At 39.6% G+C, this 144,179-nt stretch overlaps 5 protein-coding genes across 7 annotated transcripts in view; 3 read left to right on the forward strand and 2 right to left on the reverse strand.

Annotated features, from left to right (window-relative positions):
• Nucleotides 1–20,118: 20,118 nt before the first annotated feature.
• eme1 (essential meiotic structure-specific endonuclease 1) lies at nt 20,119–27,868 on the reverse strand. Its single transcript, XM_046854190.1, has 9 exons — nt 27,735–27,868; nt 25,743–26,320; nt 24,720–24,847; nt 23,388–23,477; nt 23,017–23,138; nt 21,708–21,828; nt 20,827–20,942; nt 20,476–20,665; nt 20,119–20,314 (listed from the first exon to the last, which is right to left on the reverse strand). Exons 2-9 carry the CDS (start codon nt 26,317–26,319, stop codon nt 20,138–20,140), a joined length of 1,521 nt encoding a protein of 506 aa, XP_046710146.1. The 5' UTR covers nt 26,320; nt 27,735–27,868; the 3' UTR covers nt 20,119–20,137.
• A 484-nt stretch (nt 27,869–28,352) lies between these two features.
• On the forward strand, nt 28,353–31,475 carry mrpl27 (mitochondrial ribosomal protein L27). The gene is made up of 4 exons (XM_046852897.1): nt 28,353–28,451; nt 29,036–29,164; nt 30,629–30,696; nt 31,230–31,475. The coding sequence occupies exons 1-4, from the start codon at nt 28,412–28,414 to the stop codon at nt 31,434–31,436; spliced, it is 444 nt and encodes a 147-aa protein (XP_046708853.1). The 5' UTR covers nt 28,353–28,411; the 3' UTR covers nt 31,437–31,475.
• A 3,000-nt stretch (nt 31,476–34,475) lies between these two features.
• Nucleotides 34,476–81,926, forward strand: pkd1b (polycystic kidney disease 1b). The gene is made up of 42 exons (XM_046854751.1): nt 34,476–34,536; nt 34,858–35,038; nt 36,156–36,328; nt 36,782–36,897; nt 37,000–37,147; nt 38,807–39,072; nt 40,584–41,321; nt 43,075–43,206; nt 43,318–43,493; nt 43,583–43,719; nt 45,200–48,813; nt 50,061–50,234; nt 50,316–50,453; nt 52,282–52,564; nt 54,154–54,385; nt 54,475–54,625; nt 56,856–56,990; nt 57,216–57,360; nt 57,443–58,039; nt 58,280–58,424; nt 58,514–58,763; nt 60,155–60,350; nt 60,524–60,691; nt 60,795–60,938; nt 62,322–62,529; nt 64,585–64,708; nt 64,874–65,020; nt 66,403–66,467; nt 66,536–66,726; nt 67,277–67,388; nt 67,514–67,680; nt 68,036–68,238; nt 68,333–68,530; nt 70,541–70,695; nt 72,134–72,246; nt 72,334–72,427; nt 73,693–73,815; nt 75,319–75,493; nt 78,561–78,848; nt 79,314–79,448; nt 80,194–80,508; nt 80,610–81,926. Exons 1-42 carry the CDS (start codon nt 34,476–34,478, stop codon nt 81,348–81,350), a joined length of 12,054 nt encoding a protein of 4,017 aa, XP_046710707.1. The 3' UTR covers nt 81,351–81,926.
• A 7,491-nt stretch (nt 81,927–89,417) lies between these two features.
• Nucleotides 89,418–94,193, forward strand: LOC124388957 (pepsin A-like). The gene is made up of 9 exons (XM_046854106.1): nt 89,418–89,606; nt 89,707–89,857; nt 89,968–90,085; nt 90,203–90,321; nt 90,407–90,600; nt 91,943–92,059; nt 92,353–92,494; nt 93,236–93,334; nt 93,928–94,193. Exons 1-9 carry the CDS (start codon nt 89,548–89,550, stop codon nt 94,063–94,065), a joined length of 1,137 nt encoding a protein of 378 aa, XP_046710062.1. The 5' UTR covers nt 89,418–89,547; the 3' UTR covers nt 94,066–94,193.
• An 11,277-nt stretch (nt 94,194–105,470) lies between these two features.
• thrab (thyroid hormone receptor alpha b) overlaps nt 105,471–144,179 on the reverse strand; it is a 156,278-nt gene continuing 117,569 nt past the window's right edge. For all 3 annotated transcript variants that reach the window (XM_046852970.1, XM_046852971.1, XM_046852972.1), the window contains 7 exons: nt 135,463–135,524; nt 130,583–130,683; nt 127,294–127,441; nt 122,612–122,817; nt 116,215–116,361; nt 114,045–114,303; nt 105,471–113,608 (listed from right to left, as the gene is read on the reverse strand). In XM_046852970.1, coding sequence (XP_046708926.1) covers nt 113,358–113,608; nt 114,045–114,303; nt 116,215–116,361; nt 122,612–122,817; nt 127,294–127,441; nt 130,583–130,683; nt 135,463–135,524 — 1,174 coding nt within the window. In that variant the 3' untranslated portion in view covers nt 105,471–113,357. The remainder of the gene's footprint in view (nt 113,609–114,044; nt 114,304–116,214; nt 116,362–122,611; nt 122,818–127,293; nt 127,442–130,582; nt 130,684–135,462; nt 135,525–144,179) is intronic.

The raw sequence follows: 144,179 nt of genomic DNA on the forward strand, positions 1-144,179 counted from the left end.
TTATTAGATCATATTATATTCGAAGATCAACCTAAATTTGATATGAAGCAGCCTTCCCTCATGCATGTCGTAGTCACAATATATTACAGACCGTAGCTATTCAGTGCAGTGCCAAAAGAGTTGAGCACATGAAGTGGCCATAATCCAAGATGCATTGCTACTGATTCGCAACAGCTGGGGAATAAAAAAAACAAAAAGGCAGAAGCAAGCAAAAAAAAAAAAAAAATCCTTGAAGAATTATTAAAGCCTAGAGTTTAAATAATGAATGAGATACTTCTGTGAGATAAGGCCAGAATTCCACCGGTACAAGGACAGCAGTGAAGAGAATACCAAGCAAAGCAACACTATTATTGCAGCTTTGTGGTGCTGCTCGATCAAACCCAGGTGCACTCCTCACAAGCTCTTCTAAAAAACCCAAAACCATCACCATTCTTTCTCTCTCTCTCTCGTCCACACGCTATTTGCTGAAATGGTAGAGGCAGGGTATGTCAGTAAACATGACACTTGAGCCCTCCCGGACTGCCTCGCACTAAAGGAGACGGTGAAGACGAAGGAACAAAGCTCTCACGTGGCTTTTTCTGCGATGGAAAAGGAGAGCCTGGAACCTCAAGGCTAGCGACATTAGGAAGTCTCATTCATGTGGCGAAGCACCGAATTTCTGACAGCTCGCCTGTTTCTTGCGAGATCTCGGGCTCGCTCTCGCCTGCTGTCTTTGTCTTCACAATGCAGTCCGTTCTCACAGGCACATGAAAGAAGCAGCTAGAGCTCGTACCAAGGGGTTCGAACTGTGACTCACTGAAGACAACGTAATACAAAAAGTGAATGGCGAGAGAATAGCAAGAAATGAAATTTATATATTATTGGATATTTTATAGCATTTGGCAGACACCCTTATTCAGAGCGACTTATAGCTGAGCAGTTGAGGCTTAAGGGTGTTGCCCAAGTAATTTGGTGGAAGGATTTGAACTTGTGACCTTCTGATCTAAAGTCCAATCTCTAAACCCAGTGGTTCTCAAACTTTTTCTGCCATTTCCCACTTTAGTGTACGGAAGGGTCGATTTTCGAGCCCCATCTGTCTTCCATCATTCTTAAAAATAGTAATGAAAAACTTCAAATTTAAAAATGTGTAATTTATTGAAATATCAAGTTCTAAATCAATAAAATCAAATAGTTCGAGAGAATAAAAGTGTAGTTTTGCATTAATTAACAAATTTTTTTCTTTGTTTTTGCTTTGAGTGTAAGAACCTTATTTTAAATAGATAATAATCATAAATTAAGATTAATGAAGACCACAAAAAAAAGTAATTAATAGCGCAGTTCACTGCGCCCCACCTGTCATGTCTTTATTCCCCACTAGAGAGGCGCCTGACACCTTGAGAACTGAATCCAAGCTCGCTTTGGATAATGTGTCATGCAACGTCATGGACGATAAACTAAAAACTTTCTTTTGGCTTCTCCCATTAGGGGTCGCCACAGCGGATCATCCGTATTCATGATCCACATGTTCGATTTGGCACGTTTTTACACTGGATGCCCTTCCTATTGCAACCCTCCCCGTTTATCTGGGCTTGGGACCGGCACTAAGAGTGGCTGGGGTTGGTTCCCTGACCGGGGATCGAACCCGAGCCACAGCGGTGAGAGCGCCGCATCCTAACCACTAGACCACCAGGGAACCGTCATGGACGATAAACTGTTAAAAATGGTGGAATTAAACTAAATGATTATTAAGCAAAAACTATTAAAGGGGCGGTCCTTGGGGCAGTCCCTGGTGCATGCTGATTGGACAGGATCTTTGATCATCAAAAGGACCTATTCTTTAAGTATGAATGGTTTTATAATAAGAAAGTTTGGGTTTGTAATGTGCAGTTCACATCAAAGTAGTGATTTATAAGAATTACACTAAACAAAAGGTTGGACACCTGGACAGCCATAAGTAGGGTTGCAAAGGGGTAGAAAATTTCTGATACAATTTAGGAAACTTTCTAAAGAAACTTTATCTGGGGAATTTTGAAAATAATCAAAGTGGGAAAGTTACCAGGAATTTATGGTAATTAAATTGTATCATAAATATAAACATAAATAAAAACATTTAATTCGGTCATAAGATGACATGCATGAAAACTAATACAGATTAAAAAAAAAAATCTTTGTCTAAAATATTTTACATGAATTTAATTGTTAGTATAATTTTGTTGCACAAGAAAGTTTTAAACATAAATGTATGTACGTGAATCCTCGCCAAGATGGACATTTTTTTACATAATTTTGTGTGCAGGATTCGAGAAATTAAATGAATAAAGAAGTTATGTGATGGAAAGACGCACAGTGCATGTAGGGGGCGTGGCCTTAGTGGCCCTGCAGAAACGGTGCTGTGTGCATGTGAATGACAAATGTGCAGGTGGAAATTCAACTGAAATTGCATTAAATCTGGTTGTTCGTTTGTATAGAGTAACCTGCAATTTAGTAAATTCCCAGTTTATTCTCATTAATTCCAGTTCATTCCAATATATTCCTGTTAATTTACATGGAAAGTTTCCAGACTGGAAAAATCCCAGAATCTTGCAACCCTAGCTATTAGATTAAAATAGGGTTAAGGTCAAATCTCTATAGCATTTATGTAACTATAGGGTTAAATGTGGAATAGGATGTTCAAAAAAATACAAATGATATTCTCAGGGGATAAAGAGATAAAGAGGTCATAATGTTGTATAACAAAAGTGTATAAATTTAGTGCTTATAAGTTTGTTCCTTATAATTGTAAGTCTGGCCATAATGAGTGAGCCAGTGGTGACTGTGGAAAGATAAAAACTCCCTGAGATGTCATGAGGAACATGACAGAAACCAAACTCAAAAGGGAACCCATCCTCATGTGGGATTCACTGAATATCACATTTAACAATACCGTGAAAATAGGTTCCGCTGTTTTTTGTTAATGGCATCCTGTCTCGATAACACTAAACGTGCAAAGAACTACAATTCCCATCAGTCCCAACATGTCAATCACTCTCTGTGTATCATCAGCAGCATTGTAGGTCAGCCATTAGGGCACTAGGTTACTGATCGGAAGGTCGGAGGTTCAAGCCTCGGTATCGCCAAGCTGCCACTCTTGGGCCCTTGAGCAAGGCCCTTAACACTCTGTGCTCCAGGGGTGCTGTATCATGGCTGACCCTGCGCTCTGGCCCCAGCTTCTGAGCAAGCTGGGATATGCGAAGAATGAATTTCACTGTGCTGTAATGTATATGTGACAAATAAAGGCTATTCTATAGATATATATATTTCCCTGTCTTTGAAAGCCTTATGGTCTCAATCCTTATAAGGAAATATCCATATAAACTCTGGCTTCACGATCGCTCTCAGGTAGTAGCTCTCTGATTGGAGGAAAAGCCTTTTCCTCTAATGACTAACAAAGTTGTCGAGGGATCATTATCTTCATTTGTCTGGTGTTCTCCTGCCTCCTGTTCCAGATTTTATGGTCTTATTTACTCAAGAGTCTCACACAACACTCTAACCTTTAAAGACAGGAAGCTGTGAACTTCTTAATGCCAGTCACTACACAAAAAGCTGGTGTCACTGCAGTGTTTTTTCCCTCCTACTTGAACTCAGAATATAGTGCATATAAAGAAGGTCAATCCTTTTTTGCAACCTTCAGCATTCTAAAGATCGTGGCCAGAAAAGTGTACAAAAGATATCAGAGTCTGCATCCTCTGGATAAGACGTCTGGAGCTGGGATTGACTGAGCGATTGAGGGTTAAGGGCAGCTTGTTGTTCTTGGGATTTGAACTCACACCCATGTGACCACAAATCTAACATTTTAACCAGTTTATTCGTTTGGAACGATTTTTTTAATATGTCTCAAGAACAGGTTGTCTCAGCGGATTATTTATTCCGCGATGGCTTACAGAGGAGAAAAATTAATTTGGTGACAGATACACTTACAAGGACATTTACAAGGTCATTGTGAGGAAAGTTTCAACGAAACAGTTCAAAACAGTTGTTGAGCTTTTTCATTAACCGTGTATACTTTTTCGTTTTCTTTCCTGTCGCAAAAATACACAATTTGCCTTCATTTCAAATCCCCTAGAAAACCGTTATTCCTGAAAATAATGCACAAAAAACCCAGGGTCATTTGACAAGGTCAAGTCAAGTCAAGTTTATTTCTACAGCGCTTTTCACAACAGACATTGTCCCAAAGCAGCTTTACAGAAATCAACAGTTAGGGTGAACGGTGTGTGTTTATCCCTGATGAGCAGCCATGGTGACTGTGGCAAGGAAAAACTCCCTTAGATGTTATGAGGAAGAAACCTTGAGAGGAACCAGACTCAAAAGTGGAACCCATCCTCATTTGGGTAACATCAAGAGTTTGATCATAAATCTTTTATCAGTACAGAATACTGGAGAGTGAGAACTAACATGAGCACTGGAGTATAAGATTATAAGTAATGTTCTTTCTACAGTCTTATACAGTCTTTATGGTTATAAAACTAGGAGCTACTGAGCTCAACATTTGTGATCATCACAGATCCAGCTCCAGCTTCTCCATGCCAGAGCCTTTAAACACTCCAGGAGGTCCAATGTCAAAACTCCACACATGTAGTGGGATCCAATCGGCACTAGTACAACCCTAGAGGTGAATATTGATGCTTTTGCTAGAAATGATGTATGTGGAAAGTGCAGTTGTGGCTACAGTGAAAGGAGTTTCTTGCTTTAGTAATGACATTTGTTCTCACTGTATGAGATTCCTTGATGGTTTCATCAGAATGATGGTATTAAGAAGTGGACTGGTTCAGGAAGGTCACCACTAAATGCCTGGCTGTGAAATGACCAAAACTTTTTTATGACTCAGGACTCATTTGTTTTGAATGAATCTTATATTTCTTGATTACCAGCTTGTCTCAAAGAAATATTCCCTTGTTTTGAATGAATTTCTTATATGATTTGGGACTAACGCTTTGTCTCAGAGAGTCATTACTTCATTCTAAACAAATCTTGCAAATGATTTGAGACTACAAGGTCGTCTTAAAAAGTGATTTGTTTGTTTTGAGCAAATCTTTGATTCATCTCGTGACTAATGGGTTGCCTCCAAGAGTAATTAGTTCATTTTAAACCAGTTTTTTATATGACTTAACACTAAGTGGTTGTCTCAGAGAGTAATTTGTTTGTTTTAAATAAATCTTTTATATGACTCAAGACTAATGGGTTGCCTCAGAGAGGGGCTCATTCCATTCGATTGTAATGTAACAAAATGCAACAGCCCTGTACAGGAAACTAAAATGATTCGTTTACATCCCGAGTCTTTTCTATGATCTAAATGTAACAAAGCAGCTGCCTATATACTATACTGGGGTCCAGAATTACTTCACAGCGCCACTTTTTTTGTTTTCTGTCCAATTACAATTTGTATGTCACACATTAAGGATAAACTTTAAACAATTAATAAATAAATAATGAATAAACAATGCTGTTTCTCATCATTTGTCCCTGATTGCATTGACTGAATTCTTCTTATTTATTTAATTCAATTAATTTTTATTTCTATAGCACTTTTAACAATGGACATTGTCTCAAAGCAGCTTTACACAGATAAAGCAGTAATAAAAGAATGTATAAGTTTGTTCCTTGCTCAGTGAGCCAGTGGAGACTACGGCAATGAAAAACTCCCTGCGACAGCATGATGAAGAAACCTTGAGAGGAACCAGACACAAAAGGGAACCCATCCACAGATTCCATGATTTTTTTACCAAACCACTTTCAGGTTGGGTGCACATGTGGATCTAATGCAATCCTTTTTACATGCAAAACATCGCTAAAATATGAGTTCCCTCAGGAACGTGTTAAATGGTGGACCACAAGTTTGTTTAATCTCCACCTTGCATTTTGAGCGCAGTGTCACCTTTTTTTATTATTAATAAACTTGAAAACATACACAACAATGGCAGTGGTATAAAAAAGAAAAAAGAAACTTGAGTAAGCGCAGTGTCACTGTGGCTGGAAATATGATTTGTAGTGCATTGTAAAAAAAATTCTATTTTATTTTATTATTTTACATTTCTAGTGTGCATGCGTAAAATCGCCACCACTTCCGTTTTTTTACGACTTAAATGGATTCTTTTGCGTTTTATGTCCAGCTTCAAGAATTTCGTTTAAAAAGAGGAAAATCCTGACAATTTTGCATATCAAGGGAGGGAAGAAATGAAAGGATGAAAAGAATAAAGACATTTGTTAAATTATGCTGAAATAAGAAGAAGAGTTAATTCATCATCTTTATTCATCATCATTAGATCAACATTAAGTATTAAATGTAAAGCACACACACACACATTTATTACATATCTGTATTAATACAAATATAAACTATTTAAATTATTGTTTCAATTTATTTGATTTTATTTAATCAATTTAATTTAATCAATTACTCAATTTCGTCAATATAATTATAGTGTATTGCAATTATTTGACTTATTCTCTTTGATTTTGATATATTTTATTTAATCGTATTTTATTTTCATTTCATTTCATTTTATTATTTAACAAAGCAAGCATTTTATTTAAAATTGTTTTAAAACTGTTGATGTTCACAAATTTTAGTAATAATAAATTGCATTAATAAAAAAATTACAAGTAATTTTATGTTTCTCATTTTTAATTTCCCATAACGTTCACATAATCATGACTTAAAAACCAAGTCACGTACGGAACTTGCAATAAATCTGTTACAGCGGTTCATGCTCGAAAACCCTCCAATGTGGCTGAATTACAACAATTCTGCATAAATGAGTGGCCAAAATTCCTCTAAGTTATTACAAACGCTCGATTGCGGTTGTTGCTTTTAAGAGTGGAGCAACCAGTTATTAGGTTTAGGGGGCAAACACTTTTTTCACACAAGGCCATGTAGTTTTGGATTTAGTTTTCCCTCAATAATAAAAACCTTCATTTAAAAACTGCATGTTGTGTTCACTTGTGTTATCATTTACTAATATTTAAATGAGTTTGATGATCTGAAACAATAAAGTGTCACAAACATGCAAACAAATAAGAAATCAGGAAGGGGGCAAACACTTTTTCACACCACTGTATTGACAGAGTTACACCCCTGGTGTATATATAAAGTGTATCTGACCATGACACAAATTCCTTTCTCACAAATGACCTCCAATCCGTTTCAGCCCATTTTCCTGCTTTGGAAACGAAACTCAGAATTTATACAGAACCGCGTGACATTTTTGTCCTTTCTCTCGAAGGCCGCCAATAACTCTGGAGTTGCCTGTATAAATATTCCGCCGTGTTTGTACTGATTGTTACCTGTACGTGCACGTGTAAAAGAAAGCCGTGTTATCTTGTCCCTCCCATACTGCTCCCTTTTATCTTCGTACCCTTGTCTCGTCTCGTTTTTGACCTCCATTAAGGACCAGAGTGCAAACTCCGTCTGTGCTGACCTCTGCAAACGATGATTTTTGTGAACAAAGGAACGAATAAAAAATGTTGTATTTTTCCATCCAGTCACCTCTGACTCGACTCTGATGGAGTTCCGGCGAGCCCTCTGAGCTCTGTCTGCACTAATAGGCGAGCTGCTGAGGAAACTTGTCAGTGGGTACTAATGAAGACAAAGGCATAGGTTCAGGAAAGAAGATGTGGGTGAAGAGAGGTTAATGTTATATTATATTACCGGAGACCTTGACTGTCCTTGGCAAATCGTGCATGCCCATTGACCTTATTTCCTTTCCTTTACACTGGGATGAAGAAAAAAAAAAAAGAGGAAAGCAATCATCCAGGTTCATGGAGTAACACTGCATTCTGGAAAGAAATAAAAATATAAATCAGGTATCTTTATTCACTTTGACAGGTTGTATTTGAATACTTCTTCCATAGGTTTTTGGCCTCCATATTGAAACATCTAAAATCAGGTATCTGGGGTCAACAGTGTAAAGTAATGGAGAGTATGTTAGAGAAGTGAAGAAAAGAGTGCAGGCAGGGTGGAGTGCGTGGAGAAGAGTGATAGCAGGAGTGATTTGTGATAGAAGAGTATCTGTGAGAGCGAAAGGGAAAGTTTATAGGACTGTGGTGAGACCTGAGATGTTGTATGGATTAGAGACAGTGGCATTGAGTAAAAGACAGGAGGTGGAGCTGGAGGTAGCAGAGCTGAAGATGTTGAGGTTTTCGTTGAGAGTGACGACGATGGACAGGATTAGAAATTAGTTTATTAGAGGGACAGCGCATGTAGGACATTTTGGAGACAAGGTGAGGGAGGTGTGATTGAGATGGTTTGGACATGTGCAGAGGAGGGACATGGGGTATATCAGTAGGAGAATGCTGAGGATGGAGCCACCAGGAAGGAGGAAAAGAGAAAGACCAAGGAGGAGGTTCATGGATGTGGTGAGGGAAGACAAGCAGGTAGTTGGGTTGAAAGAGGCAGATGTAGAGGACAGAGGGGGTATGGAGACGGATGATCCGCTGTGGCGCCCCCTAATGGGAGTAGCCGAAAGAAGAAGAAGAAGATTAAAACATCTAAAAATGTTCACATGCATAAAGTCAATAATCAATCAATCAAAGTGTATTTATGTAGAACCTTTTATAAAGAGCTGGAAGATCTTAAGTGACTTGCTATAGAGGTCTGATCCCATCCCTACCGAACACCTTTGGGATGAATTGGAACGCTGACTGCACTCCAGGTCTCCTCACCTACAGCAGTTGGGACTAAATGTGGAATGAAATGCTGAAAAATCTAATAACGTACTTATGACCAGGTGACCCAATACTTTTGGCAATGTAGTGTAGCTTGAGCTCTGTTTACAAGAAAGTGCTTTATTTAACTACGTTTACGCAGTCGCATACTCACCCTGCCTCTTCTGGAATGTGTCCTGGATAATCTTTTTTCGATGCGTGGTGGTACATGTTGAAGAAGCTGATAGGAGGATCTAAGGGAGCATGATGAAGAATGGAGCTGAAATAAGTTCTCGAGGTATTGAGTTGAATTATTTCAAGCTTGATAGACAAAAACTGTAAAAGACTGTAAAAAAAACTCTGTGTGAAATTAAACTAATCAATCAAAAGACAATCAGCAGCAATTTGAACCATCTGTAAAATGTTCAGGGAGACCGATGTTCAATGCCTTACAATAATCTGACCTGGATATACAGTGGTGTGAAAAAGTGTTTGCCCCCTTTCTAATTAAAATTTTTTTTTGCATGTTTGTCACCCTTTAATATTTCAGATCATCAAACTAATTTAAATATTAGCAAAAGATTGAACACCTTTGGCATGAATGTGAACACCCCAGGCCTCCTCACCTTCTCACCCTTGTTGCTGAATGAGCACAAATCTCCACAAGCCCACTCCAAAATCTAGTGGAACATCTTCCCGGAAGAGTGGGAGTGGTTATGATAACTGCAAATGGGGACCAAATGTGGAATGTGCAACCGAAAATCCAGTTTTCTCTGGCGATTGCGATGGAAATAGGAGAAAATTATGCTCCATATGCTGCTCCACATTTACAGTCCTACAGAATTCATCCATCCAAGAGAGCATCAGTGTGAGAATCTATCATCTGCACAAGTGCTCTCAGCTGAACTGAGGAACTTCTGCTGGAGCCACATTCCATCTGGTCTGTGTGTGTGTGTGTGTGTGTGTGTGTGTGTGTGTGTGTGTGTGTGTGTGTGTGTGTGTGTGGTGGGGGATGGGGGTCTTGGTGGGACCAAATGTTTGGAGAACAGCTTTTATGTGGAAAGACAATGAATAAATATAAAAAAATAAGATATGTGACAAAATGTTCCATTCAGTTACTGATATAAAGGTTTGATTCATCTGCATTATTAATTTAATGGAATTTCTCTTTAATTATAAAGTTATACTGGTGTGTGTGTATCTGTGTATGCATGTGTGTGTGTGTGTGTGTGTGTGTGTGTGTGTGTGTGTGTGTGTGTGTGTGTGTGTGCCCCTCAATGTTTGTTTATGCATGTGATAGCCAGCTGTCTCCAAACCTTTAAAGGCATTGTGCAGATTCGTGAACCATTATGACGTGTAAGAAAAAACTACCATGGGTTTCTACTACAAACGCCACACTGATAAACAAAAAGAAATCAAATGAGCATCTTTTCTACATCAAAACTCGAATGGATGAGCAGCTTTTACCATATCAGCAGTGTTCACCATGCAGAAATATCATCCTTCTCCTCCAGCATCCTTCACCACATCATCCTCCTCCAGCATCCTTTAATACATCATCCTCCTCCAGCTTCCTTCAGCACATCCTCCTCCACCAGCATCCTTCACCACATCATCCTCCAGCATCCTTCTCCACATTATCCTCCACCAGCATCCTTCAGCACATCATCATCCTCCAGCATCCTTCTCCACATCTTCCTCCACCAGCATCCTTCACCACATCATCCTCCTCCAGCATCCTTCACCACATCATCCTCCTCCAGCATCCTTCACCACATCATCCTCCTCCAGCATCCTTCACCACATCATCCTTCTCCTCCAGCATCCTTCACCACATCTTTCTCCACCAGCATCCTTCACCACATCATCCTCCTCCAGCATCCTTCACCACATCATCATCTACCAGCATCCTTCACCACATCTTCCTCCACCAGCATCCTTCACCACATCTTCCTCCAGCATCCTTCACCACATTATCCTCCAGCATCCTTCACCACATCATCTTCCACCAGCATCCTTCACCACATCATCCTCTACCACCATCCTTCACCACACCATCCTCTACAGCATCCTTCACCACATCATCCTCCTCCAACGTCCTTCACCAAATCGACCTCCAACATCCTTTACCACATCGTCCTTTAGCATCCTTCTCCACATCCAACTCCAACATCCTTCTCTCCACCATCCTCCAGCATTCTTCAACACATCATCCTCCAGCATCCTTCAACACATCATCCTCCAGCATCCTTCAACACATCATCCTCCAGCATCCTTCAACACATCATCCTCCAGCATCCTTCAACACATCATCCTCCAGCATCCTTCAACACATCATCCTCCAGCATCCTTCTCCACATCATTCTTCTCTACATCATCCTACTCCAGCATTCTTTACCATATCCTGTTACAACATCTATAGCCACATTGTCCTCCAACATCCTTCTCCGCATTCTCCATCTTAGCATCCTTCTCCATAGCCTCCTTCACTTTCTCCACATCCTGCTTTCGGTGTCTTGGATTCTTCACTCTTCACAACACCAGGCTCAGAGTGGAGTGTAATCACTGCCAAAGCCACATTAAAAACATCTAACTGAAGCAGATCAGATCAGTTAAGTGCATATAAAGCCTCATCTCAAGCTCAAAACTACTCCCGCATTACAGGATGATGGACCACAAGCGGATTAAGTCCTTCAATTCGAGAGCATCTCGCCTCATCACGCTCATATTAAAACATCTGTTGGTTCAAAGGGATAAACAAGTGCTTCTTATTAAAGGCGACTTTGCTTGTGTTCTTCATTTGATTCCTACTTTGGTTTGAAAATATTAAAAGCCGAAAAAGGGAGAAAATAAAAATATATTTATTCACTTTTCTATTCGTTTAATCAGACAGTTTGTAGTCATCACGATCTCACAATAGCAAATTCTGGAATTCAAAGGGAATTTCATTGGGGGAATTTTGGGATAAAATGTCTGAAGCCTTCTGCACAAATGATAAATAATATGATACAAACTACAGCAACATATTCGGATATGCAGAATATATTAAAACAATTAGCTGGGCGGAGTAGGAGAGGGAGGTGTGTGTGTGTGTGTGTGTGTGTGTGTGTGTGTGTGTGTGTGTGTGTGGGTGGTATGGGGGGGGTGGTTACTGGTGGATTATCTGCTGATGGTTTATCAGTTCTTTTACATCTGGGTTTTGAAAAATTTAAAAATTGAATGAACTCCACGTACATAATTTTAATTTACTTCATTTGGATTCATTTGATTGATAGACTGATTGATGATTGGCCAATTAATTGATTAATTGGCTAATAGATTGGTTGGTTGGCTGATAGATTGGTTGATAGATTGGTTGATAAATTGGTTGATTGATTGGTTGATTGAGTGGTTGATTGAGTGGTTGATTGAGTGGTTGGTTGGTTGGTTGATAACAGCTCTAATTTCCTGGGGATTTAGAGCGCAGTAAAAAGCTTTGCCTCACAGACTTGATTGCCAGTGTAGTGTATAGTGTGTTACTCTGTGAACTTTGTGGCTTCTCAGGAACACGGCGCAATTAAAAATCCACATGCAAAGCGCTCGAGCACTTATGATCTAATGAAATAATTAGGCAGGTTGCAGCTTTAAGTCTCATTAGCTAACAGCGCTGAATTACATCCTGCTGAATGATTCCACATGTAGTCTACACTTGAGGGCAAAACTCTGAGCAAAGAAATGCTTCCCTCCAATTGAAAAGTCAAATGGAGAATTTAAAGTACAAATGCAGGTATGCTTGATTAGAGTCAGAAAGCAGGACATCAACAGACAATCAAAAAGGCTGGGAATCGTCACAAACAGATGCTGGAAGGAAGACTTTCCAAGGCCTACAGTTGTGTCTATATAGTGGGGTAGGATGATTGTGATCAGGAGTGTGTAACTGGACGTCTGGTGACCTTTTACATGGAAATGAAGCTAGTTTTCAGCCATGTTAAGAGGCAGTGGTTGGTTATTGTAATTGAGCGGAAGCGGAAGAACATCACTGAAAGATGACAAGAGATCAGGAAGACCTTTGACGAGCTCAACCCCAGAAAATATCAAAACCATTCAGCAACTTGCGCATGATGATCGTCAGTTCGTGAGTAGGGGCAGAGCCGGATAAAACGAGCAGTAAAACTACACCTGTAGTTGAAGAGATTAATCAGTGTGCTCTGTTTCAGTCCAACAACACCAATAAAAAGGAGAAAGACACCAGCCTTAGGGGAAGAGAGATGCACCCAGCAGAGAAGAGCAAAAAGGTCTCCAAACTGAGCGTGGGGTACCAAAGACGAGCCGATCCGCGGTGTTCCGAACCACGATAGAGTGGGTGTTACAATCTCACCTCCGCACCCACTCTACTCGCCAGATTTGGCTCCTGATCAGGCGTGAATCACAGAAGGCTCTTGACAAAAGATTTCCAGGAAAAAAATTTCAGAAGTGGCAGGAACACTGGGGGCGCTGTATTGCTGTGCAAGGGAACTATTTTGATTGTGATAGTGTGTAAATGTAGATAAATAAAGTATTCTAAGTTTTCTATACCACCTCGTCTATTGTGTATTTAAATGAAGTTCCAATCTTGATATCGTATTAAAGGTCAAGGTATTAATCACTATTTCAGGTCTTAGCCAGCTGGGAACTGCAATCCCCAGCAATCATTACGGCCTTCAAAGGTGGCGGCTGCGAACTCCAATTCCCAGACCACACACACTCTCCTGCTCAGAGTCTCCAAGCTACTGATTGAGCAGGTGTGCTCAATTACTCACACATTTTTACCTGTCGGTTTGGATTTGACTGCTTGGATTAATAAAGAGTGTCTTTTTTTTTTTTTTTTTTTTTCAACCACACATGCATCCCCCAGTGCATTTCTTGAAACCCAAAACTCAAAATAACCACCAGACCATAACCTGAGCATTAAGACGAGAACCGTGAAGACCAAACAATGGCTACAGTGCAAACACAAACACCAGACAAGGATTGTGGTCTGAGGTGAGTCTTTATGCACACAGTCATGTGATATGAGTCAGGTTGCAAGTGGTGGGGAGAACTTCCGGAAAACATTCTATGGAAACTTCACCTGGAGAATTTTGGAAATGTTGAAAACGTACCAGGAATTTATGGTAATTAATGTGACATTTGAAAAATGTATATAAACTGTATCATATACAAATTTGGTCATAATCTGACATGCATACAAACTAATTCAGATAAAAAAAAAACATTTTTTACTTTGATTGATTAGAATTTTTTTGCACAATAGCTTTCACACATCACATGGAAGTTTTAAACGTAAAAGCCCATGCAGTTGAGAAATCCTGAGAGAACCAAATGTTTCTGTAGTGCAAAAGTTTGACTGAAGGTTCTGACACTGGAGACTCCTTCTACAAAAAGGACAAAACTTTGTGGACACCTGACCATTAAATGTGTATGGTATGTGTACTTTGAACATCCCATTCCACATTTGGTCTTCATTTTCTTCAATCTTCCCGGAAAGATGTTCCACTAGTATCTGGATTGTGATTGCGGTGATAGATTTTTGCTCATTCAGAAGTCCAATTCATTGATGTTCAACAGGGTTTATAGCTCTATAGCAGGAGATCTTTCACTCCAACCCATGTGAAGCATATCTCCATAGAGCTGGCTTTGTGCATTGTCATTCTGGAAGAAGTTTCCTAATTGGAAGAAATACATGAAAAACGGAATTCTATGGCATCAAGACATACAGTTGTGTACCTCCAAGTTTGTTGTAACAGTTTGGGAGAACCACATATGGCTGGAAAAGTCTGGTGTCCCAATACTTTTCTTCCAAGCTGTTGCTATAGAAAATGTCCCAGCATCTTCTGACCAATCAGAATGGAGCATTTTAGTGTCCAAATGCATTTCTTTCTAACAACATAAGGCACGTTGGACAATCTAAAAAAAATCCTAGCTATAAATATTCTTATTAAGATAACCTAACTATCTACCAAGATAAACAATTTTTCATTGGCAACATTTGAATGTATTGGATACAAATTACAGATTTTCTTTAGCTGGTTCCATTTGCTTTGCTTCTTTGCGAAATGTCTTTTCTCTACACGTCCATCATTAGAACATGAATAATAAAAATTTCAATCCTGAAGTCATGATTGAACGAAGCGAGTGTGAAGCGAGACTGCCCTCTTGTGGAGGTCTGTTTAGAGAGAAAGATGAATGGAGACGGCCCAGAGAATGACAGAGAGCAAGCACAGAGAAGAGAAACGTTCACTATCTTGTTTTCCCCGAGCTCGAGAGAGTAGAGGTGTTTTGCTAGCTCTTAGCCGTGGAACCTATTCGTTATGATAAAAGCCAGAAATCTGCTGACGCGGAGAAGAATATGACTAGTGTATGCTCTAGGCTTTAACATCATCCTTGTTACCACGATGATAGCGCTTCTCTTTGAGCAGAGGAAATAAGAAAACAAGCCAAGGACATCACCGAGAGCCTCGGTCATGAGTAAAGTATCATCCGCAAGGCCACGAGTGCTGCACGTAACTCACACTATGCTGACTTTCCCTCTATGCTCTCTGGCAGACGCTAGTAAAGCATCCAGGCTGTTAAAGCCAGACTCAGAGAAACAGCTTCTTTCCCCCCCAGGCGCTCAGAATACTTAATACCCTCCTGCCTTCTTCAGCAACCTGAGCTGAGGCATTAACAGCATTTACTTCTTCAGCACTTTGAGCTACAGGAGCTCGTCTGTTGGATCGGACCACACGGACCAGCCTTTGGTTGACCCTGACGCTGGTTCACCACTGTTCCTTCCTTGGAGCACTTTTGATAGATTCTGACCACTGCAACCAGGAACATCCCACAAGTGCTGCTCTGACCCAGACGTCTAGACGTCAAAATTTGTCAAACTCGCTCAAATCCTCACGCTCGCCCATTTTTCCTGCTTCAAACATAAATTTTAGGGGAACAAAATGTTCACTTGCTGCCCAATTAATAAATCCACCTACTAACATGATGATCATCAGTGTTCTTCACTTCACCACTCATAATGCTCTAATGTCCCAATGTTCTAGTTGGTCTAAATAAATCTTACTTTGTATTCTATTATAGTTACATTTAAAGGTACACCAATGTCTTTGAAGTGTTATTACTTTGACTCATGTCCAATCTAGTAAGAAGTATATGTCATACGTCAACATTATGGACAAGGTTTTCTCTGCCGGCCTAAACTCTATCAGAATCACTGACTTAGGTTTTACTTTATTTCTGTCTATGTATATATGTACATACGTGTTAAATTTCTATCCAATGAGATTTCAGCCTTTTACATTAGGTGTGGATGGTCGAAGGGATCCGCCGTGAGGTACCTTTAGCATAAAGGACAAGTTGCTTAAAACAATTGCTTTAACCAATCAGATTCCGAGTTGGCAACACCCCGGGGCCATCTAGCAGGCGTACAATAACATTTTCATGTGTTTTGATTGGAAAGCCCACTAGTCCGAGCTCAGGAACCGCAACTCTAGCAAACTGGACAAGCTCAAATATATTCGTGTGGATTTAATAGCTGTTTTTAGATTCCGCACTGGCTGTCAGAGGAGAAAAAATTGATTTTGTCACTGACAGTACAAGGACCTTTACAAGACGGACTTTTCAAGAAAAGCTGGACATCGTGAAAAAAGGTCTTCCGAAACCATTTTTCATTTTTTTATTTCTATAGAATTTGCCCAGAAACACAAAATTTGTCATTATTTCAAATCCCCAAGAAAAACTTAATAAACCAAATAAATGTACAAAAATGCAGGGAGAAACACAAGGTGAATTTCTGAGGTGAATGTCCATGCTTCTGTTAGAGATGATGTATGCGGGAGGTGTAGCTGCGGCTACAGTGAAAGGAGACGTGTTTAATTGTGTTCATTGGGTTTCTTGCTTCATTCTCACTGTATGAGATTCCTGTGTATGATGCAGCGCTCTGTTCTACTGCGTTTCTCTATCATACTGATGCTTTTTATAGCCGAGGTGTCATAATGATAGTATTGAGAGGTGGATTGATTTAGGAAGGATATATATATTTATTTATTTTTTATTATTATTTTTTATATTTAGTATTTACATAGGCTTAGTTTTCTTTTTATTTTAGAAAATGTATCCACACTTTCATCTGCTGCTGCCTCCAATTCCCCACTCTGATTATTACACACCACCTGTACTATAATAAACCAAGTAAAAAAAAAAAAAAGTAAAATAGTCTGAAATCGACTTAAAAACCTCATGCAAATAATACAACAATCAGTGGAGGACACACAAATGTCAAATGAATGTATACATAAAGGACAGAAAACCAGATAACTATGACCTGGCCATGGTGGCTACAGGAACAAAAACAAGCTTGGGAAGAAGAATGAAATAGAATGCATTAAACAGTATATTCACCATAAGGGCAACAGTATTGGAACATCAGACTTATGTGGTTCCTCCCCAAACTTTTACAACAAAGTCGGAATCACACAATTGTATATGATGTTTTTGGAATTTTCCCTTCACTTGAACAAGGAGAAGGAACCTGTTCCAGCATGATGAAGCTCCAGCTCTATGAAGGTTTGCATGGGTTTGTAGTAGAAGATCTGCTTTAGAACTCCAACCCTATTGAACATGATGAATGTGAACGCACCCCCAGGCGTCCAAACCTCACCTACTGTACACCAGAACCTGACTTTACTAACACCCTTGTAGTTAAATGAACACCAATCTCCACAAGCACACTTCAAAAATCTAGTGGAACATCTTCCCAGACGATTGGGGGTTATTATAACAGCAGATGGAGAAAATTGTAGCTTAATAGTTAAGGAATTGGACTTTAGATCTGAGCAAACCCCATAGCTGTTCAGTTGCAGTTGCATCGCTCTGGATGAAGGTGTCTCCACAATGCCTTATATGTAAATGAAAAGGGACTAAATGTAGAATAAGAAGCAAAATTTACGGTCGGGTGTCCACAAACTTTTGATCCACGTGCCTCGTATCACTCAGGGTCATGTGATAATTGGGGGATCCTAAACAGACCCTTACTTTAGCATTGTGTTAGAAACTACTAAAGTGGTTCTGAAGTACTCCGTGCTCTCTAGTGGCCTATAAGGAAGTTCAGGTGAACCACGTGGAGAGAGAAAGATCGAAAGAACTGAGAACTCGTTGTAGCGTCACTCCTTTGCTCCGGAGTGACACGAGACGCCGATGACCCACTGCCACCTCCACTCCGTATTAATCTCCAGCCAAGAGCCGGGGGAAGACTGACTGACGGCTCGGTGAGTAAAAGAAGCCTGTTACTCTGTGAGAATGGATTACAAGGACACAATGCAGCGCTGTAGGTGGATTCAATTCACACTCGCACAATGCAAGCGGCATGAAGAATAACAAAAGCGGAGGCACATACGGCAGCCTTTAGATGGAACATACGCAATGTCAGAAGTACGAGGAGCTGCTATAATGCACTTCTAAGCACCAGAGACTTTTTTTTTTAGGATGCTCAATCTTCTAAAGAAATGTTTATAGAAAGTATAGGGTTAATTTAAAAGTATACTTTTACATTTACTGTCCAAATGTCTAAGAAATCTTTTATGGTTTTTGAGCAAACAAATCTATAAATGTCCAAATGTTCCACTTTATTTCCAGAGAAAAATTTTCCCCAAGCATGAGGAACAGCTCGACACGTTCTCGGCATCCAGACGCTTCGTTTCTCCAAACGTTCAGCTGAAATAATTCGCCGTGCCTCTTTTACAACAAAGATGTTCTACACTAGTTGGAGATTCCTTTCTTGTGATGCAGTTGATCCCAGAGCAGGTCAGTAGGATTGAGGTGCGCTGACTGAGCAGGTCGTTCCAGACGTCTGTCTGCTCTCTAAAACAACCCCAAACCATTAAGCTTTCATCTCCACGCTTCACTGTGAGAGTGAGGCAGTCTGATCACATCTTCTTCTCCATCTTATGTCACCTATGGAATCGATGGTCCACAGAACTGTGTGCTTTTGCCTATTAAGTAGTTTGTTACATAGAAACAAAAGGAATCTGCACGTGTCTCTAAAAACCCTTAAACGAGGTTGAAAGGTACTCTATCAAAATATATACAATATAGGAACATTTTATTTGTAAGACTTATTGCATGAGTTATATAATATCATTTTCTTAAATATTGCATGTTGCATTCATACAACTAAGCAGGGGTTAAGGGCCTTGCTCAGGGGCCCAGGTGTGGCTGGGATTTGAACTCACAACCTACAGATCCAAAAGTTCAATGATTTAACCAGCTACCACCTCCCCAGTCTTAGTGCACACATTAATTGCTATAAAAGATTGAGCTGAAGTCCTGTAGGATTTTGGGAACGTGTATTTGCGACACACGTCTCATCTCGAGCCCATTTACAGGCTCGTTAACCGGCAAGCGTGTTGTTTTTTTTTTTCTCGTCCTCGTACAATACGCCACTCGTCGTCAGATGCCATTCGCTAATGTGCTGGAAATGAGGCATGAGTCTCTCCAGGCCTTCGCCGCTGCAGAGTTGTTCAGCCTGGAGGAGAAATGACACGTCTGGCACGGCGTTTTAACACGCAGACACACACGAATACAACACACCTAAATAACATGGACAGAGTAAGCAAATTGTCGGTTCTGCAATTACCGCTGCCCTGTCATACAGCACCAGTGTGATAGTGTTAAAAAAAAAACTACCGTAAAGAGAGCATATGACTGTGACCTCGAGTCCTTTACAGTCCATCAAGTGGGGGGTCAGTATCAGGAGAAAATTACTTTAAGTGTAGAGAGCTTCTGAGGAACACACGGCTTACGTGAAAGCAGCTCGGTGCTCTGTTATCATTTTACAATGACACAGGGGAGAGAGAGAGAGAGAGAGAGAGGAGGAGAGAGAGCGAGCAAGAGATTGTGAGGAAAAAGAGGAGGGGAGAAATGAGAAAAAGGTGGAGGTAAAGGGGTGAGCAAGAGAGAGGATGAAGAAAAGAGAGGGGATAGAACGGGAGGTGATAGCAGGAGAGAGTGCAAGGAAAAGAGAGAGAGACAGGGTGAAGAAAGAGAGAGAGGGGAAGCAAAAAGCAGATGAGGAGAATAAGAGAGAGGGGTGAGGGAGAGAGAGAAAGAGTCATAAGTCCTCAAAGCCTGAGCTGGTGACGAGAATAAGAGAGAGAGTGTGAGAAAGAAAAGAAAAAGCAGAGAAAAGATAGATAGATAGATAGATAGATAGATAGATAGATAGATAGATAGATAGATAGATAGATAGATAGATAGATAGATAGATAGATAGATAGATAGATAGATAGATAGATAGATCGATCGATCGATCGATCGATCTTTGAAGGTGCAGATGATGATCTGAAGCACATTCACGCATGACTGAGAAATAAAATATTTAATAATTACATAAAAGCAAAAGGGATATAAAAAAAAAATCAAAGATAAAAAAGAAAAGAGGAAAAAAGGAGTCAGTTTCTTTGTCACTGCTTGTTTAGGACACGGATTCGAGGGTTTGCTGGGGGTCTGATGACATCATCATCAGAAAGATACGCTTGGAGAGCTCAGGGCCGATCCTGCGCGTCGTTGACGTCACTCCCTCCCCTCGACGAATCAGAACGTCTGATAGCAGCGCTGCCCTCTCGCGATCCGTCTTACACCGCGTGTACGCCTGTGGATCGGAAAACGTGCACGGCGAAACGTAAAAATCGACACGTACAAACACTGCTGGAGGAATCATGCTACACTTCAGTTCTGCAGGTCATGTGCCATTGCCTGTTTCCCTTAACACACTGTTAGGAAGTTCTGAAGTGTTATGAAGTGTTTATTAACCTGAAGAAGGAGCTGAGGAGAGGGGTAGGTGCTGAGGACCGCTGTAGCCATGTCCGCGCTGACGCGGTTCAGCTGCTGGATCTGCCTCTTCCACACCTGCAGAAGTCCTTTCCCTGCACGATCCACCTTCTGACCACCTGCCCACTCGCTCTCCAGACAAAAGCTAAAACCTGTCTGGTCTCGCTCTCGCCTTAAACACACACACACACACACACAGCAGTGAGCAGTGACCTGGTCTGACCTCTCAGCTCCATCAGACCATCCATAACTCTGAGCACCACTGATAGAACAGAGAGAGAGAGAGAGAGAGAGCGAGAGAGATAGAGAGATGGACATCCGCCGCCCACTTACTTGAACGGCGCTTCAGCTACTGCCTTGGTTGTCATAGTAACGTAATTAGTGAAGTCTTTCCAGGTCGAGTGAAAGTGCACTTGGACTCCCGCGTGCAGCTGGAGGTCGACTAAAGCCTGCAGGATGAGAAAGAAGCAAACATTTAGACGTGATCACCTTGAGGTTAAGCTCGCACAGTGGTGGTTTTGCACGCTGAAATCCAGGCACCGGAAAAATAAATCGAAAGAACGAAATTATGACATCACAAGCGTTTTACGCATATTAATAAAGGGCACTAATCATTGTGGAAAACGCACTATAAATTTGATCTAATAAATAACTGACCACACTAATACTACGAAATTATGACATCACAAGCGTTTTACGCATATTAATAAAGGGCACTAATCATTGTGGAAAACGCACTATAAATTTGATCTAATAAATAACTGACCACACTAATACTGACTTCTGGGCTGATTTGTGTCCCTGCATGTTTACATGGTTGTCATTTGGTCATTTACTTAAGTCAGCCTTACGTCAGCTTTACGTCGTTACTATGGAAACGTTAAGGTATTCAGCATGACGATAGAAACCTGTGATTTGTTATAGAAAATGTCAAATGTTTTAGACCAATCAAAATCCAGTATCCAATTAATTCGAGAGTAAATAGAGAGTAAAATTATAATTTTTTTTAAATCACAATGAGGGAAAGAATATAACATAAATACCCAGCGAGTTTAAGGACATTCAACAAGAGCAAGTGTAACAAAAAAATGGATAAAAAAAAAAAAAAAGCATCAATCTGTTCAGAAACTTTGAGCTACATTTAATAAATCAAAAATCATACAAAGCCTTATTCTTCTCCTTTTGTTATTATTATTAATAAAGGTTTAACATGCCTCCTCCACTTCCACCCGAGAGACATCAGGGAGCTGTTTCACGTCCATCCTCTTCCTCTTCTGCGTCTCGTTCCCCAACACCGCCTCCCGAAACTTCTGCCGCCCCTTAGAGCTCTGACTCCTGCAAACAAGTCATACAGACGTGTGACCAGTCGGCAAAGGTGACGCGCAAACATATGATGGAGATGCCGGGTGCATAAACGTGCGAGGGAGACATGCAGACGTGTGAAGAGACGTGCGGAGCAAGATGATTTCTCGAGTAATGCAAATACAAAAAAATCCATCCAGGCAAATTATTTTGCATTGATGCTTAGTTTATTCTGTTTAACCACACGCGGAACATTTGTGTTTCCCTATGGACTATTATTACTGACGTACCACACGCTTAACTCAGTGCTCTGGACAGGTACACACAGGAGGAAAATGGAGGAACGGGGAAAAATACAGCAAGCGGAGAGAAAAAGATTCATATGGAAGCCAGTTTCCGCCACATAAAGAAAAAAAAAAGTTTGCCTAATTCCGACTTTATTTCTTGCAATTCTGAGAAATATACTTTTTTTTTTCTTTTCGGAATTGCAAGAAATAAAGTCGGAATTTTTTTTACAAATTTTCTTTTTATTTGTTTATTTTTTTGTTCTTTTGTTTTAGATTCGAAGAGATCAGAAATAGATTTGTTTTTATTTATAATTTTTTATTTATATATTTGTATTTTGATGTAACATGGCAACGAAATGCACTAAATAGGTTTAGTTTTCACAGGTATACTCGTGTGCAATTTCAGCGATAAAAATGTTAATATTTCTAAAAAAGGAAACAAATCACGTGTTCATTTTAAGAGACCAGTCTTATTTTCTCTTATATATTTAGTGTTGCTCTTTAATAAAGAAAAACTACCACTTATTCGTTTATTAGATTAATCGGTAGAATAATCCATAGAATACTCGATTACTAAAATAATTACTACTGCAGCCCCAATTAGAATAAATATAGCGCTCTCCGTGCATCTCGCTGTCTCGTGTATAAAAACAACCAGCACGTGGTGTCAGTGATTCACCTCTAGAGGCCGCTCTCGTAATGACAGCAGGCCGGAACCCGGAAAAACTATCTGTATGGATTTTTGCAGTTTGCCGATAGTGCCAGCGATCGACTATCGGAGGACCTCTAGGGCAGATGGGTAAAACAGACACCTCAGTCTTTCCATCGTGAAAGGAACAAGTATAGACCATAGATTCCGTCATCAAAAATACAAACACGTTTTCGACTGCATTTTTTTTGGAAAGGAAAAAAAAAAAGCCCAGGAAACACTCACTTATAATATTTCTCGATGTCGATCACGGCCAGACTGAGGGTCCGCTCTGAGTTTCTCGCCATGAGACGGAGAACCCAATCGGTCAGGGTTACGCCGTGCTCGCTCGTTCCTGCTCTGCTCTTCTACACACACACACACACGCAGCATATTGAAAGAAGGACACCGGAGTGCGTAATTACATCCATTATTTTTAATTTAGGCGGGTCAAAACTGCTACTCGCTCGCCGTCACCTTCGAAGCCGCAGCGCTAATTCGATCAGAACACTCGCTCTTGAGGAGGACGCGAGGAGTTAACGGCCTCGTTAGCGAGGTTCGCCATGCGAGAGCATTCGGTGCTAATGAGAGTTGGAGAATAAAGAACTGCTGCTCACCTGCGTGAAAGCGTGAACCATGCCGATGAAGTCGTCCACCGGGACTTGGATCGCCACGAGAGCTTCGGGCAGCGACAGCGCTTCTCCGGTCTGGAAGCAAAAAATACATTATGGGATGTGTAGCAAATGTATTGGGACACCGGATTTTCCCAGCCGTATGTGGTTCTACATAAAACTGTTCCCACGAAGTTGGACAATTGTATCAGACATCTTTGGATTCGGTCGCACGAAATTTCCCGAACCTGTTCCAGCTCCATGGAGATATGCTTTCCATGTGTTGGAGCGGAAGATCTCCTGCTATAGAGCTCCAACCCTTGGGCATGAACGGGAACGCTGACTGAACCCCAGGCCTCCTCACCTGCATCAGTACCCGACTTAACCAACGCCCTAGTGGCTGCATGACTCGCCACAAAATCTAGTGGAACATCTTCCCAGAAGAGCGGGAGGTTATTATAAGAGCATATCCAGATCTCGGATCGGTGTTATATATATAATTATTATTCTTTTACTTCTATTTATTATTATTCAATGTTATAATATTATATAACGAGTCAAACCGGGATTTGGGTTTGTAAAATAAGTGAAAACTGCATTTATTTTTCCAACATCATCCCCTGCTACATTTATACACTTATCCCAGGATGTAACTAATGCCTGAAAAGATTTGTGGATCCGCCACGACTGTTCAAATGTCCCATCACTGTACTGTGCTTCTGCGGATATCCGTGGGTTTCACAAGAACCTTCATTCTTCATCACTTAACACTGCGTGGAGTACCGTCACGCTAGCATGCGTTTTTTACCTGTAATGCTAAAAGCAACTTCTTTCGGCTTCTCCCATTAGGGGGCGCCACAGCGGATCATCCGTCTCCATACCCACCTGTCCTCTACATCTGCCTCTTTCAAACCAACTACCTGCATGTCTTCCCTCACCACATCCATAAACCTCCTCCTTGCTGGTGTCTCCATCCTCAGCATTCTCCTACCGATATACCCCATGTCCCTCCTCTGCACATGTCCAAACCATCTCAATCTCACCTCCCTCACCTTGTCTCCAAAACGTCCTACATGCGCTGTCCCTCTAATAAACTCATTTCTAATCCTGTCCATCGTCGTCACTCCTAATGAACATCTCAGCATTCCCGTTTTTGACTTGTAATAAAGGGAAAGTAAAATTATTCATTTGTAAATAAATACGTAAAAATTACTAAGTATGAGAATCTTGTTTCTGGTAAGAATATAAAGTCAATGACTTGTACTTGAACTTGTGTTTGTGTGTGTGTGTGTGTGTGTGTGTGTGTGTGTGTGTGTGTGTGTGTGTGTGTATACGTACCTGAGGACAGGTTGCACGTCTAACCCAGGACACACTCCGTGGTAGCGGCTGCTTCTCAATGGCACAGCTGCATCCCATCGTGTGCAGTGAGGTCAGGAGATCACCACCACCTTCCATCTGCAACAGGCCTACACACACACACACACACACACACACACACACACACACAATTACAGATTAATACACTAGAGGTGGAGCGATAGTGGAGTTAATGGTAAAAACAAATAAACGTAACACTCCATGTAAAAGGGTAGTAACAGTACGGGGCTCCTACACATTTTTCATTCCAAAATTTCGAATTTTTTCCCAGACTTAAACATGCAGAATTCCCTAAAGATCTTAAGATCATATTTAACATCTGAATTAATTAACAAGTTTAAATTCCAGCCATCAATCGCGTTACGTCACGATCTCTGATGTGTGCTATTGTATTAGTGAATAAATGCACTAAAAGGTTGTAGCTTCTGGAACTCGTCCAGATTTAACACCGCGTTCGGCGCACAGCGTTTTTATCAAAACTGCGATTCTAAAAACGGTGAAATGATTCATTTAACTTTTGAACTGTAAACCTTCAATCCAGCAGCAACACAAGGATTGTGCATGCGCAATTCACCAAGATACAACAAAACAGATCTGTGGTAGATCAACAAAAACGCCTTTAGGTGTCCACACTTACACGCTTTAGCCATGAAGTAAATAAACCTCAGGCGGAAAAGACGCAGGTCGAAGCGATTGAAAACGAAAGTGTGGAGACGAAAACAGCGTTTTCAAATGTATCCGGTGTTTTTTTTTTCCATGCAAACTATTGTACACATTTTTTTTTTTTTTATTCCAAATTTTTTTAAATGATTCGCCTCTAGAGGCCGCTATCGTACTGTATAACGCAACCGGGAAAAACTATGTTTTGTAATTTTTTTGCCGATAGTTCCCGCAATCAATTCAAAAACCAAATCGATAAATCGCTCGACCTGTACTTTACACCATGTAACAGAGTGAGGAAGACGCATCAACAGCAGCACCTACCCGGATCCACCACCGCCACCATGTGATTGATGCACTCGTCCGGTCTCATGGCCTTCACTACCTCCGTTAGCGCTTTCTTCTCCGCCCTCAGTCGCTCCCTCTCTCCGCTCTGCTTCTCTCGCTCGGCTTTCCTGCGCAGGGCCTCCTCTCTGCTCGCCTCCATCTCCTCCAAGGTGCGTTTGCGCTTCCGGATGGCGGCGTCTTCCTCCGTAGCGGAGTTAGATCCTGTTTTTCCGTCCCGCCTCGCAGCACATGGATCACGTCCTAAAACCTGAACTGTTCCATCGACCTTCTCGTTCAGGGCTCCGTTCTGGTTCGCAGACGAGCTCTGACTCACACTCGTGCTCTTTATAGCTTTCTGTTTCAGCCTGACAGCCAGAGGAACGAAAGCCTCTTCATCCTCACTCTCACTGCTGACAGTGAAGACTTTTTCTCCAGCCGAGACCGGACGAGCGATTGCAGAGCCTGAACACGCCGGTGTCCTTGTTCTTTGGGAGAAATCGATCAAAGGGAGCTGCTCGGAATCGCTCGAGTCGCTGTCTATGACTCCAAACCCTGCTCGACTGCTGCTCCCCATCCTGAACATTCACACACATCATCAGACTATCAATAAACTCTCACTCCTTATACAAAGTACTGATTTATTATAATGTTCCTATTATCATTTTTATCACAAGACCCTTCACTTAATCAACTCAGTTTATGTGTAAAGACTCGAATGTGACTCTCAGCACACTGATCTATTAATAGAATGATATTAATGACTCAAACACTAATTAATTTCTATTATAATGATCATGAACACAAAACCTTCTTTAGAGTCTGGAGTTTCTTCATCATTTATTCCTCTCTCAATGTTCTGTTGAACTGATGCTGAACTGTAAGTTGGTGATCAGTAGAGACACAAAGCACCAATCAAAACAAGTTTAAAACAGAGCGAGCGCTCGATCCTGATTGGTGACTCGCTGCGTGTTTCAACAGAAGAAATGCACTGAAGTTCTGACAGGTCGTGCAATATTAGAATTTCTTGTTTTCTCTCGTGACCGCAACTTCAATTTCTTACGCTCTTAATATAAACATTGTTTCCTCGTGATCAGTACACTGATCTGTGCATTAGAGCATGCTCTAGAGGCAGCATTGTGGATCATAACCATAACCAGCGAGCGTGTGAAGAAAAAAAAGAATTATAAAACAAAGAGAAAAAAATTATAATGCATGGCCTCTTAGAACTTTCATAGATACGAGCGGTGAAGATTCTCCTTCTGTTCTTAGCTGCATTGTCAATTCTCATTATTGGAAATCTAGTCAGAATTGGTGCATGTAGACATGTTGGGGGATTTGCTTAGGGAAAGTTTAGAGGACTGTGGTGAGACAGAGACAGAGACAGTGGCATTAAGTAAAAGACAGGAGGTGGAGATGGAGGTAGCAGAGCTGAAGATGTTGAGATGTTTGTTTGGAGTGACGACGATGGACAGGATTAGAAACTAGTTTATTAGAGGGACAGCGCATGTAGGACGTTTTGGAGACAAGGTGAGATTGAGATGGTTTGGACATGTGCAGAGGAGGGACATGGGGTATATCAGTAGAAGAATGCTGAGGATGGAGCCACCAGGAAGGAGGAAATGAGAAAGACCAAGGAGGAGGTTTATGCAGGTAGTTGGTTTGAAGAAGGCAGATGTAGAGGACAGGGGGGGTATGGAGACGGATGATCCGCTGTGGCGCCCCCTAATGGGAGAAGCTGAAAGAAGAACTGATGTACTTGTTGGAGTTGTAGCTCAATCACACCACCGTGTCCTAGAAAAGCCCCACACTGAGTGTTCTTTTAATTATTGAGCATATTTTAATTAATCCACTACAGAATGCATATTAGATAACCAACCGGGGGGGGGAGTGTTGGCTTGTATATAAAGCGGATTATGAATATTCCATTATACGTTTAAATACATAAAAATCTACTTTGTTTCGAAAAATCGTACACATTTGAGCTCATACCTTTTAAACGATTATATCGTCCAATTCCAAATCACGCGGGTTTGTTTGTCTCCTTCTTCTTCTTTACTTTTTCCTTTTACGTCGCATTATCAGTGACTGCACGTACTGCTGCCACCTAATGGTCGATACCTCTTATTACATCCGAATAATAATGATGATAATTTATTTTATTTAGGGACACACATAAAAACACGACAATAAAACATACAAACAAACAAACCGACCAACCAACAATAATCACAAAAATAAAAAAAAATAAATAGAGAGCATTAATCCACAATATAATATATTTACATACAAACTAAAACGCCAGTGGTTCCAAATACTGGGGAAAAATCTAACAGAGTTTAGAGTAGGGTTTGTCAGCCTTAAAATTATACTGTGTACAGAATCTGATAACCTACACATCCACCTGTACATGTTAATATATTTATTTATTTCGATACAAATAATAAATACTAATAAGACTAAATATTAAATTACAGTAAAACTAACAGAGCATATATATATATATATATATATATATATATATATATATATATATATATATATATATATATATATATATATATATATATGATGTACTCTGAAGCTTTCGAGTAAAAAAAAAAAACATTAGCACGTTTGTGTCGCAGGCAATAAGCGTCATCGAGGCGCCGCAGGTCACGTGATTCAAGATGGCGGCGCTCATGCCCTTGTTACTGAGACCCCGAGCGGGTGAGTTTATTTAACAGCGTTACATATCGAGCAAAATGAAACAATAGCTTGAAACGAAGATATATTATAGATAATTGTGTATATGTAATGCTGTGATGTTATATCACGCTAAAACTCGTAAAGGGCTTACATTGCCTACGAGCATGCGCATTAGAGTACTGTGTAGTGTTCAAAGGTCTATAATAGAAAACTGATCTGAATCAATCCGACTCTTAATGTCGACTTTATGGTGCCACGGCTATACTTATCATATTATAGAGAAATGCAGTAGAACAGAGAGCTGCATCACAGACAGGAATCTCATACAGCGAGAATGAACATCACTAAAGCAAGAAACCCAATGAACACAATTCAACACGTCTCCTTTCACTGTAGCCACAACTGCACCTCCACATACATCATCTCTAACAGAAGCATCGACATTCACCTCATCACATGACCCTGGGTTATTGTCGCCCCCCATTACGGTTTTCCTGGGGATTTGAAATTGGGATTCTGACCCCGGTCCCAACAAGCTGGACTTTGTGAAGATAGAATTTACTGTGCTGTAATGTAAAAGTCTACTCTTGTGTGTGATTCTGCAGGTTTTCTCATGTCCTGTCAGACACCAGCGGTTCTCTCAAGCAGGCTCGCATCTAAAAAGGCCGGAGGCAGCAGCAAGAACCTTGGAGGGAAAAGTCCCGGTCACAGATACGGCTTTAAGAGACAGGACGGTAAATATGGACATTTTTGCGCATCCCTACATTCATCATACAACAAGACGATGAGCCGAAGAGTACGTTAGGGTCGTCTGGAGCTGTAACGGTTCCGCAGTTGCAAATGTTTTGTTGCTCACATGTTTTTTTTTGTTTTGTTTGCACTGCAACAACACAAAAAAACAGAAAAAAGTCAAATCTGATACAATTCTACACAGAACCCAAAAATAAAATGCACTGGACAAAATTATTGGCACCCTTAACCTAATGTTTGGCAGCACCCCATTGGAAAAAATGACTGAAATCAAATCGCTTCCCGTAACCATGAATGAGTTTCTCTCTACTGGATTTTTGCAGTTCCAAGTCATTCAGATTTGAAGGATGCCTTCTCAAACTGCAGTTTTGAGATCTTTCCACAGGTGTTCTATGGGATTTAGATCTGGACTCATTGCTGTATTTCAGAAAGCTGCGTTTCCAGTGGGACGACAAATGACCTCCTGTGGTGACACTGGCCACTAGGGTGCGGCCCAAAATCCTTTGGTAATCAACAGGGTTCATGATACCGTTCACACAGTCAAGGCATTCAGAGCCAGAAGCATCAAAGCATCCTCAAAACATCTTAGAACCTCCACCATGTTTGACTCTAGAGGCTGTGGTTTAGTTTGAAGGCCTCATTTCTTTTTCTGTAAACAGTGCCATGATGTCCTTTACCAAAAAGGTAAAGGACATGATGTCCTTTACCTTTTGTCTCATCTGTCCACAGTACATTCTCCCAGAAGGATTGTGGTTTTGTCATAGGTTTTGGACTCCAGTCTTGATTTTTTCTGCCTTCGTGTCAGCAGTGGTGTCCTCCTGGTGTTCTTTATCCACCATTTAAACAATTCTTCTTTATAATGTCTCATTAATGTTCCTCTTCCGTCCACATCCAGGGAGGTTCACTACAGTGTCATGGGCTGTAAACCTCTTAATGATATTGCACACAGTGGTCACAGGAACATTAAGATCTCTGCAGACGGACTTGTAGCCCTGAGATTGTCCATGTTTTTCCACAAATATTTCTCTCAAATCCTCAGACAACTCAACACTTTCTTTTCTCCATGCTCACAGCACAATGATTGAGTCAACTTTTCTTCACTTTAATTGGTAGTAAGTGTGATTATTATATTGCCCACAGCTGTTACTCGCCACAGGTGTGTCTAAATACACATTACAGGAGCATCACATCCTTGAAAAGCAATTATTTGTTATTTGCAATTTTGACAAGGTGCCAATACATTTGTCCAGTCTATAATTTTTCTTTTCATTTTCTGTGTGAAATCTTATCAAGTGTGACTTTTCTTCTGTTTTTTTTTGTGCTGTTGCAGTGCAAACAAAAAAAAAATTAACAAAATATATATATCCATTTGTGTGTGTGTGTGTGTGTGTGTGTGTGTGTGTGTGTGTGTTTTATATTCACTAACCTGAGATGTTGTGTTCTTGCAGGAGACTTTGTACGTGCCGGGAACATCCTCGCCACACAGAGGCTCATGCGCTGGCACCCGGGAGCTCATGTAAGGCTACAGGCTATACTTAATACTAAAAAATAAATATATATTACAAAAATTTAAATAAAATATACTGTGTGTGTGTATATATATATTTTAGAATTTATATAATATTTAGAATCATTCTCAATAAAGCTGTTGTTACAAATAACTATTTTTCAAGTTAAAGAAATATCTATGAATATTTAATAGTCTAAATTGTATTATAAAAAAAAAATATATATATATATATAAAACTTTTTTTTGATTAAACATTCTTATATGGTCTACATAAATATAAAACATTCAGATCAGAAACGTTACGTGTTTGTTAATTGTTCATAGAAATATGGAATTTAAAAATAAAATGAAAAAAAAACAACCCTCTGAGGTCTATTTTGTGTGTGGGGTTTAATTTGTCGTGAATTTAGATGTAATAATTATGTTTATTCATTAATCAAAGGCATGGGTTGTACAAACTTTTGCACTCTTCATTCACTCTTTTTGACCATGACTCCATGTGTCACCATCTTTCTTTCTTTCTTTTTTTTTTTTGACAGGTTGGCATGGGGACGAACAACACGCTGTACGCTCTGGAGGACGGGATGGTCCGCTTCACCAAGGAAGTCTACGTCCCTCTTCCCCGCAGCACCGAAGCCAGAGAGGTGATCCCCAAACTGCCCAAAGGAGCTGTGCTCTACAAGTCCTTCATCAACGTCATCCCCACAAAGCAGGAGAACATCTTCAAACTAGTGGACATGTTCTGAGACCAGCTGATTCTGAGATTCTCCCTGAACTGAGAAATGGGGGGAAAAAAAAAATCACACATGGAGCTCATCAATTATCTCTTTTTTTTTTTTTTTTTATACTAAGTTAATAAATATATATCATAAATATCATACGCCAGTGAATCATTTCCACCAATCATCTGAATTTGTGATTTCCATATAAGTGTTTGTATCTAAAATCATTAACCTTCTGCAGTGTATTGAAAACTAAATCTCGACTTGAATGACTTTTAATACTTCATTCTAAATGGTTTTTATGGTTTCTTTTATATTACGGATACACTGTGGACTTTCTGATCTCCTCGTTTCCTGGTAAAAAAAAAAAACAGTCACTAATATTTTACTGAACCTCCTTTTACTTTGCTCACGCCACATTATTTCGAAAAGTTTATGCAATGCCAAGAGATTTATTGCCATCCAAAGTTGCGTTCGCTCCACGCCAAGATCTCGATGAGAGCGTTAAGATTGCTGCATGAAGTCTTCTCCAGCACATCCCAAGCTTCCTAATTTGGCAAAGTTCTGGACTTCTGTGGTTTCCAATGTTCAAAACCATTCTTTCACAATTTGAGCCTGATAAATACTGACATTCCATCACAGAGGAAAAAAAATCCAGTGATGAAAAAACCTGGTCATTCAGTATACAGTGTTCCCCAGAACTGGGGGGGTGGGGTGTTACGTTCTAAGACCCCCCCCCACGAGTTCCGAAAATCCGTGGATTTGTGTGTTAGTAAAAACACAGTTTAAAATGTTATTCCTGACGTTCCTAAACATTCGCTCCTGCTTCAGATTCCCGCGAATTTTAAGATCATCCGCAACTTGCTGTTAGTCAGGTTCCAAATAAGAAATAAGAATTTTCCAAGCCACGAGTTCTACAGCAAATTATCGTGGGTTTACTGTAAACCAACTGAAGCATCCCCAGAGCATAACACTGCCCCCACAGGCCAGTAGGCACTAGGCATGATCTGTAAATCAATTCATCTTCCTCTCTTCTTAACACTGATTCACCCATCACTCTGGATTTCACTCCTCAGATTTCATGACCTTAATCGCATTGTTTCAGAGTCCAATCTCACTGCTCCTTAGCAAGCAAACGTTTACTTACCACATCAAACTAATTTGTCAGGATTGTTTTCTCCCAAATGTCTTGTTTAATTTTAATAGCAAAAAATGCTTTGTCATCATTCTTGGAATGCTGGTTGGCCCACACCTTCGTACAGCAACTAACTGTAAGAACACCGACTGGCGAGATACAACACTTTGTGTGAACGAATGTTTGATGACATTTTTCTGTACACAGTTGCCATATTCTAGTTTTCTCCAATGTCGAAGGAAAAGCTTTTTTTTTCCAGACTGGTAAACAATTTGCTCTGGCTTGTAGGCAGTTTTGTCATGTTTGCACTCCATCGCGTCACCGCTATTGACTCTGCCCCGCATTGGCTGAAGATAAATAGCGTGAGGAGGTGGAGAAGGAGGAGGACGTGATTGTTCCTCATCGCCATGGAGATTTATTTCTCCGCTTCTGGCTTGACTGGTATTTTCTCTCTCCCCCACCCTCCCCCTTAAAGCACTTTACACCCACGTTAGTCCTAATGAGACCCTTGGACCAAGTGAATTTTTTTCATTCCCAAGCCCATTTCCACGATCACTGTGAAAGCGAGTGTTGATAAAGTGTTGCATTTCGCGGTCGTATTGAACATCCAGGATGAAACATGGCCAAACAGTCGTTCTCCAGCTCTCGTTATTCTACTCGACATGATCACCGCATTCACCGATTTATCAATAAGCTGTTTCCCAGATGTTCCTGGATGAATGACGGCCATTTCTCAGGCGCTTTCGAACATCACAGATTTCCTGTTCTTTGGAAATTATTCTTTCAAGTGAATGTTTGTTTTCTTGTCACATGGACTTACAGCACAGTAATATTTTTCTTCACATACCTTAGCGATGTTTGGAAGCTGTGGTGAGCCATGATACAGCACCCAGAGGGTAAAAAGCCATGCTCAGGGGCCCCAAGAGTGGCAGTTTGGTAACACCGGGGCGTAAACCCACGACCTTCTGATCAGTAAATCAGAGTCTTAACCACCTCCCCATCATTAAGTAGGGGATTATTGGAGTATCACCAAGCTGCTGTTGTTGGGCCCTTGAACAAGGCCCTTAACCCTTTGTGTTCCAGGGCTGCTGTATCATGGCTGACCTTATGCTCTGACCCGGCTTTCTAACATCGATGGATATGCGAGGTAAGAATTTAAAAAAAGCATTGGATTGGATGGTCATGAGTTTAAATCCCAGCCTCCCCAAGCTGTCACTCCTGTGGCCCCTGAACAAGGCCCTTAACCCCTAATAGCTGCACAGCTGTATGAATGGGATAAAATGTAAGATGTGAAAAGGACGTCTGCCAAATTCAATACTGAGAATGTTAACCAAACAACAGATCTACTGGGCACCATTAGGGACGTCGTGAAACATCTACAGGACATTTCTACACTGGGTTTTCTCAGTTGAATGATGATTTAAAGACCAACACAGCCACCCAATGTAGTGGAAACCATTTTAATGGTTTCAAAGCTGATGGGTTGTAATGATATTTGTAATGGAGACCATTAAAACATTCCTGTATTGGGTTCTCTTTTTTTTTTCTTTCTTTTTTTTTTAGCAAGGCTGTCTTTTGAACAGCAGAGGCTTTAACCTGCTCGAGCGGATTTAATGACTTCATTCCCAGGGAGACATTTTATAGCATGCTAATGAAGACTCCTGTGTGCTCAATGCTCTGTTGCTGAGAGAAACTAAAAGTCATCCAAAAAAAAAGAAAGAGGGGTAGGGACACTACAGCAGGCAGGACACAATGCTAATGAGTCACTGAGTATGAACAAAGAAAGAAAGAAAGCAGGGTGAAAATGGGAAAGGCCAGAGAGAACAAGTGGAATGATTAAGGCTGTTTTTAGAGGAGGTGCTGAACTACAGCGTAAATGTTAGTGTGAAAAGACCGACTTCTCAGAGGCCTCATGGACGGACTAGGACATGGATCTCCTCCACCTGACTCTAGTCTTCATTATCTGTGCTGTGACTAGCTGCTCCCGTGGTGAGATCTTCAAATTTGAATACCGTTTGATATATATATATATATATATATATATATATATATATATATATATATATATATATATATACACACACACACACATACACATATATATACATATATACGACATGCTTTTTTACAACTGTCCAACATGTTGACATGAAAATAGAATATAAAAATAAAGTATAACTATAAAGCATGAAAATAAGGTTAAGAATGAAATATATATATATATATATATATATATATACACACACACACACACACTAGAAAATATATCTAAACAACTATAAGCAATACTGTATTTTCTTGATTTACTAGATGAAAGTTGTTGCCCAAAAGGAGCTCAGATCGATCGAGACCGATTGCACTGTTACTGGATGTCAGCATCTGCACTGAGCTGGCAAGCAGCAAGGATGGAATGTCAGAAAACAGACAGAGGAGATCTCGCCGTGGTGGACCAACCCGGCGTTCAGAAGTTTATAGAAGATTCATTTCTGCTGTAAGCCATGGCGATATTTTAATATACTTTTTGTATATATACTGCAATATTTTTCTGGGGAAATGTCCATAATATACCATGTAATCTATATAGACAAAGATTTTGTAGACATCTAGAGATTGGTTTGTGATTTATTTGAACATCCCATCCCACATTTGGTCTCCATGTGCTGGTATAATAAGTTCCACTCTTCTGAGAAGGTGTTCCAGTAGATTTTTTTTGGAGGTTTGTGCTCATTCAATCACAAGAGTGTCAGTTAAGTCAGGTCTTGATGTAGGTGAGAAGGTGAGAAGGACTGGGATGCAGTCAGCATTCATATTCATCCCAAAGCTGTTCAGAGCTCGATAGCAGGAGATCTTCCACACATGCTTCCACCCCATGTAAAGCAGATCTTCACGGAGCTGGCATTGTGCACAGTGTCATGGTGGAACAGCTTTGGATCCAAGTTTGTGGCAACAGCTTGGAGAAGAATCACTGGCTGGAAAATACAGCTGGAAAAGCCAATACTTTTCTTTCAATTTGTTTTGTTTGATCTTATAGATTATGTACTTGTGCTGTTTTGTTGGGGCTTTATAGCAAATCATGTGATATCTTGTTAATATCTCAGGCAATTTTGTGCAGTAATAATAATTAGTTACATGTGCAATCACTTTTATAACTATAACTGTAGTCTGACTTTTCTGCCATCTGTTTTCAGTGCGGCTACAAACTTCATTTCACGACTGCTGCACGTTTATTTTACTTAATATATTTATTTGCATTTACTTATTTTTTTTAATTCTTTGTACCATTTAAATTTAATTTTATTTAATTTTCCGGAAGATTGCTTTGGGTTTTTTGCTTTGAATTTGTGGATTGTGGATTTTATTTTTCCCTTGTGGCCATACTGCAGATAATTCTGATTTGTTGATTTTTTTGGTTTATATACAGCAGTATACAGTATAGTTGTAAATTATTATTATTGTTTTTAATATTTATATTTAATTATTATGATTTACTATTATTTTATGATTTATTGATTGACAAATAGGTTTTTGGAATTTGTTTCTGTACAATTTCTGTAAATGTTTTTCTTTCTATTCACGATGTAGTTATAAACACTATTAATCCTTTCCAGAGAAACCCCTGAATTGGTTTGGCTAAGAAATGGACTCTTACGTCCTTTGGGTGACCCGACTCATGGTGTGGAAGAGCGAGGAACTTGTTCTCAGATGTCTCTTGGTACGGGATACTGGACAAGCAGCCCATGTGACCAAAAGCACCGCTTTATCTGTGGGAAAGAGATACCAGGTAATAAACAAAGTTTAAGAATATTACTGCTCTTGAAAACATACAGAGAATAATGTATAGAATAAAGTTTTTTTTATAAGCAGACAGGATTTTCTGTGGGTTTTTTTAGGATTAGTCTACAGTTATAATTTGCCCAGTGGTTAGTGGTAAAGTCTGGGTTTAGCTTGGGCATGAGTTTTGGTTGAAGTTGATATCATGTTAATGCTTGTATAGGGTTAGTGTTGGGCTTGAGGTTAGGTCAGGATTAGGCTAAAGTTAAAGTGTGGGCTGTGGGTAGGATGTATTACGTTAAACTAGGCTTTAGTTATGGTACAATTGTATTGTTGTGCCAGATGTTTAAACATAAATAACATTTATAACTCATTATGTGACAAAGGAAACAAGCTTTGGTGAAATAACGGCTCTCATGTGATCTGACAAAAATCACTTAACCCCGATTCGTCTTTCCTGAAGCGTCTTTGCCGTTGGACAGCTATGTCATTGGAGTGGCGTTAATGTCGGGCGTATACACACACTCCCAGTTGCACCCACTGCCTTCACCACCAGACTTAGACCAACAGAGAGCTGAGGTAAACACACATAGAGTTTATATTATACTTACTGGTGTACCGTAGTTGTCCTTGCACTTCAATTAAAAATAAAACATCTAAACTTTATCATTGCTCGCACAGATGATGCTGTTCCCAGGAATATGGGTGAGTCATGGAGGCCAGGTGCTTTCTGTAGAACTGGTGGTTCAGCCCAGTCAGCAGCTCACCGCAGCTAAAGTTCAGATTTTACGACCGTACTGCAGCCCGAGCCATCACTTAGTGCCCCCAGGTATGTGAAAATTAAGAAATTTCAGCTGATAAATTCCCTTTTTACTGCATGTTCTGAAAATGTATAAGAATGATTAATTAGAAATGAATTAATAACAAGAAGACGTGATGAGGATACTGTTACCGATGAGTGATTTTTACCATCCTAAATTTGATTATGTTTCCAAACCAGCATGTCCCAATGCAATTTGTTACTTTTATACAGCAAACTTACAAATGCTAGAAATGTTTCATGTATATGTATATGTTTTCTACATATATAAGCAGTGACGCTGGAGACTCATTCCATTAATGCGTATAGAAAACTTAATTGTATCATTAATGCTTTTACTATTTTTTTTTAAGTAACGTTTATTACATTTGGTTTAGACTTAATATTTGATTTTGTGGAATTTGTAGCTACAGATAATTATCAACAGCCTACTGCAATAGCTCAGGACCACAGTTTGCATGAAGTTCTCATTTAAGCACCTTAACAATGATATAACTAATGAATGGACAAACAGTGATGAGGACAGGTTCCCTTTTTTTGAGTCTCAAGGTTTCTTCCTCATGATGTCTCAGGGAGTTTTTCTTTGCCACAGTTGCCACTGGTTCACTCATTAGGGATGAACTTACAATTATAAGGAACAAACGTATAGGCACTAAATTTAAACACTATTTTATACCACCTTATAACCTCTTTATCTCTGTAAAGCTGCTTTGAGACCAAAAGAGCTCTACAAATAAAAACCCTTCCACTCTTCTTGGAAGATGTTTCACTAGATTTTGTGGAGATTTGCACTAATTCAGGGACAATAAGGGTACCAAAGGAGTTTATGACAATTTTGTCCCAGTCAAAGTCCGGTCTTAGTCGCCATTTGTTCTTATAACAACCTCCCCTGTTCTGGGCAGATGTTCCACTAGATTTTGTGTAGGTTCCTACTCATATAGTCAGGTACTGATGTAGGTAAAGTGAGGAGACCTGGGGTGCAGTCAGAGTTCACTTTCATCCCAAAGGTGTTCAATAGTGTTGGAGCGCTATAGCTGGAGATCTTCTACTCCAATCCATACAAACCGTATCTACATAGAGCTGGCTTGGTGCATGGAGGCATTTACATGCTGGAAAAGGTTTGGTCTTCTAGTTCAAGAAGGGAAAATTCAAAGCTAATGAGATGTCCTATACAATCGTGTGCCTCTACATTACTGGTAACAGTTTTGGGAAGAACCGCATGTGGCTGGAAAAGTCAGGTGTTCCATTACTTTTGGCCATATAGTGCGTGCCATGTAGCTTAATAAGCATATTCCATATGTTCTATGGTGTTTTTGAATGTACTCTATACTGTATATTTCACTTAATAGCACATTATTACATGCATAAGTAACCAGTGTCCACTCTATAGATAGTTATAATGCATTATAAACAATACATAGTGCCTGTAATGTTATGTTAAGGTAAGTGTTATGTCCATCTTGTATTCTATGTGAGGTGTTATACCTGCAGCCTTGTTACAATGCATTATAACTTGCGTGCATACCCTTTATTTAGTCTATTTAAATTGCTATAATGACCCATCATTGTTATAATGTTATGATGCAGTTCTTTAAGAAAATAGCGATTACAATTTGGTCAGATTTGTTTATAACACAGTAGACAGTATGTATATCTTTTCTGTGTCAGGCTGCCGCTCTATCCTCAACCCGTTCACCTGCTGCTCGGTGAAACCTCTGTGTAACACCACCGGGGGTTGTTCAAGTGGGCAGTACTGGTGCCATCTGGTGGAAAGCTGCCTGCCAGTCACCAGCCCTTGCAGCCCTTATCACTCATCTGCTAATGGACACGTCTTCACTCTGCCACCTCGCTACACTGCATTGACTCCTTTCTACCACATGGTGGCAGACATAGCATTGGAAATACCTTCAGCTTCTGAGCCGGTCCACATCGATGTAAGTGGATGTCCTTGACTTACACTTACTGCATTCTTCTATCCTAAAGCTCTTGAGAGAAAAAAAGAAAAGTTTTAATGTCCAGGTGATTAAATGATTTAAAGGTCATGTTATAACACTTTCCAGGATGACATTATAGCTCTTTGAACCTCCGTTATATCAGTCATACAAATGTCTTACTACTGTACTATATAGGTTTTCAAACATAAGATTGGTATGTAATATTTTTGAACCACTTAGTCTCCGTTTGCACTTATTATAACCTCCACACTTTTCGGAAGATGTTTCACTCAATTTTGTGGAGATTTGTGCTCATTCAGACTCAAGGGTGTGAGTAAAGTCAGGTGCTGATGTATGTCAGGTGAGGAGGCCTGAGGTGCAGTCAGCATTTATATTCATCCTAAAGGTGTTTAATAGGGTTTAATAGGTCAGAGGTCTATAGAAGGTATACTCACTCAAGATCTTTCACTCCAAACCATGTAAAGCAGATCTTCATAGATCTGGCTTGGTGCAAAGGGGCATGTTGGAACAGGTTTGGGTCTTCTGTGGAGGAAACTGAAGAAAAATGTTGAATGCTATATCATTTATAGACGTCCTATACATTTGTGTGCCTCCAACTTTGTGGCAACAGTTGAAGAAGAAGAAGAACCACATACAGCTGGAAAAGTCAGGTGTCCCAATACTTTTGTTATTCAGTGTATTTTAGGTTCTAATAAAATGTACATTATATACAGTTCTTCTGAAAAGGTTGAAATCCCAGAGTCTTTTATGGTTTCTGAAAGACTTTAATGTTTCTTTTGTTTACATACAACAGCTGGGTAATGTAATAGTATAAGGATTTACTGTCCAGATGTTCGTCTTTATTTTCATTGAAAAATCCACACTTAGGATGAAGAAAATCTTTACAAACACTCAGCATCCGGACACTTCGTTTCTCCAAACATTTAGCTGATGATGTTCTTCACTAGTTGGAGATTTCTTTAAGATCCACTTCATCTCAGAGCAGTTGAGTAGGATTTAGGTGAGGTGACTGGGCAGGTCATTCCATGATAAATATCACTCCAGACGACTGTTTGCTCTCTGGACGTACGCTTCGGCTCATCGTCTTGTTGTACGGTGAAGTCGGTTCCAATGAGCCGCTTTCAGTGGAGATGTTATTGCATGGTGTGGAAGTTTGGAATTGTTGCCATGTTGGGTTCTTTCACTTTCGGAACAAGACTCCAACCTTCTCTGAGTTTCCACCTCACATCTTCTCTCCTGTTCTCCATCTTACACAAGTTCTTCTATTACTTTTGTTCTGTTACACAATTTTCACAGAATTTTCTTTCACTCGATTACTGCTTAACTAAAATGCTAAAACGAAAGGAACACACACGTGTCTCTCAAAAACCATAAAAGTCTAGGTGTTTCCAAACTTTTTGGAAGACACAGCACATTTAAATTATACATTTCATAGCACTCGTATGCTGGATAATGTTCTGATTGTTGTTTTTCCTGATTTATTTACACAGGTCAGGTTTAAAGGAAAAAAAATCCCGGTGTTTCCTGATGATATTCTTGCCATTCAGCACAGTAGAAAATCTGGAGAGTTCCTGCACTGCACCAGCGGCTCGGACTCTGTCTGGCGCCAAAGCTACATCTCCATTCCTGGACCTGAGTGGGGCGGCTGGGTGGACGTCGCATTGTCCTCTCTGACAGAGGGAGGCCACTGGCTTGACAACATGTCTTGCGACCTGCGTCTGATCTATCAAGACCCTGGACATCTTAATGGTGTTGGGAAAGTCACCCAGAACGAACCCAGTACAGAAGTGAGCATGCCTGGCAACATTCTGATCCCCGCTCAGACCCCAGTGACCGGAATGCACATTCTCTATCCTGTACTGGACAAAGATAACCGAATACATTTAGCAGTAAATGTCCAGACTCTCTTTATTATCAAGATTCTTTCAGGAAGTAACGCGACAAGCTCATGGTCTGGCCTCGTGTCCAGGACAGAGGTTCCATTCCTAAAGTCCTGTCCAGAAGAGATCCCTGAAATGATCAGAGTTTGTAAAAGGGATTCGGCTGATACATGGTTCTCTTATGCACCCATCATGGCTACTAGTCAAGGGGAACACACTCTGGATGTTACAGCGTCAAACCAGCTGAACTCACAGAGGCTTAGTGTGAAGATTCAAGCTCACGTTATTATCACAGGACTGAGAATACAACCGCAAGGATTTCATAGAGTTCTAGTGAACATACCTCAGGTACAGTTATAAATATGGATATACATATGAATGAAAAAGAAAACTATATATGCTGTGTATATATAATATTTAATCACTGACTCTCGTATTGATATATATTTTTTGTCTGTGAATATGCATTAAATGATTCGCAATAGTCTATTCTTTCCATTTGATTGCACTTCTCTTTTATTCTCTATAGCCGTTCTTCATCTGCTACAAGAAGCAGCGCCACCCAGTGTAAATCCATGCTGGAGTTTCTACCCAATCAGATCTCAGCAATCACTTCATCGGTTTCATAAATGAACCATGCGTGATCTTGCTAGATATAAATCCACGCTTCTTGAAGCTGTACCTTAACCAATCAGATTTCAAATTGGTCACTCCGAGGCCCTCTAGAAGGCGTCCAATAACATTTTCGGGTGCTTTGATTGGACAGTCAGAGAGCGCGCTAGTCAGAGCTCGCGATCTGCATCTGTAGCAAACTGCACAAGCTCAAATAAATTCATGTGCATTTGATAGCTGTTTTCTTTTTATTCCACAACGGCTGACGGGCAAAGAAATTTATTTGGTCACTATTAGGACATTTATAAGAAGGAGTTTTCAAGAAAAATGGGAAAGGAATTTTCAGCCAAAACAGTTGAACCATTTACACTTTTTATTTTCTTTCCTGTATAATTTGCACAAAACCATAGAATTTACGGAACAAATGGGGTCATTCGATGAGGTGAATATCGATGCCTCTGCTAGAGATGATGAATGCAGGAGGTGCAGTTCAGTGAAAGGAGACATGTCGACTCCTGTTCATTGGGTTTCTTGCTTTAGTAACAACATTCATTCTCACTGTATGAGATTCATGTGAGTGATGCAACACTCTTCTACTGCGCTTCTCTATAATACTGATGCTTTCTATAGTCGTGGCGTCATAATGATGGGATTAAGAATTGGATTGACTCAGAGAGGACACCACTGAAGGCCTGGGTGTGAACTGCATGGAGTGTCACTGTGTATATATACATATGTGTGGAGTTTAAAAAGTTGCTGTTTGTCATTTTGAGGTCTTTGTTATTGCCATAATGATGATTCAATTTAATAATAACTTCAATTAAAGATGACTGGTTAATAATTTCAGGCATATTGATAGCCAGTATTTGATTGCAAACAATGATATACATCCAAATGTCCAAAATGTAATTGGATTTCAGTGCTTTTTGCTGCGTGATTATATTAAATCTGCATGTTTCCAGTTCTTTTTACACCTGATCTTTACAAGAATTTGGCCTAAAAAAGGTTAGAAAATATCATCTAATGAAATATATTTATCATAGTTCTTCTCCTATTACCACAAAGTTGTATGCACAATTGTATCGGACGTCTTTGGATGCTGTAGAATGAAATTTTTTTTTACTTGAACTAGTAGACCCAAACCTGTTCCACCATGACAATACCCCTGTGCACAAAGCCAGCTCCACGAAGATATGTTTTACATGGGTTGCAGTGGAAGATCTCCTGCTGTAGAGCTCTGACTCTATTGAACACCTTTGGGGTGAACATGAACACTGACTGGACCTCCTCACCTCCTCACCCGCTCACCCTCACTGACTTTACTAACACACCTGTGGCTGAAGAAAAAGTTCAAATCTAAAAAAGAAATCTAGTGTATCATTTTACAGGAAATGGAACCTAAATGTGGAATGGGATGTTCAAAATCTTATAGTCAGGTGTCCACAAATAAATTGCAAAGGTTCTTATGAGACTCTCTCTCTCTTTGCAGATGTTCACCACAGCAGTAGCCACTGGATCATCTGTGAAGTACACCTGGGTCATTGATGATCTCATCCAGTTTGCTCACACTGGAGATGCGTACAGCATCACTTTCAACAAACCTGCAGAGTACACGCTCAAAGTAAACAAAGAATAAACAAACGTCACCTGGGAACCTTATGGCCATCTTAATAACCTTTTCGATTTGCAACAGTGACTGCATATATAATAGTGTTGTCATTTTCTGTAATAGGTAAATGCAGAGAATCCTGTCAGCACTCAGTACATGGAGGTCAAACTCACGGCCGATGTGATGACCCCATTAGCCGACCTCGCATTACTCTCCGAGACGGTGGCTGTTGCTGTAAACACCTCAAGCGTCTTCACCGTTCAAGTGAAACTGGATGTTTCTATCGGTGTCACAATAAGGTTAGAACAGTTCCTGCTTGTGAAATGTTTATGCTTTGCAATTAGATCGGACCTTAACTCGGATTCTGGTCTTATTTTAAACACTAAAGGTGGGATTTTGGTGACCATTCGAGCTGCGTTGATCATACGTTCATCGCTCCGTTAGAAAAAAACAATGTACCTTTGGATCAGACTGCGACACAGGTTTACCTGCAGGACGCTGCACATCATATCTACACAACACCTGGTAAAGATAATATGGAGAAATTATTTCATTTTATGTCATGATTATGTCATGTTTTGTATCAGTACAAAAGCTTGCTGGCAGGTTATACAGTACCATGGTGTGTCCTGCTATGTAATGTTTTCTTACGTTACATTATGTGATGTTATGCCTTGCTATGTCATGTTATGGAAGGTTGTGCAATCATTATATGGCACATTAAACCACATAATATCATGCTATAGCTCATTATACCATACTATGTCATGCTATGACACATAATATCATGATATCTCACATTATGGCACATAATGCCCACTATATCATGCTATAGCTAATTATACCATACATATGTCATGCTATGGCACCTTATATCATGATATCTCACATTATGGTACATAATGCCACACTATATCATGGTGTTGCACAATATGCCACACTATATGTATTGTTATGTTATGCCACACAATCTCATGTTATGGCACATTATATCAAGTTATAACATGTTATGACACACGGTGTCATGTTATTTACATTTAACATTTAAGGCATTTTGCAGATGCCCTTATCTCCAAAGTGACTTACTATTAATCTCATTCACACAAATGAGCAGCTATGAGGTTAAGGGCCTTGCTCAGGGGCCCAGAAAAGGCAGCTTAGTGTGGCTTGGATTTAAACTCACAACCTTTGGATCCAAAGTCCAATGCCTTAACCACTAAGCTACCACACGTTATGGCACATTATATCATGTTATCCTACAAATATACCACACTATATTATGTCATGGCACATTATTTCACACTATCTCAGATTATACATTATGTTATGTTATTTTATGACATCCTATATCATGTTATAGCACTTTGTGCCACATAATGTCATGTTATGGCACAGTATGTCACATTATGCCACGCATTACAACGTATTATGTCACATTGTGGTACGTTATAGCAAGTTAGACATGTTATATCACATTATGCCCCTTTACATTATGTCATGTTTTATCAGGCTATTGCATGTGTTATGGCACATACACAAGGCAACAACAAATTCTATTGGAAAAAAAGGCTAGCATAAGTCTTCAACGAACATGGTATCACTTTCTATGAAGGCCCATATGCTTAACATAATGCCTTACACAATACACATTCTTATACATAGGATATTTGATTAGCATTTGCGTTTTTGTAGTATAGTATTTATAAAACATAATATTACCTTGCAATTGCAGTTCAGAAGATCAACTTAAGCATGTGCGTAATCTGACTTTGAGCATGCATATTGTTCCGTGTGTACATATTAACAAAACTTTAAGCAAGTTTTGGACATAATTTATGCAATATTTTAAAGTTAAACATATTTATAAAATCCTGTCCATGTTTCTATAACAATTTTTCAGAAATTATAAATAGGCATATCCAGATAAATAACCAAATTATACCTGCCTATATGTAATATGTAATACATGACATTTCTAAATGTATGCTGCATATTTTCTTTAAAGGTGACTACACACTGAGGATACAAGCCCAAAATAAATACGATTTTATCCAAACTGCTGTGCTACATAAAGTAAGATCTCCGCTGACCAAACTGCTAGTCATATCAAAGCCTGCTTCCCCTAAAATCAACCAAACTATTCTTTTTGAAGCCTCATCACAGCCGTCTTCACATGGAATAGTGTACACGTGGAATTTTGGAGATGGCTTTCCAGAGGTTGAAGGACCTCACAAGACAATCAGGCACGCTTTCAAGAAAGCCGGTGTCTTCAATGTTTCTGTGATTTCCGACAACACCCTTTCAAAGCTGAATTCCTGGATGGTAGTAGAAGTTTTTGAAATGATCTCCGGTGTCCACCTGGGGTCTAATAGCCCAAGTGAACTTAATTCAATCATTAAAATCAGTGGAGGTGTATCTACAGGTACCAGTCTCAGGTGGACCTTCGATCTTGGTGATGGGACTGTGTTTAAAGACCTTAAGAAAAACTCGATCTCTTACGTTTATAGGTCTGTAGGAAACTATACCGTCCAAGCTATGGTTTGGAATGAGGTGAGTAGCGAGAGAGAGGCTATTGATGTAGAAATTTATCAACTTGCTGTTTTGGGAATCCTGCCCCTGGAGTGCGTCGTGAGTGGAAAGGAAGTGACTCTTCAAGCGCTTGTGAGAGGGAATGTTTCTCATCTAGCCTTTTATTGGCGTTTCGGAGATAGTAAAGACGTGTCCGTGAAGAACGGAATCGCAACTGTTGCTCATACGTTCTCAGGTACTGGGAATTACCTCATTGGCGTGACCATTCAGAGCCAAGCAGGATCTGCAGACTATCAGTCGAATCTATGTGTTGAGAACTCGATTACAGATTTGAACCTTCACTCTTCTTTAAATGTTGCAGCATTGGGCAAAGAGATATGTTTTGATGTGTCAGTGCTTCCAGCCGGTGGGGAAAACTACCAATTTCACTGGTATAACAGCTCTTTCTGCGATTGTCCTGTCAACGGGACGTCACATCACTGCTTCATTTTTTTTCAAGAAGGCAAGCATGAGATTACGGTAATGGCACAGAACCAGGTCAGCAAGAAAACTGCCTCGACAACCATTTTAGTCCAAAGACCTTTATCTGTACGACACAATGGGGAATTAGACGTGTTAACCGTGAATCAGACGTATTACTTTTGGACTGAGCCTAGCAAGAATAATGCTGCTATCGAATGGGACTTTGGTGATGGTTCGTTGAAGAGCAGAGGCCAAAATGTGTCACACAATTTCACATCAGCTGGTCAGTATCACATCAGTGCTTCAGTTCTCAATGCAGTTAGCAAAGAGATCATAAAGGTCGATGTACAAGTCCAGGTTCCTATATCTAATATAAGAATTCATACCAACCGGCCATTTGCTGAAGCAGGACAAGAAGCAGTTTTCACAATTTCAAGCGATGTCATGGAGAATGTTAAATTCTACTGGATGATAGACTCCATGACTTTTTCAGAACTTGGAACATCAGAGTACAGATATGTCTTTCCTAAAGCAGGCATCTTTCAAATCCGTGTCACAGCACAGAATCCAGTCAGTAAAGTCGAAACCTCATTAACAATCGAGGTGGTAGAGAGAATACAAGGTGTCCGAATTATGAGCCTGAAATCTGCAAGCTATATCCCAACAAACGAGACTGTTACTCTGGTTGCTTCTGTAAGCCGTGGTACTAGCTTGACATATCAGTGGTTAGCTAATCAAGCTGAAGTTAATGACCTAGTCGGTGTTGGGGAACATTTTCAGTTCTATACAATCCACCCGGGTAATGTGTCTGTCAGGCTTATAGTTGCTAATGTTCTTGGTAAAGTGCATAGCGATTTTTCTCTGAGGGCAGTTGAGCGTGTATCTGAGGTAAATATCCCATTATCGAATGTGGTAGCAAAAGGAAAACCCGTTAGCATAGCAGTGGAGATTAAAACCGGGACGGATCTTCAGTATACTTGGTTTTTGGACACAAATTTATCATCTGTGACAACAGACGTACCTTTTGTCCTTCATGTTTTTAATACTGTTGGGGTTTTTAAGCTAAGAGTGTCAGTAGGAAATGTTTTGGGCTCAGTCAATGCCACTAAACAACTCATGATACAGGAACCCGTTTCAGAGATCGATTTTGACATAAATGGACAATCACATCCCTACTTTGTTTCATCAAACAGTCCCTTGACGTTCCATGGATCCGCTCGAAAAGGAAGCGATGTACACTGGGAGTGGACGGCCAGGTCTGTGGAAGGAAGTGCAGTTGTTTTAGATAAAAATCAAATAATTAGCTATTTGTTTATGGATGCAGGAGATCACAGAGTAACCCTAAACGTCTCAAATGAGATTAGCTGGCAGTCTGTGTCGCATGTTGTAACGGTGCAAGATGCCATTCGAGGTTTCAGTCTAAGAGCCAGTGATGTCATCGTCTGTGAGAATGACCCAGTCACTTTTACACCATCTATCACTCAGGGAAGCGGAGTTTCATTCCTTCTGGAATTTCCAGAAGGCAATACGTCTCTGGAAGATCAAGAGGATTTTACTACCTCATCTATTCCTCTTGGCAATCACACCATTAAAGCAATTGCTAAGAATCTTGTTAGCATTTTATCAGTAAACATCACCATAAGGGTGGTACAAGGACTTAAAGGTCTTCACTTGGTTGATTGCTGCTCTTCTGTTTTGGAAGCCTCAAAACCTGTCCATTTCAAAGCATCCGTAAATTCAGGATCTAAGGTCATTTACAGATGGAATTTCCACTTAGATGGCTTGAGAACCTCACAACAGACTGGTCAAAGTGTCCTGTATTCTCCATTTAGCAACGGAACTCTGACTGTGATGGTAGAAGCGAAGACTGACTTCTGTTCCCAGTCCATCACAGAGACAGCACTAGTTCAGCAGCCGGTGAAAAACGTGACACTTTCCATCTTATCTGAGGGACCTTTTGTGAATCACAGCGTCACTTTTTTCGCCCTCGTCGATGGTGGCAGTGACCTCGCGATCAAGTGGAGCTTTGGTGACGAGATCCGACTTACAAAATCTAACAAGGAAGTCTACAAATATAAGGTTGATGGCAAATTTATGGTCCAGGTAACTGTTTTCAATAACATCAGCCAAGTTTCTGCACATTTTCCGGTTCTGGTAAGGAAACTGAAATGCATCCAGCCACGCGTCGCCCTCGTCCAAGAACAGGCAAGAATCCTGAAATCTCAGCCAAATTATTTCGAAGCAAGCGTGGATCTAAACGGTTGCACTTCTTACAAGACAAACTACCTCTGGGAGATCTTTAGAGACCCAGATTGCACTGAAAGGAAAGTCTTTTTACATGCATCGGTAGATGTTACCAAACCGCTTCTGGCTATTTCAAAGAACACACTAGAAGTTGGAGACTACTGCGTGAAGTTTTCTACTTGGTTTGAAGGAACGCCATTACGGCATCACAAGACTGGCGGGTTTTCTGTAGGGAACAGTCCATTGGTTCCTCTGATTAAAGGTGGCTCAATTAAAGTTTGGTCAAACCAGAAAGACCTTGTGCTGGATGGAAGTGAGTCATTTGATCCTGACGCTACGATTCCAGAGGTTGATCTGTTGGAATTTCAATGGAATATTATTATGGTGGGTATTTTGGGGCAAATTGTTCATTTTATAAAGCTTTGCAGATATTCACAAGTATTTACTCCTTTGAACTTTTCCACATTTTGTAGGGCTACAACTTGGAATCACAATGGAATCAGTCCAGGCATTTACACAAAATAGCTCATATTGTTAAATTAATACACTATATTGCCCAAAGATTTTGTAGTGTGCTTGTAGACATTTGTGGAGATTCATTCAGACATGAGGGTGTTAGTAAAGTCAGGTACTGAAGTAGGTAAGATGAGGAGGCCTGGGGTGCAGTCAGCGTTCCAGTTCATCCTGTTCAATATGGTTGAGATCAGAGCTCTATAGCAGGAGGTATTCCACTCCAACCCATATAAATCATATCTTCATGAAGTTTGCTTTGTGCACAGGTGCAGTGTCATGCTGCAACAGGTTTGGATTTCCTAGTAAAGTGAAGGGAAAATTTCATGCTACACCATCCAAAGATGCCCTGTACAATTGTGTGTAGTTCAAAATGTACAAGGACTAGGTGTTCCTCGATAATTGAGGAACACCCTTTACAAATTAAAGAGCAATAAAAAAAAAAATTTAAATAAACAACACTACAGTCTAATGAGAGTTATGCAGTTTTGCAGCCAAAAAAACAAAGCAAAAAACAGGTGTTACAATGCCATTTATGATTAGAGAATTAATGAACCTTCAAACACAGTTTCAGAAATCAGACAGTGAGCATCTTTCTTATAATTTAGCAAATTTGTTCTCCACTTATCAACCAATTAGTGCTGTAGTTTCCAGGGCAATTTTTTCCCCCTTGCAATATTTATTTATTTATTTTTTTTTTTTTTTTTTTTTTTGTTTGCTTATTCAATTATTTATTTATTCATTTGTTTGTTTGTTTATTCAAATATTAAAAGTTAAATTACAGATTTTAAAAACAACTTTAAAAATTAGAAGTACACACACACAAAAAAAACACCACTCAATAACAGTAATGTGTATAAATGTAATTTGTTACTTTCCATCATTGGCAAATAATGTCATGAGATTATGTTCTGGAAATGTAGCAAAACAAGCACCGTGTTCTTCATTACTAAACAACTATGACTATTGAAAGGGTATCAAATGGGCTAAAATCCAACTCATTCTATTTTTATGTAAAGTTGTAACATTACAAATGTGGAATTCAAGGCAGTGTATTGTCTTTAGTTGTTTTTAGGAACACAGATGTCGCTTCTAAAATGAGTTTGTGTTTATGTTTATAGGAGCAGAACACCAGTTCAACTCAATATCCAGCATCCTTTATCAACAATTATTCCATACACTGTAACGAAAGTAAGCTTATTCTGCCCAGACATCTACTAGAGCCAGAGAGAGTATACAAGTTCACACTGACAATTCACAAGCATGCGAGATTACCTGTCTCTACTGTCCAGCATGTAAGTACCATCAACTATTGAATGAAGTGTTTCTGATTTACAAAAAAACAATTCTAATGAATTAGTGTCTTATTAATTCAGGTTCAAGTGCTTGACACAGAAGTGCTACCCGTCACCGTGAAGTGTGTATCCTGCAGATTGGTGTTTTCTTCTGCTGTCAGTTACAGCCATCCTGTCGCTTTAGCCGGAGCTTGTTCTCTGTGCAATGGCACTCTTCAGGTATTAAAAACACAGACACTACTGGGGCCAATCTTTCTAGACACCTGACTAAAAGATCCCATTCCACTAGATTTTGGAGTAAGAACAGGAGCTTGAAAGATAGATTTGGACTGTAGTTAATGTGAAATGTTTGCTACACTAAATCAGGACTACAGTTTACTTCTGATCACCATCACTGCCCATTTCAACATTGTTTATCTGTAATAAATGGACATTCGGCACAACCCAGATGAGGATGAGGTTTTCTTTTAAGTCTGGTTCCTCTCGTGGTTTCTTCCTTATGCCATCTCAGGGAGTTTTTCTTTGCCACAGTTGCCACCAGCTTGTCCATCAGGGACAAACTTACACTTATGAAGAACATCTTATTCATTTTTATCACCACATTATGTGTGTAAATCTGCTCTGAGACAATGTTCATTGTGAAAAGCGCAATACAATTAAAAATGAATTAAATTGATTTGAATAGATCTTTGGGATGTTTTCATCATTTAGCCACAAGGGCAGTAGTAAAGTCAGGTACTGATAGGGGGGTGAGGGGGTGAGGAGGTCTGGGGTGCAGTCAGCGTTGGAACACCAGACATCAGTGCAGACATCAGGGCTGGCGTCTCAATCACAGTTTTGTTTTATATTTTAGCCAATTGGAAAAATAATCTATAAAATACCAGCATGATTTCTAACTTCTGATTGGGTGTACAGGCTAGAGCATACCCAAAGCTCCGCCCTAGCAGCACGGAAATAGTTTTTTCACTACTTTTCTCACATTACTTTCAGTTTGACACGCTTACCAGTTATAGCTCCATACTGGCTTCTTTGAAATTTTGTCTTAATCTTAGTTGTGATTGTTGTGTAGCAGCTAACCAACGCTCCATTCCACACCATTTAACTGACATTAAATAACCACAATTACGATGTGTGTGATGGATGTTTATTCAAGACTATAAGCAATCTTACTGCTGCATGTCTGTAGCGACTGTTAGCACATCAGAGGCTATGGCTAATTTAAATTTACCCTCCACAAGCACTGCTTCTCCTCAGCCCTCAACAAGTGCCCCAAACAAGCCTGTCTTCTGGAGGTTTCAGCCTTAGTTCAGGCAGTTAGCGAACTAAAACCGCTCATTTAATCCTTCCTGCTACTGCACACAACCATTGCTGGAGACCTGGGAACTGGCATCTTTAGAATCATGTGAGAGATCCTTCTCCACATTGTCAAGAATCCTAAACCCCAATCATCGCACTATGTTCCATAAAATAAAGAGGAATTTAGTGATCTTGGCCCATGAAAAATCCATAACAAATACTTTAGACATGGATGAATTTGTTCGGATTTTTGCCAAAAGAAACAGGAGACTGATGTTGTAGATGGATGGATTTGAATATTGAGCCACTTAACTGATATGTCTGCTTAGACATGGGGTCTGAGTTTTACCAGGATGGATGGATGGATGGATAGATAGAACAATAGCTAGACAGAAAAAAACTGCCATTGGTTTAGTTATAAAAAAAAAAAAGTTGAAAAAGGAAGTTTTTATAGAATGGTCTGATTTTGCACTGAAGTTTGAAATAGTATTACTTTAGGATATACTGTCATTTTAATTGAGAGCTAATCTAATCCAATAAAACAAGTTATTTTCATTATCACTGTAGCTATATTTTGAATTGGATTTTTTTTATTTATTTTGTAAATATTAGTTATTAGAAGAACTGGATTAGATTAGGTCTTCTATCTCACAAATACCGATGTTATATCCTATTTTTCTATTTACACTATTTTCCCTATACAATGAGGGTTAATTACAGGCTTCTAATATATATTTATTCTCCACCACAGTATAAATGGACTGCTAAAACCACAAAGGGAGAAACTTTACTTCTAAATGAAGTCACAACTTCGACAGGACATGGATCTTCAGATCTTGTCATCAGACCCAATGTGCTAAAACCTGGATTTGAGTATATATTCAGCCTTAATGTATCTCAACCAGCTACAGGATTGTGGGGATCAGCGAGCTTTGCTTTAACCCAAAATCGCCCACCTGAGGGGGGCATGTGCACATTGTCTCCAGAGGATTCAGTTCAACTTCTGCAAAATGTAGTTTCGTTTAACTGCTCAGGTAAGGAAATGTGCTGTATGGATGAAAAATCTGATTAATTGAGAGAATTTTATTTCCTGTGCAGTTAATGTTTAGTTTAAGAGCTTTGTTTAAAGTTGAGTGAAATAAGTTAGTGGGGTCTCAGTAATACATGTTTCTGACCTTCAATTGTCATCAATTTTATTTCTATAGTGCTCTTAATAATACTTTGTCCCTAAGGAGCTTTACAGAAATACAGTGATCAGACATTACATTATGACTACCTGCCCAATATTGGGTTGGTCCCACTTTTGCTACCAAAATAGTTCTGATACGTCGAGAATCAACAGCATGAAATTCTTCAGCAGTTTGAGCTACAGGAGCTCGTCCGTTGGATTGGACCACAAGGACCAGCCTTCGCTCCCCATGTGCATCAATGAGCCTTGGCTGCCCACGACCCTGTCGCCGGTTCACCACTGTTCCTTCCTTGGAGCACTTTTGAGCCCACAAGAGCTGCAGTTTTGGAGACGCTCTGACCCAGTCGTCTAGACGTCACAATTCGTGAAATCCTTTCACTCGACCATTTTTCCTGCTTCTAACATCAACTTTGAGGACAAAATGTTCACATGCTGCTTAATAAACCCTTGTTTATAGAAATTGCAGTTCTAAGCCATTGTGGCCAATAGTTTTTAATTATCTTGATAGTTCTTGAGTTGAACCCTTCACAGTAACTTCATGGATCTTCAGGTTGTTCATGTGGAACCATCTTCAGCATCATTGAGCATGGGAAGAGAACTCAATTAAGAGATAGGGCTTCAGGATGAGTCAGAAAGAAGAAAGGGGCCGGTCACTGGTATTATTGGTACCCTTTTTGGTGCACAGTAGTTAAGCACATTGTGCAGTGTGATCAGAGTTCAAGTAGGAATCCAGCAATACTATCTAATGCTATCATAGCCATCTAAAATGGAAAGTTAGAAGGTAACATAGGCATGATGGAGCTGTTGGAAGCTTTATTTTTTTCTCTGTCACTGTCACTCCTCTACATTCCTTCTCTCTCTCTATTTACTTCTGGATGGAGTTCCCATGAATTGGAGATCACTCTGCACAGCTGGGAATGGTTTCACCTCTACATCCTAAAGCTCCATGAATTTACTGGGCAACTCGAGAACTAGGGATTTAGGGATGGATTTGGATTGTAATTAATATCAACAGTTTGCTACAATAGCTAAGGACCACAGTTCTGCACTTCACTGAACACCTCGACAACGATGGCAACTTTATAACCACTTTATCTCTGATCTCTATCACTTTGAGACAATCTGCATTGTTAAAAACACTCTACAAATAAAAAATGAATAATATTTAACTTAATTGAACTGTCAGATATGTCACCAGCCAGCAGTTAAACTTGAGAAAAAGTGATTTCCTTCTAAAATTGGCTGAGTTGGTAGCACTAGCAGCGCTGAGCGAGAGTCTTATCCTGTGTGCATGATTACTTAAAACACTGACAATTGAAATACCTGTTTAATTCACCTGTGAACACTTGTGTATATCCTCAAATCACTGACTCTGAATACGGTCCTGAATTAAGCAAGAACTCTTTACATCAGTAAGCTGTTATTTATCTACAGGCTGGGTGGATGAAGACAATATCTCCGCTCAGATGATCTACGCTCTTCAGATAGCACAATGCCAAAGCACAGAAACAGAGTGTCCTTTGATAACCCTATACCGAGGCATACGGAGTGCATTTGGTACTCTGGTACCCATGGGCAGTACAAGACCAGGCCACAATGCCTCCATTCTCACTGTAATGGTGACTGTCGAGGACAACATGGGAGCCAAAATCACTGCTGTAAAAAGGTGTGTGAGACACTGCTGCTGCTGTTACCAAGGGCATTCGTTGTCAGATTTACAGTGTTAATTACTAATTAACACCTTAACTCATGCAGGAATCTGGTAGTCATGGTACCGGTCAGGGACCAAGACATGATGGAATGGTTGAAGAACAAGAGTCAGGAGGAACTGTGGGATTTGGTGAAACAAGGGAACCCTCAGGATGTTATATCATATGCCATGGCGATGAGCAGCCAGCTCAATCAGGTGGGTTTTACTACACTGAATCTGGGTTTTGATATCATAGTGAGAAGTGGATATTTTTAGCTAAATGACAAGCCTATGTTTTACCAGACTGGTGACTAACATTGCTGATAGTAAAAAATAAATAGAATGTTACCCCCAAAACCTGTAGCAGAAGAAAAAATACAAAAAAACAAATGCAACTTTGACTACAAAACACAGTACCACTACTAAAAGTAGCACTTATATTTTGTACATTTTATCATATTGTTATTGTCATCATAAGATTGAAAAGTCGAGGGAACCATTTGTGTGTATATATACAGGTGCGTTTAAATAAATTAGAATATCATTAAAAAGTTGATTTACCGTATTTTCCGGACTATAAGCCGCTACTTTTTTCCCACGCTTTGAACCCCGCAGCTTAAACAATGAAGCGGCTAATTTATGAATTTTTCCTGTGTTTTCCCGGTTTCACAAACTTCATGCCAAAAAACTGAGACCCATAACATTAAACCAATTAAATTGAAAACCAATGAAACTATTTATGTTAAATCGCACTTCGACTGAATTGGGCCGCACCACATCATAAATATGGATGATGTTCCTCTGACGTTTGACCTGCCACTCACTCAGACTGTTAACAGGAGAAGCGAATCATTCGTCACGCTGAAAACAACCGGGCATGAAAAAACACACTTCACCTGTGTTCTGAGCTGCACGGCATCGGGAGAAAAGCTTCACCGATGGTGATTTTTAAACGCACGACGATGCCAAAAGATAAACTCTCGAGAGAAATAGTTGTGAAAGGAAGGAGGAAGACAGTGAACAATGACTTTTTTGGTAGGCTACTGTTTAGATACAAGCCGTGTAACAGACACTGTCTTTCATTAAAGCCTGTGTAAAGTTCATTAGTTTCAATGTAGATTTATGTTATTTATGTTCAAAATAAAAATCTTTGTCAAATTCAGTGGGTGCGGCTTATATTTCGGTGCGTTTAATAGACCGTAAATTACAGTAATTTAGTAATTCAATTCAATACAAAATGTGAAACTCGTATATTATAGATTTATCACACACAGACTTGATTTCAAGTCTTTATTTCTTTTAATTTTGATGATTTTGGCTCATAATTAACAAAAACCCACCAGTTCACAAAAAAATCTTAAAAAATTCACAATTCACAGTCACAAAAAATAAGAATACTTTATTAAACCAATCAGAAAAACATTTAGCAGTCTTCCCCATGACTGTGTAGCCTGAACCAGACTGAGTCACCATTCAAAGGCTCAGGAAACCTTTGCGGGTGTTTGGATTTAATCAGCTTTTTCACAATATTCAAATTTTCTAAGATACTGACTTTTAGAATTTCATTAGCTGTAATCCATAATCATCAAAATTAAAAGAAATAAACACCTAAAATATATCAGTCAGTGTGTGATGAATCTATATAATATACGAGTTTCCCTTTTTTTTATTGAATTACTAAAATAAATAAACTTTTGTATGTATATACAGTATATATATATATATATATATATATATATATATATATATATATATATATATATATATATATATATATATACTTTAATAATATAACACAGTATATGGTATACAAAAGAGCACAATATATTGGACCATACAACTGTGTATAACTGTTCTGTTAAAGTGTTCTTTAAAGGTACATAATGCATTATAAAATATTATGTTTTATTCATTATGCAGTAAGCTTGGGTTTTTTGCAAACTGGATCTGTAGCAAACTGCACAAGCTAAAATATATTCTTGTGGCTTTAATGGCTTATTTTTCATTCCACAATGGCTGACAGAAGCGGAAAAATGTATTTGGTCGTAGGAAAAATATACGTAGTCAGAGCTAAATATCGATGCTTGTGCTAGAGATGATGTATGTGGAGGTGCAGTTGTGGCTACAGTGAAAGAAGACGTGTTAAATCGTGTTCACGTATAAAGAGTTTCTGCTTGAGGGACCTGGTACCAGCACAGTGAGCACTACGAGTACAGTTTATTATCTCTTTTTCTGCAGAGAATATACCAAAGCTTGTTTTATAGTGAATTCTATTGCATTGTCGAAACATTCTTTAGGCGCATATCACTTCCTAATGTCTAAAAGAGTGAGTAAAGCCATTTCTAGTGCAGTTTGAGGGAAAAGAAAGTAGACTTTAACTCTATAATTTATGTCTCTATGATTTTTACATCATTAATTATAGTATGTGTCTTCTTTTTTTCCCTAGATACAAGCAACCAGCATGCAGGAGTTAAAAGACAAAGTCCAGATGCGAGGCAATGTGACCCAGGCCTTGGCTTCTCTCTCGGTGTCCTCGCTCCAGGATGCATCACAGATCAGCTCGGCTTTGGCTCATTCCACTGTACGTCTTGTTTTATTCATGATAACTGACAAGACAGGCTTCAGAGAACGTTAGCAATTCTGGCACGGCCTGCAGGCTGGCAGAGAGGGCTCAGATATTTACATAGAAACCATGTCCGATGTAAGGATTAAAATAAAAAAAAGCAAAGGTGCCTCTATGAAATCAATTCACGTAAATAGGATTGAATTGAATTTAATCATTAAAATGGTTTTCACTCTGTTACAGGCCGTTACGTCTGAGATGCAGTGTGGAGACTGTAACTCGCAAGTTGTGGAGGCCGTGGGGAAGATGATCGGTGTAATCAGAGAGCAAACCAGACAAGGAGATCTCACTCCTATAGACACTGGAAGGAATATTCTCAATGTTTTAAGTATGAGTGTTCGTTTTTCTTGAATATTGCCATCAAACACGTTTAACACGCCATCAATCCACCTGCGTTTTCTTTGCCTCAGGTACCTCGATGACTGTAAAGAATCCGGTAGATGCTTTAGGATCGCTCTTGCATGGCCCCAAACACCACGACACTGCAGTATCGGCCTTATACCAGGTTGGACAGCTGATGCGTAGCCTAATGTGGTCACGGATGCCTGGCGAGGAAGCTCTTCTCCTCCAAAGTCCACGAATCAATGCAACAGGCAAACGCGGAGACCCCGCTTCAGACCTCCTGTGTACAGACCCATCCAGTTCATGCCAGTTTTACATCCCTTCGAATCTGAGCTCACGACTGAGGGCCGAAAACCAGGAGGTGGTTCAGATCGTTCTGGTTCTGGAGAGCGAGGAGATCCCATTCGTGTCCCCTGCAGAGCCACCGATTTCTACTAAACTAACCGCAATGGAGTTCCTCACACCGCATGGTTCGCCAATCCCTGTCTCGAACCTGACAGAAGAAAGTGCTATACGTGTAACTCTACATAACAAGAAGATGGAGGTTTCGGGAAGGGTAAATGTCACCCTGCGATCGGAAGGAAGCGTGAACTTTATGGTCAGAGCTGTTGAGACAGAGCCGAACGCTGGGCTCTTTATCACCTTCAACTTCAGCTTGAGTGAAGGTAACAATGCTTTGTTTACTAAATGAAAAAGAACCATTGTTTTTATAATAAGAACAAAATGAGTCGTTTTAACGTGGAATTAACTCTAAAGCAACATTAGCAACTTTCTTCCATCTCATTCATGTTACTATAAGCATTTATGTATAAATTAGATATACATTCCTACTCAAGAATCACAAGGTATTATTTATTTCAGTATTTTGTATCCATTTGACATTTTTTGTTTGTGTGTGTTGGTAGGAAGCAGTATGCCAGGCTCTGGAAAAGTCACCATAATTATATCAGATGAGCAAACCGTCCACCAGTCCCAACACACTCATGTTAAAGAGCTCATTCTCGCCTCCTTCACTACTTCAGTGGAGGAAACGATCTTCCTCGAACCAGTGTACGTTTATGCCATGTCTATACACGTGCCGTTTCACAGTACCCCCGGAGTGTCTATATGTCAAACCTCTTCTGTATTTCTGTATCCAGCTTAAACGGCTCCGCTAAGGACCTGTACGTGACTTTAAGGAGCAGCACAGGCGTGGACTTGTGTGTCTCGGTGTGTGTGTTCAGCTCTCTCTGCCAGTTCTTCGACATGGAACGGAGACGCTGGAGCACAGGTGGACTGAGCGTGCTCAGTACGAGCAGCCCGGATACTGCTCACTGCCTCACTGAGCATCTCACACTTTTCGGAGCGAGTCTGTTTATTCACCCGGACGCCATTGTTTTTCTCGCACCAGTGCGTCAATCTCTTACATATTATTCTTTCAGTATAAATCTTCATCTTCTTTTTTCGCCTGCTCCCATTAGGGGGCGCCACAGCAGATCATCCGTATCCATCCTACTCCGTCCTCTACATCGGCCTCTTTCAAACCGACTACCTGCATGTTTTCCCTCACCACATCCATAAACCTCCTCCTTGGTCTTCCTTCCTGGCAGTTCCATCCTCAGCTTTTACCTACCGATATACCCCATGTCCCTCCTCTGCACATGTCCACTTGCATCTCTTCTTCTTATCCTTTGGCCAACAGTAGCCCAACGTTTGTGGTAATAGTTTGGGGAAGAACTGCAAAAGTCAGGTGGCCTGATGTGTTTGTCTGTATGATGTGTATCAGCAATTTAAAGGTTTACTTTCAACACTTTTTAACACTTTGGCCCAACAATTTGTCCCAAATACTATCCTGATGTTTGGTCAAAATAAAGTGAAACTTTAATTGTGATTTCACAAATCTACCAAAAGATGTTAGGAATCCAATATGGGTGATCTGGAATTCTTGTTACTGGGGAAGTTGTAGTTGTTGAACTTCTAAAGATTGAAAACTTTTGATCACTAGGTCAAATAGGTCATAAGTTCAAATACCAGCACCGACAAACTGGCATCCGTCGCCCCCACCCCCTCCCTTCCCGGATTTCCTTAAATGGTTTTTTTTTGTTGGGAATGACTAGGATGGACAGGATTAGAAATGAGTTTATCAGAGGGACAGTGCATGTAGAACGTTTTGGAGACAAGGCGAGGGAGGTGAAATTGAGATGGTTTGGACATGTGCAGAGGAGGGACATGGGGTATATCAGTAGGAGAATGCTAAGGATGGAGCCACCACGAAGGAGGAAAAGAGGAAGACCAAGGTGGAGGTTTATGGATGTGGTGAAGGAAGACATGCAGGTAGTTGGTTTGAAAGAGGCAGATGTACAGGACAGGGGGGGTATGGAGACGGATGATCTACTGTGGTGCCCCCTGATAGGAGAAGCCGATAGAAGAAAAAGTCTTCAAATTCCAGAAGAGACACATTTACCATTGCTATTAAGAGGTATTCCAGTAGTGGTGGTGTTTCAGTGGTAAGATTGTTGCCCAGAACTCTTGAAAAGTGACAGTGCTGTATACAGGGTTTGATTTGTAGGAATAGCTGTAGGAAGGACATTTTAATTTACATTTTCTAGACATTGTTGCCTCCAATTTCAAAGCTATAGGCAAAAATAATACGACGTAACTATAATATGCTTCCAAACAACTGTAACTGAGTTTAATTTGTTATTTAAAGGATGAGTTACTGGACTGGACTGTTACTTTAACACTCGGATAATAACTATGGTCTTCACCGTAAGAGCTACTGATCAAACTTTTTCTTTCAGTCAGATGTACCGAGAAGAAACATGGTAGTAGGGATAGTATGTGGTATTCTCCTCCTGATTCATCTACTGGTTGGTCTCATTGCCCACAAACTAGACCATCTGGAGAGCCTTCGTCTGAGCTGTGTCCCACTTTGTGGCCAAACGGGACGCTACCGTTATCGGGTGCTGGTCAAAACTGGCTGGTACAGAGGGGCCGGTAAGTGAGGACTTAATGTGTATAACAATTAGTCAATGATTTTCTTTCATCAATGATAAAACGTATGCTTTATCCATTTTTAGTCTGTGGTAAAAAGTTAGCTCTTTGTCTAACTTATGTTATAGCACTTAAAAAAAAAAGTAATTCCCCTATTTCCCCCACGTCTCCTGCAGGAACCTCTGCTCATGTAGGCATTAGTCTGTATGGTCTTAACAAAAGCGGTTCACGCCACCTACAAAGAGAAGGAGCCTTTCAAAGGAACGGTCTAGACGACTTTCAGGTAGAAACCGATGTCAATTTAGGCGAAATCTGGAAAATATGCATCTGGCATGACAACACAGGTGGGATATATCCAACAAATGACTTTTCTTCAGGTTCAAAAAAAAAAAAAAAAAAAAAAAAAAAAAAAAAACCCAACACACTTTCTTTTTTTTTCCCACTCAGGTCTGGAGCCCCCGTGGTATCTTCAGCATGTGACAGTTTGGGACATGCAGACGGATAACATGTTCTTCTTCCTGGTGGATGACTGGCTGTCTGTGGAGAATGAAAGGAACTCTGGTTTGGTTCAGAAAGTCGTGCTGGCTACGTGTAAGAGTCAATAAAATAGCTTATAAACAAGATAAAAAATAAGATAACAAGATACACTGATGTTATAAAGTGTTAATCTTTATTATTATTATTATTGGGGTTTTATTAAAGGTAACACAATATAAATATACTGTAATTTCCGGACTATAAAGCGCACCCATATATAAGCCGAATTTTGACAAAGATTTTTATTTTGAACATACTAAACTAATGAACTTTACACAGGCTTTAACGAAAGACAGTGTCTGTTACACGGTGTAACGGGTGAAATATGTTGTGGCTTCTTTAAGAGCAGAGCGGTATTTTGGGAACAGCCTGCCGCCGCATTTTTCCGCTATTACTGCATGTGTGCAAGACCGAGGAATATGTCCTTATTATTTTCTGATGCTCATTTCTAAGTTTCTTTGACTAACCCGTAACGCTGTTGCCAAGAAAAAAAAAAAAGCACAAGTTTTGGAAACCTGTCTGTGCCTATGTGATTTCTGTTGCAACTGGAGTTAGCGAGCTCTCCCTTCACCCAGACTCAACGCGTTACAACGGCTTGTATCTAAACAGTAGCCAACCAAGAAAGTCATTGTTCACTGTCTTCCTCCTTCCTTTCAAAACTATTTCTCTCAGGAGTTTATCTTTTGCCATCGTCGTGCATTAAAAAAAAAAACATTTTTTCTCCCGATGCCGTGCAGCTCAGAACACAGGTGAGGTGCGTTTTTTTATTTCCGTTCGGAAATTTCATTGGTCTAATGTTATGTCGCTCAGTTTTTTTGGCTTGAAGTTTGTGAACCGGGAAAAACCCAGGAAAAATTCATTGTGTAAGCCACGGAGTTCAAATGTGGGTATGTGATTTTTTAAACACTAGATTCCACATTTAATTTGCTCTTATAATTCCCTCAACTCTTCTGGGAAGATGTTCCACTAGATGTTGGAGTGTGTTTGTAGATATTTGTTTTCATTAGCCACAAGGGTGTTATGAAAGGCAGGTACTGATGTAGGTGAGGAGACCTGGGGTGCAGTCAGCGTTCACATTCATCCCAAAGGTGTTCAGAAGGGATGAGATTAGAGCTCTATAGCAGCAAGATCTTCCGCTCTGAAACATGTAAACCAGATCTTCAAGGAGCTCAAATAATGCACAGGGGCTGGAAAAGGTTTAAGTTTTCATGTTTAAGTGAATGCAAAGTTTTGTTAGAGTGCATCTAAAGTCCTGTACAATTGAGTGCCTCCAGATTTGTGGTAACAGTTTGGAAAAGAACCACATATAGCAGGAAATGTCAGGTGACCCAATACTTTTGGAAATACAGTAGTCTAAATATATGCATGTGTGCGCATTTGTATATGTAGTCCATATAGAAATGAATAAAATCTCCTTTGCATATCAATTTGTTGTAGGCCCCCCGGAGCTGCAGCAGTTCAGAAGGATTTGGCGTGCCCAGCTTCTGTTCGGCCTGCAGGATCATCACCTCTGGCTGTCTCTTTGGGAACGTCCAGCTCACAGCACTTTTAGCCGAGCCCAGAGAGTGACCTGCTGCGCTCTAGTGCTACACCTTTACCTGGCAGCAGGGGCGGTGTGGTATGGCTTAGCAACCTCAAGCAGCAGGTAACAGATCCAACCCTAATCCAGACATGTGTAGTTTTCCAGGAAAACGAATGCAGTACAGCAAACACGGCGGCGCGTCACGTTAATGATTTGCTGCTGTGTTGTATTAGGTGTGTTAAAATAAGGCAACTCAAGCATACACTTCAGAAGATTATTTAATGATATGCTGTATCAACACGATTAGATTAGCAGGGATAAACAGATTAAGCGTGCTCAGAGGAAGTGGTACTGAACTGTACCTTCCAGGAAGTAAACTCTCGCCATGAACACGGTGCACTCAAGGGTATGTTTTTTACCAGAGGACTCGAAAGGGTTAGGTTGCTTTTGCATTCAACTTCATTTAAAGGTATTGAAAGTACATCCCTACTGGACAAATGTTATGCTTTTTAATAGCAGCCTCTGCTATTATAAAACTAGATTTAAACTAGAAGACCCAAACCTGTTCCAGCATGACAATGCCCCTGTCCATGATAATCTGCCTTACATGGGTTGGAGTGGAAAATTTCCTGCTGAAGAGCTCTGATCTCAACCCTATTGAACACCTTTGGGATGAATTGGAATGCTGACTGCACTCCAGGGCTCCTAAATTCACCTCCTTTGGTGGTTAAATGAGCACAAATCTCCACAAGCACACTTCAAGATCTAGTGGAACATCTTCCCAGAAGAGTGGAGGTTATTATAAGAGTAAATAAAGACTAGATGTAAAATGGGGTGCTCAAAAATCATATTCTCGGTTGTCCACAACATGTTGTCTATATAAAATCGTAGCTAATAAGTGATGTAGAAATGTGCAAGCGTGAGAATGTGTGGTGAATGAATACATGTGTAAAACCTTTCACTTTTAAGAAGTTTTTTACTACTTATGATTAAATGGAAGTGTATCTGTTGAGGAAATACTCAATTCGACACAAAGCCTGACAACTAAAGAAGCAGTTAGTATTAAATTAGGTGTGTTAGAGTAGGTTATATAGAGGTTAGGTGATTATTTAATGATATGCTAAATCAACAGTTACACACTCGACAAAGTATAAATACAAAGAAACAATACGGAGCTATACCTTTGACGAGGCAACGTACACATTCCTCACTTAAGTTGTGTTCTCAAGTGTGCAAATATTAAGACCCAGAGGACGAAGTGTATTATGTTATGTTATGTTATATATATACCATTGGATTGACTTTGAAGGATTGTTATTCAATTCCCTGTAACTCCAGAATTTATACTTTCAAGCCAATGAGATGAATGGAATAGATATCAATTTATTGCCATTGCACAGAAAAGGCTCTGGACTAAAGTCTGAGCATACGATTAGTATACGATTCCATTTCCTCCATTTACTGCAATAATAACCTCCACTCTTCTGGAAAGATGTTCCACTAGATTTTAAAATGTGTTGTGGAAATTTGTGCTCATTCAACAACAAAAACGGGTAATTATGTATGATGAGGAGGAATGGGGTGCAGCCAGCCATCCGATTTATCACAAAGGTGTTCAATAGGGTTGAAGTTTGAAGACTTACTCCAGCTCATGTACATCAAATCTTCTCGATGGTTTTGGATCTGGATTTGTGCACAGTGCCATTGTCATGCTGGAACAGGTCTGGGTCTTCTAATATAAGTGAAGGGAACATTTCTTTTTACCACATCCACTTCTTGTACACTTGTACACTTAATACTTAATAATCACAGTCTTGATGTCACCCAATTGAGGATGGGTTTCCCCTTTTGAGTCTGGTTCCTCTCAAGGTTTCTTCCTTGACATCTCAGGGAGTTTTTCCTTGCCTCAGTCGCCATGGCTGCTCATCAGGGATAAAACACATCGTTCACCTTAACTGTTAATTTCTGTAAAACTGCTTAGAGACAATGTCTGTTGTGAAAAGCGCTATAGAAATAAACTTCACTTGACTTGACTTGACTTGTGTGGCTCCAACTTTGTCAGGAAAAGAATCACATATGGGTGGAGAAGTCAGGTGTGTCACACATACACATGTAGGTATATACTACAGTTCCTCGATGTTAGGATGAAAATAATTTATTCTCCTTTCCTCATTGTAGAGGTCCAGTGTCTGACCAGATGCCAATGACCCCAGAGATCATCCTGGTTGGAATGACTATTGCTGTTGTGATGTTTCCTCTCCAATCTCTCCTCACCTTCCTGTTCAGGAAGACCAAGAGCAAGGCATGAACATTCCTCCTTGTTTCACGTTCTATTTTATATCTACATTATGTTTCTACCTTATCACAAAGGATAAGAAGTTTGCTCAGGAAACATTCCGTTCAAACAATGTTGTTTTATTGTAATGTGTACATGGAGCTTAATTATTGTTTCATTACATTGTTACAGGTCGCCATGGAGCTCTGCCTTCCTCCTTCCCCCATGTCTGATATCGTAGAGATGGATGTGTACCTCAGCCACCCAGTTATCTCTTGTGCTTCCTTTATGTCCATGCCTACAGCCCAGGAGTCTTCAACACACACAGAATCTTCCTTTGTAAGACTTAGTTGTGTTTGTGTTTGTGTTGAGAAAATCTGTTCCTGTCATCGCTTACAGATATGAAAAAATAAAATGAAAGAGACAGAAAAAGAGAAAAACCAAAAAATTGAAAGAAAAAAAAAAAAAAACATTCCACAGAAACTGCAAAGTGTAAACTCCTCTGTCCTAAAAACTTGAAAATTATTACAAAATCTCTAACACTGGAGTCTCCTTTCTTACATGTTAGATAAATATGTTCTTATGGAAATGGTCATGTCAGTGATGCTATATTTGGTTACCTAAGCACAATGTTTTTCAGGATGTGGTTCATCCACCATACAGGCTACAATGGATGATGTACATCAGGGGTGCACACTCTTCTTCAGCATGCGAGCTACTTATGAAATGACCAAGTCAAAATGATCTACCTACCAAAAAAAAGAATAAATAAATATCTATTTTCTTTTAATGTCATGCGATCCACCCACACTGCCTTTGCGATCAATAAATCAGCAGTTACCCTGGTGGTCTAGTGGTTAGGATTCTGTGCTCTCACCGCTGCAGCCCGGGTTTGATCCCCGGTCAGGAAACCAACCCCAGCCATTAGGGTTGCACAAGCCTTAGTGCTGGTCCCAAGCCTGAATAAATGGGGAGGGTTGCGTTAGGAAGGGCATCCAGCGTAAAAACATGTGCCAAATCAAACATGTGGATGGTCCGCTGTGGCGACCCCTAATGGGAGAAGCCGAAAGAAAGTTAAATCAGCAGTTACTATAGAAAAAATAATACAATGCATCTTCAGATAAGAAAGAAAGCTGCTTTATATTTTTAACATGTACATTAAAGAGCAGTGAAATTATATATTTTTTTTGCATACAACTGTGATGTTAGGGAGTTGGGCTCAGCCATGATATAGTGCTCCTGTAGCAGAGAGGGTTAAAGGTCTTGCTCAAGGGCCCCGACAGTGGCAGTTCGGTGATGCTGGGGCTTGAACACACGACCTTCCAAACAGTAACCCATAACCTTAACCACCATCTCACCCGTTCACACTTCCTTATCAAGAAACCACAAAAAGCGGCAATTCGATATCAAAATATGCTTTACCTCCGGTGTCTCTAATGTCACTTGAGACTCCTTCCAAAAAGGGTCTTTACAATATCAGCTATTACACAATGAAATAAAATTTATCTGTTTATGCACAACATTGTGCCTATTAATATTATTATTAGTTATTAATTAATTACTTATAACTTTTTGACCAATCAGAATCGAGAATTTTGTTCAATATATCATTCTGATTAAACTACTGTCATATTCACTGATATAAATTGAGAATTCAAAAGTGGTGTAAAGTGTTTACAAAATATTACTAAAAAAACTGAAAATGTTTGCATTTTATTAAGGAGTCCTTGGAGAGCCCGAAACTGGAGTCGGAATTTTGGACCAGATCACACTTTGGGAGTGAAAGGTATCAAACTCATTGTGTTTGCTATCAGGAATGTTGTAGGTTGAAACTAAAAAGCATCAAATGTTTAGTCCTTGCTCTAGCGGAGTTGAGCAGTGGACATCCAGCGACAGTATTTTTGGTCTTGCTGAGTTGATGGGACCCACACGGCTGCTGAAGAGAAAAAGAGCTCTTCTTCAGTTGCGACTGAATTCTCCAGATCGTTCAACCCCCGAACAGAGCAGTTCTTCATATCTGAAGAAAGAGCAGTCGACGTTCTTTGGTACGTTGTGTATGTTGGCGGTGTGCTGTATAATTAATAATTTGAAATATTTTTAGCAGTAAAAAATGAGTGATGCTTTTTATCCGTTTATTGTTACATTTAATACTGTGTAAAATTTGCTAATTAGCTATTATTCCCTCATTAAGTGAAGTGAAAAAGCGTCAATTTGATGGCAAAATATGTACCTTTACCTGGTATCTCTATTGACACTGGAGACTTAATCCGAAAAGGCTTTAACAATATCAGCGATGAGGCAATGAAATAAAATAAATCTTTTTCAGAATCTAGCATTCGTGATATAGATATCTTTTTTTACATTAATTTTTCTACAATGTGACATAAGAATTGCAATATTTTCATTTTATTTATATTTATATATATATATATATAATTTTTTTCTTTTTTTTTTTTTTTCAATGTAAAAAATATATATTAAATATTATATATATTCAATATATATATATATATATATATATATATATATATATATATATATATATATATATATATATATATATATATAATTAATTTTTTTTTTTTTTTGTGGAAGGTGAATTGCCGCCTGCTTCTGCAGATCCTTTCCTATCCAGTGCTTCTTCATCAGGGCCAAGTGGATCCGATAGCGGCCGATATTCACCCAATGAAACTGCTTTATCTGATACGTGAGTACCTACTACCTTACCTGCAGCACATTACCATATTGGATAGATACTGTGTGCATTTTCTGGTGCAGTGACATTGAGGGAACATCTTCCCCAAGCTCAAGGTGCACATGTGTTTACTCTAGACTGGAGAGTTCCTCTAGTGAGTGGATGGACTTGAGCGTGGAGAAGTTGGATTGCGATGAAGGTCTTTATAAAACCCACTGCTCCATGTCCATGTGTAGTGTGGCCAGTACTTTTCTCCCCAGTCTTCCCCCAGACTCCTTCAGCACCACCTCTATCACACACATAGGTGAGATTATTTGATTGTGTGGTCTTAAATGTTCTTTTATCAAATGTTTTCATGACAGGAACGTTTTCATGAACAATAGAGGAGGAACTGCATGTTGTCTCAGAAATCTTTTTAGTTTATAAAGCAATCAGGAACTGTTTAGAACCTCAGGAATTTTGTCCCAAAAAGAGTAAGGGTTCATCCTGACCAGGAATTGCAAAGGTTGAGATTCCTTTAGAGCACATCACTGGTCAAGCACTGCCAATACAGGATTTCCAAGCTGTACAAATGTTCCACCAAACAAATGTGCCTTATTGGAAGTATGTATGTCTATAAATCCTTTGTGTAAGAGAAATAAAATATGGCCGATCCCCAGGTGTGTCTCGCAGTGCACCAGGTCTGATGCTTCCATCTTGGGTGTTGGCTGTGACTTATCTTCTTGTGGCTGTGCTCTTGGGAACATGTCTGGTATTGGTGGGCTTGTACGGGAGCACTTTCTCCAACTCGGTGCTCCTCATGTGGCTCACATCAGTTCTGTCAGCCTTCTTCACATCACTTTTGATCCTGGAGCCTCTTACGGTTAGTGAAGGAATGCTAGCATTAATAGTCAATTTGGTCAAAAATGAAGATCTATCCAGAGGATTAGCTGTTATTTTGTTCTACATTTTTACAGATATGTGTTCGGGCTATGTATCTTGCCGGTGTGGTAAAACCTGTAGACCCAGAGGTGGAGGATCGGTTGGCTCAGGAGACCGTAGTGATGAGGATGGAGAAGGATCAAGATGTCGATGTGCGTCCTCTTTGTGGTTACGGCTTGCTGCACGCTAAAGAAGAGGCTCGGAAAGTACGAATTCTTAGGAATCTCATGAAGGTGAGGATTGGTTGAGTCCAATTATGTTTTGACTTAAAGTATAATATAGTGATCTTTAGTCTGTATCTTCAAGCAAGGGAAATCTTAAAAAAATCTCAAAGGCACAACTGCAAAAATTCTTTACTGGCGGACTGAAATACTTTGCCGGGTCCATGCCCTGCTTGATGGATCATCTTTAGTGTAGAGCTCTGTAAAAATTAGCATTTCCCATTGCTTTTTAAAGAGCTCTGACTCCATGGCCAGCAATGACAGCATATGGCTGAGTTTCTTTGTACAATTTTAGCAAATTTCAGTGGGTAATGCTGGGTGACAGTTTTTCATGTTTCATCCGAAGTTTTACATCATCAATCCATGACATGTTCAGACCCACGTTCTTTTGCTAACAGTAGTTAGCAGCAAACAAAATCTGTAGGGTTTATTTTGTTCATGACATGCCTCGATATTATGACGTCATACAAACACTGCTTTTCCCTTCATAACGCGATACGTTACTCTTCTTGCTGTTTTCTCCACCTGACTCATTTCAACATTTTCCATGAGATGGGTCGTAGTTGTGGTGATAATTAGGTCATCATGTTCCTTTTGGATCTTGGTTTGCCGGTTGTTGTAGGAAAAAAGTCACACTACAGTAGAGTTTCTAAAATCTTCTGACACTGCTGGAAAAAAATATATCGCAACAGCCATTAAACAGTGATCAAAGACTACAGATTTAATGCTCGGATTATAGGATTTTCAACATTTCTCTCAGACGACCAAATCGTGGCCAAAATCACACAGTGTGCACCTGGTTTAAGGCTCTGGGTTACTGATCGGAACCCCTGATCAAGCCCCAGTATCGCCAAGCTGTAGGCTGTCTTTCAAACATCACTGTAATATGTGAAGAGATATTTTTACTATGCTGTAAAATAAATGTAACAATTAATTTTTTTTACCTTTATTATATCTATGTTCATTATGCTTATCTAGCTTCAATTATAGTTGTTTTTGATAGATCTTTCTTAGGAATATATATCAAATAAATATTATTAAATAAAATAATAATATATAAATATATTATATAAGTAAAATATAAAATAATATTTCTGAATTTATTTCAAACTATGTGACATGAGTTGTGCTTGATCTGTTAATCATAGTCATAGTCGTAATCATAATAATTATGATCAGTAATCCATCCAAACCAAACCATCAACCGTTACGCTTACGGCATAATTTTTACTGCCATAGTCTTTTATATTTATTTACTGTACATTGATTCACTTGTATATTACATGCTGACCACTAGGGGTGCAACGGTACACAAAAATCACGGTGTGGTACATACCTCCGTTTTTAAGTCACAGAACGGTTAAATTTTGGTACATTTAGTTGCTTGTCATTTTTAATTAATGCAGTTGATTATTAATAGAATTTGTAAATATAAACAGTTTTTAATGTATAAAAATAATATTTTATAATATATAAAGATATGATCTACTTAACTGTTCTACTTATTTCAGTATACATTATCAAATGTCTTTATTCCTTCCATCCTTCATTCATTTACGCCCTTGATATGTGGAAGTGTCAGGATTTTCACCTTTTAGAGAAATTTTTGAAGCTGGACATAAAATGCAAAAGAACCCATATCGCTAGGGTTAGCAATGACCAGGAAGTACCCATGGTTTTGCAAAACAACACACTGCAAATCGTATTTCAGCTCAAAGTGTGAGGCGGAGTCTTAACAAACTGGTCCCGCACGTAATAAGTTCCAGAGGAAACTCAGATTTAAACTATGTTCCACACATGAAACGAATTGCATTTGGTACACATGTGCTCCAAATCTAAAGCCTTTTGAATTGTTATTAAATCTATCTATCTATCTATCTATCTATCTATCTATCTATCTATCTATCTATCTATCTATCTATCTATCTATCTATCTATCTATCTACACGATAAACATACAATAAACATCTCTTCTACAAAGCTCAGACCTTTTTTCTATGTTGTTTTCTCTACCTCATCCAGAACTGCCTGATCTACTTGCTGTTCCTCTTAGTGGTTCTTCTGATGAACTATCAGGACAATATCCAGGAGACGAACAGCAGATTGCTTCACTCTGCAGTCAAACGGTCGATCATCTCAGCTTTGCCAGGACAACCTAACCTCACAGCATTATCAGGGTGAACCACAAACCACCAGAAGTCTATCGTTTTCCAGAATCTATTTCCACGGTGTCCATTAGCACAGTGATTAGCGGTTTACATCTGGGTACAGTGTGAATGTTTCTAATTCAGCCTGTCAATCAACTCGTAGTGCTGGAAAAACACTTATTCACACTGAACTTAAGAGAAACGATGCTTTTAAATGGAATCCATTCCAAGATTCATGCGGTTAACATTTTGTTGCTAGTCAACAAGGGAATGTGGTGGCTCAGCATAATATGGCTAGCGATTTAGTCGTTTAAAAAGACGTAGGATGGACATTGATGTCCCCTTCACTCTTTCAATTTAATTCAATTCAATAATTTTTTTGTTTTTTTTATGTACTGTACATCTTTTTTTTGTGTACTGGCACTTCTCAAAAGCTTTAGCTATGCTTAGCCAGAGAATGAAGTGGACTATCTAACTAATAATAACAGTATTCTTGGCTACACACTCAATCTAAGTAGACTTTACAGTGTAGATTTCAGTGGAGGCTTTGCTTGACTTACTGTACCTGCATGGGTGGATAGAGGGATCAGTTTAGCAATGGTAGTAGATGGAGGCATCAGTGGAGCAGTGGTAGAAGATAGAGGGAGCAGTGGAGCAGTGGTAGTAGATAGAGGGATCAGTGGAGCAGTGGTAGTAGATGGAGAGATCAGTGGAGCAGTGGTAGAAGATGGAGGGATCAGTGGATCAATGGTAGAAGATAGAGGGAGCAGTGGAGCAGTGGTAGTAGATGATGGGATCAGTGGAGCAGTGGTAGTAGATGAAGGGATCAGTGGAGCAGTGTTTGTAGATGGAGGGATCAGTGAAGCAGTGTTAGTAGATGGAGGATCAGTGGAGCAGTGGTAGTAGATGGAGGGATCAGTGGAGCAGTGTTAGTAGATGGAGGGATCAGTGGAGCAGTTGTTGTAGATGGAGGGATCATTGGAGCAGTGGTTGTAGATGGAGGGATCAGTGGAGCAGTGTTAGTAGATGGAGGGATCAGTGGAGCAGTTGTTGTAGATGGAGGGATCAGTGGGGCAGTGTTAGTAGATGAAGGGATCAGTGGAGCAGTGGTTGTAGATGGTAGATGGAGGGATCAGTGGAGCAGTGTTAGTAGATGGAGGGATCAGTGGAGCAGTTGTTGTAGATGGAGGGATCAGTGGGGCAGTGTTAGTAGATGAAGGGATCAGTGGAGCAGTTGTTGTAGATGAAGGGATCAGTGGAGCAGTGGTTGTAGATGGTAGATGGAGGGATCAGTGGATCAATGGTAGAAGATAGAGGAGCAGTGGAGCAGTGTTAGTAGATGGGGGGATCAGTGGAGCAGTTGTTGTAGATGGAGGGATCAGTGGGGCAGTGGTTGTAGAGAGCAATTGTACACTGGTGTATTGTATTTGACTGAAGGTTTAATTAAATACATTATTTTCCCCTATAGGTGGACAGAAGTATGGCAGTGGATGGACAAAATTTTAACATCCCACCTCCACAAAAATCCCTCCCTCTCCCTGATTGGTCTTGCACGAATACAAAGAGTGACATCACCGAACTGTAAGGATCGTCAATAGCTACTTTGTCAATTGCTGTCGAGATGTTAATTAAATACCTTACTATTTATTTTCTTTTATATCTACAAAGATTGTGAAGAGGATCCCGGAGACACACTGAAGCATGTCCAGACATTGATGAGACAAAGACATCAAAGCAACAGTACTACCTCCTTCTTCACCTGGTCAGTCATCTCCATTACAAAAAGTCAAATCATGATTTTGTGAACCGTAATAATAATAATAATAATAATAATAATAATAATAATGAGTAAAAAATTCCCTGAGATGGCATATGGAAGAAACATTAAGAAGATCCAGACTCAAGAGGGAACCTCATCCTCATCTGGGTGGCACTGAATGTCTATTCATTTGAGTTGTTGAGGTGTGCATTGATGGTGATAAAATGCAAACTGTAGTCCAGAGTCAGTGTAACAAACTTTTGACATTAAGTAGAGTCCAAATCCATCCTCAACTCTCATGTGTTACTCTGTGGTTTCATGGATCCATTAATGTGAAACCATCTCCAGCTGCACAGTATTAGGCAGGTGGTCATAATGTTATACCTGATCAGTGTATTTAATGCAGCAGGTAGCGGAAATTCAGAACACACACAATTTTATCAGACGTCTTTGGACTAGAATGATATTTTCCTTCAATGGAACTAGGAGACTTGAACCTGTTCCAACATCACAATTGCTCCTGTGCACAAATCCCCGTTCTTTGTCCATATAGTGTACAATTCATACTACATTTTCTTATGCCACATATATATAAAAAAATATCTATAATGATATATGAACTATGCTCATCTGGGGTTTAAACTATTATAAATAACCCATGGTCCATGCTTCATAACTCTATTAGAGTAAATATTTTGTGTACCTACATATGTGATAGAAGAGTATCTGCGAGAGTGAAAGGGAAAGTTTATAGGACTGTGGTGAGACCTGAGATGATGTATGGTTTAGAGACAGTGGCATTGAGTAAAAGACAGGAGGTGGAGCTGGAGGTAGCAGAGCTGAAGATGTTGAGATGTTCGTTGGGAGTGACGACGATAGACAGGATTAGAAACGAGTTTATTAGATGGACAGCGCATGTAGGACGTTTTGGAGACAAGGTGAGGGAGGTGAGATTGAGATGGTTTGGACATGTGCAGAGGAGGGACATGGTATATCAGTAGGAGAATGCTGAGGATGGGCCACCAGGAAGGATGAAAAGAGGAAGACCAAGGAGGAGGTTTATGGATGTGGTGAGGGAAGACATGCAGGTAGTTGGTTTAAAAGAGGCAGATTTAGAGGACAGGGTGGTATGGAGACGGATGATCCGCTGTGGCGACCCCTAATGGGAGAAGCTGAAATAAGAAGAAGAAGATTTGGGTACCTACATAACTACTGATAATGAGGTGTAATGATATGTTTATCTGACCACTGTTTTCTCTCTTGCTAAGGCCATGGTCCACAGCACAGTCATGTGTCCTCACTGAGGCAGACGAAATGTTGCTCGGAAACAGCAGTTTCTACACCACTCACATCCTCTCAGACCTGAAACAAGCGCAGTGGATCACCACAGAGTGAGTTTCTCGCCTGAGGACACTGTTCCAGCTTTTAATCGAATGCTTTCAAGACTTTGTTTTTTATCTTCCACCACTTTGAACAGAAATGGCAATGATTTACTGTACAGCAAACATCTATCAACACAGTCTACAGGCAATTTTTCTTCTGTTTTTCTCTTCCTGCTTCTTCTCCTTCTCCTTCTTCTGCTCTGTATTCCTGTTCTCCTTTCAATTTTGCTGTCTTCTTCATCTGCTTTCTCTTGTTCTGCATTGGTCTTTTCTTCTTCTTCTGCTCAGTATTCTTCTTTTCCTCTCTCTACTTCTGCGTTGTCCTCTTCTGCTCATTCTTCTACTGCTTGTGCTTGTTCTGCTTTGTTTCATTCTTTTCTTCTTCTTTGTCTTCATCATCATCATCATCTTCTTCTTCCTCTCTCTCTCTCTCTCTCTCTCTCTCTCTCTCTCTCTCTCTCTACTTCTGCTTTGTCCTCTTCTGCTCATTGTTCTACTGCTCTCGCTCGTTTTGCTTTGTTACTTTTTTTGTCTTCATCATCTTTTTCTCTCTCTACTTCTCCTTTTGTCCTCTTCTGCTCATTCTTCCTTTGCTCTCACTTGTTCCGGTTTGGTACTTCTTCTTCTTTCTCCTCATCTTCTTTTTCTTCTTCTTCTTCTTTGTCTTCATTATCATCTTCTTCTTCTTTATCTTCTTCTTCTCATCCTTCTTCTCCTTCTTTGTGTTCTTCTTGTTCTGGTCCTTCTTCTTCTGCTTTGTTTTCTTCTTCCTTTTTGTCTTAAATCGTCTTTTTCTTCATTATCATCATCATTTTCTGCTCTGTACTCTTCTTTTTTTATCTCTCTTCTTTGTGTTCATCCTCATCCTCATTATCATCATCATCATCATCATCATCATCACCATTCCTATTCTTTATTCTATTCTTTTTTTTGCTCTTCTTCTTTTTTTAACTTTTACTTTTTGTTTTCCATTTTTGTCTTTTTTTTCTGCCTTACATCTCTGTCTTTTCTCCTTCTTCTTCATCTTCTCCTCTATTTCTTTTTCTTCTTTTACTTCTTCTTTTTCATCTACTACTATTACTTCTTCTTTCTTTGTATCGTCTCATTTTAAAAAAAGGTACATTCTATAAGGAATAAAACAACTCTGTTATTAGAAAATAATAAATGGCAGTAAATGACTGCATGGTGCGATGCAGATTCTCAGGGTGTTTTATTTCTTATTCAGCAGTTTTTAAAATAGCAATAGACACATCATTCTAACCTTGAATTTTATGGAATGTTCAGGATAGAAATCATTTCCTTCATTTGTGTCATAGCAGCTATAAGCAGTTATTAATATTATTAAGAAAAAATACAACCTCCATTGTCTTAAAGTTCGTATCATGCTGACACTGGAGACTCCTTTCAGCATTTATAAAAAAAAAACACTGTAGTATTTATGCATGTTTGAATTAAACCCAGTTCCATGCTTAGCTGGTGCTCTTGCTTACCATGAACCATGATGTATTTCAGGACCCAGGCCATGCTAGTTGAGTTCACTCAGTACCACAGGGGGACTGGGATATTCCTGCCTGTTTCCATTCTGCTGGAGAAAACGCAGACTCAGCGGATTCTCTCCACTGTCTCCATCCAGCCTTTCCATATCCCAGGGTCCTTCTCTGGACTTGACTTAAGCATCGGCATTACGGTAACACCGTTCATGCAGAAATTAAATTTTTATTTAGCCTTTGGGTGCATTAAAACATCATTTTTAATTATTATTTTTTATCCAAGCATTTCCATATTTCCTTTTTTCCTTTTTTTCATGCTGTTTTTAAGCAGTTTTTTGAATTCTTTTTGGTCTTGGGTTGATTTTCTTCAGATGCACAACCTGACCACTGATCATTCAAAAAGAAAGGTTTTTTATTTAGAAAATGTGATAGCAACTTGAACAAGGTACCAGTGGTTAAGGCAATTTCTTTCATTGGTGTGCTTCTTTCACCTGGAAGCTTCCACATCACAGAGGATTTAATTATTTGTTCCAGCAAGAAAATCTTTTTATTCTTTTTTTTTTCCCACAAAAAATATTTCCCAGTTTTCATTTCGGGTTGTTTTACAATATACGGAACCGCATTGTATTCACAAAAAAAAATAAAAATTCACAGCCAGGATCTCATAATTATGACTTGGTATCTCATAATTATGACTTAGTATCTCATAATTATGAGATAAGTTGGGGCAGTCTGTGGCAGGGCAGCGTTTTAGCGCATAACACCGGATCTGACGTTACTGCATTTTTTGCTCAGAAAGCGCCTCATTGCGCAACAATGGAGACGTAGAAGCTATTATATGGTTATTATTATTATTATTATTATTATTATTATTATTATTATTATTATATTTAAACATTGACTACTAATATATGTTACACGTTACACATAAAACAAACTTTCATCAAGTGGACAGTCAGAACGTGTAACATATATTAGTAGTCAATGTTAAAATATAATAATAATAATAATAATATTATTATTATTATTATTATTATTATTATTATTGCCCCGTATCTGTTAACTAAAGCAAGACTTACTGTAACTAAATTCATTATCAGGAGGAGCAGGTCAGTGAGGAAATGTCCAGTAGCTAATTAAACTAATATAATGTTAGATTTTTATTATGACCAAACAAAACTTCATTCTTGGAGAGGTTTTACATGCGATCTGCGATGCACGTGGTGCCTTTTCTGATCAGGGAAGAATCACACAGCACACAGAATGGTGCATATATTTTTCTTTAATTTAATGCAGATAACAGACAAGTATATATATATACACACACACACACACACACTGGAAAATACCTGAGCTTTAACTGTTCCTGATTGGGTAAGAAGACAATAATAACCGGAGATGTGTGAGCCCAGATAAAGACTTCCTGTATACCTTACATACTCACATCATAAAGACCCTATAGACACTGAACAGATGATAGGACTGTGTTTAGAGAATCAGTGTGAGAAACATCTTAACACTAACATATACAGTCATCAGGCTAAACCATATAATAGCTTCTACATCTCCATTGATGCGCAATGAGGCGCTTCCGAACAAAAAATGCAGTTATGTCAGATCCGGTGTTATGCACTTAAACGCTGCCCTGCCACAGACTGCCCCAACTTATCTCAGAATTATGAGATACTAAGTCATAATTATGACTTAGTATCTCATTATCTTAGTAAATTTTATAATTCAGTTATATGAGATAATGGGTCAGGGGTGTAAATACTTTTGCAAGGCCAAGTACAAGCAGTATAAGTTGGCATTGGAACATCGATTTTAATTTCTCAAGTTCCAATATTTAAGCCTGTATTTTACTTACATTACACCAACAAGGAAACAGTAATTAAGAATTTAAGACATGTGACATTCAGGTGCATCTGAGGAGGGTTTCACATGAACAGCATAAAGATCTATGAGGTTGCTGTGGAGGAACTCAAGGAACCTGAAGATGGATTTTGCTATAAGATGCTTTATGTTCAAGCTGCAATTGTGATAAACAGATTTGCATTTAAGTGTCCACCAGTGAACAGTTGAGAACGTTAAAAATGGTGTTTATATTAATAATGAATTGTAATAAATTAGAATTTAGTGCTGGTGTCAGGGATTTTTTTCCTTTCCACTTTTGCCACACTGGTTTATAATTTATAGGGAATCGAATCAAATCAAATTGTTGGATGTGAATACACTTAAAAATTATAGGATGTTATTCAAATACATTAATAAATAGGGCACCAATAATAATAATAAAATAACTGAAGTACTCTTTTATTTTTTTAGAACAATGTTATATTAAATATTATTTAACTATAAAAATCACAGATGTTTGCTTGGTCATCTTATCCTTCGATTCTTGTGCTTTGGATTAACAGTTCAGTACAGGTTTCATCATTTTCATTTAGCTTTTATGTAGTATGTTATTAAGTTTCATTGATTTGTTATTTATTTATAAGAAGTGCTATTTTGTAATCTGCTGAACCATCAGAGTAGAGGTCATATTGTTTTAAATTGTTTCTGTTCGGTAGTCAATATGATATAATATAATATAATATAATATAAAATAATATAAAATAATATAATATAATATAATATAATATAATATAATATAATATAATATAATATAATATAAAATAATATAATATAATATAATATAATATAATATAATATAATATAATATATATAAATATATATATTTTTTTTTAAATAAATTATATTTATAATATAAATATATATCATTATAAATATATATAATAAATACATTATTTATATATATTAAACTGCAATATTATACTGAAGAAATCTGAGATTATTTTGGGCGGTTAAAATTAAGAACCATAATAATGGATCTGGACTGTAATTAAAATGAAAAAGCTTTAAACAGGTGATAACCTCAAGAAAGATTTATCTGTAATGAATTTGACATTAGATATCACCCAGATGAGTATGGGTTTTCTTTTGAGTCTGGTTCCTCTCAAGGTTTTTTGCTCATACCATCTCAGGAAGTTTCTCCTGGCCAATGTTGCCAGTGACTTACTCATTAGGGATAAACTTCTAATGCTAAAATGTGTAGTTGCAAAGTATTTAAGTCTGTAAAGAATTACAAGAATTTTGTATTCAAGGTAATGAAACAAAATTTAGTCCCTTAGCCCTAAAAATATTTTTTACAGGCCAAGAATATACAGAGACAGTAATATATTGTATGCTGTTTTGTTTTGCTAGGCTCTACTGCTGATATTCTCTTTGTGTTTCCTGAGTGCTGAGGTTTGGAGGATATTCAGGGAGCGAGCTCAGTACCTCACCCAGGGCTGGCATTTATTCCAGCTCTTGGTGGCTTTACTGTCCTTCTCAGCAGCTTCACTGCGCTTTTGTTTCTTGTCCATGGCTGCTGAGTGCCTTTCTGACCACGTCTCTCAGCCTGAGACCTTCACTGGATTTCACAACATCGCTGCTTTGGCTAAGAGTTCCTCGCAGCTCTCGGCTGTGTTACTGATGTTTCTGGTTCCACAGGTAAAAATGACAAAGTGTAATGTAGCTTGTAGATTAGTGGTTAAGGCTTTGAACTTTTGAGCAGAAGGTCATAAGTTTGAATCTCAGCCACACCAAGCTGGATCCCTGAGCAAGGCTCTTAACCCCGTAGCTGCTCAGTTGTATAAATAAGATAAATGTAAGTCGCTCTGGATAAGTATGTCTTCCACGTGTCATGAAAGTAACTGTTGAAGAAATCAGTGGAAATTGCAGAATAATTATAGTGTTGGCATATAGACACTCTCTACAGACTTAAACATCTGAGCATATTTATTTCTCCAAGCAGACATCTGTGTGAATAGCTATTTAAGTTCAAGACAATATACAGGTAGTCCCCGAGTTACGAGGGCCCCTATTTATGCCTCACTAAATTTGAAGTGGGAAAAAAATTGCACACAATCTATAGTACACAATCCTTTACGCTAAACAATGCTTGTTTTGTTTCAGATGGCCGGTTCTCTGCAATTCGTAAGAAGATGGGTGATTTTTGTCAGGGTTCTCCATCAGGCATGCTCTGAAATCTGTGGCATAACCCTCCTGTTTGTGCTTCTGCTGCTTCTCTTTTCCCACACAGGATGCTTGGTACTTAATTTTATTATATGAGGGGCGTTCAAGTCAAACTGTGATTTTTAATTTTTACAGGTATAAAAAATGTATAACTTGGCAGTACTACACACAGTAGTAAGTGGCTAGCGTGTCCTATTACTGCTAGGCAGCACACTTGTTGCGGACCAGTCCAGAGTCCGTTAATCACAATGGCGGACAACAGTATTAGTGCATGGAATAGCTTGTGGTGATGCAGTTTCTTGTGAAAGAAGGCATAAAACCTGTGGATATCTACAGAAGACTTCAAGTACAGTACAGTGATGAGATGCTCAGCTGCAGTGAGACATTTGAATGGTGTTTAAAATGGTGTAAAAATCTGTATGTAAGTCCGTCTGTGACGATCCTGCTTGTGGTGGTTCCCAGTCCACAGCAGTCATCCTTGTGAACATTTAGCACGTGGAACACCTGATCCTGGATAATCGACGAGTTCCTTGAAGGTCAACATTTAAGTACTGGTGAGGAAGTGAAGCAGGCTGTCCTTGGATGGGTCAGTCGTACTGAGAAATATTTTAAAAATGGGATAAATGTATAAATGTACACTATTTTAAAAAATAAAATGCAGTTTACACTGCTTGAAATTTGTTATTTTCTTTTATGAAATAAAAAAATGTCCAGCTTGACTTGAACGCCCCTCGTACTTCGACTGTTATTTCAATATAATGCTTCTAAAAAAAGGTTTTCCTGAAAGTCTGATTTTGCAATGCTGTGATATTCTTTTCAGCTTTTTTCGGCTTCAGTGGAAGGTTTTAGGACTGTAAGGCAAGCTAGTGAGTCCTTGTTGTGCTTGTTGAGAAATCGATTCGTTTTAAGGCAGCTATCTGAGGAGCATCCAGTGCTTGGGCCCATATTCTGTCTCGCTGTGTTTGGTCTGGGGTTCTGGCTCCTTGGGCGTCTATGTGGAGCCGTATTACTCCAGAGGTACAAGAATATCCAAGCAGAAATGTACCGGCCATCCATGGAACCTCAGGATTACGAGATGGTCGAGTTTCTTATCAAGAGGCTCAAGCTATGGATGGGGCTGAGCAAGATAAAAGAGGTAGAATTATCTTTTGTCATCATGTACAGTATGTCAAAAAACAAATTGCAGTAGTGAATTCTGTGCTTGATTGTAAACTCTGCTTGTATTCACATTTTCAGTTCAGGCACCGTGTAAAGTTTGAGGGCATGGAGTCACCGCCTTCTAGATCGTCCCAGTTCTCCAGTATCTCCCCACCTGTAAGTCCTCCAAGGCCTCGTCTAGTGTCTGCGTCCTCTCAGGTCTCAGAGTCTTCCACTATCTCAGAGAGCCATGAGGTCCAGCAATACCTTGATCGCTTGCTGCCCTCTGTGGACAATCTTCTTGCCAGTTTTGACCGTGTCAATCAACTGACAAATGACATCTTGAACATTGAGGAGCAGCTTCAGGAAATCCTAAGCAGAATTGTCCAAAAAAGAAGGAAGCACAATCAGCCAAAACCACAGATGTCTCCAGCCACAAAACTGGCCAGACCTAGCCAAACTTCCCTTCCAATGTCACTGAAGGCTCTCCGGCCTTCCAATGATGGTATCCCCCAAGCCCCCTCTAATCGCCGTGCTACCCACTCTGAGTCATCTCTGATGGCACCTTCTGCTCACCTCACAAATTATCCACGAGTAGCAGGAACGCAGAAATCTCAGACAGTAGACCAAGAAATTAGAGGTTTCCCTAGACGGAGAGCTTGGCACTCAGGATCTTGTCACTCTGCAGATACTATTCAAAGGTTTGCTAAGTCTCAAAGCCCTGGAGCCATTCCTGTAAGACCTCACAGTGAAGAAAGTGATTGGACAGCAGCAAGTGGGGGCATGCCAATTAAAAAGAAAGCCTGGCACACTGATTCTTTTGAAATAGAAAAGGGCTAGGTCTGTCTTGTGTGTGCTACTGGTACATTTAGTAAAGTTAATTGATTAGGTTATGAAGTTTTATGTTCTTTAAATGAATGGCATATGCACTAGCTTGGAATGTACAGTAAATAGCAAGTCAACCTTTAAGCAGGGACGATCTTTTTAGGGTGCCTTAGCTAACTTGTTCTGGTACTACATACCTTGTTTTTACACCTCAAAATGTTAAAGCACTTTGATAATTGTACCACAAACGTATCTAAATTAACTTAAAGGACTCTTCATGAAAGTGCTACCCAGACTCTGGAGAAGCCCTGAGGGAGACCCAGGAAGCTGTGGACTGAATTATTAAATGGACTTCAATGTTCTTTTACTTCCATACACATTTCATGATTTTTAATGGTTGTTCCCATAAAAGAAATTAACACACAGATTCTTGAATAAACATTTAAATCAATGCTGGGATGATATTTACACAGGGAACATCTGGATCCCAGTAGGCAGGAGCTGATGCAGAATCATTGGCCTGTAGAATTTTTCATGTCTGTCTTAATTTATATCTTGGTGCATTTTAAACAATAAATATATAAAAATCTGCTTCTTTGACATCAAGTGTAATTTACACAGAAGGCTCCAGACGCATGTTAAAAACCTCCCAGAGCGTAAATATGACAGGGTCGGGATTAGCGAGAACATTCTAAACACGTAGCTGTAAAAAAAAAACTCTTCTTTATTTGCGCTGTGATATTTGATTGACACTAATGCAAACAAGTGGGAATGAGGGACTAATTGAGAAGGGCTGTCACTGTTAAATCTTTTTAGGTAATTGGGAATTCGGTGTCATATAAAGACTGCTTAAAAGGTGACAAAATACTTATGTATATGTCAGTAGGATATTCCAGGACACTTCTAAAGAACTTACAAGGCAATTAAGACAGAAAGTTCTATATTTTGAAAATAACCCCATTAAATAAATTGCATGATGTTACTATTAGATACGTATGTTTTAAATGGTTTTGAAATTGCATGTGCTGTTATTTCTGCCAGCAAATGGAAATCAAACTGATGTTCCACACAATGAAACATATTTCAGGATAATCCCAGACAGGGGGAGATTTCAGAATGAAAAAAAATGTTCACATTCCTCACTACATGAATCTTCTTGCTCTAAACTTTATAAATCAACAAAAGTTGATTAAAGCACAGTGTCAGCTCTGATGCTGTATGGATTTATCGAAGCATGACCATCTGAGTTATGAATGAATCATATCAGTGGCATGTATACAAGCCTTGAAATGCACACAATGTACTGAATACTGTTTTAAACAATTTACTACTTACATTGAAAGTCAACAATATAAAAAAATCTCGATACATATGAAGCAGCTACTGATGCAATTCAATAGGATTCACCACTATTACGGACAGCAATTCAGACAGACAGCAAATCATTAAAAAGAAAAAAGATGAAATTAAACCAGACACTCTTTTCCTGTTCTGTCTGCAGGAAGACGCAGTTCTACCTCTGCCATGTTAATCTGTAGTCTATGGCACTCTCAGGATACACCAAAGTCGCTGTAGTGTTGTGATACATCGTATTCATGTAGCAGCAGTGGTTCTAAGAGAATGGGCTTGAATAACAGTTTCTTCTTTTTTCTTCTACCACCATCCACATTCCTCTCCTCAAGACCATACGCCATACCTACCCATCACCTCCTCATCACCTCTGTTCCCTTCAACTACAAGCCCATTAAAGTCTGCCCCAATCACCAATCTTTTTTAATTCCTAGGTCTACCACTTTATCTAACTCACTCCAGAATCTTTCAATTCAATTCAATTCATTTTTATTTGTATAGCGCTTTTAACAATGGACTTTGTCTCAAAGCAGCTTTACACAGATAATGTGGTGATTAAACATAAATATGTTCTTTGTAAGTATGTTTGTCCCTGATGAGCAACTGTGGCAAGGAAAAACTCCCCGAGATGGCATAAGGAAGAAACCTTGAGAGGAACCAGACTCAAGAGGGAACCCATCCTCATCTGGGTTGCACCAAATGTCCATTTGAAGAAGATATACAATGTTGTGGGGTACAGTGATGATGATCAGAAGCAAACTGCACTCCCGAGTCAGTGCTGCAGACCACCGACACCAACTACAGTCCAATCCGTCCTCAAGGCACCCGTTCTACTCCGGAATTACATGGAACCACCCAAGGTGTTGATGAGAGACCGTCCCGAGCTGCACAGAAGTGTGAAGATCCAAGGAGGGGAGAGGGGCAGGAACAGTGGTCACTGGAGCCTCAGGAGCATGTTTAACTCGACCGAAGAGAGAGAGAGAGAGAGAGAGAGAGAGAGTGACGGAAGAGAAGGATATGGATTATTAAGTGTAACTATTGGTGTATGAAAGTTAATGTCACTGTGCAGTTTGGACTCCGGCAAGACTCGCTATGGCAGCATAACTAAAAGGGAGAACCAGAAGGTAACACAGACATGAGGGATCTCTGGGATAAGAGACGACCCACCACACCACCGTCAACAAACCTAAATGAACGTGTGAATGTGAGGGGATGACAGCATACAAATATACCAGTTCACCAAACACTCTATATCCATGCTCCCTCCAGATCTGAGCCTTTACCTAAGAGAAATCTACTGATAAAAGGCTTGACTAAATAAATACGTTTTCAACCTCGACTTGAACACTGAGACTGTGTCCGAGTCCCGAACACTGATTGGAAGGTTGTTCCATAACTGTGGGGCTTTATAAGAGAAAGATCTGCCCCCTGCTGTAGTCTTCATTATTTGAGGAACCAACAGATAGCCAGCACCTTTTGATCTAAGTAGGCGTGGAGGATCATACTGGTACAGAAGTTCACTCAGATACTGCGGTGCGAGACCGTTAAGTGCTTTATCGTCAGTAGTAATATTTTATAATCAATGCGAGATTTGATTGGGAGCCAGTGTAGACTGATTAAAACAGGGGTGATGTGGTCATATTTCCTAGATCTAGTGAGGACCCTTGCTGCTGCATTCTGGACTAACTGAAGCTTATTTATGCACTTACTCGCACACCCAGACAGTAAAGCGTTACAGTAGTCTAATCTAGAAGTAACAAAAGCATGAACTAGTTTTCTGCATCCTGTAACGACATCATATTTCTAATCTTAGCAATATTTCTAAGGTGAAAGAAGGCGATTCTGGTGATATTATTCACGTGAGACTCAAAGGAAAGACTCGGGTCAATAATCACACCAAGGTCTTTGACAGCCGTACATGCTGAAACAGAAACACCATCCAGAGATGCTACGTAATCGGAAAGTTTACTTCTAGCTGCATGTGGTCCTAGTAAAAGTACTTCCGTCTTATCTGAGTTGAGCAGAAGAAAGTTATTAAGCATCCACTGTCTAATGTCCTTTACACACTTCTCAACATTGTTAAGCTGATCTCTCTCATCTGGCTTTGCTGAAATATACAGCTGTGTGTCATCAGCATAGCAATGGAAGCGAATCCCATGTTTATGAATAATTTCACCAAGAGGCAGCATATATAAAGAGAAAAGCAGTGGGCCTAAGACAGATCCTTGAGGAACACCAAACTTTACCTCATAGAGCGTGGAGAACTCACCATTTACATCCACAAACTGATAGCGATCAGTCAAATAAGACCTGAGCCAAGAGAGAGCTGTTCCTTTATTCCTACAACATTCTCAAGTCTAGCAAGCAGTATAGTGTGATCAATGGTGTCAAAAGCTGCACTAAGGTCGAGCAAAACAAGTAAGGAGACAAAACCCTGATCAGAGGCCAATAACAGGTCATTTACCACCTTAACTAGCGCCGTCTCTGTGCTATGATGAGGCCGAAATCCTGACTGATACATTTCAAAATGTTATTCATAAGCAGATGTGAGCATAACTGCTGTGCTACAACCTTTTCTAAAATTTTGGATATAAAGGGGAGATTTGATATCGGTCTGTAGTTGGACAACTGACATGGGTCAAGGTCAGGTTTCTTAATAAGGGGGTGGATAACTGCCAGTTTGAAGGATTTCGGTACATAACCAGTGCTAATGGAAGAGTTAATTATTTTTAAAACAGGTTTGATTACCTCTGGAGCTATCTGTTTAAAGAAACTAGTAGGCAAGGGATCGAGAATACAGGTTGATGATTTTGATGAGGAGATTAATGAAATTAAGTCACTCTCATGAATAGTAGTGAAGCTTTGTAATTGATTGTCTGCTATAATGACACTGCTGTCTACAGGGTTACTTGTAAAATAATTTGGATTTATATTAACCGCCTGGATTTCTTGCCTGATGTTTTCAATTTTATTATTAAAAAAGTTCATGAAATCATTACTACCTATTGATGGTGTGCATGTTAGTGTAGTGCTTTTATTCCTGTTAATTTTGCTACCGTGCTGAATAAAAATCTAGGATTATGCTTGTTATTTTCTATGAGGGTGGAGAAATATGCTGATCTGGCAGCACTAAGAGACTTTCTATAATTTAGGAGGCTCTCCTTCCATGCTATTTGAAATACTGTTAATTTTGTTTGACGCCATTTACGTTCTAGTTTTCGAGTGGTCTGTTTTAAGGTGCGTATGATCATTATACCACTGTGCTAATTTTTTCTCCTGATCATTTTGGTCTTAAGGGAGCTACATCATCTAGAGTGTAACGTAACGTTGTTTCTAGATGTTCAGTGGCCCAGTCGAGCTCTGCGGGTCTGACGGAGATCTATCTAATATCGTAATATCGGAAGATTATTAATAAAACGCGCTGCTGTAGCTGACGTGAAAGTACGCTTAACACGGTAACGTGGTGATGTAGAAATGCAATGACTGAGGCAAATTTTAAACGAGATTAGATAATGGTCTGAAATAGCTTCAGACTGTGGAATTATGACTAAGTTTTTATTTTTAATCCAAATGTTAACAACAAATCGAGTGTGTCCACCACTATGAGTGGGTCCTATAACATTCTGATTAATTCCGACTGAATCTAGAATGGACACAACTGCTGCTCTTAAGGAGTCTTCCTGATTATCAAAATGAATATTAAAGTCTCCAACAATTAATGCTTTGTCTAAAGAAGTAGCTAGATTTGTAATGAAATCTGCAAATTCTATCAGAAAATCGGAGTAGGGCCCTGGGGGCCTATAAATAATAATTAGTGGAATTAACTGACTTGACCTGCTTTCAGACACTGAATATTTTATGTTGGTGTAAAGAACTTCAAATGTTTTACATTTGTGTTTAGTCTTTTGTGTGACGTTTAGATTATTATTATAAATAGCTGCTACTCCGCCTCCTCTGCCATTTAGACGTGGTTGGTGTATATAACTATACCCAGGAGGACTCGCCTCATTTAATGCTACATATTCATTAGATTTAATCCACGTTTCTGTCAAACACATTATATTAAACTCCTGGTCGGTAATAATTTCGTTTATAGTAAGCGCTTTTGGCGTGAGAGATCTAATATTCAACAATCCTATCTTTAGATCAGAGGTGCTGGCTGTGCGTTCAGTCCTATTTAATTTAATGTTAATCAGGTTACTTAAACAGACTTTCTGATAATTCCTATATTTTGGTTTTGCTCGGGGGACAGACACAGTCTCAATATGGTGGATCCTGAGTGACGACTCTGTGCAGCTAGCAGACGGTTGGTTTAGCCTGTCTGTCTGCTCCCTGGCCTTGGCTCTAGACAGTCACTTGTTAACTAGTGCTGTTCTGAGACTATGACCTATACTACAAGAAATGAGAGCAGCGCCTTCCCGGGTGGGATGGACACCGTCCCGCCCTAACAGGCCAGCCTTGCCCTCAAAAATGCTCCAATTATTAATGAAGCCCACATTGTTTTTGGAGCACCACTCGGACATCCAGCAGTTCAGCGACCATAACCTGCTGTAGGCTACATCGCCACGTCGCATTGGGATGGGGCCAGAGCATACTACAGCATCGGACATTGCCTTCGCTAATTTACACACCTCTATAATATTACTCTTAGTAACCTCTGACTGTCGGCGTATATCATTAGCTCCTGTGTGAAAAACTATCTTAGAGAACCTGTGCTTTCCTAAGAATCTAAGCTGACCTGCTATGTCTGGCGCCCTGGCTCCCGGTATACACATAACCTGTGCTGCTGGTGCCCCTAAAGGTCTAGCTAGTTTCACGTGCCTCAGAATGGAGTCTCCTAAAACCAGAGCTCTTTCAGGTTTCTCAGCGGGTGCTTCACTGAGGAGAGCAAACCTGTTGGACAGGCGAGCCTTAGCGTTAGCTTTGGCTTTGCGAGTATGCCGCCGAGTCGTCACCCATTCGCCCCGCTGCGAGGGCTCTAATGCCGGAGTCGGGGGAATAGTACCTTCACCTAGGGCATCCAGACTTTCCCCTGCAGAACTTGGACTGCTCTCACACTCACTACTTCTCTCTAGACTCTGGATGCGCTCCTCTAATGCTAAGATCTTCTCCGTCAAAGAGCAAACTAGCTTACACTTCTCACAGATAAAATTATCGCTAACAACGGAGAAAGACTGACTAAACATGTCACACTTCACACACTGAGTGAACTGGATGTTTGCCATAATAGAGAAATTACGTACCTTAATGTGTTTACTGTAGTGTGTGTTCGTAGTTCTGGTGAATGTCCTTCACTCCCTGCTTTCAAACCCTCAGACAGGGAAAAAAGCGCTCTTCCGACAGCAAAAATAGTCGAGACAGAGCCAATGGAAAGTGAAGGATGCAGGAAATCAAAACGATATTTTGATATTTTAAAGCGGAAAAAGTGAGAAAAAACGAACTATAAAAAAATTTTAAAACGCCGATACAAACACAATTCCCAGTGAACAGTTCAACAACAGGAAACAGGAACTTTCCTTCTCCTCCATCTCACAACCCCATTTGTGAAGCATAAGCACTGATGACATTTATCATCATCCCTTCAACTTCCAGCTTCACGATCATCACCCTATCAGAAACTCTCTTCACCTCTACTACACTCTTACTAAACTCTTCCTTCAGGATCACCCCTACACCATTTCTCTTTCCATCCACACCATGACAAAACAGTTTAAACACCTCCAATATTCCTGGTCTTACTCCCTTTCCACTTGGTCTCCTGAACACAAAACATATCTACCTTTCTCCTCTCCGTCATGTCAGCTCCCTCTCTCCCTTTACCAGTCATAGTACCAACATTTAAAGTACCAACCCGAACCTCCACTCTTCTACACTTCTCCTTTTCCTGCCGTCTCTGTAGTCGTCTTTCTCCTCTCCTTCTCCTCCTTCGGCCAACAGTAGACCAATTTCCACCGGTACCCTGTTGGCTAACAATACCTGTGGCGGTTGTTGGTAACCCGGGCCTCGACCGATCCGGTATGAAATTTCTTTTGTTATCCGCGTAATTGATTTGGCACATGTTTTACGCTGGATGACCTTCATAACACAACCCTCCACATTTACCCGGGCTTGGGACCGGCACTAAGAGTGACCTGCCTTGTGCAACACTAATGGTTGGGTTTATCAGTGTTTGCCTCATTAATATCGTTCTATTAATAGATCAGCATGCTGAGATTAACATTAGATTCTTTTCACATAAACTTTTAGAAACTTTTCACATAAAAGTTGATTAAGTAAAGAGTCTTTTACTCAAGTGAAAGTTTAAAAGGACACTTTTACTTTTACTGGAGTCATATTTTACCGAGTGTGTTTGAGGTTTGGGTACTTCATCCAAGTAATAGCCTCCTTTCTCTCTAAATTACTGCCAAAACGGCTAAGCATTTCTGAATTACATCACGGTTATAGAATAGTGATACTCTGACTAGTGTCTCTGAAGTTCATTCTATAGTAAGAATGGTACTGATTCTTTTTTTATTAAAGCTTTTTATTAGATCAGTTTAAATTGCAGTACATTGTATTGGAAACTGAGCCACTGAGTAAAGTTACTAAATTTCTGCTGGTCTGTCGTTACGGCATTGTACACAAATCCCGAGAACACTCGAAGGCGTTGTTTAAAAAGCCGTATTTTCCATGTTGTGACTGTTATTGACACTGTCTAGAGGACATCAGTTTTTGCTAGTTCAAATTTGTCCTTATCGCGTATGACCTATGCAGTTCCTTATCAGGGAGATATGATGAAAACGTGGATGCTGTATAAAAAGAACCAGACTCTGCACAAGTTTTGCAGCCGTTAGCTCAATCAGCTGAACCCTTCCAAGTAGCCATGTTGAAGTGGGCCGTGGTTCTTTGCGCCATGCTGGCGCTCTCCGAGTGCTTCATCAGGTAACGATTGACCTCTTTTTATCTCCTTCATGCTGCTCATCTCTAGGTCATAGTAATGCTAAATTGACTGAAAACATTGTTTTCTATCTCTTTCCGGCAGTGTTTCTCTGATCAAGGGGAAGAGTGCTCGTGACAATCTGGAGGAGAAGGGTCTTTGGGAGAAGTTCAGGAAGATGTACCCTTATAACCCAGCGGGCAGGTTCTCCCAGAGCTATGCTGTTGGTTATGAATCCATGACCAATGATGCTGATGTAAAAAATCTTTTCAGCTTTTGCTTTTGCTAGAACTATCATGGGCATTCAATGTTTTCTGCCTAATTAAAAAAGTTTTTATGTTATTGCTTTTCTCTTTGTCTTGACAGCTTGCCTACTATGGTGTGATTTCCATTGGCACTCCTCCCCAGTCCTTCCAGGTTATCTTTGATACTGGCTCTTCCAACCTTTGGGTTCCCTCCGTATACTGCAGCAGTGCTGCCTGCAGTATGTAGTAATCCATTTAACAAATGGACATGCTTCTCATTTAGAAATTCATAAATCCTTTTTTTTTACCATATGTTAAATGTTGAAAGATGATGAGTGCTTTTTTCTTTTCTACAGGCAACCATGTGAGGTTTAATCCTCAGGCATCCAGCACTTTCCAAGCCACCAACCAGCCTCTTTCAATCCAGTACGGCACCGGCAGCATGACTGGTTTCCTCGGATATGACACTATTGGGGTTAGACGTTATCCAATGCTACTTATACTGAAAAATATTTCTGCGTTTTCACTTTTGCTACTAACCTGATTGGACTTCTCTCTAGGTTGGCGGTATTCAGGTTCCCCATCAGATCTTTGGATTGAGCCAATCCGAGGCACCCTTCATGGCCCACATGAAGGCCGATGGTATTTTGGGACTGGCCTACCCACAGTTGGCTGAATCCAACGCCGAGCCTGTGTTTGACAACATGGTCCAGCAGGGTCTTGTGCAAGATTTCTTCTCTGTCTACCTGAGCAGGTAAGAGGAACACTGAACTGATTTCAAAGTAGCAAAAATGCATTTGGGAGAACTATTGGTTTACATCAAATTTCCAAGGGTAAACTCCTCCATTAAAGTTTGGTTATATATTATAATATTAGATTAGATTAGATTGGATTTGATTCAACTTTGTCATTGTGCACAGTACAACTACAGGGCCAATGAAATGCAGTTAGCATCTAACCAGAAATGCAAACAGCAATGCATATAAATATATAAATATACAAATATACACTAAACTTTTAGGAGGGCAAATTTTACAGTACAACTGTATAAGGTGCAAATGTAAAAATAAGTAACTCAAACAAGCTGAATTATAGCTTATTGCACGTAGAGACTTCAGATTTCAACTGCCAATAAATCCATTCTGTTTTAAACAACTACAAGAACATTATAGGACGCCATGCCAAATGTTTTTAGTTGCTAGTAGGCATGTGTTTGAGTCAGTGTTTGATTAGGAAAATATATCAGAATTAAGCATATCATTTATTTTTAGTGCCCTGACTATAATGACTGGCCATTTATACTTTCTCAACTAAAACTAATTAGCTAAAAAAAGTAATAGACTATTGAAAAATCTTTCTCTAGCAGTCAATACTGGGTTTATAACACATTAAAAAACTAAATATAAGAAATAAATGCATGATTTAGGAAGAAACAACATAGAAACAAGTCAAATGATCTGCCAGTGCAGTAGAATAATTTCACTTGGTGAGATTTTTTGAAATAAAAAACATATCTAGGCTTTATAAAGGAATGCAATTTCTAAAAATAAGTATTAAAACTTATTCTAAGCATTCGATTGAGTCTAATGAATTTCAAACGAGCTTGTTAGCGATTTTATTTTAACAATTTGCTTTTAAAAACAATCTTAAAGCAATCATTATAATCTTAAACAATTTGCATTGTATTTTACTCTCAAAATAAGATCAATAAGATTTTTGTAGCTAGAAATATGGTTGTATATCTTGAATAGATGAGGCATGTTAGCAAGAAGATTGAACCTGGAAAAATGATATATTCATTTAAAGCATAACCACAATCAAAATCTGCTTTTGTTACAGTTTGGTATTTGGTATAAATGTCTGAAACTAATGCTAAAAATAGATTTTAGTGTTGATCTGAAACTGAAGCTTGTACTGAGTAGTGGCTCATTGGTTAAGGCTTTGAGTTACTGATCATAAAACTCAAACTACTACAGAATTGATGAGAAAGACCTTAAACCTTTAAGAGTTGAATGTACCCCGTCTCAACTTTACGTGCCTTTGTAATAAAACAACTGTAAATAATCTGGCAACTTGGTCATGTCTCCCAATCTCAGCAACTCTCAAACTGGCAGTGAGGTTATCTTCGGTGGATACAACCCTAAACACTACACTGGTTCTCTGATCTGGATCCCTTTGTCATCTGAGACATACTGGCAGATCTCTTTGGACAGGTAAAGACCCAATTTTACCCCTTAATGAATTATTCATGGTGTGTTTTGAATAATGGGAAGGGCAGCTCCGGGTTTAAGATATAAGACTTCTCATTGGAAGGTCATGAGTTCAAAGAAAGGTTGGGAGTTTCATGAAGGAAGTGGTAGCTCAGGGTTAAGATGTTTTACTTCTGATCAGAAGGTTGTAAGTTTGAATCCTGGAACCTTCAAGCCACCAAGCAATTAGATGTATAAAATCCTTTCAAATTAATGACCATGGTTATGCATTTGGTGTTCTTTTATCCCCCTCAAAGCATCACCATTAATGGACAGGTTGTTGCTTGCAATGGTGGATGCCAGGCTATTGTGGACACTGGCACCTCTCTGATCGCTGGTCCTTATAATGACATCAACAGCATGAACAGCTGGGTGGGAGCCACCGTCAACAATGGAGATGTAAGTAAAAGCATTTCAGAGTAGACTTTTTGTACACCGATCAGGCATAACATTATACCATTATAACATTATGAGCGGGGAAGCGAATAACACTGATTAGTGTCAGTCATCAGTCAGTCAGTCATTTTTCCTGCTTCTAACATATCAACTTTGAGGACAAAATGTTCACTTGCTAGCTAATAAATATATCCCAACCACTAACAGGATAAATGAGCAAGTGTAGGCATTTGAGCAAGTTTAACAAATCGAGACGTCTCGACGACGGGGTCAGAGCATCTCCAAAACTGCAGCTCCTGTGGGATGTTCCTGGTCTGCATTGGTCAGAATCTATCAAAAGTGCTCCAAGAAAGGAACAGTGGTGAACCGGCGACAGGGTCACAGGCGGCCGAGGCTCATTGATGCACGAGGGGAGCGAAGGCTGGTCCGTGTGGTCCAATCCAACAGACGAGCTCCTGTAGCTCAAACTGCTGAAGAAGTTCATGCTGTTAAGGTTCAATGGGTCACGAGTGTTTTGCCAGCAAAAGGGGACCAACACAATATTAGGCATGTGGTCATAATGTTATGTTTGATTGGTGTACATCAATGTTATAATACAGCGTTCAGTTTGTGTTATGGCACTGTTGTGTTATTGCACAATCACATAGTGTCAATTAGCATCATCATTCACAGACCTACACATCATGTCCAAGCCATCTTTACTGGAGTTCTTTAGTACTGTACTTTTGTTTCTTAATTTTTTAGGCTGTGGTGAACTGCAACAACATCGGAAGCATGCCTGTATTGACCTTCAACATCAACGGCAATGCCTTTACCCTGCCTGCCTCAGCCTACGTCCGTCAGGTGAGTTCAGCAACACCATGGAGCAACTCTTTATCCTCTGAGATCGTGTGTTTTACGTCAAAAGGTCTCTAATGTAACGCTATATGGAGAAAATTTATAGAGACCTGACCCTACGATTGGTACAGTATGTGCTTCTTTTTTAAACATCCCATTCAACATTTAGTCTTCATTTGCTGTTATAATAACCTCCACTCGTCTGGGGAGATGTTCCACTAGTTATAGTTGTGCAGATTTGAGTTCATTCATCCACAAGTGTGTTAGTAAAGTCAGGGACTGATGTAGTTGAGGATGTCTGGGGTACAGTTGGTGTTCCAGTTCATCCCAAAGGCGTTCAACAGCAGAAGATCTTCCACTTCAACCCATGTAAAGCATATCTTCATGAAACTGGTTTGGTGCACACATGTCAGATTAGAACAGGTTTGGGTTCAAACTTAATGCTTGCACACCCAAAGACTCCCTGTACACTCCTTAACATCTGCCCTTAACTTTTTGTTCCCCACAACATTTTATGTTCCAGTAATTTTGGCCATATAGTATAAATCTAATATGATGGTTTGTCTGAGGTTTTTCTAAACCTTGTCTGTTCTTCACAGTCTTATTACTATGGCTGCCGCACCGGTTTCAGCCCCAGCAGCTCCAGCTTGTGGATCCTGGGTGATGTGTTCATTAGGCAGTACTACACCGTCTTCGACCGGGCAAACAACTCTGTGGGTTTGGCCAAGGCTGTGTAAAAAAAAACAAAACTAAAAAGCAACACACTATGAATCAACCTTTGAAGAAAATCGATCCGCAGCTGCTGATTGAAAAATGTCATAAAATTACACCAAAAAAATACCGACCTAATAAAGTGATTAGTTATAATAAATACATTGTACTTGAGTTTTTATCTGTTTATTGTTTCTTGTTGTGGCTTTTCAAATCGGTTTAACCTGATAATTTCGACTGAATGAGTATTTAGCAAAGAAACATTATAATTCTACAGCTATGAGACAAAAAGCCAAAAAAACTTGAGCTTTCTCGGTCATGGCAGGAGGTCAGGTAGTTTATTAGTCATCTTTACATTGATTTTATTTATCTCATTACTTTATAAAGCATTTTCCATTTCAACTTCTGGAATTTGTCACAGTGTCCAGACTCACAACTCTCTAGCATTCCTATTTATCTCTTTTTAATTCATAGAGAAGAAGTTACCAAATAATCGAGGATAAGTTTAGCCTTTTCCCTTTTTTACCAGGTATTAGTTTTAACACTTTTTAATGATCAACATTGAATATAAAAAGTTTAACTACAACCCTAATTCCAAAAAAGTTGTGACACTGTGTAAAATGTAAATAAAAACAGAATGCAATGACCAGGTTAGTAAGATGATTGGGCATAAATAGTGTATCTCAGAGAAGCAGAGTCTCTTTTAGAAGTAAAGTTGGGAAGAGTCTACAAATTCCAGAATAATGTTCCTCAGCATAAAAAAGCAAAACAGTCTCATCATTTGCAGGTCATAACATAATCAAAAGTTTGAAAGAATCTGGAGAAATCTCTGTGCACAAGGGACAGGGTTGAAAATCAATATTGGATGCCAGTGATCTTCAGGCTCTCAGGCGGCACTGCATTTAAAACAGTCACGATTCTGTAATGGAAATCACTGAATGGGCTCATTAACACCTCAAGTAATCATTGGCTGTGATTTGCAGTGTCATGCACAAATGCAGATTCAATCTTAATCATGCAAAGAAGAAGGCATGCGTGAACATGATCCAAAAACACCGCCATCCTGTCTGGGCCAAAGCTCATTTAAAATGTACTGAGGCAAAGTGGAAAACTGTTCTGTGGACAGATGAATCAAAATTGTTTTTTTTCAACTTTGGACACCACATCCTGTGGACTGAGGAGATGAGGAACCATCTGGCTTGTTATCAGCATTCTGTTCAAAAAGCCACATCTCTGATGGTATGGTTGTGCAGTAGTACCTGTGGAATGGGCAGCTTAAACTTATGGAACGGCTCCATCAATGTATATTTGTTCAAAACAATGCTGACTGCTTACTGCATCTATTAGAATAGCGTGACTTTGTAGTAGAAGAGTCTGGGTGCTGAACTGACCTGACTACAGTCTAGACCTTTCACTATTTGAAAGCATTTGGCACGTCATGAAACAAAAAACACAACAAAGGACACCCTGAACTGTTGAGCAGCTAGAATTCGGTATCAGACACATATGGGACAACATTCCCCTCTTAAAACTTCAGCAAATGGTCTCATTATTTCCCGGATGTATACGGACAGGAGACATGATGCAACACAATGGTAAACATGGCTCTGTCATGGCTCTGTCATTTTTTGAGGTGTGTTGCAGCCATCAAATTCCAAATTCCGAATTATTTTTTTTAAACGGTATATATTCTCAGTTTAAATGATTTCTATGTTCTATTCTGAATTAAAAGCTGCTTTATGAGATTTGCAAAGTAGTGCATTCTGTTTTTATTTACAATTTAGACAGTGTTCTAATTTATTTTAGGTTGTATTTAAAAATTCCTGTCAGCTATAGAGGCTAGTTCAAAGCATTGGTTGGTTAATGGATTTGCAGTTAGACATTTGTGAGTTGGTAGGTGAATAATGCATTGCTTGGTATATTACTGGATTTGCAGTTAAGTACGAGTGTTTGGGCGTGTGGGAGTTCAGGGGTTTAATGCATTGGCTGACAGGCCGAATTGATCTTTATTTAATAACTCATTTTTTTTTTTTTTTTTTTATTTTGTATGGAGCAAAACAAATACCGAATGTATGGTCAACTATTTGGAATTTTATTTTATTCTATTTGGAATAAATGATGAATACATTTGTATTTTTTTTAATGAACCAGATTTAATCTATGATTTATTTAAGGTTACATTTTACTCCAGTCAATTGCACAAAAAAAAAATTTCTCATGATTTTATCTATTTCTTCTTCTTCTTTTTTTTTTAATTATTGAAGTGTCCACATAGTTTAATAGTTTAAAAGTTTTTATAACCTAGACATCCTGGAACATCTCCTGGAACATGATGTTTCACACACGAGATGCTAAATTAACACATGCCAAACAAAATAATAATAATAGATAGATAGATGTAAAATATAATAATGTGTTCTTTTACTTTATTTACAGATTTGTTTCTTTATATGAGCAAAAAATAAATGGCAGCCCAATTATGTAATTATCCACATGAACAATAACCCTAGATCGCACAACATGGACATACTGTAGTGTCCATTAGTGTATTTTGTGCTTCCATTAAAAAAAAAACATATCTTACATCATCCAACCACTAGATAGTGCTCAAGCTGCACAGTCCATGATTCTACCTCTGTGAAGGTTTGAGCATGGGATTGAATAGAGAAAAAAATCTCCGGAGGTCTCTATATTTGAATACGCTTTAGCACTTGCTGAGGTTAAAGGAAAGGAAAACGAGCGTCAGTCTCCAGGATGCCTGAGGTTTCTTTACGACTCTTGCTCATGCATGTAAAGAAGAGACGCATTTATATGGATTGTGGATACCTGACTATAAGACTGGTATGGGCTCGTTGAACAGCCTCCTCCCTTCTGAGATGTTTCACTAGATTTTAAAGTGTGCTTGTGGAGATTTGTGGAGACTTGTGGAGTCAGGTAATGATGAAGGTCAAGTCAAGAAGCTTTTACTGTCATTTCAACCATATATGGGTGACGCAGTACACAGTGAAATGAGACAACATTACTCCAGAACACTGCTGCAACATAAAACAACATAGAGCTACATAACAGAACAAAGAGCTACACAACACAACATAGAGCTACATAACAACACAGAGATACATAACAGAACATAGAGCTACATAGAGCTACATAACACAACATAAAGCTACATAACAGAACACAGAGCTACATAACAGAACACAGAGCTACATAACAGAACATAGAGCTACATAACAGAACACAGAGCTACATAACACAAGATCGAGCTACATATCAGAACACATAGCTACATAACACAACACAGAGCTACATAACAGAACATACAGCTACATAACAGAACATACAGCTACACAACACAACACACAGCTACATAACACAACACAGAGCTACATAACACAACATAGAGCTACATAGAGCTACATAACAGAACATACATCTACATAACACAACACAGAGCTACATAACAGAACATAGAGCTACATAACACAACATAGAGCTACATAACAGAACACACAGCTACATAACACAACACAGAGCTACATAACAGAACACACAGCTACATAACACAAGATAGAGATACATAACAGAACACAGAGCTACAAACCACAAGATAGAGCTACATAACAGAACACATAGCTACATAACACAACACAGACCTACATAACAGAACACAGAGCTACATAACACAACAGAGCTACATAACAGAACACAGAGCTACATAACAGAACACAGAGCTACATAACACAACACAGAGCTACATAACAGAACACATAGATAGATAACACAACACAGACCTACATAACAGAACACAGAGCTACATAACACAACACACAGCTACATAGCAGAACACACAGCTACATAACACAACACAGAGCTACATAACACAACATAGCGCTACATAACAGAACACAGAGCTACATAACACAACACAGAGCTACATAACAGAACACAGAGCTACATAACAGAACACACAGCTACATAACACAACATAGATATACATAACACAACATAGAGATACATAACAGATCACATAGCTAAATAACAGAACACAGAGCTACATAACACAACACAGAGCTACATAACAGAACACATAGCTACAAAACAGAACACAGAGCTATATAACAGAACACAGCTACATAACACAACATAGAGCTACATAACACAACACAGAGCTACATAACAGAACACAGAGCTACATAACAACACAGAGCTACATAACACAACACAGAGCTACATAACAGAACACAAAGCTACATAACATAACACAGAGCTACATAACAGAACACACAGCTACATAACACAACACAGAGCTACATAACACAACATAGAGCTACATAACAGAACACACAGCTACATAACACAACACAGAGCTACATAACACAACACAGAGCTACATAACAGAACACAGAGCTACATAACACAACACAGAGCTACATAACACAACACAGAGCTACATAACAGAACACAGAGCTACATAACACAACATAGAGCTACATAACACAACACAGAGCTACATAACACAACACAGAGCTACATAACACAACATAGAGCTACATTACACAACACAGAGCTACATAACAGAACACAGAGCTACATAACAGAACACACAGCTACATAACACAACACAGAGCTACATAACAGAACACATAGCTACATAGTTTGTGATTCAAGATGGTGCAGTTCCCAAACCAGCTAGTGATGCAGCTGCTCAGGATGCTCTTGATGTTCCCTCTGTAGAACATGGTCAGGATCAGGGGAGGGAGATAAGCTTTCTCAGCCTTCTCAGGTAGAAGAGTCGCTGCTGGGCTTTCTTAGTGATGGAGCTGGTGTTGAGTGACCAGGTGAATTCTCCACCAGATGAACATCAAGGAATTTAGGATCCATCGATGATCAGTGGAGAATGGCTGCTCTGTGCTCTCTTAAAATCAACAACCATCTTTTTAGTTTTGTCAATGTGACTGTAGTCAAATGTCAGTGAAGACACCTGCTAGCTGCTCTGCACAGTCCCTGAGCATGTCTTCTGGTCCAGTAGATGTCCGTTGGTTAACTGGTCGTTTGGAGGAGGGGTGGTCTTCCTTGCCGCCATGTTGTTCTGCACCTCAAACCGGCCGTAGAAGTCATTGAGCTTATCTGGGAGGGAGGCGTCATGGAGGCGAGTAGGCCTGAGTTGCAGTCAGTTTACACATTCTTGAGTTCAATATGGTTAAGATCAGAGCGCTATAGCAGGAGATCTTCCACTACTCTTTCTCTCTCTCTCTCTCTCTCTCTCTCTCTCTCTCTCTCTCTCTCTCTCCATTATGTAAGAACAGCGAGCCAGAGGACAAAAGAGTGACGTAACAGTCTGTCCTGTCTGTCCCTACATCACCTTGTATCTTTCTGGCCTTATAGAATTTATATGTTATACAATTGTCCATACTGCATCCCCTTTTCAGCAAAGTAAGTGTTCTGGTGTTTTTTCTATTTCCAAATCCAATATTCGTATAAGCATTATTTCACATTATCTGTGTAAAGCTGCTTTGAGACAATGTCCATTGTTAAAAGTGCTATACAAATGAATTGAATTAAGGATAAGTTTCTCTCAAGGTTTCTTACTCATTTATCTAAGAGTTTTTTCCTTGCCACAGTCGCCCCAGGCTGCTCATCAGGGATAAGTACACATTATTCACTTTAATTCTAAAGTTCTGTAAAGCTGCTTTGAGACAATGTCAATTGTGATGTAAAGTATTGTGACACCCACCTTGTCTAGACATATAAATCTTTTCCACACAATTGAATAAGACGTCAATGAAAGTGGATGAATGAAATGTGCTTTACATGGTTTAGAGTGGAAGATCTTCTAATATAGAGCTATGAACCATATTGAACACTATTGGGATAAATGTGAACACTGACCAGGCCTCCTCACCTCCTCACCTACATCAGCACCTGACACCTACACCAGACACCGTTGTGGCTCAATTATCAAAAATCTCCACAAAATTTAATGAAACATCCTCCCAGAAAAGTGGAGGATTAAATGTGGAATAGGATCTTCAAAGAGCACACGCCAAACTTATGGATGGATGGATGGATGGATGGATGGATGGATGGATGGATGGATGGATGGATGGATAGATAGATAGATAGATAGATAGATAGATAGATAGATAGATAGATAGATAGATAGATAGATAGATTTTTCTAAAAAATCTTCAAACAAAACCACATAATGTCCATGTGAAAGAAGTTTGTTTGAAATCTTTGCAAATTTCTTTAAAAAAAAAACAAAAAAAGTCACATGTACATAAGTGAGTTGATTATGAGTGATCAGGGGCGACGGTTTATCTTCCAGCAGGACAACGACCCCAAGCGCACAGCCAACATAATAAAGAAGTGGCTATGGGACGACTCTGTGAATGTCCTTGAGTCCAGACTTGAACTCGATTAAACATCTCTGTAGATCTGAAAATGGCTGTGCACTGATTCTCCCCATCCAACCTGATGGAGCTTGAGAGATTCTGCAAAGAAGAATTGGAGAAACTGCCCACAAAATATCAAGCTAAAAAAAAAAGACTTGAGGCTGTAATTGGTGCCAAAGGAACTTCAACAAAGTATTGAGCAAAGACTGTAAATACTTATGTACATGTACTTTTTTATTACATTTTCAAAATAATTTCTTTTACATTGTTATTATGGAGTACTGTTTGTAGAATTTTGGAAAAAATAATACATTTAATCAAATTATGGAATAAGACGCACTAGATGCACTGTAGACGGACGGACGGACGGACGGACGGACAGACAGACAGATAGTCAGACAAATAGACAGACAAAAAAAGTGTCAGACAGACAGACAGTTAAAGTGTCAGACAGACAGACCGACCGACCGACTGATCGATCGATCGATAGATAGACAAATAAAGTGTCAGACAGACAGACAGACAGACAGACAAATAACGTGTCAGACAGACAGACAGACAGACAGACAGATAAAGTGTCAGACAGATAGATAGATAGATAGATAGATAGATAGATAGATAGATAGATAGATAGATAGATAGATAGATAGATAGATAGATAGATGGATGGATAGATAGACGGATGGACAGACAAACAGACAAAAATGTCATGAAATAAGACCACCACTGTATCTAATACTGTCTGCCTTCCACAGATAATAAATTACCATTGCAATGTACAGCCTCCAATTAAAGGTGTCCTCTATGTTCATCTAAACTCCATTATCCTCTCTCATCTCAGCACCACCTGGTGTAGAGGAGACAAACTCCTCAGTACTCATTTGCATGGATCAAAACCCAAAACACTCTGTAAACCGTTTGATCCTCTACATCCAGACTTGTTTTTTTTCCATCGCTGTCCTCTTCTCAGGCGTATGCGTCCTCTCCTGACCTGCTCGAGGGGACATGGGGATTCGTGAGTAGAGGTGGGGGCTCTTATGTAAAGCTTTTTTTGTGTTCCATGTTTACCTTTTTAAATGAGGAACTGAGTGTCAGAGAGTGACAAGTGCTGTCAAAGGCAATTCATTTTGTTTACCAATGTGACCGAATGGGAGGGAGGAAAAGAGAGAGGGAGGGAGGAAAAGAGAGAGGGAGGGAGGAAAAGAGAGAGGGAGGGAGGAAAGGTTTCAACACAACTCTTTCAGTGGCTTTCATTTACTGTTTACATATAAAGCAAAAAAAAAATAAAAAAATCAGACCAAATACATTTATTTAAGTAAAAAAAAAAATATTTTATATATATATATATATGTATCATTATAAGGACAAAATAAGGTCATTTGAATTTTGATGGCTGCGTCATATAGACGTCTAGACATCACAACTTGGCCCTTGTCTAACTCACTCTAATCCTCACACTTGTACATTTTTCCTGTTTCTAACATCAACATTGAGGACAAAATGTTCACCTGCTGCCTAATAAATAAATCCACCCACTAGCAGGTGCCATGATGAAGAGATAATCAGTGTTCTTCACTTTACCACTCAGAATGTTATAACCTAATAATGTTGTGGTGAGTGTTTATTATACAGAAACGAATAAACCTGAACATAGTCAATAAGTGTTTTATGAATATTAGTGCACATGGTGAATCCCTTAAAGGGGTGTTTCAGAATGTTTAAAAGTGTTTCCAGTCTTGCTGTAATGCTGTAAGTGTGAAAATCCAATAAAATAAGTAGATCGATAAATTTCTAATAATATCTAATAAAATATCCAAACCCCAAAGTCCAGCGAGAGGTGGCAATAACAGACGAGGGAGTCCATGATATAAATTTAGTCACATATTTATTACATAAATATATAGTAAAATAGACCAGCGACAATTACCATAAAAATATCTTCCTTTTAAAATCCTGACCATAAAACAAAAAATAAACAAAAAAAAAAAAAAAAAAAAAAAAGATCGGAGAAGAAAATCACACATTGACAAATACAAACACGCTGATTGTCTGGACCTGTTCGAAACAGCCCACCACAAAAAACCTGACATCACACCACCCACTGGACTCATATTGGAGGGGGTGGGTAAGTGGGCGGGGTGGACACAGGGGGCGGGGTCAAGGATGCTGGTAGTGGAGGTGATGGACGTCGGGAGGGAGCGGGTGGTGTGAGAGGAGATCACAGTAAATATTCGGAGGTGTTGTGTTTTTTTTCTGTGTGTGTGTGTGTGTGTGTGTGTGTGTTTTACCCAGCGCTTGCCTTGCATATAGATGTCCTGCGTGATGCCTCACTGCATATCTGTTCTTCATGAAAAATACTGTTACCGGACGGTTGGATCTCAGCACATGATGGCGTGTTTCGACCCAAGATTTCACACGGTGTGATGGCTGTGTCCTATTTTTTTTTTTTTTTTATGCGCCCTTAATCATATAATATCATATCACAGTTCACTGGGACCTCCATTCCCAAATGCTTTTCATTAGAGAGAAATCTAAAATAATCATTCCAGATGAATCACCTACGAGCTGACCCCTGACCTGAGCCCTGCGATAGGTCAGGACCCCTGAGTGACTGTGAAGGACGCGCCCTTCGTTTCCCAGCCGCCTCAGCGATCACAGTGAAACTTGGGATTAAGGAGTGAAGAAAAGAAGAAAAAAGAGAAGTAAAAAAAAAAAAATAAATCAGCAGTAGTAGGAGACATATTAGTCGAAGTAGTGATGGTACTTAGAATGTTATAAAAAAGAAAAAAAAAGAAAAAAAAAATCGATTCGTTGTTCGATGCTGGTACATCGGAAATCCGTAAAACACACCAGTTACAAACACGTAAGAGTTCAAAAGTCCCGAAGACGTAAAGACCTGGATAAAACACGTAGCGTTAGAAGAAACCTGGGAAAAGTTTTACGGAAGAGGTTTTATGTGTAAATACGTGGGGTATATACACCGCCTCAGCCTCGCTTCTGTGGATTTCAGACGTGGTCACGAAACACGTTTTACTCCATTGAATCTTTTTTGTACGGCTGAAAGCGGGAAAGCATGCTCAGTGCTACAAAGTTTGCGGATTCCTACAACGTGAAGTTCACACAATGCAAGATGAAAGTTTGTGGGGTCGCTGCGTATACGGTCATGTCCAATTCCCGCCCATTTTCGAGACGGAAAAAAATTTGCATAATGAAAGGCGGAAAAGAAGAAAATTGCCAGAGGGAACAAAATCAGTGCTTAGTGGTTAAGATGTCGGACTTCTCAGAAGGTCGTCTGTTCAAATCCCACCACCACTTGGTCCACTGTTGGGTCTTTAAGCAAGACCCTTAACCCTCACCTGCTCAGTCGTATGAATAAAATGATTTCTCTGGATAAGTGCGTCTGCCGTATGGCATAAATGTAAATGACTCAGGAATCATCTTGGGTTTGTTTTTTTTCCGGATGTGTGCCGTGGAATTCAACGTGCAAAAGTCGAAACTTTTTCCAACACAGAGTTTACAGACTGTCTATCGGATGCCAAACAGAGAAGTGCAGACGATCACGCTTTCAGCCCAAACGCATGAGAAAGGAAAAGAGTAAGAGAAGAAGGAGAAGAAGCAGAAAGCAGGGGTTCTCAGCACCCTCCGAGGCCGTGAGATCGAACCTGAGCGAGTGCGATTAGGAAGCTTCGAAACCTGACACAAACGTTGCATAAAGGTTTCTAGCGAAAGCGTTACGATTCCTCAACACCCGATTCTCACGCAAATTCTTTTCGAAAATATAATAATCTTATAACATAAACAAGTTCTTGCATCTGTACATTCCTGGCTGTCTGGGCGTGGTTTTTATCACTCACTTCTATCCAATGATAGAAATGAAAATACAAAATTGCATCTGGATGAAGGGTTCAGCAGCTGATTCTGATCTTTATTGGAGAAATTTGGTATCATTTGCTCCATGAATGCTTTCATGAGAGTCCAAGCTGGTCTGCTCTGATAACAATCCTCCAGAGAGTCGAGTACGGGAGTCAAAATGTAGCTAGCAAACGTCTCCTGAATCTAAACTTTGGTTCTTTAACTCCTATAAGGACACAGAAAACATCGACACAATGGCACTCCACCGAGACAGAGGGAGCGAGAGATGGAGAGAGAGATGGAGAGAAACGGGGTGAGAAAGACAGAGTGAGAAAGTCATAGTGAAAAAGACAATAAGATAAAGAATAAATCGCTAAATTGAGAGGCTGAGCAAGAGATGGAATGAGAGAAATAGTGTGAGAAAGTGAAAAAGAGAGGAAAAAGATAGAGAAAGAGACAGAGTGAGAGAAATTCTGATAGAATTAAAGAGAAAATAAGAAAAAGGTGATGGAGTGGGAGAAATAGATAGCAGAAGAGGGATGGAGAGATTGAGTGAGACAAATTGAGAGATACTGAGAGAAACAGAGACAAAGTGAGAAAAAGAACGATGGAGTGAATAAGTCAGAGAGAAAGAGAGAAATACAGATTTGAAATACTGAGTGAAAAAGAGTGAGCACAATAGATAGAGCGTGATAGAGAAAGCGATAGAGTGAACAGAAATGAGAGCAATAGAGTGAGAGAAAGAGAGATAGAGTGAGAGAAAGCGAGAGAGAGCAGGAGAGATAGAGAGATGGAGTAAGAGAATGAGAGAGAGAAAGCAGGAGAGATATAGAGATAGAGTGAGATATTGAGAGATAGAGTGAGAAAGAGAGATAGAGTGAGAGAAAGCGAGAGAGCAGGAGAGAGATAGAGAGATGGAGTAAGAGAATGAGAGAGAAAGCAGGAGAGATATAGAGATAGAGTGAGATATTGAGAGATAGAGTGAGAGAAGAGAGATAGAGCAGAAGAGAGATGGAGTGAGAGAATGAGAGAGAAAGCAGGAGAGATATAGAGAGAGTGAGATATTAAGAGATAGAGTGAGAGAAAGAGAGATAGAGCAGAAGAGAGATGGAGTGAGAGAATGAGAGAGAGATTGAGAGAATGAGAGATAGAGGAGAAGAGAGAGAGATACAGTATAGTGAGCCAAAATGAGAGAGATGGAGTGAGGGATAGAGCAGAAGTGAGATAGATAGAGAGAATTTCTTTAAAAAATGAAAATAAAGTGGCTTTTTTTTTTTTACCAATTACACGTGATTTCATTGTGAAATTAGAAAATCACGACCTTCATGACTGAATTGGCTCATGTCTTCCCGCTGCTTCACTCGTTCTCACGGCTACATTCATATTTCTATTGCAAAGTTTTGCTGTATAAAGCGATCGGTGGCCTTGAGAGGGGCTGTGAGGGTGTGCGGAGAGCATGATGAGCACACGGAGGACAGAAACACAACACACTGAATATAGCACATGCACAGTAACACACACACAGGATTGCTAGATTGAAAGAAGGTGAGCGAAGCAGCATCACGATGCAAGGTCAAGGAACATTTTTTCTGTGAAATTTTATTCCGAATTTCAGATTTTTAATTTCTTACACTGAAAACGAGCATCTCGGATGGATAGAAAATTCATTCTGGTCCTGAAGGTATCAAATACGTTCCTGAAGGACCACATGGCGTTTAGAAGAAGCCCCTTCTCCAGAGCCGAATACAATTAGTTTTCTTTATACAGCATCTGAGTGTCTTAATCAGGAGCCCAAGAGGCAGCTTGGTGGTGCTGGGATGTGAACTCACAACCTTCTAAACAGACTTCCAACATTTTAACCACGGAAACACAACCAAGCTGTCGTTTGGGCCCCAAAGCAAGACCCTCGACTACTCGAGATAAAAGCATCTGCCATCAACCATGTGATCCGATCGTTATCTTTTTTTGGGGGGTAAATCTCCCATTTACACGTAGGATTTCCGGATTGGTACCGGTGTCTGAAACAAAATCCTGCCATCTTTTCACATAATACACACTATTTATTCTGCATCTCTACACAGTGTGTATCATTAGCGTGTTTCACACACTCAGTTAAAAGTTCAGACTAATTCGATTAGCTCCAAACAAATAAACACTCCAGAGTCCAGATCAGGCCACAAAAAAAAATTAGGGTCATGTGACCAGGGTGCTGAAATAAATATATTGCACTCTCGGATTTTGGTTAGTTTCGGGACGACGTCACTAATTTCTTTCACAGATAAGCAGAGGACGACCGAGCCGATCACTTTTAATAACTGATTTTATCAACGGAATCTCTTTTTAGTGCATTCGGTGCAAATAGGTGCGAATTCCAACAGGTTTCTTGATGCAGAGGAAAGAACTGGGAAACGTTTTTCATTTGAACATTTGCTCGTAATGGAAATCTGAGGACAGCTGCTGCATCTGAAGTCTGAACGCTGATACTGCAGTTTGATATACTTTCTGATGCAATGGAAGATAATAGATAAATAGATTCAAAACACAGAAAGAATCGTTGATGAACTTGAACAAAATGATTTATTTTTATTATTATATATTATTATTTGTGTGGCATTAAATAAAAAAAACGGGGAAAATAAAAAAGGACCTAAAATTTATTATTATTATTTTTTAACATTGCATGATTTAAGAAAAATTAATTGATAATCATCATAAATATATATTTATAAATACAGGTAGTTCCTGAGTTACGATTTTCCGATCTTACGTTGATGATAGCGATGCGAAAAAGTTGTAAAAATTGTTTTGTTTTTGCGCGGCATGTTAATTATCGTACGATGCGATTTGGCGCTTCCAGGATATACGCATCTCCCGCCTTAATGCCTTCATCTCCCAGGGGTCAGTGGTCTTTGCTGTGGTTTTGCTGTTTCGAAGCCCAAGTTTAGCTCTTGCTCCTCTCCTTTTTATCGGCGTCGCCGGACCACGCCCCGTTTTTTACAATACGAAAGCGTAAATTGCTGTGTTTTGCTAAATTATGTATTTTAATGTGTTAAATTATAATCGAATGACAGTCTAATACCCCGTACGGATCATTCTTTAAGACCCCTGGTTAGGCTAATGCCATGTCTCGATATTTTATAAGTTACAACAGGGTCATCGGAATGCATCAATTCAGGGACTTGTGTGTGTGTGTGTGTATATATATATATTCACAATGCATTGAAAAAGTATTCAGACTTTCAGACAGCTACATGATCCAGATTTCAACATTACTAACGACTGATCAAATGTTATGAATTGTACGTATCAATTAAATTTTAAATTTTTTCAGAATAATTCTTCAGAAATCGTACTTTCACGGACGCTTAGTGATGGAACTGAAACTCCTCCAATTTTTATACATTTATTCCTAAAAAAAACATCTTTATTCTCAGCATGGCGATTCTTCACAGAGCCACACTGCAGGGCTGCACATGTACCACTTCAATTCCTCTGGAAAAAAAACAGTAATATACTGTATTTCCGCCTGAACTTCACACAGTCGTTTTAAGATAGTAGCGATCCATTGACCCACGAGTGCGTTGATCAGATCTCTCTCTCACACACAATCACATGGCATACATACACGGCAAAAGTCACTGTTGAAGGTTAGCTTAGCTTAGCTGAGACATACAGATACACAGATAAACAGATGGATAGAGAGACGAATGGATATACAGACAGATAGACAGACGACTAATCTTCAAGCGGCGTGCATTCGGAGCGAGACGAGGAAAGATCTTTGCATAGACGTTCTTGCTACAAAGCTTTTTTTTATCAAGAGGGGGAAAAAAAAGCAGAAGTCTGCATTTGCTTCAAAGTAAAAGAAAGAAAGAAAGAAAGAAAGAAAGAAAGAAAGAAAGAAAGAAAGAAAGAAAGAAAACACCCCAAAACACCATCCTTTTCCTCCCATATACAATATCATGACCACATGATGTCCACCAATAAAGATCGTTTTTGTCTTGTTTTTGGAGGGGGGGCTTCTTCCTTTTCTATCGAACACGTTGAGGCAGAAAACGTCCGCGGTGGCTCTGCGTGAGGGGGCGAGGCACGGGGATACACTACACTACGAGAAAGCATTTGTTTCCGGTGAAGACGAGCGCACCGTAAAGCGTTTCGAAAGTGGCGTGATGTAGATTCTGCTAGTTTTGTCCATTTACACGTGTGTGATCGGCGTGATTTTCCTCAACGTCCAGTATGCATACTAGTGTTGCATATGTGTGATATATCATATACTCAAAAATATTCTTTTGGGAATTTGTTGTTGTTGTGGGTGTATGTGTGTGTGTGTGTGTGTGTGTGTGTGTGTGTGTGTGTGTGTGTGTGTGTGTATTTACATACTTGGTTATGGTCAGAAAAAAAGTACAAATAAAACAAAAAAAAAGTAAAAAAAAAAAACAAAACAAAAAAAAAAACAATTGCACCTTGCAGGTGGGTTTTTACACAATCCATTCTCAGTTTGTTGTTGTGTAACTTTTAGTTTTTTCCCCCCGACAGTAAAGTCCACTCTGCTGGTGACCTGAAGTGAGGTTAATTTTTTTTGTGGTTTGTCTTACTTTTTTTTTTGGGGGGGGGGGCTCACTTAGAAACCCGATTCTGTCAGCTACATTCAAGTCCATGACACGCTCTCTCCGATCTCTCACACACAAACACACACACACAGATCAGGTTTTTAAGCTCTAAACCTGTGTGTGTGTGTGTGTGTGTGTGTGTGTGTGTGTGTGAGAGAGATAAAAACTGACACTTCTGCACTTTTACCTCGTCTTACATCTCCGTACGTCAGTACACACTCAAACTCGAACACTCGAGTGCCTCGGCCGTAATTAGAAAGCGCTCCGAACAAGTTCGTCTGAGTCTTGTGTTGTGTGAGGTATGAGTCGATTGTGGTTCAGAATTTTTTTTTTTTTCAGTCTCTTTTGCATTATTATTATTTCTTTATACAGATTCTTGGTTCATTAAAAAAACAACAACGAAACAAAAAAAATATATTTCTGTTGTCTTTTTTTTTCTTTTTTGTGGTTGTAAATTCATCTGGATAAAAGGACGGACATGAGAACAAATATACAGACAAACTGATCGAGTTGTTGGCGTCTGGTCACAAACTGTTGAGGTGATTAAAAAAAAGAGCTGAAATTCCTGTTTTGTTTTTTTGTTGTTTTTTTTTTGTTTTTTACATACACTACACGCATGGTCGAAAAAAGTGACTACGGCTGTTTGTTTTTCTTTCTTTCTTTCTTACATAGCAGTTAAGCACCATAAAACTGACGAACGAACAAAAAGAAAACAAACAAAAAAACCCACCAGGGTTAAAGAAAAGAAAAAAAAAAAAGAAACCGAACAACAGAAAGAGCTCCAACTTTTTCAGTTTTGTTCTGGAGTCCTGAAAGTCATGGGTGTTTTTTTTTTATTATTTCTTTATTTTTTGTTTTTGTTTTTAAAAGCTTAATTTTTTTAATTCATTAGAATTAAAATTTTGTATTATTGTCTCTCAAATAATATTAGACTTAAAAATGCTAGAGCAGCTTCATTGCCCCCTGCGGTTGCACCCTCGAAACCGTTTGCCGTCGTCATGGTGATTCCTTGACGTGCGGTTTGATTTCTCTCGCGTTTCAGGTGGGAATCCGATGAGAGTGGGCGGAGCAACCCGGACCGTTGGACATATCCTAGAAGCCTTTTCTGGGTTCGCATTCGCTCGGCAGTGGGGTGTGGGCGTATTCAACTCTCAATCTTGTCTCATAAGTGGGAGGGGCTTATAAACTAGTTGTGGGAGGAGGAACATTTGAAGCAAAAGTATGAGGTATAAGCGATTTTTTTGTTTTGTTTTGTGGAGTTGAAACATGGTGGTGGTGGTAGCTGTAATACTGAGAGGTTTCTGAGGAGGCGTGGCTTCGGGTAGAACTCGCCACACTTGTATATTCTGGTTATATATTTGTATGAATAAATGATGGTAGGAAGAGTCTGGTTGGCAAACCCTGCTATTCTTTGAGTATCGATGCCAGGATGAGTCATGATCGTGCCCACTTTCGTGTCATTCGCAAACTACTCCGAGCACAAAGTTTTGTTCTTTCGACTTCATTTCCTTTAATCGAATCCGTAATTTGCCGCTCGAATTTACACCGCGACGGCGCTCGCTCGTTCCTTTCTTTTCTTCTTCTTCAAAAAGAAAAAAAAACCTCTCCTCTCCTCTTGCGTTCAATTTCCGCTCGAGTCGGCGTCCATTTACAACGGAATGAAAAAACAAACTGAGGACTTCCATATTTCCCATGTGTCAGTTGGTCCCACTTAGATATATATAAAAATAAAGTAGAAATTAAAACCCCGTAACATGAAAATGGTTGTCCTCTGTTGTCCTCTCAGCCTGGTTTCGAGTGAGGATGAGGATCAGGAACGTGGATAGGATGAGGATAAGGATGAGGAATGGTCGGCCCTCCTGTCTACAGTGGTATTCGGACCAGAGCGAGAGCCGGGTCAGTGTGTTGGTTTTAGACCGAGGGACGTCTTTGTGTTCCTGCTCATGAATACATCAGTGTGTTCAAGAATGTGTGTGTGTGTGTGTGTGTGTGTGTGTGTGTGAGAGGAGGAGGCTGAGGTAGCTGCTCTCTGTTCAGAGGTGAGGTAGAGCCTGTCAGCACAGAGGCAGTTGTGGAGCCACAGCCAGAGGTGTGCCCGAACTGAGGTACAAAGCAAAATAACAATTCAACAACAATACCATAAAACAGCCAGTTCATCACGTCGCTAACCTGCCTGCTCTGTCTACACTTATCCGTGTGTGTGTGTGTGTATATATATATATATGTGTGTGTGTGTGTGTGTGTGTGTGTATGTATGTCACACCCAGAGCAACGTATGTGCCTAGACAGGGAGAAAATGGAGATGGTTTCAGAGCAACAGCACTGCTGTGCATACAGTAATGAGGCTTTCTGAGGTTTCTGAGGTGTGTATGTATGTGTATATATATATATATATATATATATATATATATATATGTGTGTGTGTGTGTGTGTGTGCGTGTGCGTGTGCACGGTCTGGGAGGAACATAATACTATTCAGTTTTTTTTATTAGCCTGATTTATGTGATGCCTGATTTTATTCCCCGGTTTGTGAGCTTCTCTTTTACCTCAGTGAGTTACGCCGGATGAGATTCAGTAGGCTAGCTAGCAACCAGGGTATTCAAAAGTATCAGAACACCCAGCTTTTCCAAACATTTGTTGTTTTTTCCAAAATGTTACCTAACGTTTGCCTTTGGATGCCTTTGGATGCTGGCATCAAATTTTCCCGTCACTTGAACTAGGAGACCTTTTTATGCTTTTTATGGATTTTGAGTGGAAGAGTGGAAGGTTGAGTGGCCTGATCTACGTCGGTACCTGACTTTACCAAAACTCTTTTGGCTGAATGAAATCTCACAAATCTCCACAAGAACACACTGAAATCTAGTAAAACATCTTCCCAGACGGTTATTCTAACAGCAAATATGGATTAAATGTGGCCTAGACTGGAAGTTTGTATTTCTTACAAAACACAAAAAAACCCTCAAAGCTAGAAACACTAGCAATGTAAGCACGGTGTCTAAAATCCTGGCCCTGATCCTTCCTCAATATTACTCAACGACAGACTTGTGCGAGACATTGTACACAGACATTGTATTTGTTTCTACCCGCCTCAGAAAACACATTTAACTAGTTCTTTTTTTCTCAACAGCAACAAAACGCTAGCTGAAGGTGAACCACAGCAGCCCTGACCAGGCGGTTACTAAGGATGAATGAACACTGTATGTTCATGCTAATCAGGGGGGGTATATGTGCATTCCATAAGTTTTACATCTGATTGCTTGCTTGTTAGTAAAAAGAAGTCGCCTCAGATGTCTTGTGAAACTTTTCTGACAGGAATGCAACATCAAACAAACAAAAAGGACGAATAAAGTGCCTTGTTGCTTATCTGCTCATTTGCTCATCATGTTAAATCATCTTTTTTTCAAACAAGCTTTTGAGGAAGCAGAAGGTCAGGAGTTCAAATCCTAGCACGGTCAAGCTGCCTCAACTGGGCCCCTGAGCAAGGCCTCTTGCTGTGTAAATGAGATCATTGTAAAATATTCTGGATACGACTCTAAAAAGCATCGGTTCTACGAACCCGGGCCATGACCAGGCAGAACCACAAACTGGCACCTCCTGCCTGTGATTCTTCTCTAAAGTGGTCTACATCCAGGTGAACAAATAAATATGTGTCCATACTTTAAAACCATCTCAAAATCCATTCAGAAATATACAATTTCTCTAATCATTTTTTCCTCCCAGCCGGCACACGGGGCTCACTAGTATCAGTGAAATGAGGTCTGTTCGAGTCTAGCTACGACACCGCTGCTACGCCGGTCTGTTCACTGCGCGTGTATACAAGAGAAAGAAAAAAAGAACAAGAAAGACACCGACGGTCCTCACAAAGTGGTAACAGAACGAAATGGCGTGAACACTGGCTAATACAAATCTAGCGCCGGATTAGCGCCTTGTTTTTGTACACGCCCTGTCCAACAGAGCTGCTCTGAGTAGCTGGTGTGAAAGTAGTGTGTGGGTGTGTTTGTGTTTGTGTGTGTTGAAGTGTTCTGACTTGAGGTTAGACATGTATATGTGTGTGTGTGTGTGTGTGTGTGTGTGAGTGTGTATTTGTGTCCATAGCTGCTAAGGTTCAGTCTCAGGTAGATCAATGTAAGACGTAGCGCAGAGACAGAAGGGCCACGTGTAAATCGGCTGTCAGAGAAAAAAAAACTAAAAAGTGGGAGGGGTTAAACACTCCGTAAAAAGCGAAAAAAAGAATAAATAGCTATTTCAAAAAACATCGAAGGAGAACACGAGCCCCGGAGAAGGTCCTGACGCCGCCTCTGGCTCTGCCATCATGCTGCTGGTGCGTTTGACGCGTGGGAAGGTGGATGAGGTTTGGACTGTGGACCAGGACTGTGTAACTCGATGTGTTTCAAAGGACGGAGATGGTCAGGTGTGTAAGTTTTAAAACCAAAACATATATATATATTTCTAGCTCCATCACACTTCCTGGTCCTCGAAGACCTCGAGGAAGAGAGGAGGGAACAGCTCCGTGGGACACTCCACCTTCATGTGCAGGAACCGGCTGGCGTGGCATGCCCCGATCATGCGCAGGTCCGTCACCTTCATCAGCAGCTTGGGCCAGAAGTGGGGAATGTTGTGCTTGCGATAGTTGATGTAGTGCTCGAACGCCAGCAGGTACGTCTCCTGGCACTTCTCGATCTTCTCCATGCACGTCAAACCTGAGCGGTCTGGAACGATGAAGACCACGTATATATATAAAAATACACACTGATCAGGGATAACATGGGCATGATGGGGATGGGCACCCTGACTACACAGCCCCACATTGAAACAAACTGTGATGCACTGTGTATTTTGACACCTTTCTTTTTATCTGTGTGTATATATACACATTTATTTATTTTTAATATTAAAAAATACTTTATTGATCCCACAAAGAAACTGTTATGATTCTTGAATCATGCAGCTGAAAATGAACATACTTTCTATAAAGTTAGTAGATATTCCCTGCTGAATAGATGGTTTTGGTATGGTTTTTAATGGAATGGTTTAAACATTGCCTTCAAGTTTGGCGAAAAACCACACAGTCAGGTGTCCCAGTACTTTTGCCTATATAGTGTATATTTGTAAGTTATTCTCGAATTTCACAATTCGCTGTTGTACCTGAGCTCATGAGCAGCACGGCCTGCAGCAGCGCCACCTCTGTGTCGTCCAGGTTAAACTGTGCGAGGCACTTCCCCAGGTCGAAGATGGCATCGGAGACCACGCCCAGGCCGCCGTTCTTCAACTGCTCCCTCTTCACGGCCATCTCTCCGCTCAGCGTCAGAGTCTCGCTCTCGGGGTCGTACCTCACCGCCGCCCTCAGAGACATGATCTCCATACAGCAGCCCTTCAGCAGGATGATCTGGTCCTCACAAGGCAGCTACACACATAAACACACATTCGAATTGTTTAGTAATTGAATTTTTGTTTTTCATTTCACCAGACTTCACACAGCATTATAGTAGATTTTTAATGATCTACTCCTCTTTATTAGATACTAACGCTCTTATGGCTGAATGAGCACAAACTCTAGTGGAACATCTTTCCAGAAGAGTGGAGGATATTATAACAGTAGCACAAAACACACACATTTTATGCTCAGGTGTCCACAATCTGACTGATATTAAATACATATTAAAAAAAAATCTCAATTATAGATCATGGTATTGTTCCATTACATCATGGTACATTTTAATAAAACTCAAAAATTGATAATAATATTTATAATAACAATTTCCATTCCGGTCCATATTTTCTATCCCATGTTCTTTTCTTGTTTTAAAGCCGATATCTTAAAAACGAATCTATAACGAGGTGCTGGGATGAGTCTCTGTGGCGCAGTGTAATGAAATGAGTGATGTAATGTAACGTATGTATGGGATATGACAGGATATATATTGTTATAATGGGTTCATTTGGTATGAAATACACGATGTGGAAGATCTGAGAGACAGTAAGGGTTGTCTCAGAGGTCGAGATGTTGAGTAAAGAGTGGTAAGTGCAGGAGTGTGTGCTGGAGTGTGTATGTTCGGCGTGCAGACAATAACAATATCTTTTACCATACGTGAGCTGTGTAGACTACGGGGCAGGAATGCAGACACGCGCTGGCTAAGGTGCGCGGCTCCAAGGCTAAATATGGACAGCACGCTTCATAGCAAACGCTAATGTAGCGCTACGGAGAAACTTATCGTTTTAAATTCGCTACACATCCATGCGTGAACATCTAACCTCTCCGCTCAAACACGAGTTATTATACATGGGCAAAAGTATTGGGGCACCCTTTTTTCCCAGCCATATGTGGTTCTTTCACAAGCTGTTAGCACAGAGCCGGAGCTACACAATTGTAGAGAATGCATGACGTTTTCCATTCACTTAAGGAATACACACAAAGTCAGCTCCATGAAGATATGGAAGATCTCCTGCTGTAGAGTTCTGACCTCAACATCCGTGTGATGAATGTGAATGTGGCTGCACCCCAGCCTTTCTCCCCTTACCTACATCAGTACCTGACTTTACTAACACTCTTGTGGCTGAATGAATTAACACAAATCCCCATAAAATCTAGTGGAACATCTTCCAAGAAGACTGGAGGTTTCTGGTACAGCAAATGGAGACTAAATGTGGAATGGGATGTTCAAAAAGCATATGCCAAACTTATGGTCCGGTGTCCACAAACTTTTGGCCATGTAGTGTAGGTTGGATGGAAAAGTCAGGTGTTCCAATACATTTGGCCAGGTATGGTGGCTGGGTGGTTCTGTCTGTCTGTCTGTCTGTCTGTCTGTCTGTCTGTCTGTCTATCTATCTATCTATCTATCTATCTATCTATCTATCTATCTATCTATCTATCTATCTATCTATCTATCTATTGGGGAGGGTAAGATTCTTTCTTTCTTTCTTTCTTTCTGTCTTTCTTTCTTTCTTTCTTCTTTCTTTCTATCAAAAATATTATATTTTATAACTAGGTTTAAAAACAGTTATATACATTCAGTTTATTTTTTTTTTCTCATTTATTTTATTTCTGTTTCCCTGACATTAATTACGCCTGCTGTGTCAAATGATCTGCCTCCATTCATCCTCTGCAGCGTGTTGATGATCTCGTAACGCACAGAACTCTGACAGGAGAAACACTGATACCTGGGCTAATTATACAAATACAAACACGGCTGGTTTACACCGCTCCGGGGGGAACGTATCAAACTCAGCAGCTGGGCCAAACTTCATCGTTAACATGATCACAGGATTTACTCTCACACACACACACACACACACGCGCACACACACACACACACACCTCTGAAAACATGGGCAGTTTTTTGGCAAAGTCGACGACGCGTGTGATGGCTGGCGTGATGATCTTCGTAAACTCACTAAAGGCCTCCAGGTCGACTTTGTCCCCGTCTGACGTCGGGGCTACAGGTGACTGGCCGATGTCTTCAGGCTGTTACACACACACACACACACAGACACACACACAAACACACACACATTCACGAGTTATAAAAGTTACAGTCAAACATTAACAACCCACCATCAGCTGATTTATTACTCTTTAATATTCAAATTATTATTCATTATTTTGAAATTTACATTGCGCTTTTTGTCCATTTTTAGTTACATTTAATGATATGCAAGAGAGCTCCTGTTCTCACTGTCTGTTACAGTGACTATAAACCATTGTGCCTTTACAAAGCACTGACACTGGAGACTCATACGTACAAAAATGAATAAATAAACAAATAAATAAACGAATAAACAAACAAACAAATAAATAAATAATTGTATTCACTGGCAAATTCCCATAAAAGGAATTAATAAAAATTGACATTATTTGTAATGTTTATTTTAATTAAGCATTAATAATAAGAATTACAATTATTCTTATCATTTTGACAGACCATCTACAAGAAGTGTCTGTTTAAGTTTCTATCCAATCAGATTTTAGCCGTCACATACTTTCACGTGTTGCCCTGGCGAAATAATCTGCTCTGAGGCCTGATGATGGTCAGAGAGCGCACTAGTCAGAGCTCGCAACCCACATCTGTAGCAAACTGCACAAACTCCAATATATTCGTGAGGATTTAAAAACTGTTTATTTATTTATTATTATTACTCCACACTGCTTGACAGAGGAGAAGGAATTAATTTGGTCTCAAATACAAGAAAAGCTGGACATCGTGAAGAAAGGACAGCCAGAACAGTTTAAAAAAGTTATCATTTTTGATAAACCGTTTATACTTTCAGCGTTTTTTATACTTTTATTATACATCGTTTTTAATTCCTAGAAAAAAACCTAATGAAAAGAAATAATGCAGCTAAACCCAGAGTCATGTGATGGGGTGAATATCGATGATTCTGTTAGAGATGATGTATGTGGAGGTGCAGCTGCGGCTACAGTGAAAGGAGACGTGTTGAATTGTGTTAATTGGGTTTCTTGCTTTATTCATTCGTTCTCACTGTATAAGATTCCTGTGAGTGATGCAGCGCTCTGTTTTACTGCGTTTCTCTATATTACTGATGCTTTCTATAGCCGGGGCATCATAATGATGGTATTAAGTGGTGGATTGATTCAGGCATGGACACTGCTGAAAGCACATATTTTTGTCTATTTACTTAATAAAGGCGACAAAATTTCAGTTTTTCAGTTGTTTTTCAAGGAAATTGACCATCAAAATCATAATATTCCTTATGATAAGGGAAGTCATTTCCACCCTGAGGTCCGGTTCGAGTCTAGTCTAGCAGCATAATGGCAGGTCATTGTGTATTGTACTGTAGGAAAAGGTGTAAATCAGGGCGCTCGAGCCAGGGATTGTTCCTCTCGTTTCCTGAGAGAGCAGTAGGAAGTGATTGATTGCCTGTTTATAGCCGCTGTTTTCGGCTTCAGGAAGGACGAGGAGTCAGAGCGGTAGCGCTTGTGGAAAAAAGAGCAGCGAGGTCCACGCGTCTTTTCAGAGCAGCGCGGGTCCGTTACGGTTCTTCGAGTTTAATCACGAACGTCCTCGGAGTGATGGATACGACTAGACGGATGATACGCGAGGAGCGGGGTCGACGATCCGGCTGTATGTAGGAAGAGAAAGAGCGATTGTCAGGGATCAGAGGTGGGGAAGAGAGACGGACTGAAGCATGACAGAGACGCCTTTAATCAGCCTCCAGATCTGCAATGGGACGCGAGCCAGCACTGCAGTGGCCACTCCGGCAAGCCACAATTCCCTGCAGGTGCTGCCTGCTAACAGCTGGAGTCAGGCCTGAGCACTGAACCAGCCCCAATACACACACACACACACACACACACACACATTGTAAGGTTTAGGGTGCAGCCTGTAAAATGAAGTTTGGATATGTTATATAAAAACATCATCCACATCCAAACAAGAGAAAGGGCTGCAATTTAAAATGCACTGTATGGACAAAAGTATTGGGACACCTGACGATATTTGGTTCTGCTTCAAACTGTTACCACAAAGTTGGAGAACCACATAGGATGATTTTGGATGCGGTTGCATTACATTTTCCCTTCTCTTGAAATAGGAGACCCAGACATTTACATTTATATCATTGGGCAGAGACCCTTACCCAGAGAGACTTAGGGCCCAGCAGTGGCATCTTAGTGGTGCTGGGATTTGAACTCATGACCTTCCTATATGAACTCCAATGTCTTAAAGACTGTGTTACCACCAATCCTGTTCCAAAAGAAAAGGGAAGTGGTAGTGGATGAGATCTTCTGATCAGAAGGTGATGGGTTCAAAGCCCAGAACCTTGAAGCTGCCACTGCGGGGCCCTTAATCAAGGCCCATAACCCCTTAATCTCTCAGTTGTATAACTGAGATAACTGTAAGTCGCTATGGATAAGGGCATCTGCCAAATGGTGTAAATGTAAAAGAAGATCTGCTCTACATGGGGTTTGAAGTGGAAGATTCTCCTCCAGAATGAATGTGAACCCTGACAGCAGCCCAGCCCTCCTCACCTCTTCACCTACATCAGTACCTGAGTTTACTAACACCCTCGTATCTAAAAGAATCTCCACATAATCTAGTGGAACATCTTTCCGGAGGAGTGGAGGATATTATAACAGCAGAATGACACTAAATGTGAAATGAGATGTTCAAAAAGCACATAGGAATCTTCTAGTCAGGTGTCCACAAACTTTTGGCAATATAGTGCGATTGTTCTGATTTGTAGCTGTGCTATCGCCCAATCTTCTATCCAATCAGAATGGAGAACACCAGAGGAATGAGAGAAAAGTATAGAAATGTGGCCATAGGGAGAGGAGGAACTGTGTGTGTGTGTGTGTGTGTGTGTGTGTGTGTGTGTGTGTATGTGTATGGGGAAAGAGAGAGAGAAAAAGAGAAAGTATAAAAGACAACGTCGAGCTCAAGGAAATTAAGAAATAATCGACTTTCTGGCTGCGTAATGTGACTGGTGTGATATGAGTTAAAGGTTACAGCGCATATTAGCGCTGCTCTCCAGTGTTTCGATTTCGTGAAGGTGCTCGTCACCGAGTGTGTGTTTCTGACCTACAATTACAGCACACTTCCTTAATCTGATCTGGATTTGTGTTTGAATTGGCCTGAGAGAGTGTGTGTGTCCTACAAATGAGTTTGAGTAAACTTTCACAAGTGTGTGTGTGTGTGTGTGTGTGTGTGTGTGTGTGTGTGTGTGTGTGTGTGTGTGTAGATAAGGAGGGGGTGTTCTCACTTTCTTGCGGTCCGTCTTTCCACTCTTTCACCACTAAGCCTTGTCTTTTTTTCAGACTTCACACACACACACACACACACGCACACTTGTGGAAGGGAGAGAATTCCCCCCAGGAAAGAGCTTTTAATATTTAACATGTCCCTTCTGTATATGAGAAAAGCAGGAAGTAGATGGATTTTTTTTTAAAGAAAAAAGTTAAAGATAATGGGAGAGAGTAAGAGACAGACACAGTGACACGGTAAGGCATACAGAGCAAACAGAGAGAAATAATGGCAGACAAAGGGAAAATAAATCAGACTGATAGAGAGACAGACAGACAGACAGACAGGCAGACAGGCAAGAAGACAGGCAGAGAGAACAAGTAAGCTGGACAGACAGAGAGACAGAGAGAGATAGAGAGAGGCAGGTAGATAGGCAGAGAGACTGTAAGGCAGGCAGGCATGCAGAGAAACAGTAAGGCTGACTGACAGAGAGACAGTACGGCAGGCAGACAAACAATGAGACAGTACGGCTCACTAACAGAGAGACAGTAAGGCAGACAGAAAGACAGAGAGACAGAAAGGCAGACAGTAAGACATGCAGACAGTATGGCAGCAGGCAGACAGAGAGACAGTAAGGCTGACTGACAGAGAGACAGTACGGCAGGCAGACAAACAATGAGACAGTACGGCTCACTAACAGAGAGACAGTAAGGCAGACAGAAAGACAGAGAGACAGAAAGGCAGACAGTAAGACATGCAGACAGTATGGCAGCAGGCAGACAGAGAGACAGTAAGGCTGACTGACAGAGAGACAGTACGGCAGGCAGACAAACAATGAGACAGTAAGGCTCACTAACAGAGAGACAGTAAGGCAGACAGACAGACAGACAGAGAGACAGAAAGGCAGACAGTAAGACATGCAGACAGACAAAGAGACAGTAATGCTGACTGACAGAGAGACAGTAAGGAAGGCAGACAGACAGAGAGACAGTAAGGCTAACTGACAGAGAGACAGTAAAGCTGACTAACAGCGAGACAGTAAGGCAGGCAGGCAGGCAGGCAGACAGACAGGCAGACAGACAGACAGACAGACAGACAGGAAGATCAGATAGAGATTATTTAGTGTGCTGTGAGCACTGCTATTTTACGCTTGGTGGATCTGAGAAATGTAATGAAAGAGCAAGACAGACGAGCAGACAGACAGACAGGCAGACAAACAGACAGGAAAATAGACAATGCACTCAGTCAGAGTAAAATGAGTATTTGTTGTTTTATCACTGATGTATCTGAGTGCAACAAATATTGTATGTGGAAAAAAAAGGAGAGAACCAAAAATCTAAATAGAGGGAGGCACAGACAGACAGAGAGACAGACGGGGCACAGACTTGTCAGTTAGAATGACAACGAACAATGTACATGAGAAAGACAGAGTGAGAGGAAACACAGATCAGGCAGTCAGTGTGATGTGAAGACAGTTGTTATACTACTGAGTGCAGTATGGATATGAGAAAGAGTGCGAGTGAGAGAGCAAATGAAAGATAAAGAGAAGAAGGGAGAGATAGAGAGAGAGAGAGAGAGAGAGAGAGAGAGAGAGAATGGAGAGAACAGAACGATAGAGAGAAAACACAGATTAGTCAGATGTTAAGAGGTGAACACTCATTTGGATTGAAAACATGGCTCTCTCTCTTGCTTTTTCTCTCGTTTTTCACCACTTGAAGTGCTCATGTCGAGTTTGGAAAGCCTCAGCAGGTGTCAGAGTGTGTGTGTGTGTGTGTGTGTGTGTGTGTGTGTGTGTGTGTGTGTGTGTGTGTGTGTGTGAGGATGAACAGCAGGGTGGCCGCATTACAGCCCATGTGAATGGGAACTCAAACTACTGATATCACAGCGTCTCATTTAACTCCCGGAGACCCGTTCTTTCTTTTCAGGTCGCCTGAAAGCGGGATTACGCTTTTCTGTTTTTCTCTCTGCACATCTGTCGTTCAGCCTGACTTTTATTCACCGCCTCGTCAGAGACTCAGAGTGAGGTGCAAAATGGAGGCCTGATTTGGTCTGGGTCAGCAAAAGTCATGCGAAAGTGGAGCAGAGTGGCATAATGAGTATTCACACACTCACACACACACACACACACACACACACACACACACACACACACACACACTGACAGGAATAATGATATATAATCTAATTATAAACAGAACCAACATAATGTAAAATACACTATTTATGCAAAAAGTTTGTGGACATCGAACCTTATGATTGGTAGGTGATTTATGAACATTCTATTCCACAATGAGTCCCCATTTGCTGTAATGATAGTTTCCACTCTTTTGGGAAGATGTTCTACAACATTTTGTGGAGATTTATGCTCATTCCAAGTAAAATCAGGTATTGAAGTAGATGAGGTGAGGAGGCCTTGGGGTGTTCAACAGGGTTCTACTGTATCTCAAAACTCTATAGAAGGAGATCTTCCACATTCCAAACCACGTGAAGCATATCTTCATGGAGCTGGCTTTGTGCACTGGGGCACTGTCATGACTGTAAGAGGTTTTGGGAATTCTAAAGACATACCAAACAATTTTATTCCTCCAAATTTTGAGGAAGGACCACATATGGCTGGAAAAATCGGGTGTCCAAATACTTCCGGTCATACTGTGTATCGTTTATATATTGTTCTTTATTTTTTATTATTTATCTAACCCCCGAACTTCTGGTCATGAAGTCTACTCACTGGGTTTGGGTCGGTTTTGAGGCCATGTCCACGCCAATACGTTTTTTTTCTCCATTTTGGTTTTCCGTCTACGCTGTGACGTTTTGGTCAGTGAAAGCGCACATGTTTAAAAAGAGTACGAATACAAACAGCAGGCAGAAATGATGCGGGTCAAAGCGCAAAGCGGTACGTGAGACTTTCCGGACGTTTCGGTGTGGAGACTTTTGACAAAAACGCCGTTTTCAAGATGATCTAGATTAATGAGACGCAGCCTAAGTCTACACCCTGACTGAGGAGCGTCTGCTTACCAGGAACTTGCGTTTCTGTTTCCAGTGTGAGCCCTGGGCGTTGGTGTGGCGATGAGCCTCTGTCACAAGGCGGATCAGCTCCCACTCTGTCCCCGTGGGCTCGGGCCTGTTCTGCAGGGTCTTCACCATCTCCTCCTTCTTCCTCTTCTCCCGGTTCTCCTCGATGAGACGCCGCTTGGCCACTCGCTTCGCCTCGTCAAGAACCACTGCACACACAGAGAGAGAGAGAGCGGACGAGCGTCAACGCGTGATTTTGAATTAAAAGTAAACATTAAGAGTATCAGGGACTTTACATGCAACTCAAAGAGACGTTGTTACATGATGCTGTACTGCTGTGGAAAAGCTGCAGTTCATCTGAAAAGTGATAATGAGGATGGATTTGGACTGTGACTCCAGAAAGTGATAAAAAAAAAAAAATGTGGACTAAATGTTTAAGGACATCTGGTCATGAAATTGGACACGCCCTTCAAAATGTAGTCTCCATTCGCTCTTATAAAAAGCTCCACTCTTCTGGGGAGATGTTCCACCAGATTTTATGGAGATTTGTGGAGATTCATGAGGTGAGGAGGCGTCCAGCGTTTACATTCGGCACAATAAAAGGTGGAGGGTTGAGGGTCAGAGGATCTACAGCAGGTTTTTGAACCAGCAAAAAAAAAAAAACACCAAAGATCGCTCGAAATTGTTTTTATTTAGTGTTTAATCCGGTAAGAAAAATGTATTTTCCGGCATTTTTCAGTAGAACATTTTTTTTTTTTTATCATATGACATAATTGTGAAGTGGGTGGAGCTTTTAAATAATATACGACAATCACATGGTGGTTATGATACTAAAATCATGAAATAAATATTTTTTTCTGCTCAAAGATAACATTATTTCTAGAACACATTTCTAAGATGAGGAACAGTTCCTCAGACAGTTCCTACAAAGCTGAAGGCACACAATTGGAAAGGTAAACATTTCTCTTTACTTGAACAACGAGACCCAAACCTGTTCCAGCATGACAATACCCCTTTTTTCCACGTGGGTTGGAAGATATGGAAGATCTCCTGCTATAGACCTCCAACCCTAGTGAACATTTTTGGGATGAATGTGAATGCTGACTGCACCCCAGGCCTCCTCACCTCCTCACCCTACATCAGTACTTGGGTCGAAATGAGCACAAATCTCCACAAAACCAAGTAGAACATCTTCCCAAAGAAGTTGAGGTTCTTATAACAGCAAATGGAGACTAAATGTGGAATGGGATGTTCAAAAAAGAAGCAAATCTTATGTTCAGGTGTCCACAAATATTTGAGCTGATGTAAATGAATCTATATTTGAAAACTCTTCCAGTGCTCGTACTGCCTGTCTATCCTTGTAGCCGCATTTGCACCCCAGATATAACTTTCCAGAGGTGTTAAATAACACTCGGCGTCAAAAACGCCAGAAATATCGAGCAGGAGCAGGAAGAGCAGGAAAATGTGCTTCCAATAATAATATCCGAGCAGCATTTTATACATTACTGGATAAAAAAACCCCAAAAAACAACGTATAATATAACTATTATGACTAGAAAAATAAAGGCTTGGGAAAGAGAAGACGAGCTCCCGCGTGCTGTAGACGCGACCGAACAGATCCAGCTGTAAACTCGAGCTCTAAAGACAAGAATCTGGCAGACGCTCAGAGATCCAGAGCAGATCTGGATCCTGACGGAGAACAGAGGCAGTGACTACAGAGAGACAAACGCCAGCAGAAATGACTCGTTCTGAGGTTTCTTTCGAGAGCGGAAAGAGTCCCGGAAAAAGGAACGACTTCCTTCATAAATCTTCAGGACGTCGTTGTACAGTTCCTTCAGCTGCCCGAGGATGAAAAGTGCTGAGTTCTCTTTGGCAAGATGAAACACGGCATCTGGAGACGTACAACCCGGTTACATTACGTAAAACAGCCTGAGGAGCTGGGGGTCTCGGTGCTTTATGGATTTGTAGGTGAATATGAAGAGATTGTGGAGGGACGATGATGAAATTCAGACTATTATATTTAGCATTTTCCATATGCAACTTTTTATTTTTAAAAATCAGTCAAAGGGAACTTGAAAGGAATTTTAAAGTGGAATTTTCTATATTTCTCACTAATGATGGTCTTATATTTTCACCGATAACCTTTCAAGATAGTTTTTCCGGGCAACACCTCTTTCTCGGAGGTCCTCAGAAACCTCCTTTGTTCGTTCCATGATGCGCTTCCACAAGCATGTGATGTCAACATCAAACCCAGATCCTCGTTCTCTCAATACAACAGGACTCTCGCTGACACCTGATCGTCATCACACTGATTGAAATCAGATAAACTCTGATTTGACCTTCAGATTAACTGCTAATAGAAGTTCACATACTTTTGCTTCTCACAGATAACGTCAGAATGGATCATGTTTTTTTTTCTCAATAAATAAATGATCAGGTAGAATATTTTTGACTCATTTGTAAGCAGTTATTCTACTTTTAGAACTTTTAAAAAGCGGATGATGTTTTGGGTCTTATTTATGCAGAAATACAGATACACCTAAAGGGTTCACAAAGTTTCAAGCACCACTGTATGTAAATGTACATGTAAATAATAATAATAAGATAAAAATGATAAGATGAAGAAGAGGACAAGGAAGAAAAAGAAGAAGAAAATCTAAATAAATAAATAACTGTTCTACACCTAATTTTTTCTTATTTAATTCTTATTTACTTATTTAATTTATTAATTTCATTATTTATATTTTTTCTTCTCCCTCTTCTTTCTTTATTTCTTTTTTTAATTATCTATTTTATTCATACAGTGGTGCTTAAATGTTTGTAAAACCTTCAGATGATATTGTATTACTACATAGATAGATAGATAGATAGATAGATAGATAGATAGATAGATAGATAGATAGATAGATAGATAGATAGATAGTGTACAGCAAATGTTCACATTTATTTATTCATCTTTTTTATTTTTCTATTTGTTATTATTATTATTATTATTATTATTATTATTATTATTATTATTATTATTAATAATAATTTAATTACTTTTATTTAGAGCTATAGCTTCATACAGTGGTGCTTGAAAGTTTGTAAATGCTTTAGATTTTATTGTATTTCTGCATAAATAAATAATTTAAAAAATGTATGAATCGATTTTTTTTTTCATTTATTTGTCTTTTTTATTTTTGTATTTCTATTATTATTATTATTATTATTATTATTATTATTATTAATAATATTACTATTATTATCATCATTATTATTATTATTATTATTATTATTATTATTATTATTATTATTATTAGCTAAAGCTTCATACAGTGGTGCTTGGAAGTTTGTGAACCCTTTAGATTTTTATTGTATTTATGCATAAATAATTTAAAAGTGATCTACACCAAATTTTCACTTTCTTTTATTTATGTTTTCTTTTATTATTATTATCATTATTATTATTAATTACTTTTTTTATGAGCTATAGCTTCATACAGTGGTGCTTAAACGTTCGTGAACCCTTTAGATTTTATTGTATTTCTGCATAAATAAATAATAAAAAAAAATTATAAAAAGATTTTTCTTTCATTTATTTGTCTTTTTTATTTGTTATTATTATTATTATTATTATTATTATTATTATTATTATTAGCTAAGGCTTCATACAGTGGTGCTTGAAAGTTTGTGAGATTTTTATTGTATTTATGCATACATAATTTAAATGTGATCTACACCAAATTTTCACTTTCTTTCTTTTATTTATATTTTCTTTTATAATAATAATAATAATAATAATAATAATAATGATGATGATGATGATGATGATGATGATTTCTGAACTCCACCCCGACATGCCTGATTGTTTGTTTCCTGATTGTGTTCACCTGTACCGTGTCTCAAGTGTTTGCATTCCTACTGTGCGTTTGTTTCATTACATCCAGGTCTGATTTCTGTTTCTCTAATTTAACTGCTTGCCTGTTGTCCTTGTTTCCTGCTTCTCCCCACATGTGGAAATGTAATCCACCACATCTGTTTTTTTCACGTGTGATAAACCCCAGCTGAGATCAATCTCCGTGTCTGACTGCTTTATCTAGCGAGCGAGCTGCACTCCAGCTCTGCTGCATGTAATACACAGTTCTGTGCAGTTATAAAGCACTTTTTTTTAAACAATGCCGATTATTAAAAGTAACTATGATATTAATATAAAAGAAAAGAAAATATTTTTAAAAGTAATCCCATTAACATATGCTTTCGATGGGTTGGAGTGGAGGATCTCCTGCTATAGAGAACATTGCACACTTTGGGATAAATTGGGCGTTTTTTTACCAACATGCCCCAGCGATGTTAAAAAAAGGTGGGGTCAGAGCCATGGTCCCTGGAGCACAGAGGGTTAGGGGCCTTGCTCAAGGGCCCCAAGATTGGCAGCTTTCAGTTATTTCCTATTTCCATATAAATGTGAACACTGACTGCACCCCAGGTTTCCTCGCCTCACCTCCATCAACCCTTAGTAGCTCAACACTTTGTGGCTGAACGAGTATAAATCTTCACAAAATCAAGTGGAACATCTACCCAGAAGAGTGATAGATGTTAGAACAGCAAATGGAGACTGAATTTGGAATGTGATGTTCAAAAAAACACAAAGCAATCTCATGATCCATATAGTGTGTGTGTGTGTGTGTGTGTGTGTTCTGACTCACGGTCCATGGCCATGCCCACGGCAATGCACTTCTTGAAGCGGCACAGCTGGCACTGGTTGCGGGTGATCTTGTCGATGATGCAGCAGCCATCGTACTTGCAGGAATACGCCGGGTGGAGGTTCTTCTGGATGGTGCGCCGGAAGAAACCCTAAACAAGGAAGAGAGGGAGAGGCAGAGAAAGAGAGAATAAAGAGTTTGTCATCTGCCATTTATTTCCGTCTTCTATCTGAAAATCTGTTGTCACGACGATGCCATTTACCCTGAGACACTGATGCTCTTCCTTAAACCCCCTCACATGAAAACACACGGAGATTAAAATCAAGTCATGTCACAGCAAGAAGTGTGTGTGTGTGTGTGTGTCTGTGTATTGACGTGTGTGTGTGTGTGTCTATATGTGTATGTATCCTTCTCTTTCTCTCTTTCTCTTCCTTTCTTTCTTTCTCTCTCTCTCTCTCTCTCTCTCTCTTTAGCTCTCCTCTCTCTCTCTCTCTCTCTGTTGGTAATTGGTGTGTGTGTATGTGTGTGTCTGTGAATGGGCGTGTGTGTATGTGTGTTTGTGTATTGACATGAGTGTGTGTGTGTGTGTGTGTGTGTGTGTGTGTGTGTGTATGTGTATGGGCGTCTGTGTGTGTATTGTGTGTGTGTTTAAATATATATATATATATATATGTGTGTGTGTGTGTGTGTGTGTGTGTGTGTGTGTGTGTGTGTGTGTGTGTGTGTAGGGGTGTGTGTGTAGGTGTTAAATATAGGCCAAATCTCAGCAGACAGAGTGGGTCTGACAGCAGGGTGTGTCAGAGAAGTATTGAGTTATACTGAGAACTTTTTCAGATTATTTGCAAACCACATCAATCCTCTGCCCCATTAAATCTGCAGCACATACAATATACCTAATACTCATCAAGAAAGGAAGAAAGAAAGAAAGAAAGAAAGAAAGCAAGAAAGCAAGAAAGAAAGAAAGAAAGAAAGAAAGAAAGAAAGAAAGAAAGAAAGAATGTTCTCCTGTAAGCTGGAACTCAGGAGAAAGATCAGAGTTGGCTTTGCTTCCAGAGTGGGAGGAGCAAACAGGTTTTCTGTCAATCCGAGTCATGATGACCATATATGGGCGTCAGTGAGCTCATGTATGCAGAAGAGGGCAGTCAGTGTTCTCCTCTGAGACGGTGCATGAACAGGGAACACAATACCCTGATGAAGCCACTACACACTTACAGGTACCACACTGACACACGGCCTCGCTGTAAACCTGCAGGTAAACATCTCAGGATCACAGGTTTATCTTTAGGTAAACACAGAGCTGAAACTTATTTCTGCATAGTGCGACACGTCCGAGCGAACGACACGTCCGAGTGAACGACACGCGAGCCCAATGTGCTGCTTAATGACTAATTTATAACGCGTGTGAGCGCCATGCGTTTCTCCTCACCCTCATCACTGACAGCTCTTTTATTTTCATCTGGGAATGTAGTGGAACCCTCAGGGCTGCCGTGACTACACTTACTGCAGCCCAGAAACACCTACCAGCACTGAGACTCACAGAATGAGCAGCACACCACAGAGGAGACTTATTTTCTATATGAAAGAAAAGAAAAGAAAAGAAAAGAAAAGAAAAGAAAAGAAAAGAAAAGAAAAGAAAAGAAAAAAAATAGAAGGCAGTGTGAGCTCAGCAGGGTAAAAGACCCACACTTTTTTTCTTATGGTGTCCATGCTGCCTGCTCAGGGAGAGAAACAGAGTCACATGACTATCTTGGTGTATGGACTCGAGGCCTCTGGGAAATGTAGGAACGGTTGGTTTAACTATATAAAATAAGGAAGAAGGTGCAGAAATGGTACACGCCCCCAGACGAGCAGCTCAGAGTAAAACCAGGACAAAAAGACACACGTCTTTTACACAGTTCATTCCTCTCTCTCTCTCTCTCTCTCTCTCTCTCTCTCTCTCTCTCTCTCTCTCTCTCGCTCTCTCTCTCTCTCTCTTCCTCTCTCTCTCTCCCTCCCTCTCTCTCTCTCTCCCTCTCTCTCCTTCTCTCGCTCTCTTTCTCTCCCTTTCTTTCTTACTCTCTCTCTTTCTCTCTCTCTCTCTCTCTCTCCCTCTCTTTCTCTCTTTCTCTCCTCTCTTTCTCTCTCTCTCTCTCTCTCTCTCTCTCTCTCTCTCTCTCTCTCTCTCTCTCTCTCTCTCTCTCTCTCTCTCCTCTCTCTCTCTCTCTCTCTCCTTCTCTCTCTCTCTCTCTCTCTCTGTTGGTGTTCTGTTCTCTGTTGTGTGTAAGTAGTTTTCGATCCGATGCCCTTGGCCCAGTCCAGGGCTGTAAAATACAGCAGTCAACAGCTTTATCTCTCACTGACAGCTACAAGGCGACTGTTCAATCTCACTACTGTTACACACTGCCCTCTGTAAGATTCATTCACCGGTCACTTTATTAGGAACGCCTGAGCATTCACAGTTATCTAATCAGCCAATCACGTGTCAGAAGTGCACTGCATAAAACATGAACTCATGCAGATACACATCATCTAAATAATGAACATCTCAGTGATCACCAGATGGAGTTTGAGTAAAATATATGTGCACACACACACACACACACACACACACACACACACACACACACACAGTATGGCCAAAAGTATTGGAACACCTGACTTTACTAGTCATATGTGGTTCTTCCCCCAAACTTTTACCACAAACTTTTCTTTTACCACAAAAAGAAGGAAAAAAGAAAGAAAGAAAGAAAGAAAGAAAGAAAGGCGGAAAAGAAAGAAAGAAAGAAAGAAAGAAAGAAAGAAAGAAAGAAAGAAAGAAAGAAAGAAAGAAAAGAAATGCGAAAAAATGAAAGGCGGAAAAGAAAGAAAGAAAAGAAAGAAAGAAAGAAAGAAAGAAAGAAAGAAAGAAAGAAAGAAAGAAAGAAAGAAAGAAAGAAAGAAAGAAAGAAAGAATGTTCTCCTGTAAGCTGGAACTCAGGAGAAAGATCAGAGTTGGCTTTGCTTCCAGAGTGGGAGGAGCAAACAGGTTTTCTGTCAATCAGAGTCATGATGACCATATATGGGCGTCAGTGAGCTCATGTATGCAGAAGAGGGCAGTCAGTGTTCTCCTCTGAGACGGTGCATGAACAGGAACCTGAAAATGATGCAGTGGCTTCACGTGTTGTTGAGAAAAAACAGCCTTGTGATGCGAGTCCTTGTACAGAGAACATCATTAAAATCTCCACAGCGGAACATCTTCCCAGAAGAATGGAGGTTATTAGAAAAGGAAATGGGGACTAAAGGATATAAATGTTGTGTTTGTGTAGTCACACACCTTGCAGCCCTCGCAGGTTATGCAGCGGTAGTGGTAGCCAGTGGCTTTGTCTCCACACACCACACACGGCTCATCCTTCTCTAGATAACTCGGGATGTACCCTGAAACCACAGAAAACAGGGCGGAGTTAACACACGTGCACACACACACACACGTGCACACACACACACAATGCTGAATTCTAGTTTTTGTAAACACAAACTGCTTCCAATAACTGAAGCCTGAGACACTGAATATCTCGGGCAGGGTCGTGGGTAAAAACGTAAACATTTCGCTTCGTAGAAAACGTTTCAGGCGTTGAAGTAAAACAATGATGTCATAAATGTCTGTAACGTTTACGCCACATGGGCACCGTGTTTAGGTGAAAAGCCCGAGCTTTCAGCGATATAACCAGTGAGTGAAGAGAGACGTCTGGCTGTCTAATGTGTACCGTGCAGTTACTGAAGGAAGTAAATCTAGAGAAAAGGAAAGAGGGAAGGATAGAAGGAAGGAAGGACAGCCTTTATTTGTCACATACATTACAGCACAGATCTACACAGATCCCAGCTTGTTTAAAAGGGTTAAGGGCTACTGAGGCTTAAGGGCCTTGCTCAAGGGCCCAAGAATGGCAGCTTGGCAATACTGAGGCTTGAACTCCCGAAATTCCGATCAGTAACCCAGCGCCTTCAAAAAAACAAGAGAAAAAGGTAGAAATCCAGAGACAAAGAGGAAAAGAAGAGAAAAGGAACCTCTTGAGGAACCCACCCTCATCCTCAACATCCGTTCATTAGAGCTTCATCACTGTAGAAGTTATTAACTGTTCAAAGATGGAGAGCAAAACTGTGGCAAATATCCAAACCCACTGAAGCAGAACTATTCACAATCCTTACAGTCCAAAACATCTTCATGGTTCCTGAGTTCCACAATAACCTCATACACATTGTATGAGCAAAAGTATTGGGACACCTGCTTTTTCCAGCCACATGCAGTTTCTTCCACAAACTTGGAGGAGCACAATTGTGTAGGACGTCTTTAGCTGCGGTGGCATGAAATGTACTCTTCACTTGAATTAGTAGACTCAAACCTGCTCACAGCATCACATTTATGCACAAAGCAAGCTCCATGAAGATATGCTTTCCATGGGTTGGAGTGAAAGATCTCCTGCTATAGAGCTCTTGAACACCCATTGGAAGGATTTTTCACACTGACTGCACCCCAGTCTTCTTCACTTCACCTACATCAGTAACTTTACATCAGTACCATTACTAAATAAATCGTCACAAATCTCCACAAAATGTAGTGGAACATCTTCCCAGAAGAGTGGAGGTTCTTCTAACAGGAAATAGAGACGGAATGTGGAATGGGACGTTCAGTCCTATGCTCAGGTGTCCACAAACGTTTGTAACAGTGATTGTAGGCTGTAACACGTCTCAGAGCTTTTTCAGTTCCGTTTCTCAGGTCTCCACCTTGTCTGTCTTCTTCTTCTTCTTCTTCTTCTTCCCCTCCGTCCGGAATGGACAGAACAAATTGTTCTTTCCCGTACTGCAGACGCAGGAAATGGCCTATCGACTGCTCCTAATGAAATATAACGCAGAGTACGCTCCAGCGGCGACGCACAAATCACTGGATGCTTGGAAACAATAATCAGGTGTGTATCTATGTGCACGCATACGTGTGTGTGTTTGTGAGAGAGAGAGAGAGAGAGAGAGAGTGTGTGTGTGTGTGTGTGTGTGTGTGTGTGTGTGTGTGTGTGTGTGTGTGTGTGTGTGTGTGCAAAAGCCCACACAAAAAAACATTAAAGACGCAACAACACGGAGAAGACGCTACATAGAGCTCGTATAAAAAAAATCATTTAAATAAAGACGAATAAATCAGGGGCTCAGTGAAGTTTTGAAGATGCCAGCTTGAAGCCAGCTTGAAGTGTCATACATGTATCAGGGTTTAGCTACAACATGTATACACACACACACACACACACACACACACACACACACACACACGCACACACACACGTGCGCGCACACGCACATACACAAATTCCATTGATGTGTATGAAATTGAGGCTGTCATTTTCAAATTCTTTTTTCTTTCTTCCCATTTGCCTCAGTTTTTTTCCTACTTTTTTCTTTCTTTTTTACTTTGCATTTTTCTCCATATCACTCCACTCCATCCATCCATCCATCCATCCATCCATCCATCCATCCATCCATTTATCCATCTATCCATCCATTAATTTTTTCTTTCTTTCTAACAAATTGTCTTTCTTTCTTTCTTTCTTTCTTTCTTTCTTTCTTTCTTTCTTTCTTTCTTTCTTTCTTTCTTTCTTTCTTTCTTTCCTTTTTATTTTGCATTGCTTGCTTTATTTTGTTCCCTCAGTTTCTTTCTTTCTTTCTTTCTTTCTTTCTTTCTTTCTTTCTTTCTTTCTTTCTTTCTTTCTTTCTTTCTTTCTTTCCTTTTTATTTTGCATTGCTTTAGTTTTTCCCCAGTTTCATTCTTTCTTTCTTTCTTTCTTTCTTTCTTTCTTTCTTTCTTTCTTTCTTTCTTTCTTTCTTTCTTTCTTTCTTTCTTTCCTTTTTATTTTGCATTGCTTTATTTTTGTCCCTCAGTTTCTTTGTTTGTTTGTTTGTTTCTTTCTTTGTTTACTTATTTATCACTTTCCTTCTTCCTTCCTTTCTTTCTTTCTTTCTTTCTTTCTTTCTTTCTTTCTTTCTTTCTTTCTTTCTTTCTTTCTTTACTTTTTTATTTTGCATTGCTTGCTTTATTTTTCCCTCAGTTTCTTTCTTTCTTTCTTTCTTTCTTTCTTTCTTTCTTTCTTTCTTTCTTTCTTTCTTTCTCTCTCTCTTTCTTTCTTTCTTTCTTTCTTTCTTTCTTGTGAGGTGTGACGCGAACATATGATGTTCCTACTGAAGCATGGCGTTTCTTACGTTTTTTTCCCCACACGTGTCGGGCCCCAGTGACACGTGTAAGAGGGTCAATTCACACAGTTCCGTGTACCTGCGCTCGGGGGTCTGTCATGTCACGGCGTGTCGTTTCATACTAGAAGTCTGAATTTTATTTCCAGTGTTAAGCTGTAATGTGTCTCAGTCTCAGAATTAAAAAATTAAGCCTTTTTCTCTATAGAGATTAATGTTTACCTTTAACAGCTATATAAAAAATAGAAAACTTTGGACAAAACATAATAAAAAAGGCAAAAATTAGAATATAATGTGAAATCATTAGTAAAAAAAAAATGTTAATTAGAAAAATTATATAATAAATCTTATAAATAGTAATATTACAGAAACAAACTAAAATGTATTAAATATTTGTTATATATTTTTAAAATAAAACATAATTAAATCTTTTTAATAATAAGGAAAAAATAAATAAAAAACTTGTAGGAAGTTTTATTTAAATAATAACAATTATTATTATTGTTTTGTTATTATTATATAGTTATTTATTATATATTGTATTATTATGTATAAATCAATACATTTGTGTATTTATTTTAAAAATATTTCTAGAGACTGTTGTGTTTTTCTCTCTCGCTACACTCGCCGAGTCGCCGAGCTGTTCATCTCTTTATCTGGACTACAGAAAAGCTCCCTCTGTGTGAGGAGAGATTCTTCTCCTCACCATTACATCAGCCATTAATTCAGTTCAATTTGATCAACTTTGGACATTGTCCATAAATAGACATAAATAGATTATAAGTTAAAATTTAAATCAGTTCTTATATGTTCATCACTAATGAGTTATCTCGTGATTAAGCGTATTAATATTTTAATCAACATGGACAAATAAGAATGATTTATTTAAATGTATGTTTATTATTAGTGAAACCAGACTCAACATTGAGCACGAAGACAAAATATTCTTGTAAATGTTTTAAAGTAATAGTGGTGTTTTAAATGAAGTAAATCATCAGGACACCGAACAGAACTTTAACTTTGTTTCCACACGGACGGCTTTAATTGCCGGATGTGCGCATCATGGCGGATTTCGGTGCTTGATTGAAGACTTGGCGCATCAGTAAAACAAATGTTTACTTGTTGAAAATTATTTTTCGATGGAGTTTATTTTATGGAGTAAAGTAAGGACGTCGTAAATAAATGTGTTGCGTTTAAGGTTTCAATTTTGCCTGTTTTATATTTAATTGTTTATATTTTTTATAAAAATGCTCCAACAGAATGCGCTGCATTAATCGCGCATTAATAAAATGAGTGCAGTTACAATACATTTGCGTTAACATGTTATTAACACTTTCATTTTGACATCCCTAGAAGTATGTATTAATATATGCAATAATATATGTACTCCACTTTATTTTATAGTAATATATCTTATGTAATGATATATGTAATAATATATGAAATAACATTAAATAATATATGTAATAATATATGTAATTAAATATGTACTCCACTATATTTTATAATAATATAATAATATATCTTATGTATCAGTACATATATGTAATGATATACAGTATGTACTATATGTTATTATATATGTAATAATATATGAAATAACATTAAATAATATATGTACATCACTATATTTTCTAATGATATATTTAATAATATATGTAATATGTACATCACTATATTTTATAATGATATATGTAATAATATATGTACTTCACTATATTTTTATTACCAATAAACGTCTTTACACCTCAGGTGAAACTAGACACAAAAGGGAACTTGTCCTCATCTGGGTGACACCAAATATCCATATATTACATGGTTCAGGTTCTCAACTGCTCCCTAATAGATGCTTGAGCTGTTCATGGTAATTGCAGCCTGAAGCCAACTGTTGAAGTTTGAAGCAAACTGTTGGTTGTTGCTCGATCTGTTCCGACTTGGTGAGTTTAATCTTTGCTCAGAGTGGGAAAAAAGTGGCCGTGTCGTTCTTACCTGACATGCTCTTCACCGAACACTGACTATTCTTCCTCTTCCTCTTCGGGCCATTGAGCCACCTGAGAACACGCAGAGAGAGAGACAGACTGTGAGACGTACTATAAGACAAGTGGAGCAACATGAAAGACGTGTGAACACCGAACTGCTCGTGCCTCAGCACTAACACGACAACGCTGCCACTACAAAAAAAAAGGAGGTTTACAGACTCAAAGTTGTTTCACTGCAATCTGAGGCTTTGAGATGAATTACATACACACACACACACACACACACACACACACACACACACACACACACATGGCCCTAATGACACAACCTACACACACAGAGCGATGCAGCTCCACTAAAGACGGTATGGCAGAAATGTTATATAAAGTAAATATGTGTTTTTTTTATTTAATTTGGATATTAAAATCAAATAAATACATGAAAAATATGTTCAATAAATAAATGAAATATATAAAATATATATTGGGCCCTTGAGCAGGGCCCTTCACCCTCTGTGCTCTGTGCTAGAAGCTCCTTTTCTACTTGATATTAATGATGAGATTAATAATGATATTTTGAGTGAACATTTAAAGATAAATCACTTTTATGACTATTTTTCAATGAGAAATAAAAAAATAAAAAAATAAATCAGCAAAGATCTGTGCTGAAATTGAACTTGTACATAAATTACAAGTTTACTGTCCTCTGACTGTTCCAAATCACTAAACGTGGAGACTCCTTACAAACGATGACTAATAGAATATCTCCTGTCATTTCGATAGTTACAGAAAACCTCACCATCTTAACAAATCCGCACGTTTTTCACTGTAATACACTCGCGTTTGCTATAGAAATAATAACATTAGAGTAATAGATTGGCAGCTGCTCATATACAAAACAAGTCTCAACAAGTTTGATTTTAGAAATGGCAATTATTTCCTTCAAAAATGCAGCCTGTCCCAAGCCCGGATAAATGGGGGGGTTGCGTTAGGAAGGGCATCCAGCGTAAAAACATGTGCCAAATCAAATATGTCGATTATGAAAGGCAAAGAAGCATGGAGATGTTTAGGAGAGATGCAGTGGAGTTTTTAACCAGGTTGTTCAACAAGATTCTGGAAGGTGAGATGATGCCTGAGGAATGGAGAAGGAGTGTGCTGGTACAGATCTTTAAGAACAAAGGAGATGTTGATCAGTCACACCATTAAGTTATGGAAAAGATTAGTGGAAGCCAGGCTGAGAGAAGAGGTGACCATCTGTGAGCATCAGTATGGTTTTATGCCAAGAATGTTGATAGAGAAGTATAGAGAAGGTCAAAAGGAGTTACATTGTGTGTTTGTGGATTTATAGAAAGTGTACGACAGCGTGGAGAGAGGAGTTGTGGTATTGTATGGGGAAGTCAGGTGTGTCAGAGAAGTATGTGAGGGTGGTGCAGGACATGTATGAGGACAGTGTGACAGCAGTGAAATGTGCAGTAGGAACAACAGACTGGACTAAGGTTGAGGTGGGACTGCATCAAAGATCGGCTCTGAGCCCTTTCCTGTTTGCAGTGGTGATGGACAGGTTGACGGACGAGGTCAGACAGTAGTCTCCATGGACTATGATGTTTGCGGATGATATTGTGATTTGTGGTGAGAGTAGGGAGCAGGTTGAGAAGAGCCTGAAGAGGTGGAGATATGCGCTGGAGAGAAGAGGAATGAAAGTCAGTAGGAGTAAGACAGAGTATGTGTGTGTGAATGAGAGGGAGGGCAGTGGAGTGATGCGGTTACAGGTAGAAGAGGTGGAGAAGGTGGAGGAGTTCAGGAACGTGGGGTCAACAGTGCAAAGTAATGGAGAGTGTGTTAGAGAAGTGAAGAAAAGAGTGCGGTTGGGTGGAGTGGGTGGAGAAGAGTGATAGCAGGAGTGATTTCTGATAGAAGAGTATCTGTGAAAGTGAAAGGGAAAGTTTATAGGACTGTGGTGAGACCTGAGATGTTGTATGGATTAGAGACAGTGGCATTGAGTAAAAGACAGGAGGTGGAGCTGGAGGTAGCAGAGCTGAAGATGTTGAGATGTTCATTAGGAGTGACGACGATGGACAGGATTAGAAATGAGTTTATTAGAGGGACAGCGCATGTAGGTTGTTTTGGAGACAAGGTGAGGGAGGCGAGATTGAGATGGTTTGGACAGAGGAGGAGACATGGAGTATATCAGTAGAAGAATGCTGAGGATGGAGCAACCAGGAAAGAAGAAGAATTATTTCCTTCATAAATATGAAACAAGAAACAAACAATCCACACAGGTTGCAATGTAAACGAATAATGGAGGAAGCAAGATTTTCTATTGAAAGCTTTGAGTGACCAAGAACTGCCACGGAGTCTGTTGTGAACTGATTTGTATTTTAGTAAGATGATGGATCATTATGTTAGAGTAAAACAACACAAGTTTGACCTTTGACTGTTACAGAGTGCTGACACTGGAGACTCCTTCCAAAAAGATGCAAAATGCACGTCTCGTTATAGAAAACCTTACCCTACCTACACACACACACACACACACACACACACACACACACACACACACACACACACACACACAAACAAATGCACAAACGCACAATCTTAAACGAATTAAACGAATCCTGACATCTTCATGGATCCTTTTCAGAAATGCCAATAATTTCCTTTAAATGAAATCAAGCTGAGGTCCGTCCCTCTCTCCATCTTTCTCCCTTTCCTTATTGAATCTTGTGTGAATCCGATACGATCTGTAACCTAGTTGCAGGCGCGATAAAAAAACGAGACGTTTACCGAAACACACGCGCTCACACTTTCTTACTTCTACTTCTACACAACGCAAAACGTTAGCTTTGTTCTCAGAAGCACGCCGTGTACCGACGCCACGGAAAAAATCCAATTACAGTCCATCACGAACACCTCACAGTGGCGCTAAGAACCTCTTTCAAATATCATTCAGTACCAATGAAAAGAGTTTTTTTTCAAGGTCAGAGGAAGAGTAAAGTCTGAAGGATTTCTGTTCTTCTCTGGAGCAAAAAAATGTATGAAATACTCACAAAATTTTCTTTCAAATCAATAGAAGTTGAATCTGATTGGCAAGGTTGTTGACTTTTTGTTAAAATGGCAATAATGCAGGATTCATTTGCATTTTCTTATTAAATATTTTATATTTTAATAATTTATTCATTACATGATGTAGAATGTATTAAATAACTATCAAGAACTATATAGTTCTTAAACTGGTTAAATAAATAACTTAATAATAAAAATAAAATAGAATCATATATATAAAAGTCTATATAAAAGTATTTTAGAATAAGAATCATAAAAAAGAAATAAAAAAAAATTCAAATAAAATTGCAATTGGACAAATTGAAATGAAATACAAATAGTTTAAAGAATGACATAAAACAAGAAAAAAAAAAAAAAAAAAAAAAAAAAAATATATATATATAAATAAGAATAAAAAAATTTTTTATAAAAACAAAGTAGCCACACTAGAATAAAAAAATATTAATAACTAGAACTAAATAACAAATAAAAATAAAATAAAAATTATAAAAAATTATAATTATTTAGTTCCTGTTTATTTATGGTCAATAAGGTTGAGAGCAGAGCTCTATAGCAGAAGACCTTCTATTTTCTATCTGATCTTTAAGGAGCCGGCTTTGGGCACAATTGTCCAGCTGGAACAAGTTTTAGGTCTCGTAGATAAAGTGAAAAGAAAAGAAAAGTTCACGCTCCAGTACAATTTTGTGGTAACAATTTGGCGAAAAAACGCATATGCCTGAAGAAATCGGGTGTCCCAATACTTTTGTTCATAAAGTGCATAGATATTATATAAAATATAGACTGTAAAAAATGAATAAGGTTATATAAGAGTGCGAGCATGTCTCCTGAGTCCTGCTGTCTGTGAAGCGACTCTCTGAGATATTTACTGTCACTTCTGGCTTGATTACAGTACCTGTCAATCATTTCTGACCTCACACAACCCGTCTCTCACACACACACACACACACACACACACACACACACACACACACACACACACACACACACAGTCTGACAGCCTGAAGCTGGATTTCACATTATAGAGGACAGAAACTGACTCAGGATGGAGCTTCATCTGTGACAGCATCACATGGAGCTTCAACATGTGGACAGCACATCTGAGGCATCCCAAAGAGCGAGAGAGCGTGAAGGAACAAGAGAGAGAACCTTGGAAAAGGAAAGAGAGACTTTTTCTCCAGAATACATCATCATTATTTCACATCTAAATGGACGAGATACACGACTTTGCCATTAGTGGGGAGACCCCATGTGGGCTAATGTCTCTCTCTCTCTCTCTCTCTCTCTCTCTCTCTCTCTCTCTCACACACACACACACACACGATATTACAAAAAAGAATACTTAATGCACAGTTAACAAGCAATAAATATTCGTGCGAACATCAAAGACCTCCTGTGTGTGTGTGTGTGTGTGTGTGTGTGTGTGTGTGTGTGTGTGACTGATGATTCTTACCTGATGACACTGTTGGAATGTAAAATGTACATGGCTGAAGCCTAGTGCTGGAGCTTGTGAACTGGGACTGAGCTGCTCAGTCTGACACGATGAGCTCACACACACACACACACACACACACACACAAGCACATACACACATATATACACACACACACTCGCTCTCTCTCTTGTTACGTAGGCTCTCTCTCGCTTGCCCTCCTTTCTATTTTCGGACACTTTTTGATCCACTGCACATTCTGCAATAATGATGCACCGGTTCTCTGATTTACTGCAGCATCAGGACACGATTTCATTATTGACGTCGTAATCGATTATGTCGTGATAACGTTCTCCGGAAGTCCCACATAGAGAATCTCGCTTCCCAAAGTTTGCATTTCTGCTGTAATCATAATGGTTCTGTGGTGAAACGGCCGTGGAACCGCTGAAGATGGAAGCCAGTCTGTTAGTTATGTTTCAGATCACAGCATTCGAACTCAACAGCAGAACAGCACAAGGAAAAACAAGACAGAAAACCACATGACAAGACAGAACAAGACGGGTGAAGGTTGTGAGGGACAGTGAGGGACTGTTAGGGACTGTGAGCTATTATGAGGTGTTGTTCGAGACTGTGAGGTCATGTGACATTTGGTCTTCAACTGTGAAGGACTGTTAGGGACTCTTAGGGACTGTAAGGTGATGTTAGGTGCCGTGAGGGACTTTGAGGAACTGTAGGGGACTGTGAGGAATGCTGAGGGACTGTTAGGGTATGTGAGGGTTTGTGAGGGACTGTTAGGAACTGTGAGGAACTGTGAGGGACTGTGAGAACTGATAGGGACTATGAGAGACTGTAAGGGACTGTGAGAAACTGTGAGGAACTGTGAGAACTGATAGGGACTATGAGAGACTGTGAGGGACTGTGAGCTATTATGAGGTGTTGTTAGAGACAGTGAAGTCTTTTGACATTCAGTTAGCAACTGTGAAGAACTATTAGGGGCACTTAGGGACTGTAAGCTAATGTTTGGTGCTATGAGGGACTGTGAGGTGCTTTTAGGGACTGTTTGGGAATGTGAGGTCTTTTGAGGTGCTGTTAGGGACTGTGAGGGACTGTAATGAACTGTGAGAACTGATAGGGACTGTGAGCTATTATGAGGTGTTTTTAGAGACAGTGAAGTCTTTTGACATTCAGTTAGCAACTGTGAAGAACTATTAGGGGCACTTAGTAAGGTGATGTTTGGTGCTGTAAAGGACTGTGAGAACTGATATGGACTATGAGAGACTGTGAGGGACTGTGAGGGACTGTTAGGAACTGTGAGGAACTGTGAGAACTGATAGGGACTATGAGAGACTGTGAGGGACTGTGAGAAACTGTGAGGAACTGTGAGAACTGATAGGGACTATGAGAGACTGTGAGGGACTGTGAGAAACTGTGAGGAACTGTAAGAACTGTTAGGGACTGTGAACTATTATGAGGTGTTGTTAGAGACAGAGAAGTCTTTTGACATTCAGTTAGCAACTGTGAAGAACTATTAGGGGCACTTAGGGACTGTAAGGTGATGTTTGGTGCTGTGAGGGACTGTGAGGTGCTTTTAGGGACTGTTTGGGACTGTGAGGGGCTGTAAGTAACAAAAAACATGCAAATATAGTGACTATAGCAGGGGTGGCCAACCCGCGGCTCGCGAGCCGCATGCGGCTCTTTGGCTGGTTTCATGCGGTTCTTACGTTCATATCGAAGTTTGTGTTTTTTTAATGTGCGTGTAAATTATTATATTTTTGTTTGTGGACTTGGTTAATCTAAGAGTTAGTGTGTGTGAGACAGTGTACACAATGTTCATTGTTGAAAATGACTGGCCTGTGGTCTTGTAGGAGTCAATTTCTGTCATTATGTTGGTGTGTGACATTTACAATAAATCTGGCTGAGCAGAGGTGTGTGTGTGTGTGTGTGTGTGTATGTGTGTGTGTGTGTGTGTGTGTGTGTGCGCGCATGTGTTAGAGGAAGGGATGGGTGAAGTTCATGTGTGCCTATGTGTATGATGTGGCTCTTTGCGGTAATACAGTAAAAAAATGTGGCTCTCGGTCTCTGACTGGTTGGCCACCCCTGGACTATAGTGATTAGAGTAAAACTGCAACACTAAACTTGCAACTGCAACACTAGAAGTTTGTGTGTGTGTGTGTGTGTGTGTGTGTGTGTGTGTGTGTGTGTGTGTGTGTTGGAGCAGTGATTGGGAGATTGAGATGGGATTAAGACGCATGCAGAGTACAGATCAACTCACAGCATACAAACAGTAAGAAAAAAATCTGAAGCTACCACATCTTTTACTGATCCCTCTCTTCACATCTGTCTTGCTCTCTCCTTCCATCTCTGTCCCATTCTCTCTCTCTCTCTCTCTCTCTCTCTCTCTCGCTCTTTTTCCATCTCTCTGTCTAATGATTGGTCCATATTCTCCTCCTTTTGTCTGGCTCTATGTCTCACTGAATTTCTTTCATTGTTTTTGTCTCTCTCTTTACCACATTTTTCAAGTCTTTCTTTCTCTCTCTCTTCTCTTTTATTTCTCTGTTCTATTTGTGCTATATTGCTCTCTTTATGTCTCTATTTTTATGTCATTGCTTCTTACTTTGTCTCTCCCTGTTTTGAAGTCCATCTCTCTCATTCCCTTTTATTCTCTCTCTCTCTCTCTCTCTCTCTCTCTCTCTCTCTCTCTCTCTCTCTCCCCATCCCCCCGCCCCCCGCTTTTATAAGCAGCTTATTTTAGCTCCAGTCTAAATGTGTGTTGGCGTACGCTGTTGTCCACGTGCTCCTCCTCTACAGAGAGTAGCAAACAGATGGAAAGAAATCATGTGTGTGTGTGTGTGTGTGTGTGTGTGTGTGTGTGTGTGTGTGTGTGCATGTGATGTTAGATAAGGCACTGCCACTCAAATCTCTACACATTCAATAATTTAGCTATAAACTCCATTCCTGTGACTTCTACATGTATCTATGCTTTAAGGTCATGAGAGGGGGTTAGAGGTTCTATGAGGAACTATGCTACAAATGACTATGAAATAATGTAAGGGATATGAGGTAATGTTAGGGACTGTGAGGTAATGTGAAGGACTGTGAGGTAATGTGAGGGACTGTTATGTAATGTGAGGGACTGTGAGGTAATGTGAGGGACTGTAAGGTAATGTGAGAGACTGTGAGGTAATGTGAAGGACTGTAAGGTAATGTATGGGACTGTGAGGTAATGTGAGGGACTGTGAGGTAATGTATGGGACTGTGAGATAATGTGAGGGACTGTGAGGTAATGTGAGGGACTGTAAGGTAATGTGAGAGACTGTGAGGTAATGTAAAGGACTGTAAGGTAATGTATGGGACTGTGAGGTAATGTGAGGGACTGTGAGGTAATGTGAAGGACTGTGAGGTAATGTGAGGACTGTGAGGTAATGTGAGGGACTGTGAGGTAATGTAAGGACTGTGAGGTAATGCATGGGACTGTGAGGTAATGTAAGGGACTGTGAGGTAATGTTTGGGACTGTGAGGTAATGTGAGGGACTGTGAGGTAATGTGAAGGACTGTGAGGTAATGTGAAGGACTGTGAGGTAATGTGAGGGACTGTGAGGTAATGTAAGGGACTGTGAGGTAATGCATGGGACTGTGAGGTAATGTAAGGGACTGTGAGGTAATGTTTGGGACTGTGAGGTAATATAAGGGACTGTAAGGTAATGTTTATGATGGTGAGGTAATGTTTGGGACTGTGAGATAATGAAAGGGAATGTAAGATAAAGTGAGGGACTGTAAAGTAAGGTAATAATGGACTGTCTTTTCTCTTCACTGAACCGAATGTTTTTTGTCATAATATGGATTTGTACAGTAGTTGTAGCAGCACTTATAGGGTTATTGAGTCTGTACTCATCCTTTTCTCTGCAAAAACAATTGACGTCTAAAGCACATTAAGAACGCAAGAAATGTCACAAATAAACTTTTGACAAGACACTGAACTCAAAACCATTCTAGGTGACTAACTCATGACTCTGGCGAGAGAATACCATGAGTGTGCCAAGGTGCCATTAAAGCTAATCTTTAAACCTTAAACAACCTAAAATACAATATATTCTGGGTAGTTTAACATATTTTTGTTTACTATATAATTCCATACGTGTTCTTTCATAGTTTCACAGTCTTTACTATTAATGTTCAATGTTGAAAATGATAAAAAAAATAAAGTCTCGGTTACAACTGTATAACTTTTGTGT

Source organism: Silurus meridionalis, chromosome 7 (genome assembly GCF_014805685.1).
Source record: "Silurus meridionalis isolate SWU-2019-XX chromosome 7, ASM1480568v1, whole genome shotgun sequence".
Lineage (NCBI taxonomy): Eukaryota > Metazoa > Chordata > Actinopteri > Siluriformes > Siluridae > Silurus > Silurus meridionalis.

Bases quoted from the DNA above. Each gene is read 5' to 3' on its own strand.
- eme1 (XM_046854190.1), bottom strand. From the start codon at position 26,319: ATGGGGAGCAGCAGTCGAGCAGGGTTTGGAGTCATAGACAGCGACTCG. The intron at 24,848-25,742 runs GTAGGTGCTGCT...GTGTGTGTGTAG, and splicing joins GGTGGCGGTGGTGGATCCGG to GCCTGTTGCAGATGGAAGGT. The intron at 21,829-23,016 runs GTGAGTGTTTCC...ACTTGTTTGCAG, and splicing joins GACATCGAGAAATATTATAA to GAGTCAGAGCTCTAAGGGGC.
- mrpl27 (XM_046852897.1), top strand. From the start codon at position 28,412: ATGGCGGCGCTCATGCCCTTGTTACTGAGACCCCGAGCGG. The intron at 29,165-30,628 runs GTAAATATGGAC...GTGTTCTTGCAG, and splicing joins CGGCTTTAAGAGACAGGACG to GAGACTTTGTACGTGCCGGG. The intron at 30,697-31,229 runs GTAAGGCTACAG...TTTTTTTGACAG, and splicing joins GCTGGCACCCGGGAGCTCAT to GTTGGCATGGGGACGAACAA.
- pkd1b (XM_046854751.1), top strand. From the start codon at position 34,476: ATGGATCTCCTCCACCTGACTCTAGTCTTCATTATCTGTGCTGTGACT. The intron at 35,039-36,155 runs GTAAGCCATGGC...AATCCTTTCCAG, and splicing joins ATAGAAGATTCATTTCTGCT to AGAAACCCCTGAATTGGTTT. The intron at 58,764-60,154 runs GTGCGTCAATCT...TTTTTCTTTCAG, and splicing joins CCATTGTTTTTCTCGCACCA to TCAGATGTACCGAGAAGAAA.
- LOC124388957 (XM_046854106.1), top strand. From the start codon at position 89,548: ATGTTGAAGTGGGCCGTGGTTCTTTGCGCCATGCTGGCGCTCTCCGAG. The intron at 90,601-91,942 runs GTAAGAGGAACA...TCCCAATCTCAG, and splicing joins TTCTCTGTCTACCTGAGCAG to CAACTCTCAAACTGGCAGTG. The intron at 93,335-93,927 runs GTGAGTTCAGCA...TGTTCTTCACAG, and splicing joins CCTCAGCCTACGTCCGTCAG to TCTTATTACTATGGCTGCCG.